General features: G+C 57.9%; 8 protein-coding genes and 1 non-coding gene across 19 annotated transcripts; 5 read left to right on the plus strand and 4 right to left on the minus strand.

Moving 5' to 3' along the window:
* Window positions 1-14,995: 14,995 nt before the first annotated feature.
* SBK3 (SH3 domain binding kinase family member 3) lies at window positions 14,996-20,881 on the plus strand. Its single transcript, XM_065926767.1, has 4 exons — window positions 14,996-15,323; window positions 15,770-15,920; window positions 16,347-16,549; window positions 18,261-20,881. Exons 1-4 carry the CDS (start codon window positions 15,279-15,281, stop codon window positions 18,945-18,947), a joined length of 1,086 nt encoding a protein of 361 aa, XP_065782839.1. The 5' UTR covers window positions 14,996-15,278; the 3' UTR covers window positions 18,948-20,881.
* Window positions 20,882-21,591: 710 nt separating this feature from the next.
* On the plus strand, window positions 21,592-26,651 carry SBK2 (SH3 domain binding kinase family member 2). Of its 2 annotated transcripts, none has more exons than XM_065920792.1 (4): window positions 21,592-21,710; window positions 22,539-22,805; window positions 24,871-25,073; window positions 25,457-26,651. In XM_065920792.1, exons 1-4 carry the CDS (start codon window positions 21,620-21,622, stop codon window positions 26,045-26,047), a joined length of 1,152 nt encoding a protein of 383 aa, XP_065776864.1. In that variant the 5' UTR covers window positions 21,592-21,619; the 3' UTR covers window positions 26,048-26,651. The 2 variants fall into 2 exon arrangements, with proteins under 2 accessions (XP_065776864.1, XP_065776865.1); XM_065920793.1 differs by having other exon boundaries at window positions 21,622-21,742.
* Window positions 26,652-35,364: 8,713 nt separating this feature from the next.
* On the minus strand, window positions 35,365-54,930 carry SSC5D (scavenger receptor cysteine rich family member with 5 domains). Of its 3 annotated transcripts, none has more exons than XM_065926770.1 (14): window positions 54,694-54,928; window positions 54,196-54,222; window positions 53,623-53,931; window positions 52,899-53,018; window positions 52,597-52,710; window positions 51,956-52,264; window positions 50,139-50,456; window positions 49,713-49,889; window positions 49,175-49,492; window positions 47,305-47,883; window positions 46,909-47,223; window positions 46,562-46,729; window positions 41,343-41,498; window positions 35,365-37,296 (listed from the first exon to the last, which is right to left on the minus strand). In XM_065926770.1, exons 1-14 carry the CDS (start codon window positions 54,716-54,718, stop codon window positions 35,432-35,434), a joined length of 4,800 nt encoding a protein of 1,599 aa, XP_065782842.1. In that variant the 5' UTR covers window positions 54,719-54,928; the 3' UTR covers window positions 35,365-35,431. The 3 variants fall into 3 exon arrangements, with proteins under 3 accessions (XP_065782842.1, XP_065782841.1, XP_065782840.1); XM_065926769.1 differs by having other exon boundaries at window positions 46,909-47,226; XM_065926768.1 differs by having other exon boundaries at window positions 46,909-47,883; window positions 54,694-54,930.
* LOC136162058 (U6 spliceosomal RNA) lies at window positions 38,681-38,787 on the minus strand. The gene has a single exon (XR_010661909.1). It is a non-coding gene; the product is annotated as a U6 spliceosomal RNA (small nuclear RNA).
* A 707-nt stretch (window positions 54,931-55,637) lies between the features above and the next one.
* On the minus strand, window positions 55,638-65,226 carry NAT14 (N-acetyltransferase 14 (putative)). Of its 7 annotated transcripts, none has more exons than XM_065926775.1 (4): window positions 58,097-58,114; window positions 57,572-57,686; window positions 56,939-57,141; window positions 55,638-56,787 (listed from the first exon to the last, which is right to left on the minus strand). In XM_065926775.1, the coding sequence occupies exons 3-4, from the start codon at window positions 57,044-57,046 to the stop codon at window positions 56,239-56,241; spliced, it is 657 nt and encodes a 218-aa protein (XP_065782847.1). In that variant the 5' UTR covers window positions 57,047-57,141; window positions 57,572-57,686; window positions 58,097-58,114; the 3' UTR covers window positions 55,638-56,238. The 7 variants fall into 7 exon arrangements, with proteins under 7 accessions (XP_065782847.1, XP_065782846.1, XP_065782849.1 ...); XM_065926774.1 differs by lacking the exon at window positions 58,097-58,114 and adding an exon at window positions 58,046-58,066; XM_065926777.1 differs by lacking the exons at window positions 56,939-57,141; window positions 58,097-58,114 and adding an exon at window positions 65,177-65,226.
* Window positions 58,833-65,319, minus strand: ZNF628 (zinc finger protein 628). Its single transcript, XM_065926771.1, has 2 exons — window positions 65,177-65,319; window positions 58,833-62,061 (listed from the first exon to the last, which is right to left on the minus strand). The coding sequence occupies exon 2, from the start codon at window positions 62,054-62,056 to the stop codon at window positions 58,967-58,969; it is 3,090 nt and encodes a 1,029-aa protein (XP_065782843.1). The 5' UTR covers window positions 62,057-62,061; window positions 65,177-65,319; the 3' UTR covers window positions 58,833-58,966.
* Window positions 65,320-78,011: 12,692 nt separating this feature from the next.
* On the plus strand, window positions 78,012-85,115 carry C2H19orf85 (chromosome 2 C19orf85 homolog). Of its 2 annotated transcripts, none has more exons than XM_065920794.1 (2): window positions 78,012-78,184; window positions 84,298-85,115. In XM_065920794.1, the coding sequence occupies exons 1-2, from the start codon at window positions 78,012-78,014 to the stop codon at window positions 84,752-84,754; spliced, it is 630 nt and encodes a 209-aa protein (XP_065776866.1). In that variant the 3' UTR covers window positions 84,755-85,115. The 2 variants fall into 2 exon arrangements, 1 of the variants encoding a protein (XP_065776866.1); XR_010661379.1 differs by lacking the exon at window positions 78,012-78,184 and adding an exon at window positions 78,903-78,988 and having other exon boundaries at window positions 84,298-84,413.
* Window positions 85,116-86,092: 977 nt separating this feature from the next.
* On the plus strand, window positions 86,093-93,992 carry ISOC2 (isochorismatase domain containing 2). Its single transcript, XM_065920796.1, has 6 exons — window positions 86,093-86,237; window positions 89,496-89,633; window positions 91,292-91,501; window positions 91,762-91,832; window positions 91,975-92,092; window positions 93,588-93,992. Exons 2-6 carry the CDS (start codon window positions 89,499-89,501, stop codon window positions 93,666-93,668), a joined length of 615 nt encoding a protein of 204 aa, XP_065776868.1. The 5' UTR covers window positions 86,093-86,237; window positions 89,496-89,498; the 3' UTR covers window positions 93,669-93,992.
* A 6,415-nt stretch (window positions 93,993-100,407) lies between these two features.
* SHISA7 (shisa family member 7) lies at window positions 100,408-110,946 on the plus strand. The gene is made up of 4 exons (XM_065920797.1): window positions 100,408-101,087; window positions 102,697-102,851; window positions 104,724-104,873; window positions 106,528-110,946. Exons 1-4 carry the CDS (start codon window positions 100,408-100,410, stop codon window positions 107,169-107,171), a joined length of 1,629 nt encoding a protein of 542 aa, XP_065776869.1. The 3' UTR covers window positions 107,172-110,946.
* Window positions 110,947-121,896: the final 10,950 nt, after the last annotated feature.

A 121,896-nucleotide genomic window follows, 5' to 3' on the forward strand; every position in this document is an offset into this window, starting at 1 on the left:
GGGCAGCAGACAGAGGCTCGAGGCTCAGGGAGGGGGTCTGCTTCCCTGATGCGATGAAACTGGCAGAGGGAGCGGGCAGGAGGGAAGCTGCGAAGATGGGGGCTGAGAGGCAGGCCGGGGAGACGATGACCACTCGGCGCTTTGCAGAATTCCCAGACGTAACGAGACACGTTGTAGCCGAGCCCTTGGAACGGCGCCCGGCACGTAAGAAGGTCTCCACTTGTGCTGCGTTCACCACACACCAGGCTGCGTGTTGGCGCCAAAGACCAGAGGACCACCTGCCCTCAGGGAGCTCACAGACTGGTGGGAGGTGATCACATGTTGGCACAAATAATGACAGTTTCCAAATAAGCCCCATTCTCCTGTGCACTAGATCCCACCTGAAGCTATAACTTAACCTTGGGTACTGGAGGGAAGGGGGCTGGGGTATGCTTTCCTTACAGGCCAGCCAGCTCCCTCTCCAGGAACCTCCAGTGGATCCCTATCACCACATCCTAATTGCAGGCCAGATACCGTTTCAGCACAATCTCACAGATGAAATTCCTTGAGGAAGGTGATTACACAGCCCTGTTTATAGAAGAGGCAAACTGAGGGTTCATGCCAAGAAGGCATCTGTCCTACTTCCATGATCACTAATGTGAACTGAGCCCTTTGGATCAACGTGTTACTGTGGGGAATTCCCTGGAGGTCCAGTGGTTAGAACTCTGGACTCTTACTGCCAAGGTCCTGGGTTCAGTCCCTGATTGGGGAACTAAGACCCCCACAAGCTGCAATGGCATGACCGAAAAAAAAAAATTACCTTGTGGAAAGAGTTGAAGACAGTGGTTGGCTCCTGGGGTCAAGTTTTTGCTGCTGTTGCTTTCTTCCTGTATAGATATGAACTCAGGGAATACTAGCTCCCCACAGGGAACGTCCTCACCATTTTCCAGAGGAGTTAACACTGCTCGGAGCAGGACTCTCTTGTCCAAAGTCCCAGAGGTAGGGAACAGCAGATACGGGATTCCAACCCAGGCTGGACTGGCTCCGCACCCTGAACCCTGCACCAGGCCCATACAACCTTCACAATCAGCTCCCAGTCATGCAACCCACCTTTCAAGCCCCCCCCCACATCCTGGTCTCCAAGCCCCAAAGCACCCCCACTACAGGTGTGCCCACTGCCCTCCCCCACCCCACATGCTTACTCATACCTCAGGACACTACATCTGAAGAGAAGCATTGCTAGAACAAAATATAGGACTTACGGCAAGAAAAGGGCCTTGGAGACGGAGCCCACGTCTCCCATTCTGCAGGTGAGAAAACAGGCCCACGTACGTGGGATAGCCCCAGGAAATGATAAAATAACCAAGCAATTGGTATTATTGTAAAGCAATACTAGGGCTGTTTGTGAATCTTAACTCTTGTTTCCATTGCTGTCTTTCCCTGGAGTGAGCATTTTACACAGACGATCTTGTCACACTTGATCATAGTAATACAGAACACATTTCTTGAGCATTTACCCTACATCTCTAAGGAGATTGACATGAATTAGCTCACAATCTTCACAACGGCATCCTTAGAGAGATACCATTATAGGCTCTGTTTTTTTCTTCTTAAGCAGGTTTGTTGAGGTGTCACTTACATTCCACAGAATTCACTCATCTTAAGTGTACAGGTCAATGATTTTTGGTAAATTCACAGGATCGTGCAAGTATCGCCACAATCCAATTTTAGAACATTTTCATCACCACCACCCCCGCCCCCCGCCTGCAAAGATCACTTGTGCTCATTCAACGCACTTCCGACTTCCATCCTTAATCCCAGGCAGACACGAATGTACTTTCTGTCACCAGAGACATGCCTTTTCTGGACATTTCACAGGCGTGGGTCACACAACACATGGCCTCTCATATCTGGTCTCTTTCCCTTGGTGTCCTCAAGGTCCATCCAGGCTGTAAATAATATCAGCATGTTGTTCCTTTCACAGCTGAATGATATTCCATTCCACCCATTCACGGGCCTCTGGGTTGGATCCATTCTTTGGCTCTTACAAATAGTGGCTGCTACACAGTGAAGAGGCAGGCACAGACAACGGACTTGTGGACGCAGTGGGGGAAGGAGAGGGTGGGAAGAACTGGGAGAACGGCACTGAGACAAATGCATCACCATGTGGAAAATGAGACAGCCAGCGGAACTTCACTGCGTGACACAGGGAGCTCAAACCCAAAGCTCTGTGACAACCCGGAGGAGCGGGAGGTGGCAGAGAGCCTCCAGACGGCAGGGACGTGTGTGCGCCTGTGGCTGGGTCAGGCTGATGCACAGCAGAGGCCAACACAATCCTGTAAAGCAATTGTCCTCCAATTAAAAATAAATAACTTTAAAAAACAGTGCTGCTGTGAACACGTGTGCACAAGTCTTCCTGTAGACGTGTGTCTCCGTTTCTCTCGGGCAGATTCCCAGGAGCGGAATTGCGAGGGTGTGTGGGAAGTTTAAGGTGAGCTTTCCAGGAAACTGCCAGACCATTCTCCACCTACAGTCCCACCAGTGAGACATGTGGGCTTCCCAAGGGAGCTCTATTTTCCTGAGAACGAAACTCAAGTCCAGAGACATGAACGGACGTGCTCAAGGTCTGGTAGGAAGAGGCAGTTCCTGATATGACCCTGAGCAGTGTGGTCCCAAAGCCTGTGCTCTTCCCCCCGCCCCCCTGCCCCATTTTCCAGCTCTTTTCTATTGAGGTAAAACAGAACATAAAATTTACCTTTTTACCCACTTAAGTGTGCAGTTCAGTGGCATTAAGGACATCCACATTGTCACGTAACCATGGCCATCCTCCATCTCCGGAACTTTTTCATCGTCCCCCACTGAAGCTCTGTGCCCATTAAGTAAAGGGTAACATTCCATTCCCCTCCACGCTCCCCCGACAATCACCGTTCCACTTCTTGTCCCTACAAATATGACTATCGTAGGTACGTAAAGAAAACTCTTCTATTTTTCTTCTCCACTCTACTCTAATACTACTCATGAAATACTTCATCTCTGATACTCCCAGTCACCAAATGTCTGTGGCATTTGGTCACACATCAAGCAATTCATCATCAAACTTTTGTTGTTTAGTCACCAAATCATGTCTCACTCTTTTGTGACCCCATAGACCGTAGCCCACCAGGCTCCTCTGTCCATGGGGTTCTCCAGGCAGCCATACTGGAGTGGGTTGCCATCTCCTCCTCCAGGGGCTCTTCCTGACTCAGGGATTGAACTCGCAACCCCTGCACTGGCAGGCACTGGCAGCTGGATTCTTCCCTGCTGAGCCACCTGGGGCGTCTAGAATTCAGTTCAGTTCTGGCACTGTTCACTCAGAGATAACGTCAGATCGCACAGGGTAAGGCTCAGCCCCACAAGAATGCATCTCCTCTCCCCACCTCCAGAACCAATCAAAGTCTCGGCTGTCACCATGCCAAAGCCTGTGATTCATGCTTATCCCGTTCATTCATTTATTCATCCTAAACTCTACGGAGCATCCTGTGTTTAGAGGAAAAGCATCAGCAGAGAAGCAAAGAAGCTCACATTCCGGTGGGAGATGCACATAAACATGCTCAGGACATCAGTTCAAAATAATACTTACTGGGCTTCCCTGGCGGTCCAGTGGTTGAGAATTCACCTGCAGTACAGGGAACATGGGTCCAATCCCTGGTCTGGGAAGATCGCACACGCTGCAGGGCGGCTAAGCCTGTGCATCTAGAGGCCGTGCTCCACAGTAAGAGAAGCTACCACAATGAGAAGCCCGCACGCTGCAGTGAAGACCCAGTGCAGCCAGAAGTAAATAACGAAGACGAAATTTAAAAAACAAAGAAACCAAACACTTGCTGAACTCCCACTCTGGGCTGGGTACCGTGCTAGCTGTTGATCACGCACTGTCTAGTGAAATTGACACGAGGCCGTCCCCATGAGGGCTGTCCTTCCTGGTGGGAGGAGATAGACATGAAAACACAGTGATCAGGGAAGGGACAAAGCATCTTCGAAGGGGATGATGCTGTGGATCGGGGAAACACAGGACAAGGCGGGGGTGCGGTGGGAGCTCCAGGCTGTCCAAACAGGACAGGAGCAGGCCTTGAAGGTAAGCAGGGATGTGTGCCAGGGGAGGGCAGAGCGGATGCAGAGGTCCTGAGGTGAGACTGTGACCCGTGCGTCCAGGGAACAGAGAGGCTGGCCTGAGTGGAGGCAGAAATGGGAGAGGAGATGAGCAAGGGGAGGGGGACCAGATCCAGCAGCAACTCAACTCACAGGAGTCTGCTCTCTGCCCCAGTGAAGTGCAGACAGCGCCCCAAGGGATTCGTGAAGAGGCCGGCAGGACTTGACTTCCCTTTCCTGTTTAACATTTTATACATCTATTTATTTAGGCTGTGCCACGTGGGTTGCAGTCTCTCAGTCCCCCAACCAGGGATTGAACACAGGCCATGGCAGTGAAGGCACAGAATCCTAACCACTAGACCACCAGGGACCTCCCCATCCATCTTTTTAAAAACGAATAGATTTTAGTATCTAAAGTCATTTTAGGTTCACAGAAAACTTGAGGGGAAATACAGACGGTCTCCAGCCACCTATCCTTTAAAAATGCATTTCAAAGCAATCTGCAAACATGAGTCCACATCACCGCTAAACACTTCAGCGTGTATATCATACCAAGATATCAAATATTTATCTAACCTCCTTGTCCTTGATAAAATTTAATTCAGTGAAAAGCATGCAGGTTATGTTGCTGCTGCTGCTGCTGCTAAGTCGCTTCAATTGCCTCCGACTCTGTGCGGCCCCATAGACGGCAGCCCACCAGGCTCTGCTGTCCCTGGGATTCTCCAGGCAAGAGCACTGGAGTGGGTTGTCATTGCCTTCTCCAGCAGGTTATGTTACCATCTGATAAACTTTGAGAGCTTACAGAAACACCTGAATAGCACAGATTCTTCTTAAATAACTTCCTTCTGGAGTCGTTTTAAATATACAGAGAAGTTGCTATGATGGTACTGAGGTTGAGTACCCCTGGCCCAGGTTTCCCGGATATCATCAAGTCCTTATCATCCAAAACCAAGACGCTAGTATCAGCAGGTTTCTATCAACCTAATGCGAGCCCTTCCCCAGATTTCGCTCCTTTTCCCTACTGTCTTTCTGTCCCAGGATCCCCCCACCCCACCCCCAGGACGCCGTGTGGCCTTGCGTCCTGCCGCTGAGCCTCCGCTGGCCTGTGGCCTCTCCTGAGGCTGCCTCGGTCTTGCACGACCCTGGCCGCTGAGCGATTCCTGGACGAGAGGCCACGCCCCCGCGCCCCGCGGCTCCTAGACGCGGTACCCCGGGACGTCACGGAGGCTTTGCACGGTGCGGAGTGTCACCCCGCCTCCAAGCTCTACTCCGCAAACAGACTCCGTAAACAGAGGGGAAGAAAGCTCCGCCTTCTGGAGGGGGCTGTATCCAGACACGTTTTGGGGGAGAATTCTTCTGTCCCTCCTGCTTATTCATGTCTTCAGTCATTTATTTGAGCCCGAATGGATTCACAGCTGTTTCTTTTATAGGTTGAGCGGCAAACACCGCGTTATCTCATACAAATAGTCTATATTACAGTCCAGTGCCCCCTTATGAACCTCACAGGAGCTCACCTGTGTCTGAGTGCCGGGTGTTGTCAGAGGCGAGGGAAAGCAGCACAGGGAACTCGGTGTATTCTAGTGACCATGCGGGAGAAGGTCTGAGCGTGTGTGTGCAAGCGCACGCACCTGTGTGTGTGTAACTGGGGCGTCCCAAGGAAAAGGGTCTGAAAGAGTGAGAGTGTGTGTCTGTGTGTGTGTGTGCAAGGGCACACACCTGTGTTGTGCAACTGGGGCGTCCCAAGGAAAAGGATCTGAAAGAGTGTGTGTGTGTGTGTGTGTGTGTGTGTGTGTGTGTGTGTAACTGGGCTTCCCCAGGAAAAGGGTCTGAAAGAGTGTGTGTTGGGTTTGATCCCTGGTTGGGGAAGATCCCCTGGAGAAGGGAATGGCAACCCCCTCCAGTATTCTTGCCTGGAGAATCCCACGGACAGAGGAGCCTGGCGGGCTGCAGTCCATGGGGTTGCAAAGAGTCGGACGTGACTGAGCACGCACACACATGCGTGTAACTGAAGCAGCTTGTTGTGTATCTGAAACTAACACAACACGAGATCAACTACACTTCAATAAAAAAAATCAAAACCAGAGGGAGAAGCAATGCTGAGCGAGAAGCGAGGGCTTCTGGACAGCGTGTGATGAGAGAGGAGACTTCAGCCCAGTGATCAAGGAGGGCTTTTGAGGAGGGGTAATTAGAGACCTGGGCTTCCCTGGAGGCTCAGTGGCTCAGTGCTAAAGGACCTGCCTGCCAATACAGGAGACCCAGGTTGGATCCCTGGGTTGGGAAGATCCCCTGGAGGAGGGCATGGCATCCCACTCCAGTATTGTTCCCTGGAGAATCCCATGGACAGAGGAGCCTGGCGAGCTACAGTTCATGGGGTCCCAGAGAGTCAGACACGACTGAGTGACTAAAGAAGGATTGGAGATTTGGCCCAGACAGGCCGAGGAGCTGAGCCAGGCAGGGGCTCCGAGGCCCACAGGGTCGGCCACCTGCCCGGAACTCACCCGCCTCTCCCGGGCACCAGCCCCGCGGCAGCTTCAGCCCTCTGCTCTCAGCACCCCGGGAGGGCAGTTTGGAATCCAGCCTCCGAGGCCAAGTCCCCAGCCTCCTGCGGCCTCTTATCTCGCCACGCCCGGCACCGTGCCTGGCACCGACCCGCGCTCCACAGATACTTGCCGCCACTCACCCGGCCGCCCGAGCCCCCGCCACCCTCCTCTGCCCTCCTCCCAAAGCGGCTCTTTCACCTCCAGGAGGGAGGGGGCACTGGTGGATCCTGACGGGAAGCCAGGGACGTGACCCGGCCGGGGTGGCCGGGAGAGAGAGCTGAGCGGCCTCCAGACTTCTGATAATGGGATAATCAGCACCGCTACTGCTTCTTATCTGGCCCGTTTGCTGGCGTCAGGCACTTCACACGCCTCTTCTGGTTTCATCTCCACAACAACTCGCTGGTTACCAGCACAGACCACGCTGCCTTGCCTCGTGGCCGGGGACAGGCCAGCCTCTTGGCCTGGAATGACCCCTCCCCCCTCCCCCCAGGAGGCCCACCCTGTACCCCAGTTCTCTAGTGAGAATTGTTAGATGGCCCCCAAGATCCCTGCTCCCCAGGTGAACACACATCTCTTCCCAATTATTCGATCAGATGTGGGTGTCAGTGCTTCTGTGAAGGGACATTGAAGCTGGAAATAAGGTTCCGAATCTCAGATAGGAATTGGCTCTTCGGTGGGCCTGGCCTCATCAGGTGACCTCCCAGTAGGAGTGTATCTTCAATGGCCTAGTCCATCAGGTGACCTACCAATTGGAAGTGTATCTTTGGTGGGCCTGGCCTCATCAGGTGACCTCCCCTGCAACCTCTGGAAAAAGAGACTCAAGACATGAGGGGTGTTCAAAAGGGAGGAGATTCTCCATTGTTGCCTTTGAAGGTGGAGGGGACCCCACAACAAGTGGGTGTGTCTCTGTGTCTCCCACTCAATTTTGTTTTAAACCTAGAACTGCTCTTATAAATAAGTTTATTTTAAAAAAGAAAAAAAAAAAAAACCCTCAAATCAAGGAGGATGCCGATGGTTCTTCCACAGTAATGACTGAACATCATTCTGTTACATACAGGCCAGGGGGTGTTAAAATGACATGGGTGTCCAATACCTCAGGCCCTGGGGCCTCTGGTTAGAATGCATGCTCCACTGGGACAGGGAATTGTTTTTATCACTTAATTGAGATACAGTTCCTAGACCCCATAATGTGTCCATTTAAAGTGTACAACTCAGGGGATTTGCTGTTGTCACAGACTTGTGTGACCATCACCACAAACAATTTCAGAACACTTCCATCACCCCAAAAAGAAACACTGTAAAAGAAGACAATATAAGACAAAAAACGGAAAGAAATGAAAAGCAATAAAAGAAACACCGTAGCCCTTAGGCCTTGCTCCTCATTGACCCATCTCCTGAGCAACCATTTCATCCCCTCTCCATCTCTGAGATTTGCCTCTGATGGTGAGAGTTGCGCACTTTGCTCGGACGTGTCCCCAAAACCTGCAGTCCTGCCGGCTACACCCAGCAGGCGGGAGCTCCATGTTAAACGTAATTTGGTAAAGCACCCACATGCCAATGCAGGAGACACAAGAGATGTGGGTGGCTTTGATCCCTGGGTCGGGAAGATGCCCTGGAGGAGGGCGTGACTACACTCTCCAGTATTCTTGCCTGGAGAATCCCATGGACAGAGGAGCCTGGCAGGCTACAGTCCCTGGGGTCACAAAGAGTTGGACACGAGTGAAGTGACTTAGCACGCACGCATGCAATCTGTTTTTGTTTTGAGTTCCAGTCACGACTGCTCTGTCTCAGAGCCCCGTCTCTCCCTCACCCACTGTCCAGCAGGACCTTTCAGAGTCAGCTCCGTTAGAGCAGGATACACCCTGCTTCACAGTTGCCTGTGTCCTTGTCCGGGGCAGCCTCTGGACTGCTCGGGGCGGGGATGGAATCTACCTGGTCCTCTTAGCTCATTAGGCCCCGGGGACGTGGGGGTTGCCTTTGAATGGAAACCAGAGCAGGCAGCATCCTCGACACACACGTGTTCCCAGTCCGCGGCCCAGCAGAGAGGCCCCGGGGGTGAGGCAAGGAGCCCACCTGTCCCTGAGTGAGTCCTGACTCCACAGCTGACCCCCAGCGGGATGCTGGGCAGGAGATTTAATCTCTGCGAGTCTCCCTTTCCTCACTATAAAACGGAGCTAATAATAGGACCTACCTCTTCCCCACGGCTGCGAGGATTAGCACAGGGGCTGGTAATACACAGAGCTCAGTAAATACTGGCTATAATTATCGCTAAGCACGCGGGATTTATGAAGCCGTGACACACGCCCTTTGCTGGTCCATCCGGCGGCCGCCTCACCCCGCACACGTTTCCTGAGGAGAGGCAGCAAGAATGCAGGGCGCCCCCAGGGACTGTGAGTCCTTCCCCGTGACTGGGGTGTTGGGTGAAGCAGGGTGGGGCGGCAGATAAGATGGGGCTGGTGCCAGCCCCGGGAGGGCTCCGAGACCAGCCTGGGGACTGTGGTCTCTTTCCCTGAGGGCCACGAGGAGCCAGCGGATGGTCCCGAGAAGCTGAGGGACAAAGGTTATCTCTGAGCGTTAGGAGGATGGCTTAGGGGGTGGGGGGAGACTGGAGGTCTGCAGGAGGCGGAGGCAGGGGGATGGCCCACATGGGGGAGGAAGCAGCCACGACCTTGGCCTGCAGCCCAGTGCGGGTGCAGACTGCCACGATTCTGAGCCCACCGCCACTAGACTTCTAGAGAGATCTGGGAGGGTCTGTACAACTGCCTTCATCTGCCAGCCGTGTGCTTCCATTTTTACAGACGCGAAAGAGAGACAAGGTGAACGTAATTGTGATATGGTTTAGTTCACCCCATACAGTGTATTTTTTCTCCTTGTTCACAGTAGTGATGGTTTATAATCTGGCATGAAGAAATGAAAGCGTTAGTCGCTCAGGTCGTGTCTGATTCTTTACAACCCCGTGGACTGTAGCTCCCCCAGGATCCTGTGTCCATGGGGGTTCCCCAGTCAAGAATCCTGGAGTGGGTTGCCATTCCCTTCTCCAGGGGATCTTCCCCACACAGGGATCGAACCCGGGTCTCTGGCATTGCAGGCAGATTCTTTACCACTGGGCCACCAGGGAAGCCCCCTATAGCGGTATAGTGAACCCTGAATAACTGATCCTGAACCAATGCAGGGTGGGAGGGAAAATACAGGGTTAGGCTCCTCATAGGCTTTGATCATGCTCTGTTGTGACTGTTAATTGTTTATACATAATCCTGTTTTATGTGTGTTTCCATTTAAAGGCACCTTGTCTAATGCACACTGTTGACTCACTGACATTGAACTCAGAGCCAGTGGTGCCGTCACACATGCCCGGAGGAAGCTTATCTATCGTTTCCTCCATAAGTCACGTCCCAGCTCTCTTAGGCTTTTAGGACACCAGAGAGCACTTGGGCTTTATGTTTGGGCCTGGGTAGGGGGCCTTTGAAGCTGTAAAATCACCAACAAAAAGCCCAAGACTGTGGGGAAAAAAAAAAAAAAAGATGGTCCTTTACCGCGAAGCAAGCTTGTTCACCCTTAGCTGGGAACACGTGTCAGAGACAGCGGTGCTGGCCGCACTGCGCATGCCTGCAGGGGGTTAGAGCGACATCTCAGTGGATAGGCAAATTGGCCAATACAAGAATCCGCCCAATGATGAGCTCGACTGTATATCCAAAACATTATCATGTCATCATGTAATTAATAGAAATGTCACCCAAGGATAGCTTACATGCTCTTTTTCGTGCTAAGTCTTTGAAAGCCGGGGTCTATTTTGTATTCACAGCACATCTCAATTTGGCCTGGCCACGTTTCAAGTCCCAAAGAGCCCCACACAGCTGGTGGCTTGCGTATCAGTGCAAGTCCCTGCAGCTTTCTTCACCCTCTCCAAGGGACCCGTGAACTCAAAAATAAAAATTGGAAAAGCAACGTCAGATATGGCCACCTTGGAGAGAGCTGTGTGGCAATACTTAAGAATTTAGCTGCACGTTCTTCTTTCCACCCAGAAAGTCCACTTTGAGGCCAGTGCCCCATGAAGTGTACCACTTTGCGCCAGACAACCCACATAAGAATGTCCTTTGCACCCCTGCCTGTAAGAGCACCATAGGGGAGAAAAAGAAAATGTTTTTGCTCGGAAGAATGCATATGTAAAGCTCAGCATGTCCACACACTAGACTCTTCAACATCTTTGCAAAGAAAGGAACCTGAAGTCCCTGTAACAACACGGAAGAAACGCACAAACAGGGTTGAGCGGGTGAGGACAAAAGCAAGCTAAGAAAGGTCAGGGACCTGATACTATTTATACAACATTAAAAACATGCAAGGCGATACTTTAGGGCAGTCACGGATTCATATATATGTAGCAAAAGTATTTTCTTTTTTAACATGAAGAATAACAAACATCTCCTTAGGGATGGTGGTTACTTCTGGGATGGAAGGGGAGGATTTGGAGAAGGGTAAGTACACAGAATGTTCCAATTATATTTGAAAAGTTGCAAGTCTTCAGCTGCACGCTTCTGGGCAGGGAGACACTAGTTGTGCTTATTTGGGATATTTTGGGCATGTGTGCCTGAGATATTCTTTTGCACAAGGAACCACAGCAAAGTTTTGTGCTGCTACGTGACCTGGTCAGACCGGCAGTGAGGGGGCATGTGTGGCTTTGAAAAATACTAGAACTAAGATCACAGGTCGATGGTGAGGGTTCTGTGAAACTCCTGGATGGGGGATAAAGCCTCCAGAACAGTATCTGGCCTGCTGTAACTGCATCGGTGTGTCTGTTGCCAGAAATCATATGGCTAAGCAATTGCTCTCTTCTAGGTCCTACGTCTAGTGTCTTCATCCATTATTTTATTTAATAGTGTTTATTCAGTGTGTGTGCTGAAACTGAAGCTCCAATATTTTGGCCACCTGATGTGGAACAGCCAACTTATTGGAAAAGACCCTGATGTTGGGAAGGAGTGAAGGCAGGAGGAGAAAGAGATGACAGAGAATGAGATGGTTGGATGGCATCACCGACTCGACGGACATGAGTTTGAGCAAGCTCAACTCATGAGATGGTGAAGGACAGGGAAGTGTGCTGCAGTCCACGGGGTCACAAAGAGTCAGGCATGACTGAGTGACTGAACAACACAAGAAAAATCCAGTGTATGTAGGAATAAGGCCACCCACCCCGTGGGTGTGCCTGAGAGAAACATGAGTGTCGTGAGCACAGGCGGGCAGGCGGGGAGCCCAGACTTCATGAGGCACCATGATAACCGCCAACAGTCACGGCTTCCCAATTAGTTTAGAATCTTACTCCTTACAAAGGAAACACACTGATTTAATGGTAGGGCTTTTTTTTTCCTTTTTATCTCTCTCTCTCTCTTTTTCTTTTTGGCCCAAGGATGGTGGGGATTTCGGGGGGGTGGGGGCTGGGCAGCTAAGCTATCAACTGCTCAACCTTTGAAGTACAATTTTTTCTTTTTTTTTGACCATGCTGTGTGGCTTGTGGGATCTTAGTTCCCCAACCAGGGATTGAACCTGGGCCCTTGGTGGTGAAAGCGCAGAGTCCTAACCACTGAACCGCCAAGGAATTCCCGTTTTCCTTTCTTTTTTGTTTTGAAGTGTAAGTTAATTCTTTATGTCTTTATGTGATCTTTATTTGGAAAAAGATATCAAATATAAATGACATAGAAATGAATGCTGGATATAACGTATATGACAGTACAAACTGCATGTGTGTGTTAAGTTGCTCGGTCATGTCTGACTCTCTGTGACCCCAGGGACTACAGCCTGCTAGGCTCCTCTGTCCATAGGGATTCTCCAGGTGAGAATACTGGGGTGGGTTGTCATTCCCTTCTCCAGACACAGTGTATATAATATCTGATCATGTATAGTGCATTTATTACTGTGTTAGATACAATCAACATACACTATAAATGCGTGCTACAAATGCTAGCTGTTTCTTTAACAGTAACACTCTGAGTAGGACCAGCAATTGCTCCTGTTTCTTAAGGAGGAAATGGAGGCAGGGAGGCAGCTGGACACTTGGCCGGGGTGTCAGAGGCAGGAGGAGGTCACCAGAGGAGCCCCTGAGCTGGAGAGCGAAGGCCACGGGAGGGTGGAGGGAGGCCCAGAGCCCAGCTTTACCCAGGGGTGCGTGCACCCCGGGGCCAGGGCCGGAGCACCCCCTCCCCCAGCACACCTGCCTCTCCAGGTCACTCCGGGTGACCCCATGGGGCAGTGTTGCTAAATGGGGAGGTGCAAAGCCCCGCGGATCATCGGTGAGCCTCTGGCGGGGAGGCAGGGGTGCTGGGGAGGGCGGAGGCCTGCAGCGGCCCCTCTGACCCTCCCCGCCGCCCAGGTCCCAGGTGGCCAACTCTGCAGCCCGACCTCTCAGCTCCCGCCCAGCAGCTGGCCTGCAGGCCTCAGCTCCCCCACGGCCGTCCCCACACACTCACAGCCGCCCCAGGCCCCCAGCGCAGGGGCTGAGCTCCAGCCTGCATGGTAGGGGGCGGGGCAGAGGACAGCCTGGAGTCCCCCAGAAACTTGGGGACCCTAGCGCTGCCTGTCGCCGCCTGCTGGTCCCTGCCGCAGTTTCCCCACCTGTAAATTGGAAGCCATCACTTTATTCAGCGAAGACTTATAGGGAGGACTCTCTGTAGTCTTGAACAAAAAGCAAAAAAAGAGCCAGGAAGGGCCTGACATCCGATCAGCATTGGATGAAAAGCCTCCACCGCATTATTTAATTTTAGTTTTTGAATCGGTAATATGCTGTGTTGCTGTTGTTCAGTCGCTCAGTTGTGTCTGACTCTTTGCGACCCCGTGGACTGCAGCTCGGCCCGCTTCCCAGTCCTTCACTGTCTCCCAGAGTTTGCGCAGATTCATGTCCATTGAGTCGGTGATGCCATGAGGGAAATTCAAATGCTAGGAAAGGCAGAGGTTGCAAAGTTTCCCCAAAGTTGTTTAGACACCGAGTACCGACCTCACTAAAGCAGCCGCAGGAGGCGAGTGTGGGGAAACGGGGGGATGTGGAATGCAGACTGGGTGTCAGCTCATCGTAAAGAATGACCGTTTGCGATTGAAAAAAAGTTTTGCCGTTGAGCTGGAAATTTTCCTTCCTTTGATGAGAGACAGAAACCTGAGGCACAGTTTGTCCTGATGTCTGAAGCCTACTGAATCGCTTTTAGCTTTTTATGAGGGCAAATTTCCAGTAGAACCAAAACTAAAAGTAAAGACACGTCCTTGTTCTCAGCAACACGTGGGCAGCTGTGTCTCGATCCCCTGCCCTCACTGGAGTCGTGATTTTCCAAGCAGGAGTATTTGAAATCAAATACCAGACGGCGCCTCATTTTGCCCCAGAAGATTTCCATGGGCTGCAATTTACTTTAAAACCCGCCATCGCCCCAACAGAAAAGAGAGAGAGCCAGTAGGGCAAACAAAAAAAAAAGGAACATGCGTGAAATCTGGTCAGTGGACCCCGGATGCAGCCTTTTCTTGCTCTGATCCGTGATCACAACTTTCCACAAGCCCCGGCAAGTCAAAGAGCAAAGGCAGCTCCGTCTGTGGCCCGCCTCAGCCCTGCGCGGGCTCCCAGGGCCAACACGCGAGCTGGCTTCCGGGGACCCTTCCAGAAGCCGTGTCTTTTATTAATAGCAGGTCGTAGTAGTAGTGGAAAGCAACCAGGCTGAGTCACACAGGGCTGGCCCGGCCGCCCCGCACCTCCTCCCATCTGACCCGCTCGCCGCTCAGAACCTCAGTTTCCTGCTCTGTAAACTGGGGCTAAGGCCCCGCCATTCTGGGGGTGCCCGGGAGGACGCAGTGTAAAAGCCTGAGCTGGGAGTGGGGCGCGGAGCCTTGCTGCGTCCAGGAGAGAAGCCTGCCCCCAACCAGGGTCTCCATCAGCAGCTGAGAGCTCCTGGGCCTGAGCGAGGAGGGGCCGGGGGCCCGCATCGGGTGCTCAGGGCGGCCGTGGGGGCTCTTCCATGAAGGGGCTCTGGGAGTGGGCTCCCGGCCCCTGGAGGCCGCGGGTTAGGCTGGATGCACAGGGCCCGGGGCCCCCTCCCAGGTACAGGGCACAGAGCACCCATCTCCCCGCTGCCCGCTGCCCTCTGGCCCTTGGGGTTCAGGCTATGTTTTGTCCCCTCTGTCCTGGGAGCAGAGCCCAGAGTCCAGGCTGGTCTAAGTTTGGACGGGGGAGGGGGGGCCGCGGGGCGGGGAGGTGTGGGGGGACGGGATGTCTCTGAGCTGTCCCGGCCGGAGAAAGGGAGGGACAAAAGCAGAAACAAAGACGGCAGGGAGACGGACGGGAGGCCGGCCAGAGCAGGGGACAGACAGGGCCTCCAGAGACAGACGGACAGGCGGCTGCAGTGGGGACAAGAGCGGGGGCCCGGGGACCAACAGACAGGCAGGGAGACCCCGAGACCTTGGGCGCTCGGACTCGGGCTGGACCGGGTCAGGGTGGTGCGGGGAGACGGGGCGGCCGCTCAGGGCAGTCTCCCGGCCCAGACGCGGGGGGACACGGAAGTGGGCCCCGCAGACCAGACCCCTGGCCTGGGCTCCGCTCAGGGCTGCAGCGGGGCTCGGTGGGCGGGTGGTTTTTCGGCGAGCCCAGACCAGGGGTGCTGGCCCGACCCTGAGATGGAACTCAGGGACCCCGTGAAGCAGGAAGATGGGGACCCAGAGGTGAGAGGCAGGAGATAATGGAGAGAGGAGGAATGGGGGAGGGTCGGGGGGCCAGACACAGAGGGACTCACAGAGACCCAGGGAGCCCGAGGAGACGCAGCGAGACTGGGGCCCCGGGAAACACGTCCCCAGATAGAGGGGCAGGAGACACAGGAAGAGAGGCGGATGGAGAGAGAGGCGGGCAGGGCGGGGGGCGTGGGCTGGGGAGGAGGCGGCCCCGAGTGAGGCTGGGGGCTTCTGGGGGGAGCCCCAGATGGCCGTGGGCAGGGCCACCAAGACAATCACCCGTGACCCAGCCAAGGCCTGAAAACAGGTGGCCCGAGGCGGGGTGAGTCACTGTGACTCACCCTCCTCGCTGGGGACAGTGACCCCGGGCCCCCAGGCCCCCCGGCTCGGCCCAACGCCCTGACTGACCCCCCACCCCCCGCCCCGTCCCTCTCCTGCAGGAGGACACAGCCACAGCCCTGCAGAGGCTCGTGGACCTGACGGCAGCCAGGGTGACCCCCGTGCGGAGCCTGCGAGCCCGGTACCGCCTCATCCGAAGGCTCGGCTCCGGCTCCTACGGCCACGTGCTGCTTGCCCGGCCTCGCCAAGGGGGTGAGTGTGCCCGTCGAAAGGCAGACCCCAGGACAGCCCCCTCTTAGGGTCCGCGGTAGCCACTGCGATGGGAAGCATCCCTTCGGGGAGCTGACCAGGACCCCTCCCGATGGGGCCCTCAGAACGTCAAGAGCTCCATGATCGCCCAAGGAACTGGAGCTCTCACCCAGAGAGGGGGTGAGGCTTGCCTGAGGTCACCAGGATCGCTAGTCCAGTGGCCACGTCCCCCAGTTCACGCAAGAGGAGACGGAGGCCCAGAGAGGGTCAGACAGTGGTGCAGGGTCACACAGCAATCTGAGACAGAGCAGAGAGCGTCCCCAGGGAAGGGGTCCTCCAACCTTCCCCTTAGCAGATGGAGAAAGGAGAGGCACACAGAGGTCAAACCCCCGGGCGCCCTGACTTGCCCTCTGCCCCCGCCCCCGGCAGGTCGGGCTGTGGCTCTGAAGCTCCTCCCGCGGGCCTCGGTCTTCAGAACCACCTTCCTGAGAGAGTTCTGTGTGGGCCGCTGTGTGTCATCACATCCAGGCCTGCTCCAGACGCTGGCGGGACCGCTGGAGACCCCGCGACACTTCGTCTTCGCCCAGGAGTACGCGCCCTGTGGGGACCTCAGCGGGATGCTGCAGGAACGGGTGAGGTGGGCAGGCGGGGTCTCCTCCTGGTCCGACGTCGGCCCTCCCCCGGACCAGCCCCCCACCCTGACCCCCAGAGGGAGCTCCGCCTTAAGCCCCTAAGGGCGTTAGTTGCTCAGTCGAAACCAACCCTCTGTGACCTCAACACCAAAGTGGGTTGCCATACCCTCCTCCAGGCCACTTCCTTCTTCCTCTTTCTCAGCGCAGTTCCATGACTAACCCCAACTCTGATCCATCCAACCACCCGAACACAAACGCCTGGACGAGAGGCTGGGATTGGGGTAGAGGACAGATCAGGTCTGATGAGAGGGTGGGGACAGAGGCAGAGATGGGATGTTAATGGCAGTGGAACTGGGAAGGGGTGAGGGTGGAGATGGATGAGCTGAGCTTAGGATTGATGACAGAGTGAGTGTGGAGAAGCCCAGGGGTGGGGCTGCAGAGATGGCTGAGGGTGTGTCTGTGTATAGAGGGAGTTAGAGAAGGACTGTAATGGAGTTCTCTCTAGAAAGAACAGGTCGGGACTGAATCCATGACCTTCTAGGGGTACTTGAATGTGACGTTAAGGTAGGGTCATCTTTGGGGATAGCTTCCCAGGTGGCTCAGATAGTAAACATCTGCCTGTAATGCAGGAGACCTGGGTTTGATCCCTGGTTGGGGAAGATCCCCTGGAGAAGGAAATGGCAACCCATTCCAGTATTGTTAACCTGGAGAATCCCATGGACAGAGGAGCCTAGTGGGCTACAGTCCATGGGGTCACAAAGAGTCGGACATGACTAACCAACTTACACTTTCACTTTCATCTTTAGGAATAAACTTTGGATTTGAGATAAGTTTGGGGATAAAGAGGAGGAAAGAAGGAAGCAAGGGAAATAAGGAGGAAAAGAGTGGGATGGATGGAAGGAAGGGTGGAGGGACAGATGGATGAGTGGCTGGGTGGATGGATGGATGGGTGGATGGGTGGATGGACGGATGGATGGGTGGGTGGATGGGTGGATGGGTGGTGGAGGGATGGATGGGTGGGTTGAAGGATGGATTGACAAATGGGCGGAGGGATGGATGAAAGAAAGGAAAGGTGGATGGATAGATGGGTGGATGCGTGGGTGTATGGATGGATGGATTGAAGGATGGAGGAATGTATGGATGGATATCAGATACTAAATAACTGGACAAATTATTGAGCTGCTAACTAGCTGATGGAATGGATACTGAGTGGAACCCTGCTGTATAGACTGTTCGATAGATGACAGGTTGGGGTTAGGATGGATGGATTTCTGTCTCACTGCCTGGCTAGCTGAATGGACAGATCTATCAATCGATTAATGAAGTAAACGCTGGGACTTTCGAACTGGGTCTGAGTTGGAGATGGGACTTCAATTAGTACAGGACTAAGATTAGTTAAGTTCATTAGTTAAGTGTGAGATTTCGGGTTTCACTGGAGATCTCCGTGGTCTGTTGAGTGAAGATAAGAAATGTAAGGAGTGTCAGGACAAAGTTTGATGGAAGTTAGAGAGCTTCTGGTGAGATGCGGCGTCCCGGTGAGGAAAATGTTTGAGGGCGGGTCTACAGGGAGAGCTGGTGGTTGGGGATGACCTGGAGAAGGTGTTGGGACTCTCCTGGTAGCCAGTGGTCCTGGGATTCGGGCTCCTGGACCCCAGGAAGCAGCAGAGAGGAGGAACCGAGGGTGACCTTTGCCCTCTGCCTTTGACCCCAGGGCCTCCCAGAGCTACTGGTGAAGCGGGTGGTGGCCCAGCTCGCTGGAGCCCTGGACTTCCTCCACGGCCGGGGGCTGGTGCACGCGGACGTGAAGCCCGACAACGTGCTGGTCTTCGACCCTGTGTGTAGCCGTGTGGCCCTGGGGGACCTGGGTCTAACCCGGCCCGAGGGCAGCCCCACCCCGGCACCCCCAGTGCCCCTGCCCTCCGCGCCCCCCGAGCTCTGCGTCCTGCTGCCCCCCGACACCCTGCCCCTGCGGCCTGCCCTGGACTCCTGGGGGCTGGGCGTGCTTCTCTTCTGCACGGCCACCGCCTGCTTCCCCTGGGACGTGGCGCTGGCCCCTGACCCCGACTTCGAGGTCTTTGCAGGCTGGATGACCACCAGGCCCCAGCCGCCTCAGCCGCCACCCCCCTGGGACCAGTTTGCGCCCCCCGCTCTGGCCCTGTTCCAGGGGCTCCTGGATCTGGATCCGGAGACCAGGAGTCCCCCGCTGGTCGTCCTGGACTTCCTAGGAGATGACTGGGGGTTAAAGGGGAACAAAGAGAGAGCCGGGGGCTTGGGGAGCATGTCCAGCGGGGGTGGGGAGGAGGAGGAGGAAGAAGGGGCAGCAAGCCTGGAAGAGTGGTCAGAGGAGGAGGACGGTGACAGCAGGGGGAGGACGGGCACAGATGGGGGAGAGCCCTGACCAGGTGACCAGGACAGGTGGCCGGAGGCCGGGCCAGAGGCCCCGCCCCCAGAGCCCACGGCCACCTGCAGGAAGACAGCTGCGCCCGGGAGAACTGCGAGCGCCCTGAGCCTCTCCCAACCAAAGGCTGCGCTCAGACGCACGACTCCCCTTCCAGCTGGTGACCCAGGGCTCTGGAGCCCCCAGCCCCTCCTCCTTCAGAGTCGGGGGTCCAGGCCCCCATCCCTTCCCCTCTTAAACCAGGAGTCCAGGCCATCAGCCCCTCACCCTTCAGACCAGGGGATCCAGACCTCCAGTCCCACCTTCCTCAGACCCGGGGGTCCAGACCCCCAGCCCCACTTCCCTCAGACCCGGGGGTCCAGACACCCCAGCCCTGCCTCCCTCAGGCCCGGGGGTCCAGACACCCCAGCCCTGCCTCCCTCAGGCCCGGGGGTCCAGACACCCCAGCCCCTCCTCCTTCAGACCCGGGGGTCCAGACCCCCAGCCCCGCCTTCCTCAGACCCGGGGGTCCAGGCCCCCGTCCCTTCCCCCCTTAGACCAGGAGTCCAGGCCATCAGCCCCTCACCCTTCAGACCCGGGGGTCCAGGCCCCCATCCCTTCCCCCCTTAGACCAGGAGTCCAGGCCATCAGCCCCTCACCCTTCAGACCCGGGGGTCCAGGCCCCCGGCCCCTCCTCCCTCAAGGACCCTCCCTCTCCCTTCTGTTCTGTTGCATCTTCCTGAGAGGAGGTGCCATGCCTCCCGCACATGCGTTTCTGCCCCGTGGGGGCATGTTCGGTGCCTGTGGACCTCTGAGCGGTCACTCCCCTTGTCTAAGACCTTAGTGGATGCCCGCTGACTACGGCTTTCCAGATTCAATACCGTGGACCCCTCACCTCCATCTCTTCCACTTTCCTGGGCTCTGGGTGACATTACAGGAGTCACCATCCTTTCCGGACCTAAATCGGTTCCGGACCTAAATCGACATACATGCACACACAGGCACACATGCACACATGTCCACAGATGCACAAATGCACACACGTGCATGCACACACAAGCACGTGCACATGTGTGGGCACGTGAGCACGTAATGCGCACACATGCATACACACATACACACGCTTTCTCCTGCCTACAGACTTTTGCGCACCCAGCATTCTCCTCCGAGAATGCCTCTTTTCCAACTCCAGGCCTCCAGGAAGCAGAGCCCCCCGGGGGCCGCTACCGCTCGGCTGGAGTCCGTGGTGCAGCGACCTGTGCCACTTCACATCTCCCCTCTCGGGCCGTCTGGGATGCACCTGGTCTTTCTCACCTGTGCGTCCTTTCGGGTTCTCCTTCTGTCCTGAGAGTCTCCTGGGCCAGCTCCCCGAGAGCACACAGTCCCGTCCACAGCGAGGGCCATGAACAGTCTGCAAGGACCTCTGCCAGATCCCTGGCTGGCCCCATGCACCCCCCACAGCCCAGGACACAGACCCGCAGACAGCGGGTGGCACTGGACCCGAGGCAGCATCCCCTGCACCCAGCACAGTCACAGCTGCAGGGAGCCTGATCTGAATGCTTCCTAGATTCAACCATGTGAGCTCCCCACGTACAACGGGCTGTCTGGGACTGGATCCCGGGACAGATAAAGGCTGCTGTGGACCTGGGACCCGTCTACCATTTGACTGATAGTTCCTATCTTCCTTTGAACAAATAGACGTGTGGTTGGTGAGGACTCACCTGGTGGGGAGCTGGGGGAAGGGACATGGGAGCTCAAAGCAGCTGTCTTGTGCATCCAGAAATGATTCTGGGATATGGGACTTCCCTGGAGGTCCAGAGGTCCGCCTCCCAACCCAGGAGGTGCAGGTTCGATCCCTGGTTGGGGAGCAAAGATCCTGCATGCCTCAGAGCTAAAAAACCAACACATAAAACAGAAGCAACATGGTGACAAATTCAATAAAGACTTAAAAACAATAAAAATGATTCTGAAATCAAAAGCTTACTTAAAAAGAAGCAAGTGAGTTGGCATCGGTCATCTGGCTCTAAACCTGGGCAGGGGTGTGCAGCCCCCCAGCCCCGTCCCTCAGCGCTGGGGGTCCCAGCCTGCGCCCCCACCTTGCAGTCTGCAGCCTTGGGCTGGGGACGCCCCTCTGCCTGGCGCTCCCCCGAGGCCCTCCGGCCCAGTTGCCGCACCACCTGCTCCCCTTCGCCCGCGTCTGAGGTCATCCCTCACTGCATCGTTCTGGAATCCTGTTGTGTCATCCTTTCCCCAGCAGACCCCAGTGCCACCTCCCCCGGACTCCCCTCACCAAACACTTGCGTCTGGCCTGTCATGGGGCACTGAGGGGCAGCCGGGGGCGGTCACGGCGGGCCAGGCTGGACGAACAATTTCATCCTTTACAGGGGCCTGGACCCCTGGGTCTGAGGGAGGAGAGACTGGGGTCTGGACCCCTGGGCCTGAGGGGGGAGGGGCTGGGGGTCTGGATCCCGGGTCTGGGGTCTGGACCCTGGCTCTGAGGAGGGTGTGGGGACTGGGCTCTTGTCTCTGGGGAGGAGGCAGAGTTCCTGGGTCTGGAAGGTCTGGCTGCAGCCAGTTCTGGGCCACAACGCACGGTGTCGCTCTCCCCCTAGTGAGTCCAGGGGTGAGGCTGGGGGCGGGGCTCCGACCCCCTAGGTGGGGGCGGGTCCTGCTGCGGGCAGGCCTCTGCTGGCATGGGCTCTGAGTGCTGGGCACCGACCACAGCGGGCAGCCGCAGGGTCAGGCAAGCCTGGGAGAAGCTGAGGTCTGCAGGTTGGAGCCCAGGTCAGGAGGAGGCAGGGGTCAAACGGCCTGAGGTGGGCAGTGCCTGAGAGAGAAGCCGGGCAGGTGGTCAGAGCGCTGGGTCCTTCGGGGATCAGCGGCTCATTACAGACCCTGGGACTGCAGAGTGCTTGAGCGTGGGGGACACAGAGTCTGGGGTGGGGGGACCCCAAGATGTGTGAGTTGCGTCAGGTCTCAGGAGAGGGGTCAGCTGGGAGCCTGGACCCCCCGGGGCTGAGGGAGGAGGGGCTGGGGGCCTGGAGCCCTGGGTCTGAGAGAGGAGGAGGGACTGGGGCTGTGAGCACTGGACCGCAGACCACCCCAGGGCTGGACACCCTGTCCCAAGAGCTCGCTCCCACTGGGGTCCCGGTGTGCCCAGGCCTGGAGTGTGCAGCCCGCCCCCTGCAGCCCCTGGGGGCCAAGCACCTGTTTGCTCTTAGGAGACGGAGGCTCGTCGTCCACCCCCAGGGCCCAAGTCTGTTTGCTTTGGAAACAGGGTGGGGGGGGTGTCTCGAGTCATCTGGTTCATCTTTCATCCTCAGGCCATCAGGTGGCGCAGGGCGCTGGGGGCAGGGCGGGCACGTTGGGGCCTCAGACTTGCCCTAACCCCACCCAGCAAAGGGTCTGCTGCCCCAGAGACGCCCCTGACAAGGAGGGAGACCGAGTCACAAGGGCCCGAGCTAGTGACCCGCCACCTCCTCTTCGGACCCGGGGGTCGTGACCCCAGCCCCTCCTCCCTCAGGCCCAGGACTCCAGGCCCCCAGGCCCTCCCCACCCCTGGCCCGGGTCTGGCAGGGCTGAGTCCGGGCACCCTCTCCTCTGCCCTTGCAGGGATGCCCAGGGCAGCATCGCACACGGAGCACATGGCGGCCGCGCATGGGGAGCACATGGAGAGCCAGGCGGAGGAGGAGGGCCTGGGGGGCCTCACGGCAGAGGAGCTGCGGCAGGGCCAGGAGGCCGCCCGGGCGCTGGAGGCCAGGATGGCGCTGAGCGCCCAGAGCCTGGTTCGGGCTGAGGTGGACGAGCTCTACGAGCACGTGCGTGCCCTGGGCCAGGGCCGCTTCGGCCGCGTCTCACTGGTCACCCACCGGCAGGAAGGTAGCGGGGGCCTGGGGGCAAGGGCACAGGGCGGGTGGTCTGCAGTCACCCCCCGTCAGGAAGGTACCGGGGCCTGGAGCCAGGGCACAGGGGCAGGGGGTCTGCAAACCCAGCCAGTCCCACCTCTGCCCTTTCCAGGCGGTGTGTTTTTGGTAACGGCCCGGCCCTCTCTGAACCTCAGCCTCCTCCTCTGAACACGGGGGTGATGATCCCTTCTCTGAGAGAACCGAGATTCCCAGAGGAGATGTCAGTGGCTCTGGTTGCCAGGGACAATGGGGAGGAAGTCACAGCCCCCGATCTCCCCCCGCCCACCGTGGCCCTCACATGGGGCCGGCTCAGCAGTCACCGTGGGGGCGATGAGAGACGCCCTGTCTGCCGGGCACTCAGCGAGGCCAGCACAGGGCGGGTGTGCAGGACACGGTCCCCCGCCCCAGCCTGCTGGTCAGCGTCCAAGGAGGTTGCAGGGCTCAGCCCTGACTGGGGATGGGACACAGCTGGGCCCCCCGAGAAAAACCTGCACCAGCCCTGCCTCCAGGGAGCCCCCTGCACGACAGGGTGTGTCCATTCCCTGCGGTTGTCAGCTGATCACAAAGGGCCACAGACTGGGGGGATCACAGTTCTAGAAGCGGGGCACAGGGACCCGGGTGCCAGCAGGCCGGGCTTCTCCCGAGGCCACCCTTCTCGGCTTGCAGACGGCCAAGCTTCTCCCCATGTCCTCACGCCTGCCTGCATGTCTGCGTCCAAGCTTCCACTTCTCGGAAGGACAGCAGTCACACTGGAACTAGGGACCAGCCCCCCACACCCCCAGTGACCTCACTGTATCTCTTTCACGACCACATCTCCAGGGCACTCCCTGGCGGTCCAGGGCTCAGGGCCCCGCGCTTTCACTGCCGAGGGTCCCAGTTCACTCCCTGGTCCGGGGGGACTAAGACCCCACAAGCCGTGCAGCCAAAACAAAAACAAAAGCGCCATCACCAGATACAGTCATGTTCTGTGAAAATGGGCATAAGGACTACTTTAATGTGTGAATTTTGGGGGAGGCGGTGAGGAGGGATGCCAGGTAGCTCATAAGAGAGAGATGCAGAGAGATACAGACCTGGGTCATCACAGAACTCCGGGGACATGAGTGATAACTGGAACCATGGGCTCCATGAGAGGGCCTCGCCCACCTGGAGGCCGGCTCGATGCCCTCCCCCAGGGCCGGGCAGAGCTGGGGCGCAAAGGTGTACCTGCCCCCAGAGGGGAGAACCAGTCCTCGACATGGGAGGCAGCGAGTGCTGACAGCTGGCAGGAATTCAGGGCACTGCTGACACATGAAGGGGCTGCACTCAGGTATCTCAGGCAAGGAGTTGACCCTCCCCCACCACACACTGCCTCTCTGCGACCCCGTGGACTGCTGCCCTCCAGGCCCCTCTGTCCGAGGATTCTCCAGGCAAGAACACTGGAGTGGGTTGCCATTTCCTCCTCCAGGGGGTCTTCCCCGCCCAGAGATCAAACCCTCCTCTCCTGCATTGCAAGCAGATTCTTTACCTCTAGTGCCACCTGGGAAGCATTAAATGCTATTATCACTGGGCTTCCCTGGTAGCTAAACTGGTAAAGAATCCACCTGTAATGCAGGAGACATGGGTTTGATCCTGGGTGGGGAAGATCCCCTGGAGGAGGAAATGGCAACCCCCTCCAGTATTCTTTTTTTTTTTTTTTTAATATTTCTTTATTTATTTGACTGCACTGGGTCTGAGCTGCAGCACATGGAACCTAGTTCCTGACCAGGGACCTAAGGCAGGCCTTCTGCAGTGGGAAAGTGGAGTTGTCGCAGCTGGACCAGAAGGGAAGTCCCACTCCAGTCTTCTTGCCTGGAGAATCTCGTGGACAGAGGAGCCTGGCGGGCTACAGTCCACGGGGTCACCAAGGGTCGGATAGGACTGAGCGGCTAAGTGCACACAGCATTTTCCGCACCCCCTGCAGGATGTCGGTGGCCAGGCTCCTTTCGGGCGGTGGGCAGGGGTGAGGCGGAGGAGCGGGGCGGGCCGGGCTCACGCCCCCCCACGCCGGCCCCGCCCCCCAGGCACGGTGCTGGCCCTGAAGCAGCTGCCGAAGGCCTCCACCACTCTGCGCGGCTTCCTCTACGAGTTCTGCGTGGGCCTCTCCCTGGGCTCGCACGCGGCCATCGTGGCGGCCTGCGGCGTCGGCCTGGAGTCAGCCGATTCCTACAGCTTCCTGACCGAGCCGGTGCTGCACGGGGACCTCATCGCCTACATCCGCCCCAAGGTGGGTTGGCCCAGAAGCTGGTGGGGGAGTGTCTGGCGCGGATGCACCACCCAGCCTGGGCCTCAGGAGTCACACTCAGGGCAGCCTGATGCGGGTCACCCTGCAGGGACCCCACCGTGCCCACAGGTCTGGTGGGATGGATGCGCCCCTCTGAGTCCACGGCTGTCACAGAGGCAACGTGGAGCCTAGCTCACAGGCTCACCCCGGGCCCACCGGGCTCATCAGGGCCAACCAGGCCTCTGTCGCCCTGGGCCTGCTCTCAGGGGCTGAGGACAAGCTCCAGGGCCAGCCCCGGTTGGTGGGCTGGGGAGGTGGGACCCCGACGCTTGTCCCCGGGGCTGAGGACAAGCCCTGGGCCTGGCCCCTGATGCCCGTTCCCGCAGGTGGGCCTCCCGCAGCCGGCTGCCCAGCGCTGCGCGGCCCAGCTGGCCTCGGCCCTGGAGCACGTCCACTCCCTCGGCCTGGTGTACCGGGACCTGAAGCCTGAGAACGTGCTGGTGTGTGACCCCGACTGCCGGCGGGTCAAGCTGGCGGACTTCGGGCACACGCGGCCCCGGGGGACCCTGCTGCGCCTGGCCGGGGCCCCCATCCCCTACACGGCCCCCGAGCTCTGCGCGCCCCCACCCCTTCCTGAGGGGCTGCCCATCCAGCCCGCCCTGGACGCCTGGGCGCTGGGCGTCCTGCTCTTCTGCCTTCTCACCGGCTACTTCCCCTGGGACCAGCCGCTGGCCGAGGCCGACCCCTTCTATGAGGATTTCGTCGTCTGGCAGGCCTCGGGCCAGCCCGACCACCGGCCTCGGCCCTGGCTCGGCCTGACGCCCACGGCCGACACCCTGCTGTGGGGGCTGCTGGAGCCCCAGCCTCGGAGGAGGAGCCCCGTGAGCTCGGTCCGGGGCTTCCTGGGGCGGCCCTGGAGGCAGCGGGAGGGGGAGGCTGAGGAGGTGTACCTCGGGGAGGACGAGGACTCGGGGTGAGGAGGGTGGGGCGGGGGTGCCCACTCCGCTTTGGGGGGCGGCTCTTGGCTGCTCTGCCGTCTGTCCGCCTCCTGTCCTTGTTTCCCACTAACCGTCTGTCTGCGGCCTCCCCCGGCGGTCTCTGAGTGGCCCCGTGTCAGTCCACACCCGTCCACCTTCCCGGGCCGCGGCACCCATGGCTCCCACCCCCAAATCAGCCAGGCCGCCCTGCCCCCTCCGCTGCCTCCTCTGTGACACTGCTTCCCGTCCAGCCACATGGCTGCCTGCATTACCCGTCCCGGTTGTTCTGTGTCTTCTGCCGGAGTGTGGGCTCCCGGAGGCCCGGGGCCTCGCCGGCATCACCTCCGGTGGAGCCCACGCACGGGGGCGAGCGTGTGTGAGCAGGCGGCCCACATATAGAGTGCACGGCCCATCCCTCCGGTTTTGCACGGCCCTCCTGCGCACGCCTGTCGTCCTGCCCGCGTCTCTCCGCTCGCTGGGCGCCCTCCACTCCCCGCCTCACTCCCTCTGCCCCTTGTCCCACCAGCTGGGTCTGCGCCCTCTTGGTAACGCATTTTTGTCTTTCTCACTCCAGCGGCTCTCTGCAAATAAAGTCCTTCCGGTACCTAGGTCCCCGTGATACTGCTGGTCTGTCAGCCTGGGACGGAGAAGGCGGACATGTGTGTCTGTCTGTGTGTGTGCATGCGTGTAAGTGTGCCCTGAAGGGCATGTTGTGGAGGAGAGGCAGAGAAGGGAGGGAAGAGAGGCAGAGACAAAGAGAAAGGGAGAGACAGACAGAAGACGACAGAGAGAGGCAGGAAGAATGGGGTGTTCCCTCCGGTGGTCCAGGACATGCTGGCTCTGGGTGCGTTTCTGAGTGTCCCCGGGGTGAGTGTGTTTGCACCTGCTCTGCACAGACATGTGTGAGAAGGAGAGAGATTAAACACCGGAGCTGGAAAGTGCCTTGCTGTTTTCGGGCAGGAACTGGAGCGTGCATCTCTCAAGTTCCTACCTGAAACTTGCATGTATTTGTGTGTCCATGAGCACCCATCTGAGCCCGTGTGTGTGTGCAGATAATGGTGTGTGTGTGAGTGACAGAGAGACATGAGTGTGTCTCACTCCACGTGGACGACATGAGTTGCGTGTTTTGTGAACCTGCGAGCCCCCGTGTGCTCAGGGAATTGTGTGACCGCGTGTGAGGGTCGAGAGTGGAATGCACCTGGCTGTGTGCAGACACTGGACCCGTGTGTGTGTGTGCGCGCGTGTGTGTGGCAGGGGAAGCAGAGTCCCAGGCGTGGCTGCCAGTCACCGCTGGGCCCCCCTCTCCTTCACACCTCCCCCCGCCCTCACCCCGGCCCCTTCTTGGCAGCCACCCTGTTTGCAAACACTCTCTCTTCCTCTCCGTGGCCTCCTTGGCTGCCCGCCCAGAGAAAGGCTACAACCCAGGCGGGATCGTGTGTCACCCTCTCCCTGGCCCCCGCACCCCCCCAGGCTCCTGCTACGGCCGCCGAGGTGTTGTCTGGTGGGGAGGCGGGGTGGTGGAAGGACCCCCAAGGACGCTTTCCATCTAAATTCAATCCAGAGACCTGGGGACATGGGCTCATGTCCCGGGCAATCGCGGTGGGCTTCCTGGAGTAGGGGGCTGTTGGAGAGAATAAGACGGTGGGTGCATTGTGTGGGGGGGCAGCAACAGCAGGACTTCCTGTCCCCTCACCTGTGAGCAACCCAAGCAACGCGGCCAAGAGTGAGTCCCCAAAAAGCTGGAGGTGGCTGAGGCGGGGTGGCACCGAGGTGGGGGGCAGTGAAGAGGAGCAAGGCGGGGCGGAGGGCGCAAATTGGTGGCGGCAGCTGGGGATTAACTGGGAGGAGGTGATAATGACCAGCGAAGGGCCCCAGGAGCAGCAGGAGGAAGGGCCCCGTGGGGGCGGTCATTAAGCATTACTTAATTACAGGACACAGGATACCAGATCGTTACACTTTACAGGAATGAAGCCGCTCACCCCTCAAGCAACTCCTGGTAGGTGGCAATTCCTGACGATGCTGGAGGGGGTCCCTCAGACCCTCCCCACCCCAGGGGCAGGCACAGAGGGCCCAGAGAGGCCGAGCCACCCGCCTGAGCTCACACGGAGGGTCAGGCGGCGGGAGGATTCTAATCCAGGCCAGCCTTTCGAGGGTCCGAGGTGCACACTTGTGTGTTGGAGGCCTGAGCACACGTGTGTGGGTGTGAGTGTGGGTGTGTGAGTGTGTGCTGGCAAGGAGGCCACCCCTCCCTTGGAGGAGATGGGAGTTGGGGCAGCTACATGGAAAGGAAAGCTGAAAAGCCTTCAGAGCCGGGCTATGACCGGAGTATGCAGACAGACAGCAACACGTGCTGGCAAGGAGAGGAAGCTGGAGCCCTCCTGTGGGGCTGGGGGAATGCGAAAAATGGGGCAGTCGTTTTGGAAGACCGCCCGGCAGTTCCTCAGAATATTAATTAACTTTGGAGTTACTATGCGTGCGTGCTCAGTTGCTCAGTCATGTCCGACTCTTTTATGACCTCGTGGACTATAGCCCGCCAGGCTCCTCTCAGGAGTATTTCCCAGGCAAGAATATTGGAACAGGTTGCCACTTCCTCTTCCAGGGGATTTTCCCGACCCCAGCGTTGAACCCGTGTCTCCTGCATTGGCAGGTGCTTTCTTTACCACTGAGCCACCAGGCAAGCCCGTGGAGTCACTGTCAGTTCAGTTCAGTTCAGTTGCTCAGTCATGTCCAACTCTCTGCGACCCCACAAATCGCAGCACGCCAGGCCTCTCTGTCCATCACCAACTCCCGGAGTTTATTCAAACCCGTGTCCATCGAGTCGGTGATGCCATCCAGCCAGTGATGCCATCCAGCCATCTCATCCTCTGTCATGCCCTTCTTCTCCTGCCCCCAATCCCTCCCAGCATCAGGGTCTTTTCCAATGAGTCAACTCTTTGCATGAGGTGGCCAAAGTATTGTAGTTTCAGCTTCAGCCTCAGTCCTTCCAGTGAACACCCAGGACTGATCTCCTTAGGATGGACTGGTTGGACCTCCTTGCAGTCCAAGGGATTCTCAAGAGTCTTCTCCAAAACCACAGTCCAAAAGCATCAATTCTTCAGCGCTCAGCCTTCTTCACAGTCCAACTCTCACATCCATACGTGACCAATGGAAAAACCATAGCCTTGACCAGACGGACCTTTGTTGGCAAAGTAATGTCTCTGCTTTTTAATATGCTATCTAGGTTGGTCATAACTTTCCTTCCAAGGAGTAAGCGTCTTTTAATTTCATGGCTGCAGTCACCATCTGCAGTGATTTTGGAGCCCCCCCAAAATAAAGTCTGACACTGTTCCCACTGTCTCCCCATCTATTTGCCATGAAGTGATGGGATCAGATGCCATGATCTTAGTTTTCTGAATGTTGAGCTTTAAGTCAACTTTTTCACTCTCCTCTTTCACTTTCATCAAGAGGCTCTTTAGTTCTTCACTTTCTGCCATAAGGGTGGTGTCTGCATATCTGAGGTTATTGATATTTCTCCCAGCAATCTTGATTCCAGCTTGTGCTTCCTCCAGCCCAGTGTTTCTCATGATGTACTCTGCATATAAGTTAAATAAGCAGGGTGACAATATACAGCCTTGATGTACTCCTTTTCCTATTTGGAACCAGTCTGTTGTTCCATGTCCAGTTCTAACTGTTGCTGCCTGACCTGCATACAGGTTTCTCAAGAGGCAGGTCAGGTGGCCTGGTATTCCCATCTCTTTCAGAATTTTCCACTATACAGCCCCACAATTTTGGTACTAGGTAGATGCCCACAAGAAATAAAAACATGTGTCCACACAAGTATTCATGGCAACATTGCTCACAATAGCCGAAGAGTGGACATAACCCAGATGTCAGGTCACTGGCAAAGTGATAAAATAAATGTGGTCTAGGGACTTCTTTGGCAGTCCAGTGGTTAGGATTCCACACTTCCACTGCAGAGGATGGGGTTCAACCCCTGGTCGGGGAACTGAGATCCTGCAACTTGTGCTACATAGCCAAAAAAAAAGAAAAGCAAGCAAGAAAGAAATGCAGTCCATCCATGCAATGGAATATCACATGCGTGCATGTTCAGTCCTATCCGACTCTTTGTGACCCCCTGGACTGTAGCCCGCCAGGCTCCTCTGGCCATGGCAAGAACACCTCCAGGCAAGAACACCGGAGCAGGTTGCCATTTCCTTCTCCAGGGGATCTTCCTGACCCAGGGATCGAACCCGTGTCTTCTGTGTCTCCTGCGTTGGCAGGCAGATAAAGGAAGGAAGCACAGACACACACACCATGATGAACCTCAAAAACCTGGAGACCATCTGTGGTAGGATTCTCTGTATGCACAGAGGAAGAAAGCTTAGCGATTACCAGGGGAGATGGGGGTGACTGCTCATGGTACAGGTTTTCTTTTGGGGGGTGGTGATGGTTGTGGGAAAAGCTCTAAAATTAGATTGTATGAATGGTCCTTAATTCTCTGACTGTATTTTAAAAAGTCATCAAATTGTACATAGAAAAGAGTGAATTCTGGATGGGCCTAGAGATTATTATACTAAGTGAAGTAAGACAGAGAAAGACAAATACCATGTGATATCATTTATAGGTAGACTCTAAAAAAAATGATAGCAATGAACTAATTTATAAAACAGAAATAGACTTGCAGACTTAGAAAACAAACTAATGGTTACCAAAGGGGAAAGGGGGAATAAGGGGTTTGGGATTAAAATATACACACTATACAGTCCAGTATGTGGTCCAGTAGCTAAGACTCCGTGTTTTCAATACAGGGGCTGGGTTTGATCCCTGGTCAGGGAACTAGATCCCACATGCCACGACTAAGACTCAGCACAGCCAAATAAATAAGCAAAGACCTTCTGTACAGCCCAGGGAACTGTATGCAGCATCTTGTGACAACCTACAATGGAAAAGAATCTTAAAGAGAATGTATACATGCTTAAGTGAATCATTTTGCTGGACACTTGAAACTAACACAACATTGTAAATCAACTATATTTCAATAAAAAATTTTAAAGGGTTAATTTGGCACATCAATTTCATCTCAATGAGACTGCTCCACAAAACAAAAACACAGGCATTTCCAAGTTCTTACGTTGTGACCTTGATCGTGTTCTCTGAGCCTCTGAGTTCCCGTTAAAAACAAAAGAGAAAACCCTGCCCTTTTTCTAAAATCGTCAAATTCAGAACCTGTTCGTCACACAGGACCTGCTCACATCTCGCTCCACTTTACAGACAAGACTGTCGAGGCCATAATTTCCAAAGATCCTAAAGTCAAAAGGTGGCAGAGTCTGATTCCAAAGTCTTTGGTCTTACTCCCCAGTCACCCGCCCAGAGTGTCTACAGGCCTCTGATCACCAAGGAAGTTCTGGCTACACCCCAGCAGGGTAACCCCAAGCTTACAAGCAGGACCAGTTACAAAAATTTGTGGGTGTCCAGTATAAAATGAAAATGTGGGATTTCTTGTTTTTAAAAAAAGTTTTTTTCTGGGATTTCCTTTGTGGTTTAGGGTTTCCCTGGTGGCTCAAATGGTAAAGAATTTACCTGCAATGCTGGACACCTGGGTTTGATCCCTGGGTAGAGAAGATCCCCTGGAGGAGGGCATGGCAACCCACTCCAGTATTCTTGCCTGGAGAACCCCATGGACAGAGGAATGTGGTGGGCTACAGTCCATGGGGTCACAAAGAGTCAGACACGACTGAGCAACTAACACATTCCCTGGTGGTCCAGTGGTTAAGAATCTGCACTTCCACTACAGGGGCCATGGGTTTGATCCCTGGTCAGGGAACTAAGAGTCGGCATGCTGCCTGGTGCGGCCAAAAAATAGACAAATAAAAAAAAATTTGTTTTAAGAAAAGCTTTCCCCCTCCCTCCCCATCCCCCATTTGCTACTGAATGTCGTGCTCCCTGGGCACCAGGATAATCACAGGCAGACCCTCAAGAGGGTAGGGGGTCGTGGAGTCTGCCTGAGGGCAGACAGCCAGGAATCGGTCATCAGAACCCATCAGGGAAGTGGGACATTGCATGAGCACGCAGAGCCTGCTTCCTTGTCCCGTCAGCTTCAAAACACAGAATCACCAGTCACAAAACACAGAATCAAAATTCACGACCCGCGTCAGGCTGACTAGTGGCTGCAGAGCATTAAACCAGTGGGGTTCACACCCAACCCACTCCCTTCTCTGCCTGGGCCGGCTGCGCAAGGCTTCAGACACACTGTCCTTGGCCCGCAGTTCATGTTTAGTTCAGACACGCAAATGGCTGGGCTGCACCCAAACGTCACCCCCAACCCCACCCTGCCCCTGCCCGCACCCCGATCCCTGACCTGGTTAAAACACAGATGCTTGTCCAGGGGGGGTCTGGATGGAGCCTGGAATTCTGCTTTTCTAACCAGCTCCTGAAGGCAAGGCCGATGCTTCTGATCTGGGTCACACACACTTGGAGGTGCAGGGAATGGTGAGAACACGATTTTAGAGTACTGACCCCTCATCCCAACTGAACTGTCATTAACGCTAAACATTTGCCCGCTCGATTCCGTGCGGTTTTCGACGTGGCCGGTCACATCGTCTGTGGGGAAATGACAGACCTGTGGCTCCCTTTCCACCCTTTATCTGATTAAGGGAGCTCCCCTTGCTCCTACTCTGCAGTGTGTGCGTGTGCGTGCGCGCGTTTGTAAACCATGAATGGGTGTTAATTTTGTCAAATGTTTTCTCTGCGTCAAGCTTGCTAGGCCTCTGCGGCTACTGTTTTGGGCTTGTTGCAAGCTGGCAGGCAGAGGAGCGGGCTCAGATGTCCTGGGGGAGGTGTCTGGGGTCAGGGCCAGCAGTAGGTGGGGGCTGGCCGCCCATCCTGGCCGTGGGCCCCGGGGCCAGATGTTTGGGCTTAGCTGCCTGGCCAAGCGGGGATAAAGTGACCGGATAATTAAGCACCCGCTTCTTCGGGGCTGGCAGAAGGTGGCAGAGGGTGGAAGGACCTTGGGCCCGGGTGCCCGGGAGACCCCGCCACCCTAGCTTGCAGACAGTGGAGTTGGGATTCTGAACCCCCAGGGGGGACCCTCTGGGGAGGGGGGCTGGAGTGAGGGTGCACCTGCTCCCATCTGGGGATGAAAGAGGGCGCCTCTGGCTTCTGAGTCGGGGTGCCACCCTTGGAACCCCGACGAGCCGGGACAGCAAGGGGAATGCAGGCAGACACCTTCCCCAGGGCACCAGTCAGCAGTTATTTAAGTCTTAGGGCTTAATGGGACCCGGGGGGAACAGAGGATTCTCAGCGTGCTCCTTGGTCTGTTGGCAGGGGCAGACAGCTCATCTACCAAGACCCCCAGACAATATCCCTCCCCACCCCCAGCAAGTAACTGGACCCTGCTGGCCTTTGCCGGACCGCGGGGGCGCCAGCTCCGTGACCTTCCAGGACCTCGGAGCCAGGCTCCGATCTGGGGAGAGGGGGGAGGAGGGGAGCTGAGGGATTGACACCGTGTTATTCTGAGGCCCTGCAGCTCCGCTGTGTGACCCTGGGCAAGGAGCCTGGCCTCTCTGAGTCTCCAAGCCCTTTCCGAAACAGGGGTCAAGTTGCTCCCTCTGAGGGCTGTAGGGAGGGTGGGAGGTAGTGTATTAAGAGTCCATAATGGGGCTTCCCTGGTGGCTCAGTGGTAAAGAATCCACCTGCCAACTCAGGAGATGCCAGTTCGATCCCTGGTCCGGCAAGATCCCACATGACCTGGAGCAACTAAACCTGGGCGCCCCAACCACTGAGCCTGTGCTCTAGAGCCCAGGAGCTGCAACCACTGAGCCCACGTGCCTCAGCTTTGGAGCCCACACACCCTCGAGCCCGAGCTCTGCAACGAGAGAAGCCACCACAATGGGAAGCCCTGCACCACAGCCAGAGAGGAGACCCCACCCTCTGGGACTAGAGAAGGCCCACGCAGCAATGGCGACCCAGCACAGCCAAACACATATTTAAAAAAAAAGAGAGCCGCCAGTGTGGGACACAGAGAAGCACAGTGAGAAGTGGTCGCGACCCCTTGTGAACTCATGCTGAGCTCTGCTGTCACCTGCAGTAACACTTCTAATTCTCACGACCACCCCAGGAGGCAGGAGGCCTCTATTCCCCCCTTGGACAGATGGGAAAACTGAGACTCAAGAACAGAAATTAACTTTCGGAGGCCCCACAGCCAGCACATGGCCTTAGCCAGGGTGAGCTGACTGGGGGCACTTAACACCTTGTGAGCAAGGGCCCTGGGTCAGACGGGCCTGGGTTCCAGTCATGAGCCTACTGCATACTCCCTGAGTGACCAGGGCACAGGACCAAACGTGTCTGTGCCTCAGTGCCCTGACCTATAAAGTGGGGACAATTAGGTAATAACGATCACATGGAGAGCAGGTGTCAAGAGGCAGGCCCTGTGCAAAGCACTCTCGCATAGGCACTAATCTATCAGTTAATCATCACAGCAGCCCCACGGGCTGTGTATTGTTACTATCCCCCTTTAAGAGATGGGGAAACTCAGACCAAGCAGTAACTGACTCAGGGTCGGTCCCGAAAGGGCTCAAACTCAGGCATTTAGGCTCCAGAGCTCACCCACTCCCTGCCAAGCTGTGGAAACAGTACCCTCCTCAGAGGCTGTTCATGAAGATACAATGACATCATGCGTGCAAAGCCCTCCGCACAGAGCCTTACCCGTAGGAAGTGCCTGGAGAACATTAGTCATTATTACTATGACGATGAGTTCAGTCATTCAGAAGGTATTAAGGCAGGGGGCATGTTGTGTCAGGCTCCATTCTAAGAGCTGGACATACGTCTGTGAACAAAGATTTCTGCCCACGTGGGGCTTCATCATCGCCATCGTCACTGCCGTCGTGATTATCACCACCACCTCCACTATCCTCATCACGACCGTTGTCACTTTCATCATTCGTCACCATGATAGTCATCACTGTGACCTTCAAGACCGTCACCGCCACCGTGCTCACCTTCAGTACCCTCATTATCACCATAATAATCATCACCACCGTCACCACCACGATCATCTTCACCCTCACCAGCACCATCCCCATGACCACTTCCATCATCGTCATCACATCACCGTCACAACAGCTATCACCATGATCTTCATGACCATCATTGCCACCATAAATATCACCATGACGATCATTGCCTTCAGGATAGCTGTCACCACTGCCTTCAGGACCATCATCACCATTACGGTCACCTTCATCACCTCGTGTGGTGCCTGAGGCATTCACAAACAGATCGTCTTATGATTCCACCTCCCCCAGTGCCCCAGAAACATCATTCACACTTTGTGTTTAAGTAGATACTTTGGTTTTCCTTTGTTGTTGTTGTTGTTGTCTGGGAGTGGCCTAAGTCCCTCCGATATGGTCACACATCTCCCCGCAGAGGCCTCTCTTCCCACTCAGGGGTGGTAGTGGTTGGGGCAGGTGTGGTGGGGGGCCAGGCCACCTCTGCCAGTCTCTTCACAACCTCACCCAGCTGCCCCAGACCCTGGGCGGCCCCCACCAGCTGGGTCAAGCCCAGTCCCAGGGCTCGGCGCTCCTGTTGATCTCGCTCCAGGGCCTGGTTCAGCCTCTGCAGCTGGCTGCCCACGTCCCTCACAGCGGCCACCAGCTCTACCAGGGCAGGCGGCTCGCAAGCCATGACCCTCACAGGTGGCACTGGGACCTCACACGGGCCCAGAGGGCCTGAGCTCGGACTGGGAGCTGGCCCGAGGGAGAGGTGGTCAGGGGGCGGCTGATCCAAGGGGTGGGCCATAGGAGTCAGATGGTCCCCAGATGACCCCACAGGGGTCACAGTGGAGTCAGGGGCTGAGTGTGGAGTCTGGGTAGGTGGAGAGGTTACTTGGGGGCTCTGGCTTGTGGCTGGCTTGAAGTTCTCCGTGGACAGTATATCCATGCTTGGGGCAGGAGACAGGCTAGACTCCGAGGTTGGAGATGTGGAGGGGCGATGGGGCCCCGTGAAGGTCAACTGGGGGTGCAGGCTGGGCTTCACTGGAGAGGGAGAGGGAGGTTCTGTTTCCAAGGAAGTTAGAACGGACTTGGCAGTGACCACAGGGGCTGAGGTGAGGTCAGGTGTCATGGCGCGGTAAATAGTGGTAGTGAGGTGAGGGGTTGTGGCAGGGTAAGGGGTGGTGATGGGCTGAGGGGTCGTGGTGGGGTGAGGAGTTGTGGTGGGGTGAGGGGTGGTGGCGGGGTGAGGGGTGGTGGCGGGGTGAGGGGTCATGATGGGGTGAAAGGTCGTGGCGGAGTGAGGGGTTGTGGTGGACTGAGCAGTAGTGATGGGAGCGGGGGTCGTGGCGGGATGAGGGGTTGAGGTAGACTGGGGAGTGGTGGTGGGATAAGGGGTCGTGGTGGCGTGAGGGGTTGTGGGGTAAAGGGCAGTAGTGGGGTGAGAGGTCACTGTAGGGTGAGGGGTCGTGGTGGGGTGAAGGGTGGTGGTGGCGCGAGGGGTCGTGGTGGCGCGAGGGGTCGCGGTGGGGTAAAGAGTAGTAGTGGGGAGAGAGGTCGCTGCGGGGTGAGAGGTCATGGTGGAGTACTGGACGGTGGTGGGGTGAGAGGTTGCTGCAGGGTGAGAGGTCATGGTGGAGTACTGGACGGTGGTGGGGTGAGGGGTCACTGCAGGGTGAGAGATCATGGAGGAGTACGGGGCCGTGGTGGGGTGAGAGGTCATGGTGGAGTACGGGGCCGTGGTGGGGTGAGAGGTCATGGTGGAGTACGAGGCCGTGGTGGGGTGGGGCCCTGTGGATCGGTCTGGGGAACTGGAAGGTTCTGGAACTGCACTGGGCTGTGGAGACGTGCCCCGGCCTGGGGCTCTGTCCAGCTCCGGGGTCAGCCCTGAGGTAGGGGTGAGGCGGGTAGTCGCCGCCGGCGCAGAGGGGTCTGAGGTGAGCTCCTTGGGCGCGGTGGGCGGTGGGGTGGGCGAAAGCCCAGAGGTCGGCGCGGGAGCCGCGGTGGCGTCAGGGGAGGGCCCGGTAAGGCTGGAGCTCGTCGAGGTGCGGTGGGTGCTCCCCCGAGAGGCCGCGGCCGGGCTGGGCGGCACCGCGGAGGGCGCGTCAGGGGTAGCCTCTGGCGTTGAGGCCACCGTGCGCGTGAGCGGCGGTGCGGAGGCGGACGTCAGCGGAGGACTGGCGGACCCCGGCGCAGCGGAGGGGGCTGGTGAAGGGGCGGCGGGCGCGGTCCTGGCCGTCGTGGGCCGTATCCGGCGCTCTGGCCACGGTCTCCTCGGGGAGCCTGGCGGAGGAAAAACAGACGGCCGAGGTCAGGCCGCCCCGCCCACCCCGCGGCGCGCCCCGCCCTCCAAACGGTGCGGCCAATGGGGAGGCGCGGGGCCTTGCGACGTCACGGGTCGCCGGCAGACTTCACCCGGCCCTAGTGCCCCACCTCCCCCGTGCTCGGATGTCTCCAAGCGCCACCTGGCGTCCTCTCCTCTGGAGGATGCGGGGATGGGCGCGCGGGGGAGAGGGGGACGCGGAGGGGTACCCCGGGATGTAGGATGGTCGGGGGCAGGTGTGCGCAGGGGGTGTGGGAGGATGCGGGAGGGAGGCAGGGGAATGCAGGCCGGGGGTGTGGGATGCAAGAAGGGGCGGAAGGGCAGAGATGGAGTGAAGGGAGATAAAGAGGCGAAGGGCATGGGAGGTGCTCGGAGGGAATGTAGGAGAGGTCGGAATCAAGTAATCAAGACCAGTATCTTTTTGTCCTATTTTTAAACAATCAAAACTAATGCGAAAGATCCACAATGAACAAAAAGTCAAAATTTTAATTCAAGGCAGGATCCGGACTACCTCACTGGAATCCCCCCTGTAATTGGCTGTCAGATCCTGGTGAGGTAGGTCGGATCCGACTTAAGTTAAAATTTTATTTACTTCATCGTGGATTGTTTTTGCATTCATTTCTATTTTTTTAACCTATGGTATTAAGATTTTATCTTCATTACAAAATGCTTGGAATGCCCCCAAATTTTAGGCCTGAATAGGAGAAACCTTCCACTCTTCCAGGCCCTGCTTCCAGGTAAATGTGATTTTTAGCCTCTTTTGACAGATGAGGGAAATCAGGCCAAGAGGGCAAGTAATTTGCCTGAGGTCACACACTGACACAGTTTGAAGGTTATAAGACAAGGTCTGAGCCCAAGTCCTTTGCATCCAGAGTCTGGGCCAGTAAGTGTCACTTTCTCAGCGGTGGGAATGTTCTGTGCTGGCCAGTATGGTAGCCGCTGGTCACCTGTGGCTTCTGAGGACTTGAAATGTGGTTCAGCTAAGGAACCAAATGTTTCCTTTTTCAATTTTTAACATTTTTATTTTGGCTGCACTGGGTCTTCATTGCTTTGTGCAGGCTTCTCTTGTTGGGAAGCACAGGCTCCACGGCACCTGGGCTTCAGTACGTGTGGCTCTCGGGATCTAGAGTGCTGACTTCCATAGTTGTTGCACACAGGCTTAGTTGCTCTGCGATGTGTGGAATCTTTCTGGACTAGGGATCAAACCCATGTCCACTGCATTGGCAGGTGAATTCTCATCCACTACATCACCAGGGAAGTTCTCAACTTTTTTTTTTTTACTTTGAATGGATTTGTTTTTGTAAATTTTGTAAATGCTTTTTGTAAATTTTTTTAAACAACAAAAAAAGTATGGAATACTTCACAAATTTGCATGTCATCCTTGCACAGGAGCCATGCTAATCTTCTCTGTATGGTTCCAACTTTAGTATATGTGCTGTGGAAGCAAGCACTGTGAGTTTTTTTAATTAAAGTATAGTTGACTTACAATGTTGCATTAGTTTCAGGTGTACAGCAAAGTGATTCAGCCATTGATAAATATATATTCTTTTTCAGATTATTTTCTCATATAGTGTTTGTCGCTTAGTCATGTCCGACTCTTTGCGACCTCATGGACGTACCCTGCAAGCCTCCTCTGTCCATGGAATTCTCCAGGCAAGAATACTGGAGTGGTTAACCATTCACTTCTCCAGGGGATCTTCCCAACGCAGGGATCAAACCTGGGTCTCCTGCATTGCAGGCAGATTCTTTATAGTCTGAGCCACCAGGGAAGCCCTAATTTTCTCGTGTAGGTTATTACAAAATAGTGAGTATAGTTTCATATGCTAAACAGTAGGTCCTTCCTTTTTCAAGTTTTTTATTAACTTAAACAGCTGCCTGTGTTGGTAGCTACCATATTGAATAGCACAGCTTGACTGAATTCCACTTTTCTCCAGGGTCCCTGAGGTGCATCATATCCCCCTGCAGGGTCAGAGGACCAGTTAAGTAAAGGGCTTGGCCTCCAACCAGGCCACCCGGATTTAGACACCAGATCCGCTGCTTCCTAGCTGGGTAACTGTGGACAAATGACTTAACTGCCTTGAATCTCAGTTTCTTCCCCTTCTGTAAACCACAGACGATCCATGTATCTCCCCTATAATCATGAGGGTTCAGAGAGCCTGTGCATGCACAGAGCACTTACGCAATGCCAAGCAGATAATAAGCATTCTCATCATTACTTATATTGCCATAGGCATTGATATCTGTGCCTCAGTTTCTCTCATCTGTGAAATGGGCACAATTATAGCACCTATATCACTCATTAGGCCTCGTGTGGCTGCTACAAGGATTAACATATATAAATGTTAAAGACTAATACACATAAAGTGAAAAGAATAGTGCCTGACATATGGTATATTGCTCCATAAATGTTAACGGTTCCTAGTTATCATTTCAAGAATCTCAGCTTGGTTTGTGTTCACAGGGGCTCAGATACCTAGACAGGTATTGACTTAATTTTTTAGACCCAAGGAACAGTTAAGCTAATCATACTGCCTTGTACATTGTCATCAATAGTTCCTGCAATGTCTCCTCTTGTTTTATTTTTTCTCCTCATCTTCTCCCGTAGGAACCTCCAGTCTAATGTGTTTCATGTGTGGTCTTAAACAATATAGAATGCATAGATGTTTTCATGTTAATATAAAAGTGTATGTATATTTTAGAGCTTGTGCTTTTAATTTCTGCAAATAACATTCTGCTGGAAATCTCATTGTTTCTGAACTTCTCAGCATTATGTTGTTAGTAACTATGCATGCTGCTGTGTATACAGCTTGCCATTGCTTTAGCCACTGCATAGAACTCCATCAGGTATAACCATTTCTCTTCTTCCTTACCCTTCTCTTGGACACTTAACTTGCCTCCCATTCCCTAATACATCCTCACACATATTCCTTTGTAAGCCTGTGAAAGAATTTCTCTGGATGCGAAGAGCCGACCCATTGGAAAAGACCCTGATGCTAGGAAAGACTGAAGGCAAGAGAAGGGGGTGACAGAGGATGAGATGGTTGGATGGCATCACTGACTCAATGAACATCAGTTTGAGCAAACTCTGGGAGATAGTGAAGGACCGGGAGAACTGGCATGCTGCAGTCCATGGGGTCACCAAGAGTCAGACACGACTTAGTGTCTGAATGACAACAAACAGATCTAGGAGCAGGGTTGCTGGATGGCAATGTATAATCATATTTAATTTCACTGAACAGCTCTAGGTTGCTTTTATTGATTGCTCTATCCAGTGGGGATGCCTGGCTCCCCACACCCACACCCACAACTGGTATTATCGACCTTTCCATTTTTTCCCCACACTTGTCAGTTTTCATTTGGATTTTCTGACTCATTATGAGCGTGAACATTTCCAGACATACACGTTGGGCATTTGGGCTTCCTAGTCTGCAAATCACCTGTTTGTGCCTTCTCCCCCATTCTCTTACAGGATTTCCTGTCATTCTTTGGTTGATTTGTCAGAGTGACGAATATGGTAAAGGTGAGGGTTTCTCCACTTCGACCCTGTCGTCATGTGGGGCTGGCTGGTTCTCTGTGGTGGGGGGGTCCTTGGGCACTGGAGGGTGTGTACAGCAGCCTGGCCTCCACCCACCAGGGACCACTAGCCTCCCCACATCCAGCCGTGACAACCTGAAATGCCTTCACGTGTTGCTAGTTATCCCAGCTGAAGACCAGTGGTGTCGATAGAAATATATTCAGGATATATTTCTGCCTGGTCTTTCTGGGGTGAGAGCTGGGTCACCACTGGGAAATCTGCAATCCACCTCTCCATTCTGTTGTTGCTGTTTAGCTGCTGAGTCATGTTCGAATCTTTATGACCTCGTGGACTGTAGCCCTCGGGGCCCCTCTGTCCATGGGATTTCCCAGGCAAGAATACTGGAGTGGGTTGCTGTTCCCTTCTCCACCACCTCTCCAGGCCACCCAACAAACACCCTGGCCCCGCCCCACCCCCCGCCACATGCCTCACCTGTGTCCCCACGGAGCCTGGGAGCTAGAGAGGGGTGGCCTGAGCTCCTGGTGGTGCTAGGGGGGCCAGGCATGGCTGCAGTGGGGGTCTCCTTGGCCGGGACTCCTCCTGAAGGTGTGTCCCCCGTCTGGGAAGGCTCACGACAATCCTTGTCACCTTGAGAGATAATAGAGAGAACCGAGTAATCCCTGTCTCTGTGTTCTGAGGCTTTCTTCCCAGGATGCCAGGTTTTAGGAGGACTCCGTCAAGAACACAAATAGGAACTGCTTTTCCTGTTAAAATGTCAAGCCACCAAGGGCAGGCATGCTCCCTGGGTCTGTGTGTTCTCGGAATGTGTTCTAAGAAATGGCTGCATGCTCGTTCATGGTTCGTTAGTGTGCGATCGATTTGACATTTTCCATTGAAACATACACTGAAGACAGGGGCCCCGCAGGGCTTCCGTGGCAGGAGTCTGCCCCGCAGCACAGGGGACGCCGTGGCGCAGCGGGCACTGGCAGGCAGGTTCTTCACCCCTGAGCCACCAGAGCAGCATCCATCTCTCCAGACATTGTCCAGCTGCCCTCACAAGTGGGTGCAGATCCTCAGGCCCGCCTTTATCCCACATCCTTGCCGCTGAAATACATGTTAATTTTTGGCAAGCTCGCGGGGAGCTGGTGGGCAAAGAAGCTGCAGGTTCCCTACAGATGACCAACCTGAAGCCCAGAGAAGGCAAGGAATTTTCCTAAGGTCACACAGCTAAGGAGCAACACTGGGCTTCAGATCCAGCAGGCCTACCTGGTTCTGAATGGAGACCTCTTTCCCTGTGGGGACAGAAATAAAGCCCGAGGCTGGCCTCACCCCTGGTCACCCCCCCTGCCTGGCTCACTCCGCTCCAGCCAGGCTGGGATCCTTGCTCTTCTCTCAAGACCCCACCACAGGGTCTTTGCACATGCTGACCCCTCTGCCCAGAAAGCACCTTTAGCTCCCTCTCCAGGCTCCCCATCACAGCTCACATCTTTACAATGGACCACAGACCTCACCCCCTGCTGCCACCCCCACCAAGCACTCCACTTCTGCCCCACCGAACTCACTGCTGTGTCTCCAACCAGCTGAGCACACTCCCACCTCATGGCCTCTACACGTGCATGCTGACTGCACTTTACGGAACACTCTCCAACCAAGTATTTGCATGGCTTTCCCCTTCTTTTTTTCCTTTTTCCTTTCATTTTATTTATTTTTGACTGCACTGCATGGCAGGTGGGATTTAAGTTTCCTAACCAGGGACTGAACCCTTGCCCCCTGCATTGGCAGCGCCAAGTCTAAACCACTGGACCAGCAGGGGAGTGCCCCCGACCTCTTGAGCCTGTTACTTAACTGGTATTTCCCTAGTAAGTCATCTCTTGACCATTCCATTTTAAATGACAATTCTTCACACACACCCCTTTCCCCTCTCTTTCTCTGTCCATCCATGTTCCAAGGGGTTGGGACTCATGCCTGCCACACAGCAGTCATCTGAGGCATGAACTAATGCCTGTGTCTTCAAACTCCATCTTCCAGGAAGCCTCAAGAAATGTTGCTTCAAATGAAATGGAAAGAGAATTCAACCTTCATAAGCTTCCATCTTCACCTCCTGTGCACTCTCTCTACACCTACACCCCGAACTCGCAATTGTTTGTTCATTCATTCACTCAACACAGATCCCATGGAAGACAGACTAATGCTCCCCAAAGATGGCCAAGCTCTAACCCTCAGAACCTGTGAATATGTTACCTTTCATGGCAAAGACTTTGCAAACTGACTAAGGGTCTAGTTCTTGAAATGAAGGGTTTATCCTATATTAACCCAAGGGGACCCATTCTATCACACAAATCCTTATTCTTAGAGAATCTATCCCAGTCGTGGGTTTCCCTGATGGCTCAGTGGTAAAGAATCTGCCTTCCAGTGCAGGAGACATGGGTTCAATCCCTAGGTCGGGGGGATCCCCTGGAGAAGGGAATGGCAACCCACTCCAGTATTCTTGCCTGGAAAACTCTAGGCAAGAGGAGCCTCGTGGGCTATGGGGTCCCCCTAGTCTATGGGGTCACAAAGAGTTGGACACAACTGAGTGACTAACACACACACAAATCCTCACTGTGGTGACAAATATATAAAGATAAAAAAGGACCACAGAGATGCAACATTGCTGACTTTGAAGATGGAGGAGGGGCACCAAAGAATACGGGAGCCTCTAGAAGCTAGAAAAGGCACAGGGAACAATCTTTCCCTTCAGCCTCAGAAGGCATACAGCCCTGCCATCTTTGATTTCAACTAGTGAGAGACCCCAGCAGGGCTTCTAACCTCTAGAACTGCCAAATAGTAAGCTTGTGTTGTCTTAAACCCCAAATGTGTGGTGGTGTTATAGCAACAATAGAAACTGACATAGCTAAACCTGAGACAGCTAAAAGTCTAGCGGAGATGACGTGTCCTCAACGGGCAATGCAATGTTCTCAGCTCCCGTCTTCGCTGCTCAGAGAAGCCCCTTCCTCATGCGGTCTCCTGGTGGAAAGGATGCCATCTCCTCTGCGAGCTTTTCCCCACTGCTCTACTAGAAACAATCGCTGTGTTCCTGGGACTCTACAGCTGTTGTTCATTTACGGTAAAAAACTCTAACAAGCAGTGCATTGCGGTTTTAAGTGATTTCACACACATTTTGCTCGTTGAATTGGGACCTGAGGTCACCCAACCCCTTGTTCTAATTCCAGTGTAGTCACAGCTGGAATCCTGGCAGCCAGACTCCAGACTCCACACTTGTAATGACTTCAGTAATTCCCCAGTACAACAAGCAAACTGTGTGCGAAATCGTTTAAAATGGATCTCAGCCGTGGCTCCTGAGTTCAACTTCCCTGAGCCTCATTCCCCTCCCTCCCACCTGAAACACAAGGGCAACACCAGGACCTATGAAAGTGTGAAAGTGTTAGTCGCTCAGTTGCGACTCTTTGTGACCCCATGGACTGTAGCCCATCAGGCTTCTCTACCCATGGGATTCAGGACCTAAGTCACCCAGTTAATGGCATGTGTTCCTGGCACTGTCCTTGGCTCTTTCCAGCGACCCTGGAGCTGCGGCTTTGTTTTTTTCGAAGTAAGGAACTGCGGCTCAATGAAGCGGAGTCATTTTTCTCAAGGCCCCCTTGCTAATAAGGACAGAATTTCTGTCTGTTGTTTCCACCTCTCCCCACCCAACCCTGCCCCTCTTCCCAGGACTAAGGTCGCACATGTGACCCCCGGGATTTCCATCGCGCAGTGCCTAGTTTCGTACTTATCTGTGCTCACACACCCGCTCTCCCCCACCACGAACAGGTGCGCTCTCAGAGGCCGGACACGGCCGCCCTCAAAGCTGCGGGTGCACAGCCTCCGACAGTCTCCGCCGCGAGGGGGCGCGACGAGACAGGGAGGCGGCGCCCGGCTGCAGAGACCGAAGGCCCTGGAATCCTGGCCACAGGGCACGGAAGAGCATCACCGCTGGAACCTGAGCCCTAAGTCACGAGTCCAGTGCACCCCAGCCCAAATCTCGGCGGCTCGAAGGCCGGCTAAGCGCCCCCGCCCCGTCCCTCCGGCGGAAGCACGACACCTAAGCAGAAGACCGACCCGGGCGGCAGGGGGCACTATAGCACGCTTCACGCTTTTATAGCTGCGGGCGTGGGCCAGCTGGCCAATCAGGAGGCGTACCAGCGCCTGTGACGTCACATGGCGCTGGGCCATTGACGTTCCCCCTCCCCCGCCCCTGCAGCCGAGGCCTGCGGAGTGCGCATGCTTGCTGAACGCGCGAAAAAGGCGGGATCCCGCGCGGAGCGAGCAAAGCACGCGACACCTAGGGGAGGGGAGGGGCCGGGAGAGCCGGGCGAGGCAGCCGGCCCGTGGGAAGCGGAGGGACGGAGGGTCGGCGAGAAGGACGAGGACACGGAGGAGGGACGAGGGGAGAAGCGGCCGCGGGCCGCGGGGTCTGATGGGAAACAGCGAGAAGGCTGGGCGTGGAGTGATAGAGAAAGGAAGGCGGGGGAGAGAGAGAGAAACTGGGAGAGACAGGAGTGATGAAGCGTGGCCTTGACAAGGAGAGAAAAAGTGAGAAAAATGGTGAGAGGCCGATGAGCGATAGAGACGAGGAGGGGGAGACAGAGGAGAGGAGGAAGACAGACGCGGAGCTGAGAAGATAAAACTGACCGCAGAAAGCAGGGTGAGGAACAGAGAAGCTGAGCGTGAGACGCTGAAAATGACAGGAGGAGGGGGAGGACACAGGAGATGTGAGGAGAGACTGGCCGAGAAAGAGGGAGAGACAGAGCCGAGAGGGCGGGCAGTGAGAAGTGGAAGGACCGAGCCAGACGCCGGGCGGGGGTAAAGAGAAGCTGACCGGGTGGGGGAGGGCGGAGAGAAACAGAAATGGTGGGAACTGAACTTGATGAGGAAAGAAAATGAGAAAGGTGACGAGAAAGAGACATGGTCGGTGAAAAAGAAAAAAGAGTGATCGCGATGCGGAGGGTGAGAAGTTGAAAAAAAAGTGAGAAAGAGGAGCAGAGAGGGATCAAGAGAGACTGAGCAGAATGGAACAGAGATACACACACACACACACACACACACACACACAAATAGGCACCATCTGAACAGAGATACACACACACACACACACACACACACACACACACACACCCATCTGAGCCGGTCAAGGCCCCGAGTATGACCACACAGATGGAAGAAGGAAAACAGGCCACAGGGAGACAGAGGCCATGGGGCAGCGGGGGCTGGAGCTGTGGGGGCCCCCCAGCCCGCCTCCGAGCCTCAGCCCCGCCCAGCCCAGAGCATGCGCTGGGAGAAGAGGCTTGGGCTGGGGTGGGACGGCGGCGTGGTGACGGCGTGTGCCTCCGTGTGGGGACTGGGGAACTTCTGCGGAGGCTCTGGCTCCAGGGACACGGGCTTTGACATCAAGGCTGATTCCCGGAGGCCCCAGAAGGTCTGCAGGAGGACTGGGGGCCGGGCTCTGCTGAGCCTGGCTTGATTCTGAGACTCAGGGCGGGGCAGAGGAAGGGATCTCGCCTTCTAGGTTCTTGTAGGACAGTTACACACGAGCCCAGGGAGGGAAAGTTCTTAGCATCTCTGGAGCCGAGGAAAACCTGCCTGCGGTCTCGGAGACCCGGGCCAACTCATTTAGGAGGGTCTTTCAGGAAGCCCGGCAGGGAGACGCCCCTCCCCACCCCATGCCTGCCCCTCACCTGTGCTCGGAAGGCGCCTCGTTGCTGGGGCGGAGGCCCCTGGGCTCCCCGTTGTTTCCCGGGAGAGGGTGTGTCCGGGCACCCCTGCAGCAGTGGCCCCCTTGGCCAGGTCCTCCCCCGAGGTGGGGTCCCAGGTCCAAGGGGGATAGTCCTCCTCGTCTGCATAGCCTGGGGAGGAAGAGGGGAGGGGAGAGCCCGAGCCGACTCAGGGGTCCTTGCCGCTGCTGCTCCCGAGGTCCTTGCCGGGATCTCCTGGCGCCACTCAGGGGCCCTGCGCCCTGCTCCACGCCCTGCCCCCCGTACCGGTGCAGGTGACGTCCCCCACCCCGCACCCCGCCCCCCCGTACCGGTGCAGGTGAGCCCCACGTCCTCCTCGTGGTCGCAGTTGTGCTGTCCCCACGCCCGGGCGGGGCAGTCGCTCAGCGAGGATTCGCTGCCCTTGCAGCCCACGTCATCCAGCCAGATGGGCCCGGTGCCGGGGCCGTAGTGGGTTTTGCCCACTCGAGGCCGGATCCTCCCGCAACCCAGCTCCCAGCAGGCCACCATGCCGTCCCGCAGGTCCCAGCCGTCATCACAGACCGTCCCCCAGCGTCCGGCATGCCACACCTCCAGCCGCCCGGCACACCGGTTGGGCCCGTCCGCCAGACGAACCCGGAACGGGCCTGCTGGTGGGAGGCCCGGATCAGGAGGGGTCAGCGGGGGTCCCCAGGGGCCAGCCTCACCCTTCTCATTCCTCTGCTCACCTGCTGCGCTGGTGGGGGAGGGCGCCGGGTCTGTGGATGACTCTGGAGAAGCTTGTCCTGGGAGCTCAGCGGATGGCTCCACGGTGGCCTCGGAGGTCGCTAATCGGGGGCCCTGGGTGGTGGGTGTCCCCACAGTCTTAGAGGTCCGTTCCCGGGGGGCTCGAGAAGTCCGAGTCACGGTGGTGTGCGAGGTCAGCCTGTGGGGGGCCTCCGTGGTCAGTCTGGTGGTAAACTCAGAACTGGGTCTTCGGGAGGCCCCTGTGGCCGGGGTGCTGGAGGTGGTGGTCTGTGAAGTCAGTTCTGGGGGACTCTGGGTGCCCGGGACCCTGGAGTGCTTAGTGGTTGGCATCGCCAGGGGCTGAGTGGTCGGTCTCTTTGCGTTCTTGGTCACCCACTTCTTGGTGCTTTTGGGCATCTTCCCTGGGGCCTTGGTGGTGGTTTTCTCGGGGACGCTGGGGGTCCGCCTCGCAGAGGGCTTGGTGGCCAGCTCCCCTGGGAGCCAGGCATCCGGGTCTCTGCCCAGGCTGGGGATCCAGCTCCAACTGAAGGGGTCTGAGATGGAGTCCACGCCGGGGGTTCCTGGAGATGCGGAGGGGAGGCGGCAGGGGAGACAGCAGACACCGTGAGGTCCCTGGCCAGGCCCCGCCTTCTCCTGTCTCCGCCTGCAGGCCACCCAGTTCCTGAGCACTCAGCCTCACCACAGGTGGCATCCGAGTGTTTCCTATGAGCCAGGCCCTGTGCCGGGCCCGGGGCACTCCGTGGCCACAGCGGCCCCATCCTGCCTCTGAGCACTTGCGTCCTGAGCTGCCTGCCCACCCTCGCCCCCTCACTCTGACCCATCCTATCTACCCCGCCGCTGCCCTTCTCCTGTACCCGCTGACTGGTCACCACCCCTCCAGCGTGGCACCAGGTCACTCCCCAGCTCAAAACCCTTCTGTGGCTCCCGGGGCCTTGGAGAGGAGAGGGAAAGAGGGAAAGCGCCCCAGCTTCGGGCTCCCAGCCTCCACGGCTCACCCAACATCTTTCTGGGTAGCACAGGGAAAGTGGCAGACGCCGCAGGTGATGCTGAGGGTGAGTGGTGCAGGACGAGGGTCAGTCTGGCCCACAGAGGGGTCTGGCCCTTCACCCCTGGCTGCTGGAGGCAGGGGGGCCCTCCCAGTCCTGGCAGCGTCCTGCCTGGTTGGAGTGTGTTGCTCGCCTGGGGGCCCGGGACCACCCAGGTCATCTCTGCTAACAGTGTGGCTCGCGAGCGCCCGTGGGCCACCAGCCACATGGGGGGATCCAGCTCTGCCTCCGGCTGGGAGAGCATCCCTGGCTGGCAACACGTCACGTGCTTGATCACGTGTCTTTGCCGGGGAGGGAGGCGGATTAAGTGCTGTCTCCACCAGTCCATGGGGTTGCAAAGAGTTGGAGACAACCAAGCAACTGACACTAACATCTTCATCAGTGAAACTGGTGTGTGTGCACATGCGCGCATGCACGCACTCAGTTGCTGTGTCTGAATGTTTGCAACCCCATGGACTGCAGCCCACCAGGCTCCTCTGTCCATGGGATTTCCCTGGCAAGAATACTGGAGTGGGCTGCCATTTCCTTCTCCAGAGGATCTTCCCAACCCAGGGATGGAACAGCATCTCCTGCATTAGCAGGCGGATTCTTTACCACTGCACCTCCTGGGAAGTCCCTCACATGGGCATAACGTCCATCAGTTTGGACTTATCCTGAGGTGTGAATGGGGTCACTTGTGTGAAAACAGCCCTCCCCAGGCAGGGGTTAGGAGGCAGGCACTCGGTCAACGTTAGTGCCAACGTCAGTTCCCATTCCATCCTCCAAGAAGCCCTCCAGGGGCCAGCAGACGGCAAGGCCTCCTCACCCGCGCAGGTGACTCCAACGTCCTCGTTGTGGGCACAGTTGTGCTTCCCCCAGGGAGCGGCGGGGCAGTCTGCGAGGGCAGCCTCGGTCCCTGCGCACCTCACATCATCCAGCCAGATGGGGCCGGCACCCCAGCCGAAGCGGCCAGCGGTGGGGTCTGGTTGCCGCGGCCCCCCACAGCCCAGCTCCCGGCAGACCACGGCCGCGTCGCGCAGGTCCCAGCCATCGTCACACACGGTCCCCCAGCGTCCGGCATGCCACACCTCCAGCCGGCCCGAGCACCTGCTGGGCCCCGCCACCAGGCGCAACTGGGGGGACCCTGGCGTGGGGGGGGACACAGAGAATTCGAGGCAGGCCATCCTCCGTCTTCCCTCCATGCATTCACCCAGGAGGAGACCCCAGCTGGCCCAGACGCTCTGTGCTCTCCTCCCCTCTGTCCTCTGAGCAGGGAGGGTCGCCCTGGGGGCTGCGGGAGGGGGAGGGCAGGAAACCTACGCTCAGCCTCACACTTGAGGTTCAGGGGAGGACCAGGGGCTCACCGGCGTCTGGCCCAGGCTCCTGAAGGGCAGTCGGGAGGGCGGGCGGAGCTGAGACGCCAGGCGTCCTCGGGGCCTGGCTCGCCGTGGGGGGCGGGGGCCTGGATGCGGCCCCCCTGGGCCCCGAACTGTTGCTGCCTGCTGCTGGGGCCGTGGGAGGGACATACCCGAGAGGCATACCTGGGGCGCGGGAGGGGAGAGGTGACCACCAGCCCCTGCTTGTGGCAGGCGGCTCCCCGACCACCAGCCCAGGACCACCATGGGGGGGATTCACAGGTGAGCATGAATGGGGCAGGCGGGCCACCTGGACAGAAGGAGTGCAGACACCTGGGAGAACCTTCCAAAGACACACAGTGCCCCCAGCTCTCGCCCCTCTGGGCGAGGCCCCCCAGGCCCCCCTCCCTGGCCTCTCCCCGGGGCTGCCCTCACCGTCACACACGGCCCCGGCGTCCTCCCGGTGGTGACAGTCATGCTGGCCCCAGGGCCGCGCTGGACAGAACCGCAAAGCCGTCTCGTTCCCCCGACAGCGCAGGTCATCGAGCAAGATGGGCCCCGAGCCCTCCCCGAAGAAGGCGCCCCCGGGGGCGGCCAGCGCGCCCCCGCAGCCCAGCTCCCGGCAGGCCACAGCGGCGTCCCGCAGGTCCCAGCCGTCGTCGCACACGCTGCCCCAGCGCCCGCCGTGCCACACCTCCAGGCGGCCGGCGCACCCGTGGGGCCCGTCGGCCAGACGCAGCCGGGGGGCCGGGCCTGGACGTGGCGGGGGGAGGAGAGCAGAGAGGAGGGAGACTGCAGTGGACAGGCAGGGACTGCGGCGGCGAGGATGGGGGAGCGGGCCTAGGCCGCGTGTGGGTCCTGCTCCACACCCACGGGGTGCAGAGCAGACCCTCCACCCTCACAAGATAGGAAGAGGCTTTGAGACGGGCCATCTGGATGGACGGAGTGCGGGCAGTTGGGGGACCTCAGGAAGATACAGAGGACCCCCCAGTTCTCACTGCTCTGCTCCGTCCACCGCCCCCGGCACGTCCCTGCCTCCCCAGAGGAGAGCCCAGGGCCCGCCTTCCCAAGCAGGTCCCCATGCCCCAGTTGCCTTCCCCAGGCCTGCAGGGCAGGGCTTCTCAGCCTCAGCTCCCCCGACACGGGCCCTGTCCGGAGCACGTAGCATGTCCGGCGGCCTCTCCCAGCTCCCCCCCAGACGCCGGCAGCCCCTGCCCCCGAAAGACCTGCAGACCCCGCCCCTGTCACCCTAGCAGTGGGGCTGAGAGCTAGGCTAGAGGTTTGGGGGCATTTCTGTTAGGTGTTTGTGGCCTGAGAGCAGGGCCAGCTCTGGGCAGTGTAGAGTCCATCTCCAACCCCCAGTCGGTATCTAAAGGGGACAGACCAGAGAGGGTGCCACACCCCTGGCCTGCATCACCCGGCTGCATGTGCAGAGCTCCCGCAAGGCCCACCCCAAAGAGCAGAGATGGAGGTAAGACACCAAGCTCCCGGCCCCTCGATGGGGTTTGCAACTTCCCGCCGGAGCTTAACCGCCCTGGGGAGCCTGGGCTGACCTTCCAGGCTTCAGAGGCCACAGCTCAGCCCCCACGGTACAGCCCTCAGAAGGGTCAACCTCACGGCTCCGGGTCCCCCGACGTGTGTCGCCCTGGTCTCCACCCCCACCACACCCCCCCCCACGCCAGACCCCCACATCATTCCTCTGTGCGGCCGGCCGGATGTCATGCTCTGGTGGAGCCTCTGCTCCATCTGGGAAGGGTGGGGCAGTGTGGGTGGGGGTGCGGCTCAGAGTGGCTCTCAGCTCCCTCTCCCATTTCCCACCCACTCCCTGAAGCATTTCCTGGCCCCTGCGACTTAGCAGCAGCAGCAGCAGCAGCCCCCTGCCTGGGTGGGTGGGCGGATGTCTGCCTCCAGTGGGTCCTTCAACTTGCCCACCCCACACCTGTGCGCCGGCGCGCCCTTTGCCAGCTGCGTACTCGTCCCGCAGCGTGAGGACTCCCAAGTCGGGAGAGCGAGGTCTGGGTCAGTGCCCGCGTGCATGGGGCTGAATGAGTGTGGGTGTCGGGAGGAGGGAGGAGGGAGGGAAGAAGAAAGAGAGGAAGGAGGGAAGGGGGCTGGACACCTTTAGGTGAGTGGTATGGGGGCGTGGCCCGCGGGAGGGCGTGGCCCGCGGGAGGGCGTGGCCCGCGGGAGGGCGTGGCCCGCGGGAGGGCGTGGCCCGCGGGAGGGCGTGGCCCGCGGGAGGGCGCACGTACCGGTGCAGACTAGTCCTGCGTCCTCGCTGTGGTCGCAGTTGCTCCGGCCCCACGGGCTTCGGGGACAGTCTCTTAGGGTCTGCTCTCCGCCTCCGCACCCCACGTCGTCCATCCACACGGGCCCCGCGCCCGGGCCGAACCGGGCCCCCCCGGGGGCGGCCAGCGCGCCCCCGCAGCCCAGCTCCCGGCAGGCCACGGCAGCGTCCCGCAGGTCCCAGCCGTCATCGCACACGGTGCCCCAGCGCCCGCCGTGCCACACCTCTAGGCGGCCGGCGCACCCGTGGGGGCCGGAGACCAGGCGCAGCCGCTCTGCGGGGCGGGCGGGAAGGGGCACTGTGAGGGGCCTCATGGAGGCAGCTGGTACACCCTCGTTTTCAGTCTTGGAAGCGGAGGCCCCGAGGTGTCAGGGGCCTGAGATCGGCCTGCCAGCCGGCCAGTGGCAAACAGTCAGGGTCTGGACAGGGCAGGGGGCCTGGGGGCCTGCGGGGAGTGGACACCCGGCTCTACTGACCAGGCGGGGAGCCTGGGCCTGACTGAGTCACTGGGGACGCGGTGCCCCCCCTACCCTGCACCTGGGGGTCCCCACTTTGGCCTGACCCCTTCTGGAGTTGTTGCAGACGGAAGGCCTGCCTCGGACTTACCCTGGCGGGGGGCTCCAGCAGTCAGCACTGGGGCCCTGGTGGACTTGGCCAGCTTGGGTGGCCGGGGGCTCTTCTTCCGGGAGCTGCTCTGGGGGGTCCCAGCTGGGCGGGGGGCTGGGTGGGGAGGGGGACAGTGGTGGGGGGGCGGTTGGGAGCTGAATCTGGGGCTGCAGGTCAGTCCGGAGAGCCCCCAAGGGTCTGAAGGGGGTGTCGCGGGGGCCCCGGGGAGGGTGGAGGAGTCGGGCCTCTGTCCCTTCTCCCTCACGGCCAAAGCAGGAGACAGAGCACGGGCGGGGGCTCACCAGGCGTCACCGGGGGCTCCTCAGAGCTGGGGCTCAGCTCCCCTGCCAGCCCCGGCCAGGGGTCCCCATCCAGGACGGAAGGTGGGTCGTCGCGGTCCCTGGAGTCCGTCCCACGCTGGCCTTGGGGACAGCAGCGTGTGGCTGGAGGGCACGCTCCCTCCTGTGGGCCCGTCTCAGGCCTGGGCTGCCCCACCCCACCCAGCGTGGCTGAGTTTCACCCAAGCCAAGTAGGTTCCCTATCTGTTTTTACCCTTGCCTTCTCTGTGAAAACAGATGGTGTTTGCTGACACAGTTGATAAGTGGCCCATGAAGAATAATAGTCAGGAGAGCCCTTGAGGGGAGGGACAATCCCCAGTTCCAGTCTGTGCAGACCAGCTCTGGCCCCTGTAAGTCTTCCTGCACCTCTTTAGGTGGTGGGAAGCACACGAGCAAATAAATAACTCTGGCTCGCCATCTGCCCGATCCATTTTGTCTGTATGAGCTCCCCGTGTGAGTTCATGATAAACTTCATAGTTGTCCTTTACAGAGCTGCCGGCTTTATCAGTCTCAAAGTTCCTTCCAAATAGTTTGGAGGATGTTCTTCGATATCCCTGCCGTCCAACACCCCAGTGCTATGGACAGGGCAGGCCCTGAGTGAGGCTGGGGTAGGGTGTCTGGACTTCTGGATGCTCAGACTTACTGGGCTGAGGGTCCCTGGGCGTTGAGGAGGTTGAGGACCCCTTACCTGCACAGACGACCCCCGCGTCCTCCTCGTGTGAGCAGATGTGGGCCTTCCAGCCCCGGTGGGGGCAGAGGCCCAGCTGCCGCTCCCCGCCCCGGCAGGCCAGTTCACTCAGCCACACGGGCCCTGCGCCCTCCCCGAAGAAGGCGCCCCCAGGGGCAGCCAGCGCGCCCCCGCAGCCCAGCTCCCGGCAGGCCACGGCGGCGTCCCGCAGGTCCCAGCCGTCGTCACACACGGTGCCCCAGCGCCCGCCGTGCCACACCTCCAGGCGGCCGGCGCACCCGTGGGGCCCATCGGCCAGACGCAGCCGCTCTGCGGGGACAGAGGAGAGGCTGTGACACCCTGGAGACCCCGGGGCCGGCCGGGAGGACAGGGGCTGGGGGCTGTCCTGCAGGGGCGTGACCAGGAGCCCCTTAGGAAGAAGGAGGCTGGGTGACCACGTGGTCCTGCGCAAGTGCTGTGGGGGTCCGTGGGCACATGCGGGTGGCCAGGGTCTAAGGGAGGGTGAGCCCGGCCGGGCGTGGGGAGGGCCTGGAGCTGAGCGAGCCGACAGGAGAAGTGTTTGGAGCCACTTACCAACAGCCTGGGTCCCCATCAGAGCCACTGGAAGGGAGGTTGGAGGAGTGAGGCAGTGAGGTCCTCCCCGCTCCTCTGAACCAGAAACCCCGCCGCCGGGAAGGAGGACTCGGGCCCAGCGCCTGGCCAAGGCTCAGGTCCTTGGGATGGGCGGAGCCCGGAGGCCTCAGGTCTGGGCAGGGGGCCAGGCCCTTGGCGCTCCCCCGTGGGGGCCTGGCTAAAGGTGAATGATGGGTGAACCCCCCCTGCAGGGTCAGGGCTCATGGAGGGGAGAGGAAGTCCTGGGGTCTCCTGAGAGGGTGGGACCCAGGGTGCCTGAGGCCGGGTCCCTGGAGAATCAGAGGCAGCCAGATGTCCTGTGCCCGCCCCCCACCCCCGCCCCGCACCAAGCAACAGGGATGGGGCCCTGGAACTCAGAGGCTTTGCAGTGGGTCAGCTCAGGGGTCAGAGGGCCGGGCCTGGGCCCCTGAGTCCCGGAGGAGGGGAAGGGTCACTCACCGAGGAGGCAGGCCAGGACCCTCATGTTTGCAGAGTCAGGGTGGGGACAGGGTGGAAGCGGATGGGAGCAGGAGCAGGGAGGAGGGGACGGCCGATGCGGGAGGGAGGGGAGCGCCTGCCGGAGGCGCCCTGGACCCGGGGAGGAGCAGGCGGGGGCTGGACGCTCTGCAGGAGGAAGAAAGGCTGCCGAGGAGGCAGCAGGGGACAGGAGCGGGGCGGGGAGGGGGCTGGCCAGCGGCTGAGGCCTGGGGAGGAGGGCGGTGGCGGACGGGAGGGAGGGTGTCCAACTGCAGACACCCACACAGGAGACAGCCGGCTGGCCAGGAGTGCTGCGCTCAGAGAGGCTTGGGGGGCGGCAGGCTGCAGGGGAGGATCCCGACTGGGGCGCCCACCCATCTGCCTCTTCTTCTATCCCACCAGGGTGGCGTGCCGGAAGCAGAGGGCTTTGAGGGTGGGCTCACATCAGCTGCCGGGGTTGGGGACCTGGTGCAGCAAGAGGGCTTGCGGGCAGACACCAGGAAGGACTTCCTGGACTGGAAAAGGAGACAGAGAGACTCCATTCCCCCTGGTGGATTTGCGGGCAGAAGTCATCAGCCCCCTGGGTGTCTCCCGAGAAAACGGGTCAAGGGTCGAGAGGGCCAAGTATCAAGACTTGGGTGGGGGAAGGAGACTGCACACATACACGCACACACACAGGAACGCACTCTTTCTCTCTCTCTGCACTAAGCAGCTGTGAGGCGGAAAAAATTCGGTAATGGGGAGCGTGAGTCAGAGGGCTGGCAGGGAGCTGGGCTGCCTGAGCTCATTGCCTCCCCTGCCCCCAGTCCAGCACACTCCCCCCCCCCAACAATTACTGTCAAGCTCGTGAAGGAGGGGCCAGACAGAAGTGGGGGGTGCGGAGGCAGACTGGAAAAGGCATCAGAGAGAAACGGGCGCGCAGCGGTTACAGGCTTTATTAACAAACGGGTGTAAAAAACCAGATGGGTCTGGCCGCCCCTCTGGGCTCCCACCTTCCCGGGGAGGGGGGCTGGCCGGGCCGCCCTGTGCCCACCACCCCCTCCCTGGGGCTCTCTCCAGGCAGACAGCCCTCCCCTGCAGAGGCTTCACTCAGCTCCTCTCTGCCTCTGCAGCCTCACCCCCTCCAAGCAAGGGCATCGCCCCCCACCCCACTCCCCTGGGGGGGGGGTGGGGGGCCTGGGGGGGGGCCCTTGTGCCTGCCCGAGTCCTAACCCGGGTGTGGGGCATACTTGCTCGGCTTCCTCTCCTGCCACATGTCATAGCACAAGCGACACAGGCTTGGCAGGCAGACAAGATAAAGAGATTTCTCAGTGCAGACAGAATCTGAGGCAGGGGTTGGACGGGTTGACCTCTCTAAGAAGTTCAAACACTAGGGATGGGCGTCAGGCTGTGGCAGGGTCTCTTGCCCTCTGCAGGCCTCAGCTGCTGGGCCCTGGGTGCGTGGGGGTTCAGGGAGGGATGGCATGGAAGTGCCTGCACACAGTAGGTGCCCGCTGAGTGCTGCTTGTCCTCCCTCCGGGGGTGGAGTCACAGTTCCTTGCTGAACTCCCGCACCAGCGTGTAGCCCATGCAGCCCCAGCTCCCCTCGGCCTGGTAGCCACAGCCCTCCAGCAGCCCAGCCACACCCCACGCCGCCACAGCCACCGGGACCACGAGGCGCGCCCGGGGCTCCCCCATGCCGCCGGCCCAGGCTCGCGCCCGGGCCTCGGCAAAGGCCAGCAGGCGCCTGCCGACACCTCGGCGGCGGTGCCAGCGGGACACCGAGAGGCGGGTGACCCGGGCCCCGTCCCCGGCACTGGAGCCTGGGGCCAGGGCCAGGACCCCGCAAACGTCCCCCGAGCCTCGCACTGCCACCCAGGGCCCCCCAAGGCCGCCCGGCGGGGGCAGCGAGCCCCAGCGGGCCCGCAGGCCCAGCTTCATGGCCGCCACAGCCAGGAACACGGGCAGGAGGAGGGCCAGGGCGAAGGAAGCCAGGACGAAGCGAAGGCCGCTGCTGGCCGCAGCCAGGAGGAGCAGAGCCGGTGGCCGGGTTAGCGCATGAAGGGCCACGCGGTTCTCCGTGTCCTTCACGCCAGCCTGCGGGCAGGAGGAGCAGTCAGCGTGGGGGCTCCCGTGAGCAGCAGGCAGTGGGGGCGGAGGCAGGCCCTGCCCAGGGTGGGAGTGATCGCAGCGGAGGGGACAGCAGTGAGCCAGGGCTTGTGGCAGGCGTGCCATGGCGTGAACACACCTGCTGGCTGGCACACTGGGCTCTGAATGAGGGAGCAGGTGAATTAGGAACGGTGGGCGCTCCGGATTCAGTGGAGTTGCAGGCGTGAGGCACCAGGGGAGGCTGCATGGACAGAGGAGCAGCCCCACCAAGAGAGGAAGCTGGAAGGGGCCTCGAGGTCCTCAAGGGCCAGGCTCGGAGGAGTAGGAGGCCGGGTCATAGGGCTGAGGGGAAGTGGGAAGATGGAAGGGCTTGTACTGCGGGGGGCACGGCTTGGATCCATGGTGGGGGAACACTAACATCCCACGTGCCATGTGGCGTGGCCACACATACACACAAAACCGTTCTCGATCCCCAGGTTAGGGAGAAGGCACTAGAGAGAGGAGGGTCCAAGACTGGAAGTGTCTTAGGAGCAAAAGATTGCTCTCCAGGGTTACCGCTGGCTCAGGAGGGTGGCTGAACCCACTCGGAATGCCACCCCGCCCCCTCCCGGGCTCCCTGGTGCCCCTCATTCTGTCCCCGCCCCTCCCAAGCTCATTGGTGCCCCCATTCTGTCCCCGCCCCCTCCCGGCTCTCTAGGGTCCCGCCCCCCACCCCGAGTGGTACCCTCCGTCCCACGCCCCCGGGCTCGGTGGCGCTGCTAACGGCTCTCACCTTCAGCATCTCCAGCACTAAGGGTTTCTCATCTTCCCTCATCTCCCGCACCGACAGGTGGCTGGGGGCCATGGCAGCCCCCAGGTCGCGCGCCCCCAAAGGAGCAGGCGTGCACCTGGCGAAAACAAGCAGGTCAGTGTCAGGAGGGCACCTCTTGCCCCCCAAAGCGCCCCAGAGCTGCGGGCCACCAGCGGCAGCGTGTCCAGGTCAGGACACGGGATGCTGGAGGCCTCTAGGCGAGGGCCGAGACACGACAGGTTTCCCGGTCAACCCAGCGACCTTCCGAAAGCCTCTCGGGTGAAGCCCGCCCCGGAGGTATTCGGCGACCCACGCCTAAAAGCCTGGTGCCCGCCAACACCTGCCAACACCGCGCTGCCTCCAGGCCCCGCGGCTGCCCTGGGGGTGAGTGAACCCCCCAGCCAGGGAAAAGACCGCGCTCCCGGCCCCCAGCGCCCAGAGCGCCTCTGCCCCCACCCCGGCCACCCCCGAGCAGCGCCTGTCGCAGGAACGAGGACTTGCAGACACCTCTGTGGGTCGCTCAGCTTTTGACAAGGTGCGGGGGGCGGGGGGGCAGGGTCGGAGAGGGGTCGCCGGCGGAAGTGACGTCAGACTCGCGCACTGGGGGCGGGGTGGTGCCTGCTCTCGGCCTTAGCAACCGTTGCCAAGCGTCTGGCCGGACGGGTTAAAGCCGGGAGGAGCGGCGGCTAGAGCGGGGCGTGCGGGACGCTGGCAGGGGAGGGGGCCGGACGGAAGGGCCTGGAACTCTGGACCGGGTCGGGGCGGGCAGCGGGGCTTACCCAGCGCGCGCCCCAGCCGGCTTCCCAACGGCCCCTGGTTGCTAAGCGACCTGAGCGCGGGGGTGGGGCCGCGAAGACTGCTTGATTCCCACTGGCTCCCGGGCTTCCGCGGGCGCGGCCGCGACAGCATCTCGGACCCACAGGTTCCCCAACTGCCCACCCGGGTTCTCAGTGACAGTCGGGATACACATTCCCGCCATCCACCTATTTTTCTGTGCGAGGAGGGGAGCGGTGACTTACCGAGAACAAGAGGCAGAACCAGGATTCCAGATTCCAGCGCCTCCCCCATAGAGTGACCGTTGCGTCCCTTTTCTTAAAAAACGGATAAACAGGGCCCCCACATAGGAGCAGCGGCTGGCCCCAAAACGCAAAGTCACCTGCGAACCAGGAAGCAGGAGACTCCCCAGATCCCAAGTGGTGGCTATGGTCGTTGACCTCCCACCCCACCAAGAAGAAGAAAAAACACGAGAGGGGATTCTGGTCTTTATTAGCAAGCCCAGACTGCAGCTCCCCTCCCCCCAGCCCAGCTCAGCCCAGCCCAGGCGGAGATGGGGTCGGGGCCTCTCTGTGGGGCGGGAAGAGGTACCGGTGGTCCGACTCAAAACGTGTGCACCAGCTGGACCGCGGGCAGAGTCTGCACAATCTGAATGGAGGGCAGGCCCTGTGGGGCCACGCCCCCGGGTGCTGCTCCTGCGGGGACCACTTGTACCATCTGGGGGCCCGGGGCCGCAGGGACGCCCGCGGGAGCAGAGGCTGGGCCAGGCGGTGGGGGCGCCAGCAGCTGCAGCGCAGCGGTGCCTCCCCCAGCGCTGCCGCTCTCCAGCAGTTCTGCGGCCGGGGCGCTGCGGATAATCAGCAGCTTCTGTCCGGGCGGGCCGGAGGCGGGCGGCTCGGCCAGCCCCGACGGTAAGGTTTCTACCTCCTGCACACACAGCTGGGTCTGCTCCCCGTCGGCCCCGCTCAACACCAGCACGCTCTGCAGCCCCTCCTCCGTCTGCAGCGTCTCAAAGAGCACATCCGGGACCACCCCCGGGCCGGCCTCGCCCTCCCCAGGCTCCCCTGGGCCGGGGTCCGCCAGCAACTCCTCCGGCGCCCCGCTCTGAACCACCAGCAGATTAGGCGCCTCGGTGGTCACGGCTCCCCCGCTGGAGCTGGACAGCGGACCCGTCACAGGCTGGAGCTGGACCGTGGTCACCTCCTGGGCCGGCTGGAGCTGGACGGTGGTCAGTTCAGGGGCTGGACGAAGGGGCTGGAGCTGAACCCCACTCACTTCCTGCGGGCCTGTCTCCCCACCCGCCACGTTCTGCAGAACTATGAGGCTCTGCCCTCCCACGTTTGCCCCAGCGTTGCTTCCTCTCTGCACGCCAAAACCCCCAGGGCCTGGCAGCCAGACTACTCCAGCCCCCGACCCAGCTTTCCCCGCGGCACGCGGGCCCTGCCGGGCGCAGCTGCCCCCCCCAGCGGGGCTGGAGGAGGGCAGCAAGATGAGCTTGGGGGGCGCGGGCGGGGGCGGGGGCGTGGGCGGCTGGACGCTGCTGGGGATCAGCTGCAGGCCCTGAGCTGTCTGCACCAGGAGAAACGTTTGCGAGTTGGGAGCGGCGGGGCCGGGGGCCGCGGCCGGGGCCGTCCCCCCGGCCACCTCTAGGGAGAGCGTGGCCTGGAGGTGGGGGAGGACGTGCACATCCTGGGTGGCCGACGGGGCAGGGGCGGCGGCCAGCGGGGCCTGGGGCTGGGGGCCGGCCGCGGGGGCCGCAGGGGCATGCGTCCTCAGGTGCCGCTGCAGGTAGGCGGCCATGACAAAGCTGCGGCCGCAGACCGGGCAGGCGAAGGGCCGCTCCGCCGAGTGCGTGCGCTGGTGCAGCAACAGGTTGGAGGAGTGCGTGAAGGTCTTGGGGCAGAGCGGGCAGCGGAAGGGCCGCTCGCCCGTGTGCACGCGCTGGTGCTGCCGCAGGTTGGAGGTCTGTGCGAAGCTCTTGCCGCACACGCCGCAGGCGTGGGGCCGCTCGCCCGTGTGCACGTGCCGGTGGCGCCGCAGGCACGACGTGTTGCGGAAGGCCTTGCCGCACTCGCCGCAGGCGTAGGGCCGCTCGCCCGAGTGCAGCCGCAGGTGGTACTGGTAATGTGAGGACCACTTGAAGGTGAGGCCGCACTGGCCGCAGGTGAAGGCGCGCAGGCCCGTGTGCACGCGCTGGTGGATGGCGAGCAGCGACGAGCGCTTGAAGGCCTTGCCGCACTCGCCGCACTGATAGGGCCGCTCGCCCGTGTGGTCCCGCAGGTGGTAGCGCAGCCCAGATGAGCCCTTGAAGGCCTTGCCGCACTCGGCGCACTTGTAGGGCCGCTCCGCCGAGGCCGGGGCGGGCGCCGGGGCTGGCGGGCCGGGCGTGGGCCCCAGCGGCTCCTGGGGGCAGGTGACCTCGGCGGCCTCAGCCTGGGGGGGTGGGCGCCCGGCCGCGGCCTCCTCCACGTGGCTCTGCTGGTGCGCCAGCAGGCTGGCTAGCTGCGGGAAGGCACCGTCGCAGCTGCCGCAGCGGAACGCCTGCCCACCCACCGCCCCGTGGCTGTGCTGGTGGCGGGAGAGGCCGGCCACCGTCCGGAAGGACTTCCCGCAGGGGAGGCAGGCGAAGCCGGGGGCGGCGGCGGCGGCGGGAGCGGCCTGGGGCAGCGGGGACTGCGGCGGTGGCGGCGGTGGCGGGTCGGCCTTGGGCACCTCGGAGGGCGCGGCGGCCGGTGGGGGCGGAGCCTCCGGCCCCGGGCAAGGCTGGTGCTCCAGGAGCAGCTCCTCGCTGCCGAAGCCCAGCTCGCAGCCATCGCAGCGGTACACCAGCTCCACCGTGGTCTCGGCCGCCGCCAGGAAGAGCTCGGGCACCACGGGCGGGGGCGCGGGCGGCGGCGGCGCGGGCGGGCTGGGCGGCGGCAGGGGCCGCTGCAGGTAGGCGTCGGAGACCAGGACCTTGCTGCCTGCGGCGGGCTCGCGCTGCGGAGGGCCGGGGCCGGCGCCTGGGGCGGGGGCAGCGGCAGCGCCATGAGTGCGCTGGTGCAGCATCAGGTTGGAGGAGTGCGTGAAGGTCTTGGGGCAGAGGGGGCAGCGGAAGGGCCGCTCGCCCGTGTGCACGCGCTGGTGCTGCCGCAGGTTGGTGCTCTGCGTGAAGCTCTTGCCGCACACGCCGCAGGTATAGGGCCGCTCGCCCGTGTGCACGTGCCGGTGGCGCCGCAGGCTGGACGAGTTCTTGAAGGCCTTGGGACAGTCGGGGCAGGGGTAGGGCCGCTCGCCCGTGTGCTGCCGCAGGTGGTATTGGTAGTGCGAGGACCACTTGAAGGCCAGGCCGCACTGGCCACACGTGAAGGCGCGCAGGCCCGTGTGCACGCTGCGGTGGATCTGCAGCAGCGACGAGCGCTTGAAGGCCTTGGGGCAGTCGGGGCACTGGTAGGGCCTCTCGCCCGTGTGGCCCCGCTGGTGGTAGAGCAGCGCCGACGAGCCCTTGAAGGCCTTGGGGCAGTCGGGACACTTGTAGGGCCGCTCGCCCGTGTGCGTGCGCTGGTGGTGCAGCAGGCGGGACGACCAGCGGAAGGACTTGCCGCACTCCCCACACTCATACTGCGCCTGCGGGGCGGGGGCCGCGGGCCCGGGCTTCTCGCCGGCCCCCTCGGCGGTGGAGGCCGGCGCCATGTCCGCGTGGGAGCCGACCATCACACCTGGGGAGGGACGCGGGGTCAGGGCAGGCCGGGGGCTGCCCGCACCTCCACTCACACGCCGGACCATCGCAGCCACACACCCACAGGCTGGCCTTTTCAAAGGCAGGGAGCACCTCCCTTCGGACAAGGAGGCTGCCCGCGATGGAGGCCTTGGGTGCTCATGGGGAAACTTCTGGCACACTGGGAGGAGTGGTCACTCCCTGATACGGGCCATCCCCTCCTGGAGGCGGGAGCGTTCTCTGCCCCGTCCCCCTAAAGACAGGCGTGTCCTTAAAGAACACCAGATCTCTAGCGTCCTGGCTCAGGATCCTTTGGCCGGCTCACTCTAAAGACCTGCTCCTCCATCCTGCCTTAGTACCTGCTCCCACTTCCGAAGCCCCTTATCTCTAGATGGAGCCTCTCCGACACCCACTCTCCACCACCACGCATCCTGCTCCAGCGCCCCCTCCTGGCGCCCGAACCCCGAACCGACCACTGACCCTGCAACCCGCACCCTAGCCCCCATCCAGACCCTTGCCACCCCCTCACCCAGCATAGGTGCTGCTGGTGACCTGAATCCGCCTGGCCTCCGTCTCCCTGCACATCCAAGCTCAAAGATCTCAAAGCTCCCGCCCCATCGCCCTGCACTGCCCACCAGGTGACACCTGGCGCATCTTCTCTCCTCTCTCCTGTCCTCTCTTGCTCTTAGCCCAAGGAGCCTGCCACTGACCCTGTGACTGAGAAAAGCAACCAGAACAGAACGTTCCCACGATGCAGCAATCACACCGGTGGTTCTCAAAGGCGCGATGCCATCTGCACACCCCCCACTACGCCCCCACCCCAGGGGACATCTGGCATGCTTGCAGAGTGGGTTGGCTGCTGTCGACTGGAGGGGCAGAAGCCAAAGACGCTGCTCCACATCCTAAATGAATGGGACAGAACCACTCACCCCCCAAACAGCAAAGAGCCATCAATTCAAAATGCCAGGGGTGCTGAGGCTGAGAAACCCTGAACTGCCCCCCACCCCTGCCATCTGCCTCCTGCCTCTGGGCCAAAGATTGATTTTCCTCATGTCCTGGACCGTCCGCATCAGTGTACCCACGGGCTAAGTCTCCCATCTTTTTAAAGAGAACAGAGACCCTTCACCCCACTTCCTCCTCCAGCTGTGGCCTCCTCTCTGTCTCCGTGCAAAGTCACCCCAACATGCCATCAGGATACCCTTCCCCATCTCAAACCATGCCAACCAGACCCTCCCCCACGCTCATGGCCTCCATGCCAGCGGTCTCTGCTCAGTGGTCAGCAGACATCTTGGTTCTCTCTCCTTGAACCACTGCCCTGGTTTCTGGGCTCCCTGCTCCTCTCACCTGCCAGCCCTTCTCTGTTTCGGGTGGCGGTCCTACTTGTGAATACAGGAGAGGCCAGGGCTCTGCCAGCCCTCCTCTTCTGCACCCACCCTCTCCCTTGGGGCCCCCACCGCTCCTGGGACTCCACAATCTACAAACGGGACCATTCCGAAACTCCTCTCCACTTGACACCTGTCCTTGGACACCTACACCCCTGCTGGGCGCCTAAGAGACACCTCACACTTAACAGGCCCCACACCTAGCTCCAGCTCCATTTCTGTTCCTGCTGTCTCCCCTCTGTGCCCCGCCCTGATGCAAGTATCTCTTTCACCCCCAGTCTTCTCCATCTCTGAAGACACCTTTGTTTTTCCTCAGGCCAAGAATCCCCGGGCACCCTCAACTCCACTCTCTCCCCCTCTCTCTGACCAGTCCATTAGCTGACTCCCCTATCCTGGCAGGAGCATCGCTGGAATCTGACAGTTCTCCTAGTTCCCATCCTTACTCTTCCCACTCCCAGCCTGTTCCCAACACAGAGGCTGAATGGAAATTGCAGACACAGACCACCTCAGTGCTCTGTGCTAAAGGTTTCCACAGCTCCCATATGACGGACAAAGGCAGATCCCTCCCCTGAACCTACAGCCTTCCCATGGCCTGTGGCCTCCTCCCCTCCCTGACTCTCCACCTGCTGGCCTCGCAAACCCTCACAGCCAACCCTCAAAGCTTCCTGCTCACGGGGCTGCGCAGGCATGCCTGCACCCACCTGGGGCCCTCACACAGGCCCCTGCCTAGAAGCCCCTTCCCTCCATCACCTCCAAGGGTTTGTGGAAACGTCATCTCCGGGAGGTATTCCCTGATCACCCTGCTAAACTCTGCAGTCCCTGTCAACACGCTGCAATCTCTTTCTCTGCCTTATTATCCCCCCCGCCATAGGGCTTATCACTTTCTAACCTACTTTATAATCAGAGTTTCCTAGCATCAGCGCTGTTGAGATCTGGGGCTAGACAGAGGTCCAGGGGGTTGTTCCCTGCACTGCAAGTTGGTCAGCCCCTGGCCTCTGCCCACTGGATGCGAATGGCATCTTGTTCACTGTTGCTTCCCGGAGCCTAGAGTCTGGAATGCGTCTGCCACAGAGTGAGTGCTCGGTGAACAAATCTTGAGTGAAACAAAGCGGGGCATCCTCTCTGCACAGGCCATAAAGATCCCCTTTGAGAAAAAATGAGCGACCCCTTTGAAATGGAAACACCTCCTTTTAAGAGACTACCCCAGGAAGCTGCACGTGTCTTTCAGAAGGCAGCATGCCTTAAGGAGAAGACAGCCGTGCTCTGGAAGGGACCGGACCCTGCTAATCCGGTAAACAGCAACCCGTCAAGAGGCCAGGCCACACCCTTCCATCAGGCCCGACCTCCCCTTTAAGAGGGTTCTGGCCCGCGTACCCACCTATCTTGCTGAGCTAAACTAAGGACTTGCTTTGAAGCCACTAGGATGCAGAAGCTTTTCCTTCAGCGTGTGGGACACTGTCAGCGGCCTTTAGGAGGCGAATTCTTTTTGGGGGTGCGGGGTTGGACAGAGGGGCGATGGGAGAGGGGAGAGCTTGCGAACTGCACTACCTGCCCCGAACCTTTAAAGAGTGGTCCCTTGCCCTTTAAGAGGGCGGGGGCCAGCCCGGCGGACAAAAGTCGGAGGTGAAGCAGCGCCCTTCCCTTTAAGGCACCCCTTCCGGTTTCACGTTCGCCGTTTCCCCAACGTCTCCGCCCTCGGGTCCCTCCCCCACCCCCGCCCCTCCGGTCTCTCACCTGCGGCCCCGACCGGGGAACGAGCGGAGGCGGCCCAGAGCCCTCCCGCGGGGGTCGACGGGAAGGCAGGGCCCCGGCGGCGGTGGGGCGGGAGCGGGGGCCGGGGAGGGGGCGGGGGCGCGCTCCCTCCCTGCGGCCCCCGGCGCGAGGCACCCAACCTTTATCGGCGGCCTCTCGCGCACACAAACCCCGACGTCGCCGCCGGTGCGTCAGGACGCCACGTGCGCCGAGGCCCCACCCCCCCACCCCATTGGCCGCCGGCGGCCGCGGCGCTCTCGGGCGCTTACGGCGCGAAGCATCCTGGGAGTTGTAGTTCTCCCGGTAAGCCCGACCGCCGATCGGGTCCCCGAGGCGGTCGCTGGGGTGGGACCAAGGCCGGGCAAAGGCGGGTCGGGGCGCGGGGTCGGACGTACCGCTTTATTAGCATCGACTCCCTTTTGTCTGTGATAGAATCTCAAGCAGGCGTCGCCCTGTCACTCCTGACCCACGCCCAGGCCCTCGGGGCTTCCGTTACCCCGGTGAGGGAAACCGAGGCCCGCAGCGCTGGCGGTTGCGGGCGTCTGTCGCCTGCTCGCGAGTGCGCCTGTCAGGCAACCTGGGCCTGGCTTTGCAGGGGGCTCGCACAGGGCACTAGGGACTCCTGGGGGCTTAGGGGCCGCCGGGACCGTTGTGAACCCCCTGCCTGCCCTTTCCATGTTCACCAGCCTCCAAGCCACACCGACTTTTCTGTGGGCCCTCCAACCCAGTTCTCAGCCGGGGCACTAGTGACATCTGGGCTCACCTCTCCTTGCTGGGGGGGCTGTCTTGTACCTTGCAAGCTGGTTCAGCCTGGTCCCCACCCACCAGAGGCCAATAGGGCTCCCTCCACCACACCTTAATACGGCCCCTCCAGACCTGGCCACAGTCCCCTGGTTGAGAACCACTGTTCCAAGGCAACGCCCCTCGGCCTGAGGCCATGACTCATGCCACCCCGTACCCCCGTCTCAATTCCTACTGAAAAGTCGCTGTGTTAGGGATAGAATCGTATAGTCATATAGGTAGCTGCAGATAGGGAAACCTAGGAAACTTTGGGAGGCCACTGTAAGTTGATGATCACTCAAGAAAGTTACTGGACCGTGTTCCCTCCCCCATGTTCTTTTAACTGTAAGATTGTAGCCCACTTAATCCTTGGTGGCAGGGAGGGGCGTCCCTGATGGCTCAGATGGTAAAGAACCCACCTTCAATGCAGGAGACCCAGGTTTAATCCCTGGGTTTGGGAAGATCCTCTGAGAAGGAAATGGCAACCCGCTCCGGTATTCTTACCTGGGGAATGCCATGGACACAGGAGGCTGGTGGGTCTTCACTCCATGGGGTTGCAAAGAGTCCCTCACAACTGAGCAACTTTTTTTTTTAATTCTTGGGTGCAGAGCTCCCTCGCCTGCCCATTTGCACCTCTTACAAGCGTCCTATGTTAATAACTCTACTTCTTTCTATCACCTATCACTTAGTCTGTCACTGAATTCCTTTTGTGATGAGACCTCAAGAATCTGAGCTTCATTGAGTTGTGAGACCAGCTGTGTGGTCTTAGTGGGAAGACTGTGGGTTTGGGCCGGGTTCCAGTCCCAAGCTGAGATGAATGGTTTCATTTTTGCTAGGTGGGGGTCCCATTACATGCTCAGTGCTCATCTCTGCTCCATGTCAGAGGGTTGGGGTCTGCCTTTGCCACCCAGGTGTGCCACCCAGGTGTCCCCAACAACCAACAAGGGGCCCTGTCAGGACCAGGTGGCCCTCTTGAATGAGTGAAGTTCTACAGCCTCCCAGGTGTTTGAACCATAAAGAAGGCTGAGCTCCTAAGAATTGATGCTTTGGAAGTGTGGTGTTGGAAAAGACCCTTGAGAGTCCCTTGGACTGCTAGGAGATCCAACCAGTCCATCCTAAGGGAAATCAGTCCTGAATATTCATTGGAAGGACTGATGCTGAAGATGAAGCTCCAGTACTTCGCTTACCTGATTCAAAGAGCCTTTTCCCACAGTTCCTGGAAAAGACTGAGGGGCGGAAAAGACTCCTTCTCCTGGAGGAGAAGGGGGCGACTGAGGATTAGATGATTGGATAGCATCACTGACTCAATGGACATGAGTTTGAGCAAACTCCAGGAAATGGTGAAGGACAGGGAAGCCTGGTGTGCTGCATGCAGTTCACAGGGTCCCAAAGAGTCAGACTCGACTTAGCGACTGAACAACAAAAGACAGTTCCCCAAGCCCCCTGGCAGGCTGGGACTCAGGGGTTATCTGAGCAGTCAGACCTACCCTGCCCTGCAGGGTCTTTATGAAATCCCCAGTGAATTCACAAATATAAAGCTCTTGGCTTACAGCTCAGCCCAAACATTCCTCTCCCTTTAGCTTTTATCTACCTCCCCTATCAGAAAGGGGGAGCGCACAGTTGCACTCATCTCACATGCCGGTAAAGTAATGCTTAAAATTCTCCAAGCCAGGCTTCAGCAATACGTGAACTGTGAATTTCCAGATGTTCAAGCTGGTTTTAGAAAAGGCAGAGGAAGCAGAAATCAAATCGCCAACATCCAATGGATCATCAAAAAAGCAAGAGAGTACCAGAAATACATCTATTTCTGCTTTACTGACTATGCCAAAGCCTTTGACTGTGTGGATCACAATAAACTGGAAAATTCTGAAAGAGATGGGAATACCAGACCACCTGACCTGCCTCTTGAGAAACCTGTATGCAGGTCAGGAAACAACAGTTAGAACTGTACATGGAACCGCAGACTGGTTCCAAATAGGAAAAGGAGTACATCAAAGCTGTATATTGTCACCCTGCTTATTTAACTTATATGCAGAGTACATCATGAGAAATGCTGGGCTGGAAGAAGCACAGGCTGGAATCAAGATTGCTGGGAGGAATATCAATAACCTCAGATATGCAGATTGCACCACCCTTATGGCAGAAAGTGAAGAAGAACTAAACAGCCTCTTGATGAAGGTTAAAGAGGAAAATGAAAAAGTTGACTTAAAGCTCAACATTCAGAAAACTAAGATCATGGCATCTGATCCCATCACTTCATGGCAAATAGATGGGGAAACAGTGGCTGACTTTATTTTTCTGGGCTCCAAAATCACTGCAGATGGTGATTGCAGCCATGAAATTAAAAGACGCTTACTCCTTGGAAGGAAAGTTACGACCAACCCAGACAGTATGTTGAAAAGCAGAGACATTACTTTGTCAACAAAGGTCCATCTAGTCAAAGCTATGGTTTTTCCAGTGGTCATGTATGGATGTGAGAGTTGGACTATAAAAAAAGCTGAGCGCTGAAGAATTTATGCTTTCGAACTGTAGTGTTGGAGAAGACTCTTGAGAGTCCCTTGGACTGCAAGGAGATCCAACCAGTCCATCCTAAGGGAAATCAGTCCTGAATATTCATTGGAAGGACTGATGCTGAAGCTGAAACCTCAATACTTTGGCCACCTGATGCAAAGAGCTGACTCATTTGAAAAGACCCTGATGCTGGGAAAGATTGAAGGCGGGAGGAGAAGGGGACTACAGAGGATGAGATGGTTGGATGGCATCACTGACTTAATGGACATGGGTTTGGGGTGAACTCCGGGAGTTAGTGATGGACAGGGAGGCCTGGTGTGCTGCGGTTTATGGGGTCGCAAAGAGTCGGATAGGACTGAGCGACTGGACTGAATTGAACCTGCCAGAAAGGAGGCCCTGGAGGGACACCTGAGCAGAGCACTGAACGGTTCAGGAGGACGAAGGGAAAGCTGGGGAGAAGCGAGAGCAGGCCGCGACCCGGGGTCTGTATCCCGGCTCTTCCACACGCCAGGCCCCGCCCCCTAACCCGGGCTTAGGCAAGGAGGGAGGAGTCCCCGGGAGCAATGGGATCCCATGCTCTGGGGCCTGGGGCCTCTTTGGGGAAGAGCGGAAAAATTCTGCAGATCTGAGAGGCTCATTTTCAAAGCATCAGTAACAGCCCTGTGGGGCGCCTGACGGAATGCCGGCTTGGTGTCTGGCTCCCCAGGGACACGCCCGGGAGGAGCCGTGCCCCCCCACCAGCCATGCCTGCGCTGGAGCCCTCACGGAGCCATTTCCTTCTCCAGGGGATCTTCCCGACCCAGGGATCGAACCCCAGTCTCCTGCATTGAAACTAGATTCTTCACCATCTGAGCCTCTACGGGGGTGAGGGGTGGCAATAAACAGAACATAATAAATAATGCATGTCCTATGGCTGTGTGCTGCTAAGCGTCTCAGAGGAGAAAACAGCAGGAGAGACAGGCAGGGGGACGTGTCCAGGGCTAGGGGCATGAAGGCTCCACAGGGGACCAAGCCAACATCTGGATGTCTGCCTCTCCAGTCCTCAGGCAGGATCTTGGTTCCCAACCAGGAGCTGAACGCCAGGGACGGAACTTGCGTCCCCTGCAGTGAAAGCATGGAGTCTTAACCACTGGGCCGGCAGGGAAGTCCCCTAAGGCATTCTTCTTTCTGGCAGACGACACCCCGCCCCAGTGCTTTACAGGGGGAGGGACCCCCTCCAAGGAGATCAGGGGTTCCGTCCAGCCCCAGTCCCTCGAGCCCCTACCTGGCCAGTCAGCTGGACGGTTCTTCCCAGGGGGACAGAGCTGCATGAGACCCGCAGTCTTTGAAGGTGGCCAGGACCTGGGGCCACGGGGCTCACACCTGCCCCAAAGGCCCTGTGTGCAGCGGGGGGGCCCCTCACTCCTGTGACTGGTTCTCAGCAGGTGCAGTCAGGGGTCCTCATCAGCCGACTTTGAGTTAATCAACAGGAAACGTGAGTTAATTTCACGAGTTACCTTGATTGGACCACAGGCTGCCCAGCAGTGAAACGTGATTTCTGGGTGTGTCTGTGAGGGTGTTCCTGGGAGAGTTTGCGTTTGGATCCGTAGACTGAGGGGAGCTGGAGGCCCTCCCCTGCGTGGGTGGATGCCATCCGACCCACCAAGGGCCTGAACAGAACAAAACGGTGGAAGGAGGTGGACGTCACTGTCTGCCTGACTGTCTGAGCTGGAACACTGCTCTCTGCCTGCCCTCGCCACTCCTGGTTCTTTTGTCTTCAGACCCAGACTGGAGCCTGCAACATCAGCTCTTTCCCTCTCAGGCCTTTGGACAACACCACGGCTTTCCTGATATGGCAATGACACCACCCTAATGGCAGAAAGTGAAGAGCAGCTAAAGAGCCTCTCGGTGAAGGTGAAAGAGGAGAGTGAAAAAGCTGGCTTAAAATTCAACATTCAAAAAACTAAGACCATGGCATTCAGTCCCATCACTTCATGGCAGTAGTTGGGGAAACAATGGAAACAGTGACAGACTTTATTTTCTTGGGCTCCAAAATCACTGCAGATGGTGACTGCAGCAATTAAATGAAAAGATGCCCTTTGGAAGAAAAGACCAACCTAGACAGCATATGAAAAAGCAGAGACATTACTTTGCTGACAAACATCTGTATAGTCAAAGCTATGGTTTTTCCAGTAGTCATGTATGGATATGAGAGTTGGACCATAAAGAAGGCTGAGTGCCAAAGAATTGATGCTTTCAAACTGTGGTGTTGAAGAAGACTCTTGAGAGTCCCTTGAACTGAAAGGAGACCAAACCAGTCCATCCTAAAGGAAATCAACCTTGAATATTCATTGGAAGGACTGATGCTGAAGCTGAAGCTCCTATACTTTGGCCACCTGATGTGAAGAGCTGGCTCATCTGAAAAGACCCTCATGCTGGGAAAGATTGAGGGCAGGAGGAGAAGGGGATGACAGAGGGTGAGATGGTTGGATGGCACCAGCAACTCGATGGACATGAGTTTGAGCAAGCTCTGGGAGATAATAAAGGACAGGGAATCCTGGTGTGCTGCAGTCCATGAGGTTGCCAAGAGTCAGACACGACTGAGCAGCTGAACAACCACGATAGGGACACTACTCATAGTGGACTACGGCCCACTCTGCGGACCTCCTCTCATTTAATTACCACTGTAAAGACCTCATCTGGGAACATAGTCACGGTCAGAGGTAGGGTGGCTGGGACTTCAACACACGAGTTCAGGAAGGCACAATTCAACCCATCCCTCTTCTCAGAAGAAAAGATACGAAACAAATATGACAGGGCTGGCATCTCTGCGTTATGGGTTGAGGACACCAGGAACTTGTCATCTGTAAATTTTTACAATAAATGTTATGGGGAACAGGGACTTCCCTGGTGGTCCAGAGGCTAAGACTCCATGCTCCCAATGCTGGGGCCGGGGTTCAACCCCTAGTCAGGGAACTAGATCCCACACGCTATAGGAGCTTGCATGCCGCAGCTGAAGATCCCCCGTGCCACAACTAAGACCTGACACAGATAAATAAATAAATATTTTAAAAAGAAAATATTATGGGGGACAGAGTCCCTCTTGGACTTGGTTGAGGGAGGCAGCATATGGCGGGGTGGAGGCAGGGAGGGAGAAGCCTTATCTGGACTCCCAGCGGGGTCCTGACACCCCCTCCCCACACCAGAGAGGGATGTAGGGGCAGGGTCAGCAAGGCCGGCAAAGGAGGTTTGGGGCAGGGCCCTGAGCCCTGGGAACTGCCTCTGTCCCAAGCCCTCCATGGCTCCCATCACTCTTGCACTTATAACCCAACTCCTGCCTAGCCTACAAACCCCCACGTTTCTGGCCCCTGACCACTTCTCTGATTTCACCTCCTCACATCACTCCCTCTCTCTTACTCCCTCCCTTCAAGCTTACTCCTGCCTCAGGGCCTTTGCACCTGCTGTGCCCTCTGCCTGGGAAGCTCCTGATTGCCACTGTTTCCATTAGGGTTGCCAGTCAATTATCACCTTCTCAGAGAGGGTTTGTCCATCTGAAGCATCACGCCTGCCTCCAACTTCCTATCCAGCTTCTGCATCCTCATGGCACCTCTGGAACTGTAATTTCTAGTTTACAGACGGCTCCCTCCCAGACTCTGCTTTTCTTGTTCACCACTGCATCCTGAGCCCCTGCACACAGCAGGTGCTGCATAAATGCTTGCTGAGTGACTCCATGCACCCTCTACCTCCAGTTCCGAGAGCTGGGATAGGAGAAAGGAGTCTGTGAGTACTTTCTCATACCTGTAAGGACAGGTCCTCAGATGAAGCCAGCCCCCAGCTGCGGGAGACTTTCATCAAGGAAGGAGACAGCGGGGCTTCCCTGGTGGTTCAGTAGTAAAGGATCCACCTGACAATGCAGGAGATTCGGGTTTGATCCCTCACCCTGGAAGATTCCCACATCCCGCGGGGCAACCAAGCTCATGCACCGCCACTATTGAGCCTGTGCTCTAGAGTTGGGGGGCCACAACTATTGAAGCCCTCACGCTGCAAAGCCTGTCCTGTGCAACAAGAGAAGCCAGAGCACTGCATCTAGAGAAGGCCCATGCAGCAACGAAGACCCAGCACGGCCAAAAATAAATGCATATTTAAAATTATTTTTAGGAAGGGAAGGATGCAGGGGACTTCCCTTGGTGGTCCAGTGGCTAAGACTGCGCTCCCAATGCAGTGGACCTGGGTTCAGGTCAGGGAACTAGACCCCACACGTCGCAACTGAAAGGTCCCGCATGCGCCACTAAGACCTGGTGCAGCCAAATTAATATTTTTAAAGACTTTTTTTGCTTTAAAAAAAAAAGGACGGAGACAGGAGGAGAAGGAAAGAGGCTTAAAAGTGGGAGCCACGCACACCCTGGAGCGTCCCTCCCTTGGGGCGTCCCAAGGCCGGCTTCAGACGTTGACACCCCCTGGTGTACCATCCAGGCGACACCCGACACCCTGCCGGCCGGCCGCCCTGGTGCAGGGACAGAGTGGTCAGCACTTGTTGCCCGTGACCCTTGATAGCTTGGATGTGAGTCTGCTCCTGGAACTGGGCTGGCAGAGGTCATGCTAGCTGTGCAGGGGCAGCCCCTTGCCTGTCCTGGGGCCTGAGCTCTGACCTCCAATCCTGCAGAGACCCGGGGGTCCACGCCCCCAAGGCCCCCTTGCCAAGGCATCCTGGACTTTCTCCTCTGGGCCTGAGAGCAACAGGTCAGGAAACCTTCCAGGCCTACCTAGCTAGGACACCACATACCTATCTAGGACACGTGTGCAAAGACAGACAGACAGACACACAATCCGCCCAGATCAAGACGGAGATGCATGCAAAGTCTGAGAGATGCTCTGGAGATGGCGACAGGTGGTGACAGAGACAGCGAGACAAGCCAGAAGCACAGAGTGGGGGGCGTCATCAGAGACACCGCGAAGAAGAGAGAGGTGCAGACCCGGGGCGGGGCAGGAGAGCTGGGCGCAGAGGAGGAGAGAGCAGGGGTGACACAGAGACAGCCCTGGAGTCAGGGAGACTCACAGACAGACAGTGAGAGGGCCGAGGCGGAGCGCAGGAGGCCCATGATGCCCCCAGGCGGACACCCGATGCCCAGGCCCCCACGCTGCAGCCACGCTGACCTGTCCCTGACTGAGGCATGGCACACAGGTGACACCGGGGGTGGGAGGGACAGCCCTCAACACCCTGGAGCTGCGACTGGCGTGGGTGATACGGGGCGTCTGGGTGACCCTCTGCCACTGGCCTCACTGGTTGCAGCTCACAACACGCTGCCAAGGGGAGTGGACCTCTGGCAACGTTGCTGGCTGCCTGCTGCTGGCACGGGTCGCCTGCCCCATGCAGGCCGCCATGCCAGGGTCCAGCCTCAGCAGGATCCAGGGGTACCCTCAGGATGAACGGCGTCAACGAGAGGGAGAGAGAGAGAGAGACACCAGACTGGGGTGTGCAGCAGGGTCTGGTGGTGGTTTATTTTTCACCGTAGCTTTTATACCCTAAGTTAGTACATTTCTAAGGGGAAGATAAGCACACAGAGGTAGTTTAACATTACATCAGCTTGTCCTTCAGGAAACCAGGGTGTTTTCTGCATACTTCTTCGTTTATGAGAGTCTTGTACATTATCTTCTGACCTTGGGGCCTATTGACATATTATGACCTAGGTGAATGCAAAGCTGTTTTCCGTAATCTATTCTTTATTGTTCCATTTTGCCTTGAGAAAACAGACAAGAAAACAGAAAAGTTGCAGTCTCATGTTTCAGCAGGTTGCAACACAGTAGAAATACAATCCTGTTAACACAAAGGTCAGTCCTTTTTCAGAAGTTATCAGTTAAATTTTTCTAAAAAGTTTACCACACAAAGACTCTGCAGCCTGTTTAGCATTCCTGGTTAAAATTAACAGTTCTAAACTCTTATTTTTCTAAATCTCTAACTATATTAACAATAGTCTCCACTGCACAACCTCAGCACACTAAGAGCAAAAACACAGTAAGCAAATGTTGATCCAATAACCACTTTTAGAATAATATTTTTTGTGTTCTCCTATAGGGCTTCCTCACCCCCGAAAGGCTCTGTGCCTATTAGGACCTTTTGTGTGATCAGGTTCTTTATGCTGTTTATGATTAAGGTGTTGTGAGCAGTCATGTGCATTGGTACGCATTTGCCAAGCAGGCTAGAATGCCAGCAAAGGGGTCTAAATTGAAACACTCCTTTCATCCTGGATAATCTTATAGGATACTGCCGTCCGGGGGACATATTAATTAAAGTTCTAAGTTGATTCTGTTTGGAGAGAGATCAGGGAAGGCCTTCTGCCTGTGTCACAGAAATTAGGGAGTAGTCTAATATAGGAAGTGTCAGAAAGACAGAGATCACCTTTAAGGAGAGCGCCGGGGCAGCTTTTCGAAATCCCTGAGGTACTGATCTGCCTTGCTTGTCAGGTCTTCTCCTCACGACCTTGTCATTGGTGGGATCTCGTGTGCTGGCTCCTGGCACCGCCACATTCAGTGCCTGCTGCTACCGTGCTGCGGCTGGCCTGATGCCCCCTCTGAACCCTGTGCCCAGCCGGGCTTCGGCCACTGCCCACTGGGTTGTCACCAGGGGCATGGCTGGATGGTGAATGGCCCCGGGAAGCAAAGGCCTGGGTTCCAGCATTGTTGTTGCTTAGTCGCTAAGTCGTGTCCAACTCTTTGTGACTGCGTGGACTGTAGCCCGCCAGGCCCCTCGGTCTGGTCCACAGGGTTTCTGAATTCAAGTTCAAGCCCCAGCTTTTCCACTCAGCCGCTGTGGGAGTTTGGGGGATTTCTCCCTGGGCCACCTTCTCATCCCCATTTTACCAGTGAGGTAACAGAATGAGACAGTTGGACCATAAAGAAGCCTGAGTGCCAAAGAATTGATGCTTTCCAACTGTGGTGCTGGAGAAGACTCTTGAGAGTCCCCTGGACTGCAAGGAGATCAAACCAGACAGAGGAGCCTGGCGGGCTACAGTCCACGCAGTCACAAAGAGTTGGACACGACTTAGCGACTAAACAACAACAACAATGCCCGAATCCAGGCCTTTGCTTCCCGGGCCTGTTCACCATCCAGCCATGCCCCAGTCAACCCTAAAGGAAATCAACCCTGAATATTCCTTGGAAGGACTGTTGCTGAAGCTGAAGCTCCAGTACTTTATGCTATATCCCATCCGGTAGCTTTCATTTCCAAAGGACTGCTATGCTAAGAATTCCCCAGCGGCTCCATCCTCTCACTGCCAGTATCTGGGTTCAGTCTCTGCTCTAGGAACTCAGATCCCTCAAGTCTCTCTGCAAAAAAAAAAAAAAAAAAAAGACTTCTATAATATATACTCTCTTCTTGAGCCGTTTTACAGTGGTTTATAGTTTGTTGCTGATAATATTATCTGGGAATCGATCAGGGGGAAATTTATAATGGATGGACTTAGAAATAACGTACTTTAGTATTTAACGACTATGAGAGCTTTGTTTTAAAGATTTGTTTGTTTATGTCTGGCTGCACCGGGTGGCTGCTTCCTCGGCGGCGGCGAGCAGGGGCGCGGCGCGGCTGGCTTCTCACTGCAGGGCTTCTCAGGGCAGCGCCCGGCGCTGGGTGTGCGGCCGCCATACTCGCTGCACCTGGGCTCAGCCATTGCGGCTCCCTGGATCCAGAGCGCAGGCTCAGTAGTTGCGATGCGCTGGCCCAGTTGCCCCGCGGCATGTGGGATCTTCCCGGACCCGGGATCGAACCTGCGTTCCCTGCGTTGGCAGGCAGACTCCTCACCGCTGAGTCATAAGGGAAGCCCTGTGAGTGCTTTCAGAAAGGGCTTAGTTTCCCTCCTGAGAGCTTTCTCCCCGACATGCGTTAGATCCCAGCTCAGTTGCGTGACTCTGGGTGCACGTGTGTCCTGACCTGCTTCTCCTTCAGGAAACAGGGACAGGCCTGCCTTCCTGTGCGTGCCTGGGGGAGGGGGCCTCGCCAAGGGGCAGCGTGTCAGGCACTGGGGACCCCAGGGGCTCCTCCTCGCTGTTCTGTGTCTGTCTGTCTCCCTGCCTGGGCGCCGGAGCACGCCCTGCATCCCGCCTCCGCCATGGGGCTCGGCCTCGGCGGCTGCAACCACTGACCCAGTTGCTATGGCCTCTGGGGGAGCTCGGGAGGAGCCATCACTGGGGTCATCTCTCCCTCTGCGGCCTAAAGCTGCCAACGTCCTATCCTGGGGCACCTGCAACCGGGTGCCTTCCGCAGTGAGCGGGACTTGGCGGGCATGGCGGAGTTAACGATGCGAAGAGCGGGAGGTTATCAGGGTAACCCCGTGAGTCCCTATGACGGGGGACAGGAGGGGCGGGGTCAGAAGGAGCTGGGGCAGCGGAGGCAGAGGTCGGAGGAGGACTCACTTAGGTCACGGAGGAAGGAGCCACAAGCCAAGGACTCCCGGCAATCTCAAGAAGCCGGGAAAGGCAGGAGCAGACCCTCCAGAAGCAATGCCCTGACCTCAGCTCAGGGGAGCCGGGGTGATCCTGACCCACGTGGTGTCAAGCCGCGAGCTTTGTGCCCACGTGTTGGGGCATCCACGGGCTCCTGTACCTCCCAACACAAACCCCCCCATCAGGTCTTCTGAAATGCGGAGACCACCCCCAGACACACACCAGCCAAGGCACCAGGAGGCAGCCGTTCTTCCCTACCTGGTCCAGGGCCAGCCCCCCAGTCCCTCAGTGGCCTGGGTCTCCGCTTCCCCTCCCGGCCCAGTCTGCCTGGCATCCACGTCACCCACCTGAGCAGCCAGGCCCAGCCCGCAGGCGGCCCCTGCCCCTCTCCCCTGCTCACTGGGAAGCTGAGGTGGGAAAGGCTGGGTTTGGGAGTCAGCCTGCCCCCCGCAGCTGTTAGGCAGGCCCTGGGCACAGCAGGCGCTCTGAGCCCTGGAGCAGAGGGGGCGGGAAGGCAGGAGAGGCGGCCTGGCGGGGGCTGGGCAGACGCGGGGTGTCCGCCCCGCAGCTGGAGGCGCTCAGCCCGCCTCCCGGGGGCACTGCCCGTTCCCTCAGGGCGCCGGGCACCCAAGCCTCCCCGCGCCCCCTCTCCTGGGCTGCAATTATGGGTCCTCCAGGCTAATCGCTGGGGTTGACTCACTCCTGGCCCCGCTTCCCTAATGAGGCCTTTGTCCCCTTAATTGGCCATCTCCAGGCGCTTTTCTCTGCCCCCCCCACCTACGCTGCCTGTCCCAGATCCCAGGCCCAACTATGTGCTAATTGGGCCTTTGGGGGGGCACACAAAATGACCCCTCCCCTCCCTGTCCCCTGGCCTGCCTATATCAGACCCCCACCTATGGGCGCCTCACACCTCAGGGCCGGGGTGAGGGCACAGCACGGTTCCGATTCCCCGGGCCCTGCTCCACCAACCAGGGTCGTGCCCCCGCCCCCTGGCGTCCCCCACCCCCGTCTCTCTTCCCGTGCCCCTCCCTGGCCCTGGGCCCCCTCACAGATTTGTGGGGGGGGCTGCTTTCTGATCAGCATTGTGGGGAGCCACTCCATCACCCCGGCCATGCACCCTGGGGCTCCCGCAGGCCCTGGAATCTCCGAGTCAGGCCCCCGGGAGCTGTGCGCCTTTGTGAGCGGGGCGGCTGCCCACGTGCTGCGAGCCCTACACCCACGGCGGGCCAGGCCCCCCAAAAGGAGGACCAATCACAGGCGGTTCCTACACAACCAGATCTGCAGGTGAGCGGGGGGGCGGGGGGGCAGCGTGGGAGGGGGCTGGGAGGGGCCGGGGTGGGACCCAGGCCCAGACAGCGCAGAGTGAAGGGGACCCCCGGGGCCGGCTGCACCCAACGTGCATCCACGGAGTGCCGACTGTGTGCCGGCCCCAGAGGCCCATCCGTTGGACGCAAAGTTCCCTGCTTTGGGAGTCCCTGGAGGTCCAATGGTTAAGCCTCTGTGCTTCCACTCAGGAGGCATGGGTTCAATCCCTGGTCCGGGAACTAAGACCCTGCATGCCGCGGGCATGGCCAGAAAAACTCTCTGCTTCATAGAGTCTGTGTTCTAGTGGGGAGGCAGCTGATAAGGGACTGTCAAAATAGAGAAGCGGGGCCTTCCCCGGCAGTCCAGGGGTTAAGCCTTCGCCTTCCAATGCAAGGGGTGCAGGTTCGGTCCCTGGGCAGGGAGTTAAGATCCCACACAGCGTGAAAGTGAAAGTGTTAGTTGCCCAGTCTCGTCCCACTCTATGTTGCCCCACGCACTGCAGCCCGCCAGGCTCCTCTGTCCATGGGATTCTCCAGGCAAGGACACTGGGGTGGGTAGCCTTTTCCTTCTCCAGGGGATCTTCCCGACCCAGGGACCAAACCCAGGTCTCCCGCATTACAGGCGGATTCTTTACCAGCTGAGCGGGAGGCCCAAGATCCCACATACCTTGTGACCAAAAAAACCCAAAACATAAAACAGAAGCAATATTTAACCAACTCAATAAAGACTTTAAAAAAATAAAGAAGTGAATGACATCATATGAGGCTCCAGCACGACAGGATGGTGAGTGAAAGGAACCAGACACGAAAGTTCCCCTACTGTGTGAGTTCATTGCTGTGCAGTATCCAGAACAGGCACAGCCACAGGTTGGCGGGTTGGCGGGTGCCAAGGGCTGGGGACTGGGCTGGGGAGACATGCCTAACAGGTGCCAGGTCTCCTGGGATGTAATGGAAAGTTCTGGAACTAATTAGAGCGGGTATGCATGACATCGTGAGTGTACTGAAGGCCACTGAATTGCACGCTTTAAAATGGTTCTTTTTAAGTACTGTGAATTTTACCTCAATTTTTATAAAGGATACGGCGTGTTCGAAGCTGGTGAGTGCTGCAGAGGGCATGCTGGGGGCGGGCTGGCATTTTAGGAAAGGTGTCTGGGAGGGCCTTCCTGGAGAGGGGAGGCAGGAGCCCTGCGGAGATGAGGGGGGCAGCCCGGGAAGGGAGTGTACTGCAAAGGCCCAGAGGTGCCAGGGAGCATGCCTGGGGAGGCTGAAGCAGAGTGCAAGGGGAGGGGACTCAGGTTCAAGACAGACAGGGGACTGGTCGGGGGCCCTTGTGGGCCTCAGAGGGACTTGGGCTCTGGGCAGGGAGGTGAGGGGGTCTGAAAGGACCCCTCGGACTGTCGATCAGGGGTGCGGGAGGCTAGGGATGGTGGTGGCTCAGACGACGGAGGCGGGGTCCACCTCCGGGGCTGTTTGAAGGCAGCGCCTTTCTAACCCACACACCAGGCACGCTTGGCCTTTCTTCTGCTCGAGCGCCCCTCCCGTGGCTCCCGTGGCCCTCAGTACAGAGATGCTGCCCGCCAGCCCCTGTTCCCCTGCCAGCCTCAGCTCCCACCGAGCTCTGCACCATTCAGCCTCCTGCGGGGGCCACGCCTTGCCCTGTCTCTGGGCATGTGGATGGAGACCTCTGCTCCTCCGGCTCTCTGCCCAGCCTGTGCACGCCCGCACACCCGCCCAGCCCTGTGCTCGCCCCTCACCCTGTGACAGGGACCATTTTTTGAGGTTGCTGTGTGCCAGGTACACTGTCTTAAGGCCCTGACATACGCTAGGTCACTTAACACTCCCACAAACCTGCACTGTAGGTTCTGTCTTTTCCCTATATTACTGACAAGAGAGCTCAGAGAGGTGCAATGACTTGTCCAAGGCTACACAGCTAGAGAGGTGAGACAACTATAGGCAGTCTGAGTCCATGCTGTGGACCACTCGGTAGTCCTGCCTGGATATAGCATCTCCGGGACTGGGTGGTGAGGGTGAGGGTGATGGTGGTGATGGTGATGAGGGTGAAGATGATGGTGATAATGATGAAGGTGACGGTGAGGATGATGGAGGTGACTGTGATGATGGTGATGGTGCTGAGGATGATGGTGACGGTGGTGATGGTAGTGAGGGTGAAGGTGGTGATGGTGATGGTGGTGAGGATGATGAAGGTGATGATAATGGTCATGATGATTGAGGGTGATGATGGTGATGAGGATGATGGTGATGGTGGTGATGGTGATGGTAGTGGTGGTGGTGAGAGTGAGGGTGGTGATGGTGGTGGTGATGGTGAGGGTGATGGTGAGGGTGGTGATGGTGAGGGTGATGGTGAGGGTGATGGTGAGGGTGATGGTGGTGGTGGTGAGGGTGATGGTCAGGGTGATGGTGGTGGTGGTGATGGTGAGGGTGATGGTGAGGGTGGTGATGGTGAGGGTGAGGGTGAGGGTGATGGTGGTGGTGGTGAGGGTGATGGTGAGGGTGATGGTGAGGGTGATGGTGATGATGAGGGTGATGGTGGTGAGGGTGGTGGTGGTAGTGAGGGTGATGGTGAGGGTGATGGTGGTGGCGGTGATGGTGAGGGTGATGGTGTTGATGATGAGGGTGGTGGTGAGGGTGAGGGTGAGGGTGGTGAGGGTGAGGGTGATGGTGAGGGTGATGGTGGTGGTGGTGAGGGTGATGGTGAGGGTGAGGGTGGTGGTGGTGATGGTGAGGGTGATGGTGAGGGTGGTGAGGGTGATGGTGAGGGTGAGGGTGAGGGTGGTGAGGGTGAGGGTGATGGTGAGGGTGATGGTGGTGGTGGTGAGGGTGATGGTGAGGGTGATGGTGGTGGCGGTGATGGTGAGGGTGATGGTGTTGATGATGAGGGTGGTGGTGATGGTGAGGTTGATGGTGGTGGTCATGGTGAGGTGGTGATGAGAGTGATGGTGCTGAGGCTGAGGGGATGGTAAGGATGATGGCGGTGGCAATGGAGCTAAAACCTATCAGACACTTCCCACGTGCCGGGCACTGTTCTGAGTGCTTTAGTTGTAGCCCCCGATGCCCCTTACAGTGAACATGAGCTCAGGAACCGCTGACAGCAGCCCCAGGAGGCAGGTGCTGTCACAGTCCTCCTTTACAGATGAGGAAACTGAGGCACAGAGCAGTGAAGTGACTTGCCCAAGCTCCTGTTTTTCTGGAGGGGGGGTGGCTCCGGGGACTTGCCCCAGGAGGGCCTGGACCACACGTGAGTGACTGGGGGCTGCCCCGCCTGACCACTGCGCCCCTGCCGCAAGCGGCCTTCCTCCAGGAAGCCCAGGATGAAAGACACACCTGCCCCCAAACATGGACCTGCCCCATGTTCCAGAGCCGGCCTCCTTACCAACTGCTCAAGGACCCCTCCCCACCTTCAGCCCGGCGCCCAGCCTGGACCCCATGCCATGCAGATGCCTCCGGGTTCCGAGGCTCCCTGCTTGTCCTCCCTGCCCCCTAGGGCCAGCCTCCAGTGGCACAGACCTCCCCACTCCCACGGCGGTTCTGCCCCAGGCTCCCCGAGGCCCTGGCCGCCCACAGTGAGCACATTCCCCCTGGGCATGCAGGCGCAACCTACAAGATCCAGGACGCAGGCGAGCTCCCCTCGCACCTCCCCACCCACACCCTCCTCCTCTCTCCGGGTCCCTTCAGGCCCTGCTCCCCCAGGAACCCCCTCCCACCCACGCTAGAGATTGTTTAACTCCGTGTGAAAAATTTTCAAACCTGCAGAAAAATCAAAAGACAGCTGTCTGATGCAGCAGTTCTTTTATTGAAACTTTATTTGGCAGCTCTGGGTCTCAGTTGCAGCTGCAGCAAGGCCCTGCAGGGATCTAGCTCCCCAACCAGGGATGGAACCCGCGGCCCCTGCTTTGGAAGCACAGTGTGTCTTAGCCACTGGACCACTGGGGAAGTCCCAGCAGATACATTTTCTAAAATTAATTAATTAACTTTTGTTTATCTTCGCAGCTGTGTGGGTTTCTCTCTAGTTGTGGCGAGCAGGGGCTCCTCTCTAGGTGTGCGCCTGGGCTTCTCGTTGCAGTGGCTTCTCTCCTTGGGGAGCACGGGCTTCCGGCACAGGCTCAAGGTGTGGTGCTCGGGCTGAGTCTCTCCAGGGCATGTGGGGTCTTCCCTGATCAGTAATCGAGCCTGCCGTCTTAGTCACTGGACCCACCAGGGAAGTTCCAACAGATACATTTTTTATATAAACCTTTCCCTGGAGGTTTAACACAGTAGAAAAAAAAATGCACACATCATCTATGTGGCGCTTAATGAATTTTTCCTAAAGGGCACCCACTGATAAAATCAACATTCAGATCCAGGAACAGGGCATTTCTTGTCCCCAGAGATCCTGGTAGGATCTCCTTCCCGTGAGTCACCTTCCTGACGTCTCTCCCTGTTGATCGAGTTAGCCTGGTTTTGAACTTTTATTTCTATGGTGTCACGGACCCACTAAGTCTCACTGCTTTTGTTCAAAATCATGTTTTTGCATTCATCTGCTGGAACGTCCATGATCAAACATGACAGACTGGGCGGGGCACTGAGGACAACCTTCTCCTGATTCTGGAGCCTGAGGCCCCAGACCGAGGTGCTCGCGGGGAGAGGCCTCCTCCTTGCTTCTCCTGTGATCATCCCTCTGTGCATCCTAATCTCCTCCTCCTGGGTTAGGAGCCACTCTGATGATGTCATTTTGACTTAATCACCTCTCTAAAGACTCAGTCTCCAAGTGCAGTCACGTGTTGAGGCCCTGGGTCTTCCCTGATGGCTCAGGGGTAAAGAATCTCCCTGTGATGCAGGCGACCTGGGTTCAATCCCTGGGTCGGGAAGATTTCCCCTGGAGAAGGAAATAACAACCCACTGTGGTATCTTGCCTGGAGAATCCCATGGACAGAGGAGCCTGGCAGGCTACAGTCCCTGGGGTCGCAAAGAGTCAGACACAACTGAGCGACTTTTCACTTTCTTAGGTGCTGGGGGTTAAAACTTCAACATATCAATTTTAGGGGGACACAGTGCAGTGCAAGACCCACCTGCATTGCTACTGAGGGGGCAGGAATACTGGGGGGAGACCCATGCAGTGACTACTGCAGTCATCCAGGTGGGGAGGCTGGGGACTCCAGCCAGGGGTTGGTGGAGATTCTGAGAGGGTTGGTGGAGATGCAGATTCATAGCCCTTTTAGGAAGCAGAATCCACATGGCTTCAATGTTAGAGTCGCGCTGCCAGTCCACAGAGTGCCTTTGTGCAAAAAAAAAAAAAAAATTTGTAAAGGCACCCCTTAAGGCATTTTCTACTTCTACATGTTGGAATATGGTCAGAATAAATCTAAATGCCAAACATATTGGGATTTCCTGGTGGCTCAGGGGTAAAGAGTCCTCCAGCAAATGCAGAAGACATGGGTTCCATCCCTGGTCTAGAAAGATCACACAGGCCTCGGGGCAACTAAGCCCACGCACCACACTATTGACTCTGTGCTCCAAAGCCCAGGAGCCAGGACAACTGAGCCTCACGCTGCAGCTACTGAAGCCCTTGCACCCTGGAACCTGTGCTCTGCAACCAGAGAAGCCACCGCAATGAGAAGCCCATGATCCTCAACTAGAGAGGAGCCCTCGTTTGCCTCAAGGAAGGAAGGCCCCACAGCTCTTCATAGCTTCCCTATGGATGGGGTTGGAAGTGAAACAAAGGGTTAGTTAATCAGTCCTGTCCAACTCTGCGACCCTATGGACTGTAGCCCGCCAGGCTCCTCTGTCCATGGGGATTCTTCAGGCGAGAATACTGGAGTGGGTTGCCATTTTCTTCTTCAGGGAAACCTCCTCCACCCAGGGATTGAACCTGTGTCTCCTACATTGCAGGCAGATTCTTTACCATCTGAGCCACCAGGGAAGCCCATGAATGGGGTTAGAGACACTGAACTGTGGGACTCAAGAAAACGGCCCCGGGGCAGAGACAGTAGCATAAAGACAAATGGGGAGAGAGAGAAGAGACATGTCACTACTGGGATGGCAGACGGTAGGGGATTTCTCCGTGGTCACCCCTGTAACGCCCGGCTCTTTCTGCAGGCAGTTTGCCAAGATCGAAGCTGCCACCCAGCGCCTGGCCATGTCCATCCTGTCCCAGGAGGCGCCTCCCCAGAGACCGCCGCCCCAGAGGCCGCCCCCACCACCTGCGTCCCCCTTCCTGGGCGTGGCCTGTGCCATGGCGCCCACCGAGGCACCCCATGCTGGCCCCAGCCTGAGTCTCGCTGCCCTGGATGCCTCCACCCTCGACCTCTTTGAGGACATCGCGCTCCCCCCGCCGTGTCCTTCAGCGCCATCTGACCTGTCCCTCTGTGTGCTGGGCCAGCCGGCCCTGAGGCAGGACACACGGCTCTACGACCCCCTGCTCCCTCCCCCGCGTTCCCTGGGGGCAGGGGAGCAGCTCTTGGCTTCTGAGGGTCGCTGGGGGGGCAGGTGGGAGGTGTCTTGTGCCTGCCCTTCTCAGGGGACCCCCGAAGGCTGGGGGACCTGCTTCCCGTGACACCCAATCACAACCCAGGTTCCCAGACAGACCAGAGCCTCTGCCATGACAGCTCCTCAGCTGCCTGCCGGGCAGTCCCCTGTCCCATCCACGCCCCTCCTGGCAACCTCTGGCCACAGGAATCCCCCCAGACTCCCGCCTCGGCCTCAAGGGTCTTCTCCCAAGTCCACGGTCCCCAGTTCAGCCTCTGGGGTGGGGCAGGGGGTGCTCTCTCCCTCCTCACCTTCTTCCTTCTTTCTGCCCAGCCCCACCTCCTTGGTGACCGTCCCTCCGGCTCCCTCTCACCCTGGTTCAGCTCTTTCTAACGTCTGGTCTCCTCTTGTTTATTCCCAAAGATTTGTGGAGCGCCTACTGCATTCCAGGCCCACATCTGGGTGTGGAGGACTCAGCAGTGAATAAAACAGACATCTCTACCCTTATGGAGTTCACATGGCAGGGTGGGGGGTAAAGTTGGGGTCGCTGAAAATAAATGAGTACATCCATATTTTTTTTTTTAAGGCAAGATAAATTTCCAATTTCAGATTAGTATTAGTGCTGGGAAGAAAATATCTATAGGATAGCGACCCGATCGGGTGACTCCTTGATACAGGGTGGTCGGGGAAGGCCTTCAATGACAAGGAGCTGGGACTGTGAAAAAGTCTGGGGTTTCAGGCTGAGGGACCAGCCGGTGCAAAGGCCTGGAGGTGGGACGTTGGGGCCCAGCCTGGCTGGAGCAGAGTGAGCCGGAGGAGAGTGGTAAGACTAGAGGGCGGTCAAGGCGCCGAAAAGGCAGACCGTGATTTGGGAGTAGTTTGGCTTTTTTCCCAAAAGTAATGGGAAATTCTCTCTCCACCGCTTTCTCGCAAGCCCACTTCCAAGCACCGTCTAAACATTAGGACACCACCCGATCACGCAGGTGCTGTGAGAGGGAAAACTGAGGCTCCAAGAGAACAGACTCAAGAGCGCGGAGAGGGAGGGACTTCTTGGCTCGTCGCGCCTTCAGCCCTTTCCTGGAAAGTGCGTGGGTCTCTCTGTAAGCTTCAGTCTCTAGCTAGAAGGGCCAGGTTCGGACCCAAGTCCTGCCCCTGCGCCGCGCACCCCCCGCCCTTCGCCGCTGTCGTTCGAACTGGCAGCCGGACTGCTCGCGACCCACCAACCTCTGGGGCTGCAGTCTCAAGTTCTCCGTACCCTTTAGACCCGCCAGCACGCCTTTCGCGACTCCCCATTGGCCCGACGCTCTGCCTTTCTCTGGACGGGCCAATCACGCTCTCAAGACGGACAGCCTGGCCCACCGCCCCCTTCCCCGGGGAGGGGGAGGAAGCGGCGCTCGTGGATTGGCTGCCAGCGGAGGAGCAGAGCTAGGCGAGTGCCTATTGGGCGGATCGGCTCGGGAGGCGGGACGCGGAGGGCGCGGGTGGGGCTCCGAGTCCAGAAGGTGAGAAACGTTGACCCGGCCTGCGGACCCCGCCGATCGAGTCGAGCTGCGCGAGTCCGACGGCAGCGGGTGAGTGACTGCAGGCCTCACTTGCGGAGGGCAGGCCCGGCGCCCTCCGGGTAAGGCCCCGCCGGCGCTGCGGTGAGACCGACCTCCCCGCCTGCCTCTGGGGGGACCGAGGCTCCGCGGGGCCATCCGTGGCCGAAGGGACGCGGCCGGGGCAGGACTCCTGCCCGCGCCCGACACAGTGGCCAGGGCCGATTGCACCCTCCGTGCCGAGTGCCTGCATCACTCCTGCTCGGCGGGTGTTTCCCCAAGAAGGAAACAGGCGTGAAGCTTGAGGGTCACACAGCCAGCGAGGCTGGGCTGCGGACGCACGCCGCCCGGGCCACCTGGGGAGGGGTCTCAACAGACCGATTCGCTCCGCAGGTGGCCGCCCATCGTGGGCCGCTCCTCCGCCGGGCCTCGGGCTTCCTATGCCTCGAGCTGCGTTCTGGATCCTCACCACTCCCCTAGAGCACCCCCAAACTCTGTCTCCAGCCCCGGCCCCGCCCCAACGTGTTTCATCTCCTCTGCCTCAATCAGGTGGGCTCGCCAAGGAATTAGCCCACCCTCTGCCGACTGGAAACCAGGCCCGCCTGCCCCCTCCTCTCCGTCCCCGCTACCTGGACTGGACCTTGCCCTCCCGGCCTCCACCTCCAGTCCAGCCCCACAGGCGGCCAGCGAGGCCTCCCTGTTTTCTATTTTCAAAACTTTCTTGTGGAAGTTTATTACATGTGTAGGGAAAAGTACAAATCACAGATACACAGCTCACATAACTTCACAAAGAGTGTGTGAACAGCATACAAACGCGGAAACCAAACACCCCGCATGCAAGGTCCCAGCCCCTCCTTCATTACTGCTGCCCGAGGACAACCATTATCATGACTTTAATGCCACAGATGGGTTTGGCTAGGTTCTTGTCTTATGTGAACGTTTTACTATATTGTATTCACTGTATTGTAGTTTACTGTATTGTGTTTACCTGACTGGACAACCTGTTTACACACTGTCAAAATTTAAGAGCAACAGAGTCATACACACGGTCAAACATCCTGTCACTGCAGAAAAAGCCTGTTCTTACCTGCTCACCAGAGAGCAAATACAGATTGCAGCAGTAGGCAAGCTTTTTTTTTTTTTTTCCTTCTTGCATTTTGGCACAAATGGGAGCATTGTTTACACACACTGTTTGTTCTGTCTGTCCCCACCCCCCACCCGGTTCACATCTCTCAGACGCTTCTCCACGTTGTTACTTAAAGATCTTGCTTGTGATTACCAGTGCCCTAACCGTGGATGTTTGGGTTTATTTCTGTTCTTTTGCTCAGGGAGGGGTCTCATAGTGAATAGCCCTGTCCCATAATGAATAACTTGTGCTACTGCACAGGCATGTCTGCAGGATAAGCACTCAGGCTAAACACATGAGTTCTCTGGGTCACAGGGTTTGTGAATCTGTAATTTTGAGAACTGGGGGCACATGATTCTCCCTAGGGGGTGCTTGCTGCCCGGTTACACTCCTACCAGCCCAAAGGGGAGCTCCTGCAGAGTCCCTCCATCTGTTGGGGGAGTTACCACCAGGAACCAGAGTGAGGAGAGCTCTCCAGGTGGAGCAGCTGCCTGAGCCAAGGCCCTAAAAGGGGATGTGGCAATCTGGCACCTTGTGGGAGGAGGGTAACCCTTAGTCTTGAGGACAGAGAAAAGCCAGGAGGCCTGGGGAGAGCCGAGGTGGGGTGACGGGGTCAGCTCTGTGTTTTCAGAAAGATTGCTCGCTCTCCACTTTCTCCGGGAGAACTCTGCCAAGACAGAGTAGCTTCTCCAGAAATCCTCACCCTGGCCACAGCTGTGATTACACAATGAAGTAACACAGTGTGGTTTCATTTTTGAGGGAGTTTCCCTTCCATTTGTATTTCGAGACAAAATTCCCACAGCATAAAATCCACCATGTTAGCCATCCACTAGGTTTTAAACTTTAGATATGACACATGTAGGAAACATTTTCAGTGGTAGATGTGCTCAATTTAAAGAATAACCAAAACCAGCTGTGGACTCCCCACCTGACACTGAGACTTGCCCTGAGCTAGGGTCGGCCGGCTTGCCCTCCACTGGGTGCCCAGGCACCAGGGCCTTCGTTTCCTAAATAAACTAACAAATAAATGAGTGACAGGCAGAGATGGGAGAAGCTGCAGACACAAGCCAGGACTCCCCATTTGTGCAGCAGTTCGGGGAACCAGAGACACAAGTCTCTGGGAACATGGGCTGGGACCGTGAGATTCGGGGTGTCCAGGGCCCTGATGAGGAGAGGGGGCAGTCACCCCTCTAGTCCCCGCAGCACCTCCGCCTTCATGGACCCCTCCCCCGGACCTCAGTGTCCTCCCCTTTAAAAGGGCTGCTGGCCAGGTGGCTCTACCAGTGCTCCCCTTAATTTTTACATTACTTGCTTTTTTTTCCCCATTTATTTTTATTAGTTGAAGGGCTTTCTTTCTTTTTAATGGTGGGAGGGACTTCCCTGGAGGCCCAGGGGGTTAAGACTGTGCCTCCAATGCTGGGGGCACGGGTGCCATTCTTGGTTGGGGAACACATGCCACACAGTCAGAAATTAAACAAAATAAAAATAATTCAAAAAATTAAATTGTGCCAAAATACACATGACCTAAAATTTACCATCCTGACCATTTTAAAGTGTACAATTAAGAGGCATTTTGTATCTTCCTAATATTGTGCACCCAGCACCGCTATCTGGTTCCAAAACATTTCCATCTTCCCAGATGGAAACCCCATGCCCCACTTCACTCTCTCCTCTGCCGCCCCACCCCCCCCCCCGCCCCGCCCAGCCTGCTCCGTCTCGGTGGACGGTCCAGCTTGGTGCTGTGACTCGACAGCATCACGGTGCGGAAATCCGCGCCATGGCGTGTCCGTGCTCCTTTCCTTTTCATGGCTGAATAATACTCCACGCCGCGGGTACCCCAGCCTTTCTGTCTAAGACCCCAAGGCGGCGGGGTTCAGCTAGTGAGCCTCACGCGTGAGCAAACTGCATTCAGAGAGGCAGTCAGACCTGAGGGATCGCAGGCCGTCGGGGAGGGGGGGGGGGCGGTGCAGCTTTGCCTCAGGACCGCATCCCGACCCCTCAGGAGCTGGCCGTGCCCTCCAGCTGGACACTTCAGAGCCTCAGTCTCCCCCAGGCTGCAGGAGGGTCACAGTGGGAGTCTAGGGTGTGAGTGCGTGGGCCCCGGACATGCAGAGAAGCCCCCTCTGAGCCTAACTGCACTCCCTGGGCCCCTCTACCCACCCCAGGACATGGCAGCTGCGAGACCCGCGCTGGGCCGCGTTCTCCCCGAATCTTCTATACTCTTCCTGTGCGACATGCAGGAGAAGTTCCGCCACGTTGTGTACTTCCGCCAGATCGTCTCTGTGGCTGCGCGCATGCTCAAGGTACAGCGCTCCTCCCTCAGACCCGGGGGTCCAGGCCCCACACCTCCTCCCTCAGACCCGGGGGTCCAGGCCCCACACCTCCTCCCTCAGACCCGGGGGTCCAGGCCCCACACCTCCTCCCTCAGACCCGGGGTCCAGGCCCCACACCTCCTCCCTCAGACCCGGGGGTCCAGGCCCCCACACCTCCCCCCTCAGACCCCGGGGTCCAGGCCCCACACCTCCCTCAGACCCGGGATCCAGGCCCCACACCTCCTCCCTCAGACCCGGGGTCCAGGCCCCACACCTCCTCCCTCAGACCTGGGGGTCCAGGCCCCCACACCTCCCCCCTCAGACCCCGGGGTCCAGGCCCCACACCTCCTCCCTCAGACCAGGAATCCAGGACCCACACCTCCCCCCTCAGACCCCGGGGTCCAGCCCCCACACCTTCTCCCTCAGACCCGGTGGTCCAGCCCCAATACCTCCTCCCTCAGACCCGGGGGTCCAGGCCCCACACCTCCCTCAGACCCGGGGCTCCAGACCCCCAGACCCTCCTCCCTCAGACCCCGGAGTCCAGGCCCCACACCTCCCCCGTCAGACCCCGGGGTCCAGGCCCCACACCTCCTCCCTCAGACCAGGAATCCAGGACCCACACCTCCCCCCTCAGACCCCGGGGTCCAGCCCCCACACCTCCTCCCTCAGACCCCGGGGTCCAGCCCCCACACCTTCTCCCTCAGACCCGGTGGTCCAGCCCCCACACCTCCTCCCTCAGACCCCGGCGTCCAGGCCCCACACCTCCTCCCTCAGACCCGGGGGTCCAGACCCCCAGACTCTCCTCCCTCAGACCAGGAGTCCAGGCCCCCGGCCCCTCCTCCCTCAGACCCCAGGGTCCAGCCCTCACACCTCCTCCCTCAGATCCGGTGGTCCAGCCCCCACACCTCCTCCCTCAGACCCAGTGGTCCAGCCCCAATACCTCCTCCCTCAGACCTGGGGTCCAGGCCCCACACCTCCCTCAGACCCAGGGCTCCAGACCCCCAGACCCTCCTCCCTCAGACCCCGGAGTCAAGGCCCCACACCTCCTCCCTCAGACCCGGGGGTCCAGGCCCCACACCTCCTCCCTCAGACCCGGGGGTCCAGGCCCCACACCTCCTCCCTCAGACCCGGGGGTCCAGGCCCCCACACCTCCTCCCTCAGACCCTGTGGTCCAGCCCCCACACCTCCCCCCTCAGACCCGGTGGTCCAGACCCCCAAACCCTCCTCCCTCAGACCCAGGGGTCCAGGCCCCACACCTCCTCCCTCAGAGCCAGTGGTCCAGCCCCCACACCTCCCCCCTCAGACCCGGTGGTCCAGCCCCCACACCTCCTCCCTCAGACCCAGGGGTCCAGGCCCCACACCTCCTCCCTCAGACCCTGTGGTCCAGCCCCCACACCTCCCCCCTCAGACCCGGTGGTCCAGACCCCCAGACCCTCCTCCCTCAGACCCGGTGGTCCAGCCCCCACACCTCCCCCCTCAAACCCGGGGGTCAAGACCCCCAGACCCTCCTCCCTCAGACCCGGGGGTCCAGCCCCCATACCTCCTCCCTCATACCCGGGGCTCCAGGCCCCACAGCTCCTCCCTCAGATCCGGGCTCCAGGCCCCAGCCCCTCTGGGCTCAGACCTTCGCTCCTCCGCCCCCCACCCAGGTGGCCCGGCTGCTAAATGTGCCCGCTGTGCTGACTGAGCAGTACCCGCAGGGCCTGGGCCCCACGGTGCCTGAGCTGGGCGCTCAGGACCTGCAGCCGCACACCAAGACCTGCCTCAGCATGGTGCCTGCGGTGCAGCAGGAGCTGGACGCTCGGCCCCAGCTGCGCTCCGTGCTCCTCTGTGGCTTAGAGACACAAGCCTGTATCTTGGTGAGACCCCCACTGACGCTTGGGACCTCCTTTCCACCTGGGACCTCCCCACCCTGAAAACCCAGAACCCTGGCCACTCCCCTTCCTGACCCGTGGCTCCCCTCCTGACCTGGGACCTTCACCTACACTCAGGACCCCCTGGGCTTTCATCCTGCCGAGGATCCCGCTATAATCCCCACCCCTCCTGCCCTGATCCGCCCTCATCCCACCCTGGCCCCCGTCTCCTGGCTGGGGTGGCCCTGACCTCTCTCTGCCCCTAGCAAACGGCCCTGGACCTCCTGGATCGCGGGCTGCAGGTCCACGTGGTGGTGGACGCCTGTTCCTCCCGGAGGTGAGCGTCTTCTCAGGGGTGGGGTGCGTGTGGGTTGGGTTTGGGCCACCCAGGGAGATCCCGGGGGCGGATCCTTGCTGAGTTCATCTGGTGTCTGGGCGTGCATACCGAGATGCCGACACCCTCTCCCTCACCCCCTCAGCCAGGTGGACCGGCTGGTGGCGCTGTCCCGGATGCGCCAGAGCGGCGCCTTCCTCTCCACCAGCGAGGGGCTCATTTTTCAGCTCGTGGGCGACGCCGCCCACCCTCAGTTCAAGGAGGTACTGGGCCCCCCCACACCCGACCTCCCCCTTCTCCCACGCAAACAGCAAATGCCTTTCCAGCTCCCACGGTACAGCGGCAGAATGCATCCCAGAACATAGCGGCTGCCGCCCCCAGGGGAGACTGCAGGTCAACACCATACATCCAGGAACAGAGAAGCCGGCTGACCCTAAGCGCTGTAGAGAGAAAGCAGGGGAGGGGCCGGGTGTGCCAGGACGGGTTGCTGAGGGTGGTCCAGAGGCCTCCCAGAAGAAGGGGACTTTAGAGCGAGGTGGAGATGGAAGGGAGCCACAGGGACCCTGTCCACAGCGCCCCCTGGCCCTTCCCCAGCATCCCTCCTCCCCCTCCATTCTGTGACACTCAGGTCCAGCCTTCACAGCCACCATTCAGGTGGACTTCCCAGTACCCAGGTCTGACTGGGTAGCCCACGGCTTCGCACCTTGGCCCTTAGAGTAATGGAATATGCCAGTATCCCAGTCCTCTGAGGTCTGCCCCTTCTCCTCTTAGATCAGGTCTGTTGAGCATTTACTGAGCACCTACTGTGTGCCAGCCAATGTGGCAGGTCCAGGGGCAATCGCAGAAAAAGACAATCTGTATTCAGTTTCACGTGGCGGCCAGGAGCTGGGGAGGGAATCTGTGGGGTGTGTGAGCGATGAGATGGGGGGCTGCCACACAGAGGCCCCTCCTGGGGGTGGCCTTAAAGCGGAGACCTGAACTGGGGGCGGTCAGCAACCGGTCATCCGAAAAGCAGTCTTGGCAGAGTGGACAGCTAGGGCAGAAGCCTGGACGTGGGACTAAACTTGACTTATTCAAGGAACCACAGCAGGGCACGGTGAGCTCAGAGTGGAGGAGGGGCGGGAGGCGGGGAGGAGCCAGAGCAGAGCCTTCCTAAAGGTTTTGTCGGGGTTGCACCTGGGAGCTGGACACTGTCAGATCTGTGTGCCGTGCTGGGCGGCTCATGGACATGGGGTAGGAAGGAGGGAAACGAGGGTGGAGGCAGCAGGATTACAGGCCTGGCTCACTTTTATTTTGTAACTTCTGTAGGTTAGCATGAGAGGACTTGGTGGTGGGCGCAGTGCATGAAAAGGTAGTCCAGAGAGGCTCCAGGTTGAGCACGGCTGCTGAGGCTGTGCGCTGATGGGGGAGGGGGTGGAAGGTCAAATGACCACCAGCATCTAAGAAGCAGTTGCATAAGTGCCTCCAGAGTTGAGGCGCAAGGCGTGGGCTGGACCTGAGAGTTGAGAGGTTAGATTACTTAAGAAGCAGGAAGCCCCAGGACAGTCAGTCACCCTCAGTGGTCGAAGCTGCCAAGGTGGGCCCAGGCGACAGATGATCAGGCACTAACCTTGGTAGCTGTGGTGAAAGGGAGATCACCAGAAAGCCTTGAGGGGTGGGGGCGGTTAGTTTGGCCAGTTACTGCCGGGGGCCGGGGGCGGCCAGGGAAATGAAAATGGATCTGTCGTGGAGAAGGGAACCCCTGACTACCCCCTACAGGTCCAGAAGCTCATCAAGGAGCCCAGCCCCGATAGCGGACTGCTGGGCCTTTTCCAAGACCAGAACCCCCTCTTCCGCTGACCTCGCCACCCTGCGCTGAGCGGAGACACCCTCTTCTCCTGTCCTCGGGACTCTGGCAGGCGCTCTTTCTCCCCCCGTCGCCGGGTCCCGAGAGTGGTGCAGTCCACCGGGAGAGCCGCCCCCTTGGGAGGGCGGTGGGTGCCGCCTTCCCATTGGGCCGCAGCTCCCGGAAATGCAAATGAGGCTCCCGGAGCCAGGCGAGGGTTGGTCGAGCCGGGCTGGAGGCGGGGCTCGGCCCCGGGCCACTCCAAGGGGCGGCGGAGGGGAGGGCGTCACAGGCTGTGTGGGACCCGCTCGCGGAAAATAAACACTGATGTGACTGTGGGCCGAACCATTCTTGTTCTGGGGGGTGTCCCGGGGGCGACCGGGGCCCGCGGGCGGCGGGGGAAGAGGGGTTCCCGGCAGGTGGGGAGGGGGTGGTGCCTCCGCTCAACTCCGAGCCGGCGGCGCGAGGCAAAGGCGAGGGCGGCCACTCACATCTGCACCGCAGCCGGCGTGCATCTGCCCCCAAAGGGACTGCCGGCCCGGGTCCCCGACACGCTGCCGGCCGCCCCCCAGGCAGCGCGCGCGCACACTCCCAGCCGGGTTGGCTCGCAGACACGCGCTCGCTCTGCCTCCCCCGGCCGGCCCCCCACGTCGCCGCCACCCCCCGACTCCCCCAGGGTCCCGCATCCGGAAAGTGAGGTGAGCGCGGCCGCACCCCGGTGCGGAGGGGGAAACTGAGGCAGGAGGGAGTTGGGGACGCGGAGGAAGGAAGAGACAGGCATGCGGATGAATGGATGGACGGATGGATGGGAAGGACAGATAGCTTCATCTGAGTGGTCCCTGCTCCCCTAAGACGCAAGAGCCCGGGGATCCGCATGGGGGCTCCCAGAATTCTACAGCCCCCTTGGAAATCTGGGAGTCGGGACTCAACGAGCCCCCCAGCCAGGGCCCCTCAGCCCTTTTAGATTCTCAGGCTCCCCCACCCCCACCCCGCAACCTTTGGGGGCCCAAGAAGGCAATCAGTCCCCCAGGGACCCAAGCGTCAGAGCTCTCAGCCAGACCGCCCCCACTGGGGAATCAGAGCATCTCCCCCCACCCCGGCCCCCCCGCCCCTGGATCCCAGACCTCGCTCAGAAGGCCGGGTCACCGGACCCCGCGTCAGAGCGCCCAGGGCCCTCTCTCCACAGGGACCTAGGAGTCCCTGCTTCCCCCTCCTCCAGGAACCCCTGGGACTGGGCGCCAGCGCCCCCGGCCCCCGCCTTCCCGATCCAGGTGTCCCCCCTCCTCACCCCCCAGCCTGAAGGCTCGCGTCTCGGAGGCCGCGCTCGCGTCGCCATGGCAACAGGAGTCTATTTTGCGCTGGGAACACACAGCTCCCGTCGCAGCGCGCCCCCACCCCGCCCCTCTAACCCGAGCCTGAGTGAGAGTGAGGGCCCGGGGAGGGAGATGGGTGGTCCGGGTCGGGGGCGCACAGAGACACTCACAGGGTCAGAGATCTGTAGACAGCAAACCTGGGAAAGAGACACCCAGAGATGGAGACGCGCAGTCGGAGGTAGCGAGAGACGGGGATGTGAAGAGAAGAGACTGGCGGGCCAGAGGGGAGGAGGGAATGCTGGCACGCGGAGGAGACGTGGGGCAGAGACGGCAGGATGCAGAGATGCGCTGAGACACGTGGAGAGAGCCGGGCTAAGAGAGCCCGTGACCCCGGGCACCGCCCCGCAGAAATGAGACTGGCCGGCGGGCCGAGGGAGGGGCAGTGGGGCGAGATCCCGGGAGGAGGTCAGGACCGGGAGACGCAGAGACTCCCAGAGACAGAGAGCGGACGGGAAGGCCTAGGCACCCGGGCAGGCCGCGGGGGTGCGTGGGGACCGGCCACGTCTTTCCCTCAAACCCCGGCCCCCGGGCGGCGAGCTGGAGGCGGGGCCGAGTCCCTCCACCCCGCCGCCCCCGCCGGGAGCTGGGATCCCCGCCTCCCGCCCAGACCCCTGCGGCCGGTCCGCCTCCTCTTGAACCCGGATCCCCCTCCTGCTGCCTGCTCTTCACATCCCTACCCCAAACCCACCCTCAACTCCAGACATTCCCGGGAGGCCCGCCAGCCTTTCGCCTTCAGACCCCCGCACCCTCAGCGCCCACCTGCCCACCCCTCTCCACCGCCCCGCAGCCCGAGATCAGGTTTCTGACTTTCTCTGGGTCTCCTCCCTCTGCGGGTCCTTCTCTGGCTCTCTCTTTCCTTCTCTCTCGCTCTCCTTCGATCACCAGTTCTCCGGGTCTTTTCTCCCCGTCACTGCTCGCCCTCCGGGCCTGTGCCCTCCCTGGTCTCTGTCCTCTTTTCTTTGAATATTCTTTGAATATCTTCAGTTTCTTTGAAGGAAGAAGAATATCCCTCTTCTTCATCTCTGTTCTTCTCTCCCTGGGTCTCCGTCCCTCTCCCTGGGTCTCTGTCCCTCTCCCTGGGTCTCCGTCCCTCTCCCTGGGTCTCTGTCCCTCTCCCTGGGTCTCCGTCCCTCTCCCTGGGTCTCTGTCCCTCTCCCCGAGGCTCCGTTTCTCTCCCTGAGTCTCTGTGTGTGTCTCTCTCTCTGGGTCTCTGTCTCCCTCTCTCTAACCCTCTGCCCTCACCTTCATCCTGTTCTCATTCTCTGCTCCCAGGCATCTCAGGAGGCAGTCCTTGCCCCCCCAGCCCAGCTGACAGGGTCAGGAGAGGGGTGGGGAGGTGAGGTGTGGGACGCAGTGCTGGCAGGGCAGCAGGGGGAGGACGGGGTTCTCCAGGAGCGCAGGGACCCCATCTCACACTGGCTCCCCAAGCTCTGTGCCCACATCTGTTATCTCTCAGCTCCTAGACTAGGATCCTGGGTTCTGGCCCTGAGCTGCTGGCTGTGCCCGGGGCAGGGAGGGAAAAGATGGCTTGCGGGTAGGAGGAGGATCGTGCCTTCCTGTGTGTGTGTGTGTGTCCGGGACGGGGTGCTGTCTGGGCGTGTCTGACGGAGGGTCACATGCCTGCTTCTAGACGCTCTGCCGTGGGGTTTGCACTGGCATGCGTACCCACGAGGCTGCCTGTCTGGCTGGAATACAAGCGTCCATGGTCTACGGGCGGTGGGCAGCGTGTCCAGGTGCAGCTGGCTGGGGCGGGTCTCTGGCCATGTCCTGGAGCTGTGTGTAGTCCCAGGGTGTCGTGGTGTCTGAGACTGTGTCTGACTGTTGGGTGCTGTGGGCAGGAATGCCCATAGACGCAGGGCTGTGTGTCCACAGGGAGCTGTACTGCGTGTGTGTTGGGAGGAGGCTCGGGTGTGCTACCAGGATGATACTGGGTGTCCTTGCATGTTGTGTCCGGGACACCACGTGGGTGCCCTGTGTTCTGTGTCACTGTGACACAAGCTCTGTTGTGTGTCCATGCATAGTTCTGTGAGGCAGAGGAAGAGCCAGTCCCCTGTATCTGTGCATCTGGCCCAGTGTCGGCAGGGGTAGCTGCTGCAGGGCAAGAGGTGGGACGCAGGAGCGAGAGGCTCTGGGGCCCCGCTGACAGAGGTGCCGTGTGTGTGTGTGTGTGTGGCTGGGTCTGAGGGGGTGTATGCCCTGCTCCTCCTGCCCCACTCCCTGGAGCTGTCAATGACCAGGAATTGGAATTTCCCTGGAAATGCGCCTGTGTGTGAAGTTGGAGGGGACCACGGCACTCTCAGCAGAGGGAGAAATTCTGTGATGGAGCCCCACCAGAAGCTTGGCACAGTGCAGGCACCGAGCCTGCAAACTACTGGCCCATGTGGGGCAGCCCTTGGCCCTGTGCAGCTCCCCAGCATCTGTGATTTAGCAGGCAGATGGCACCCTGGTGTGTGTTTGGAAGGAGTGCCCCTTCCCACAGATGGATGCCTCCCCACCAGCGTGCCTTGGGAAGGAGTCAGTCTCTCTGCAGTGCACAACCTGCCCAACCATACATGGCAGCCCTTGTGTGAATGAAGGAATCCACTTCGCCACGTGCATCTGTCACTCTGAACGGCTGTGTCTGCGAGCATGAAAGCCCGCATTTCTCTGTGTGGAATAGAGGCATCCACGATCTATGGGCAGCGGTGCCCTGAGTTCAAAATCTAGCTGTCACACCATCTGATGTATATCAGGTTTTTTTTTTGTTGTTGTTTCTTAACTGTAGTAAAATATATGTAACACAAAATTTACCATTTTAAGTGTACAGGTCAATAGTATTTAATGATGTTGTGTGACTACCATCACTGTCTAGTTCCAGAACATTTTCGTTACCCTCAAGGGAGGCCCTGCCCCCACTGAGCAGTCAGCTCCTCTTCCCAGCTGCCCTCAGCCCCAGGCAACCACTTATCAGCTTCCGTCTGCATGGATGTGACTGTTGTGGACATTTCGTATCAATGTAATCATCGATATGTGACTTTTTGTGTCTGGCTTTTCTCTCTTAAAGTCCTGAGGTTCTTCAGGATGTAGAATGTATCGGTGCTCCATCCCTTTCGTGGCTGAGTATTATTCCACTGAATGGCTAGACCACATTTTGTTTACCGTTTGTCAACTGATGGGCACTTGGCTGGTCTTCCTTCTGGGGCTGTCGTAAACCATGCTGCTAAGGACATTCATGTTTTCAACTCTTTGGGGCAGACTCCTAGGAGTAGAACTCCTGGGTCATGTGGTAACTCTAATTGTGTGTGTGTGTGTGTGTGTGTTGGGCCACGTCCTGCTGCGTGCAGGATCTTAGTTCCCAGGCAGGGACAGAGCCTATGACTCCGGCATTGGGAGCACAGACTGTCAACCAGAGGCCCACCAGGGAAGTCCCTACATGTTTAACTCTGGAGGAGCTGCCGAAGTGCTCTCCAGAGTGTGGGCCACGGCACTTCTCAGATCACAGTGACGCAGCGGGCGGGGGTGTCCAGAAGGGAGTGAGCAGGGGGTGCAGGACAGGGGCCAGAGCAGAGCTCAAAGGGAAGGCTGAGGCCCCACGGGGACGCGGGCGGCGCCTCAGTCTCCCACAGCCCTCTCCGCATCCCAGCCCCCAGCAGCCTTTGATAATGCTGTGGACCCGAGATACACGTGCACTCAATGGGGAGGAACAAAGGGTAAAAATAACAGCGAACAGACATCTATTAAACTAGTCCCACTCACCCACCCTCACTCCCACCTCCTCACGCTGCTTTTATTTCTTCATGGCCTCCTTCATAATTTCTTAGTGTTTCTTCATAACAGTTTTCAACGTGTATCCCATTGATACGTGTCTGTGTACTGGCTTTGTCTCCGTGCCAGAATGCAAGCCCCATAAAGACAGAGGCGGAACCCTGCAGTTCACCCACCACTGTACCCCCAGCCTCAGTGCACACTGCTGCAGGAACCCGCCTGCTGGCCTGCAGACACAGTGGGGCCGTCCCGTCCGTCGGCCCCTCTCATCCTGCGTCCCCTCCAGGGGGCACAGCACCTGCACTAGGCCAGGCGCTGCCCGAAGCCCTCTGACTGCGTGCTCAGTCGCTCAGTGGTGTCCAACTCTTTGCAACCCCACGGACTGCAGCCCGCCAGGCTCTTCTGTCCATGGAATTTTCCAGGCAAGAATACTGGGTGGGTTGCCATGGGTTCGTCCTTCCAACCACCCAATGATAGCCACCCTCACCTCCAGTTTACAGATGGGAAAACTGAGGCACGTGAGGACTTAGGTGTGTCCAGTGTCAGGCACCTGGCAAGTCTGGGAGAGGAACCACTGCTGCTTGGACTTGCCAGCTATGCAAGGAGACACTTCAGAGTTGAAATTGTAAGATTCTGTGTGTGTGTGTGTGTGTGTGTGTGTGTGTGTGTGAGACAGGGGTAAGGGTGGGGTGTGTGTGTGTGTGAGGGTAAGGGTGTGTGTGTGTGAGAGAGAGAGAGGGGTAAGGGTGGGGGTGGGGTAGAGAGAGAAGGGAGACAGAGGCTCAAGACCTAAGACTATCAGACCTAAGTAAAGGAGAAAAGTAAGCCTTGGGGGAGCTGAGGACCATGGGGTCTAAGCCAGCAGTTCTAACTGGGGGACAAATGTGCCCCCAGGGGAACACTTGGCAATGCCTGGAGGCATCCTATGTTGTCACGATGCGGGGGGAGGGGGTGTGTGTGAACGCTGCTGCACCCAGCAGCTGCTGCTAAACACCCCACAGTGCAGGGAGGGGCCCTCAACAAAGTGCACTCCGCCCGCTGTCAGCGGTGCCCGGGCTTCCCTCCCCGCCCGCCTCCTGGTCTATAAACTCAGATTCTCAACTCCGATCTCTCTCTCCTCCCCGTCTCCCCACGCCCCCTGCGCCCCCCTCATTGCCGCCCTTGGCCCCTGTCTCCTCTTGGCCTCTCCCTCTGCCCTCTCGCTCGTCTGCCTCCTTGATTTCTTCTCCCTCCATCCCATCTCTCCTCTGGTTTTTGTCCGTCCCTCTCATTTTTTCACACCCCTGTCCACTTTGCCTTTCTTTCCTCCCCATTCATCACTCTCTGACCCTCTCTGCCCGTGATCGTTGCTGTTCCCCTTCCGTGGCATCGGGGCATTCTTCTGTGGCTCCCCCATCACCGACCATTGCCCCCTGGGCCTGGCCAACCCCGGGCCCACGCACGTCCCCCCCTTTTCCGCCTCCTGGCTCCTGCCCGCCGCTCTCCCCGTCCTTCTATCTTCCCTTGGGCTGCCTTCCTCATCCTTTCCCGCCACCACCTCCACATTTCTGCACCTCTGGCGCCTTTCTTCCGTCCACCGTTCCAGCCTCGGTTCTCCCCCCAGCCTGGCTGCCCCGGCCGAGCTCCTGCGCTCCCCATGCCGGCCCTCCTGCTCCTCGGGACCCTCCTGTTCCTGGCCTCGACTACCGGCCAGGCTGGGGCGCGTCCGTCCAACGCCACGAGCGCCGAGCCCCCGGGTCCGCTGCCCGCCCTGCTGGCGCACCTGCGGCGCCTGACCGGGGCGCTGACGGGCGGCGGGGGCGCAGCGGGCCCGGGGGCCAACGGCACAAGAGCCAGCACCCCGAGCTCGGCGGGCGCTGCCGCGCGGGCGCCCCCTCCGGCTGAGCTGTGCCACGGCTACTACGACGTCATGGGCCAGTACGACGCCACCTTCAACTGCAGCACCGGCTCCTACCGCTTCTGCTGCGGCACCTGCCACTACCGCTTCTGCTGCGAGCACCGCCACATGCGCCTGGCGCAGGCCTCCTGCTCCAACTACGACACGCCGCGCTGGGCCACCACGCCGCCGCCGCTGGCCGGGGGCGCCGGGGGCGCCGGGGGCGCGGGCGGGGGGCCTGGGCCCGGCCAGGCCGGGTGGCTGGAAGGGGGCCGGGCGGGGGGCGCTGGGGGGCGTGGGGGCGAGGGCCCAGGGGGCAGCACAGCCTACGTGGTGTGCGGGGTCATCAGCTTCGCCCTGGCCGTGGGCGTCGGCGCCAAAGTGGCCTTCAGCAAGGCGTCCCGTGCGCCCAGGGCGCACCGGGAGATCAACGTGCCCAGGTGTGTGGACTCTGGGGCCGGGGCGGGGGGCGGGGGGGGCCCTGGGGGCGGGGCTTGGGCAACGGGGGCGGGGCCAGCATGGAGTTTGGGGGGTGGGCCCGCAAGGCCAGAGGCTGAGGCAGCCTCCCGGAGCGCAGAAGCCTTGAGGAGATGGGCGAGGCCTGAGAATACAGGTGACTTAAGTGACAGGCTAGGGAGTGACGAGGTAGGCTCAGGTCTTCATTCAGCAAGTATTTCTTGAGCGCTTTCTGTGAGTCAGGAGCTGGGGGGCACAGCGGTGAACAAGACAAAATCCCTGCACTGACGAGTAAACCTAGTTCTAATCCCAGGTCAGCCGCCTGCGGGCTGTGTGACCCGGGGAAAGTTGCTTAACCTCTCTGTGCCTGTTTCCTGTGTCTGCACAATGGGGCTAATTATCGTTCCCCACCCATTCGGACAGCAACGAAGATTAGCTGGGTTGATTCATGTCCAGTCCTGGCACATGGTAGGCCCTCAATAAATGCTGGCTACCGTCATCATTAAGAGAGTAAGCAAGCAGTGTTAGTTACTCAGACGTGTCCAACTCTTTGGGACCCCATGGACCATAGCCCACCAGGCTCCTCCGTCCATGGGATTCTCCAGGCAAGAACACTGGAGTGGGTTGCCATTTCCTTCTCCAGGGGATCTTCCCCACCCAGGGATCGAGCCTGATCTCCTGCATCGCAGTCAGATTCTTTTTTATCCGAGCCGCCAGGGAAGCCACGCACAGGGGCAATGTACTTTCAGATGCTGATAACTGCTGTGACGAAAAGCAGTGTGACGAGCTGTGGGTGGGAGGGGAGGTGCTGTTCTACATGAAGCGGTCAGGAAAGGCCTCTCTGAGCAGAGACCTGGAGGACAAGAGAGAACCAAGCAGGTATCTATGGGAAGGGCACTCCAGGCAGAGGAAGCCGTAAGTGCAAAGGCCCTGGGGTGGCATGTTGGGAGGACTGTGAGGAGGCCCACGACACTGGGCGCAGTGCGTGAGGAGGAGGTGGACAGAAGCGGGCAGAGGGGGGCTCAGCCTCAGTGTGACGGGGGAGCCCCTGGAGTGTCCTGAGCTCCGTGTGAGTCACCTGACCCCTGGGCTGTGCGTGTGAACTTAGACTGCAAGGGACAAGGGCAGAAATGGGCAGGTCAGGTGGATCCACGGCGAGAGACAGGCTGCTAGCCGCAGAGGTGGTGACAAATGGTTGGGATATATTTTGGAGAGCGAATCCAGGGGTTTACTAACGGTCCTTGAGGAAAGACAAAGAGTCAAGGATGATTCTAAGGTTTTATCGCTATGGAGAAGGCAGCGAAAGAAACAGGAGTAAGGTCCCAGGTTCGGGGTGGGGACAGGGCCACAGAGAGGACGCTGTGGGAAGGACCACACAAGGGGTAGGGTCCAGATGAATTGGAGAAGTGAGTCGGAGGGACCTTGAGGCAGGCGGCGCTCAGACTGACGCTAGCAAGGGGCGTGGTCAAAGGAGAGAAGCCGAGCTGAACTAAGATACCCGCAAAGGTGAGACGGGGAGGAGGCCTGCGCCCTCCCTCTCTCCATCCCTACCCGCAGCCCCCAGGCCACTGACCATCCCTCTGCCCCTTCCAGGGCTCTGGTGGACATTCTGAGACATCAGGCGGGGCCCGGGGCCCGTCCAGACCGGGCACGAAGCAGCTCCCTAACCCCAGGGGTCGGAGGCCCCGACAGCATGCCGCCGAGGACGCCCAAGAACCTCTACAACCCCGTGAAGCCCTCCAATCTCGGTGAGCGAGAGGCGGGGCTGCGGCCGCCCTCGGCCCCGCCTCACCCCCTGTGGCCCCGCCCCCACGGTGGCCCCGCCCCCACGGTGGCCCCGCCCCGGCCTCTGCCTCCCCCAACCTTCCCGGCCGAGCCCTGTTCCGGACGCTGCAGTGAGCCCGCCCCACTCCCTGCCCTTCCGTGGGCACCCTAGGTGGGCACCGCGGGCGCGTCGACGGTTTCTCAAGCCACTGCACCTGAGAAACTCATGTCAGACCACCCAGCAGCCGGTGACACAAAAGGACGCAGGCAGCGACTGAGTTAGAGTGTCTGGAGCCAGACGCCTGGTTAGAATCCTAATTCTACCGCTGTGACCTGGGGCGACCGGCTTCAGTCTCTGGGCCTCATTTTCCTCACCCATAAAATGAGCATCAGAGGAGGGCTCGCCTCACGTCACCGCCGTTCTTACCGGGCGTGGCCAGAGTATCAGCAGAGAGGTCCAGGAGGCTGGGAGAGGCCAGAGGTTCTTGTCTGAAGAAGCGGAGGAGGCGCCCTCAGAAAGAGATCTCGGGGCAGTGGCCAGGGGACGGATGGGAGTTTCTTGTGCAGGGGGAGCTCAGCTTGTGAGGCGCCCAGAGCTGAGGTTGGGGAGAGGGTGGGCAGGCACCTCAGGAAGGGCCCCGAGTGCCAGGCCGAGCTGAGTAGCTCTGTGTCCCGAGGGCAGTGGGGAGCCAGGGAGGAGTTTAGAGCCGGAGAGGAGCAGGGTCTCGAGTGGGCAGGACTATGGAACCCGTGTGCAGGGAAGGAAATGAGAGGAGGCTGGGACACGGGTTGATCTGAGGTCAGGAACGCAGAAAAGGAGACGGCTTGGAATACTAGTGATGAAGAAGAGACATTTGACCTGGATCTGGAGGGATGAGCAGGGAGGAGGTCTTCAGGCAAAGAAGGGGAGGAAGGGGTTCAACATGCGGAGAACAGCGGAACAGCCCGTGCAGAGGCCCTGTGGCAGAACTGAGCTCGACCACTGGGCATCAGAGGGAAGCAGGGCTTGAGGGGAGGGGTGAAAGATGAGACTGGGGGCAGGTCGGAAGGCCTCAGAGGCCGCCCCCAGCTTAGACTGTGTCCCATCGGTGATGGTGAGACCGGCGGAGGGTTTCGAGCAGCAGAGGGTGTGTGTGTGTGTGTGTGTGTGTGTGTGTGTGTATGTGTAGCTCCGCGGAGAGGCTGGTCTTGGAGCTGGGCTCAAGGCTGGTTTCACGATCCAGGAGGGAGAAGGAAGTCAGGGCAAAGATTGCAGAACTGGGGGCCAGGAAGACGCGAGCAGGGAGCCCTCCACATGGCCCAGGACGGGGGCCAGCTGGGCGCCGGCAGCGGCAGTGACGCCCTCCCCTCTTGGTCCCCACAGATAACCTGCACCACAACTACCTGCATCTCAACGTCAACAGCCCCAAACACCACGCTGCCACTCTGGGTACGCACCCGGGGCGGGCAGGGCTCCTTCCCTCCCCCACCTGGCACTGAGTCGGAGCCAGGCACCCTGATAGGGCAGGGGTGAGGCCGTGAGAGCCTGTCCTCACGGACCAGCCGGGTAACCCTGGAGCGGTCCGCGGGAAGCGGCCTGGAGCGCGCCCCTCCTGCTTGGGGCGGGGCACACAGGACGTGCCGGCTGCGCCTCCTGCTCCTTCCCCAGCCAGGAGCTCCCGAGGGGGCTTGGGGGGAGTGAGCAGAGGGAGCTTGGACTGCTGCAGCTTTGAGAGGCTGGAACCCCAAGCTGCTAAAACTCCAAGGGGGCGGGGAACGGAACCGCGGGGTCCGAGGGAGCAGGCCCGGACTGACCCCGGCCGTGCCTTCTGCCCCAGACTGGCCCGGACTGACCCCAGCCGTGCCCTCTGCCCCAGACTGGCGGGCCGTCCCGCCGCCTAGCCCCTCCTTGCGCTACTCCACGCTATCCTGCTCGCGGTCCTTCCACAACCTCTCGCATCTGCCCCCGTCCTACGAGGCCGCCGTGAAATCGGAGCTCAACCGCTACTCCTCTCTCAAGAGGCTCGGTGAGTCCCGGGCGGGGGGGGGTGGGGGGGGTGGGGGGGGGGTTGCTGCTTGGGCGGCGGGGCGGGGGCAGGGCCTGGGTTCAGGACCCTGGACAGTGGCCCGAGCACCTTCTCAAGCTCTCGATTCCCCGCTTAGGGGTTTTTTTCCCTCCAAGTGGGCTTCCAGAAAGACCCAAGGTCATTCTGCATCGCAATGAACTACTTGGGGTGCTTTTCATAAATGCAAATCCATGGTCCTCCCCGCAAGATCTATTGCATTCATCAGGACTTGTGTTTGCAATTAATAGGAACACAATTAAAAAAAAAAAAAAAAAGGCAACTACATTGGCTTGATAAGGCAAATTCTGTGTGCAGCAAGTTCAGGTGTGGCTGAACCCAGGTGCTCAAGAGCTAGCACCAGGATTCCACGTCTCTCAGCTCCACTGAACAGTGGGCTGGCTTCATTTTCAGAAAGAATCTCCCCCTGTGATGGCAAAGACTGCCCTGAGAATCTTCAGGGCAGTTCTTACCAGAAGAGTCTCTCCCAGTGATTGCAGCAAAAATCCCAAGCCTGAACCCCACTGACCAAGAAAAGGTCATGAGCTTGCCCCAGAACCAATCACCATGACTCTGATTGGACATTCCTGGTAGTGGAGGAGGCGTCACACATTTTAAACTGAGATTCACAGTCAGAAAGGGTTTTTATACTGTGTCTCATAAAACCTACGTACACCGGCAATTTTTTAATTACAGCGAAGTTTTGAAACTTGCTATTGTAGACATTTTTAAACATGCTCAAGAGCAGACAAACTGTAAAATGAACCCCTAGGTTCCTATCACCCAGCTTTAACATTTTCTTATTCCCTCCTTCCCCCACCCCATCTTTTGGTGGATTATTTCAAAACAAATCCCAGATATTATATCACTTCAACCACTGATATTTCAATAACACACACAGCTGAAACAAAAATCGTATGAATGGTACTCACCCTTATTCTCTTGATGGGCTTCCCTGGTGGCTCAGACGGTAAAGCGTCTGCCTGCAGTGTGGGAGACCCGGGTTCGATCCCTGGGTTGGGAAGATCCCCTGGAGAAGGAAGTGGCAACCCACTCCAGTACTCTTGCCTGGAAAATTCCATGGATTGAGGAGCCTGGTGGGCTACAGTCCATGGGATCGCAAAGAGCCGGACATGACTGACCAACTTCACTTTTTTCTTATTCTCTTATTGTGGGAAACTTTCTAATAATTTTCTATCCTATTTCATTTTGCAAAATACTGTCTCTACCCACAACACTGACGATACAATCCACGAATGGGTTGAATCGAAAAATACTTTCTATAGGATGAAAGAGAAGTTTCCTCAAAAAGCAAGAGCTGGGTTCTCCACACAAAAGAAAGGATATTCTTAAGCGATTTAAAAAACAAGCCCCCTCATCATCTACGGCCCCATGACCACAAGCTGGGCCTGGGAACATGCATTCTTCTAGCCTGACTGTTCCCACTGGTTAAAACCGTGCCCCTGCCCAGGCTAATTCCCAGGAAGTTCCCGGTGATGTCTGGAATTCTCCGGGGCGGGAGCCCCGTGCGGGGAGAGGCAGAGGGTTGGCCCTGGGAGGTGGGCAGCTTCTGGGCCGGCTGGGGCCCCAGCTCTATGGTTTACCCCTTCTCCCGCAGCCGAGAAGGACCTGGACGAGGCCTACCTGAAGCGCCGGCACCTGGCAGAGGTGCCCCGCGGGACGCTGCCCCTGCACGCGCTGCGGCGACCTGGCACGGGGGGTGGCTACCGCATGGATGCCTGGGGCGGCCCTGAGGAGCTGGGCCTGGCCCCTGCGCCCCACCCGCGGCGCGTCATGTCCCAGGAGCACCTGCTGGGCGACGGGGGCCGGTCGCGCTACGAGTTCACGCTGCCGCGCGCACGCCTCGTGTCCCAGGAACACCTGCTCCTGTCGTCGCCCGAGGCCCTGCGGCAGAGCCGCGAGCACCTCCTGTCACCCCCGCGCAGCCCCGCGCTGCCCCCTGAGCCCGCCGCGCGTGCCAGCTTGGCCGCCTCGCACTCCAACCTGCTGCTGGGACCCGGGGGCCCCCCCACGCCGCTGCACGGCCTGCCACCGCCGCCCGGCCTGCACGCGCACCACCACCACGCCCTGCACGGCTCGCCACAGCCCGCCTGGATGTCAGACACCGGCGGCGGTGGGGGCACGCTGGCCCGCAGGCCGCCCTTCCAGCGCCAGGGCACGCTGGAGCAGCTGCAGTTCATCCCCGGCCATCACCTGCCCCAACACCTCCGCACGGCCAGCAAGAACGAGGTGACTGTCTGAGCGTCCGAGGCCGGGCCGGGGGCTGGGGCGCTGTGGCCTGGGGCCCCCATCCCAGCCTGCACCCCCCGCCACACCCGGCTGGGGGGCCTGGAATCCAGACCTGCGGGGGCCAGGAGGGTTACCTCCAACGACACGGTTTTGGACGAAATCCTCACGAGAGAAAAAGTTTCCTTCTGCAATGTCACAGCAGATAAGATCCTCCTCCTACGTCACAATCTGAGGCAGGGCCTCCTTCCCATGACGTCATCACAGAGGAAGAGGCCTGTGTGTGAGGTCATCAGTAGCAAAAACGTCTGTGTTCATCACAGGGACAAACCCTGCTTCCCATGAGGTCATCGCAGAGGAACAGGCCCACTACAGTCAGCACTGGAGGCCGTGTCTGTGCTCCACGGTGTCATCACGAAGACCTCCCTCCGGTGATGTTGTAAGAGGAACAATGCCTTGTCCCATGACATCATCCCAAGAGACCAGGAGCCCTCCTGTGACATCACTGCGCAGATAAGTCTCACCCTCTGATGTCGTCTCTGGCACCAAAAGGCGTCTGTGGACATCATCGTCACCAGGAAAATATTTCCTTCCAAAGAAGATGCCTCTGTCTATGAAGCCGTGCCTGCAGACAAAGCCATCTTCCCAGGACGAGCCACAGGGGAAAGCGCCTTGCCAGCCACGTCGTCACAAGACACAAGGCCTCCTTTCTAGGACGTCACCACGGGGGCTCACTTCCTTCCTGTGACACCGTCGCCAGAGGAGCTGGCTTGCCCTGTGATGTCATCCCCGGAGACGGGCAGCCCGCTCTGGGGCCCTCTGCGGGGTGAGGTCCTTCTGCACTGCAGCACTGGCTCTGCCTGCGCAGAGACTGCATCCCCATGAGACACATCCACTGCGATTGCCCAGCACCCACAAGGCGGGCCGCCCAGAGCCCGTGGCTAACCTGCGGGCCACCAACGAAGGGCCCGGTCCTGAGATGCTCCCCGGGCGTCATCGCTGGGCGGCTGCCCTGTGGGGAAGCTGCAGCCAGAGGTGACAACCTGCCCCTGGCGCGCCGGAGCTGTGGCGTCACCACCGGAGACACTGCCTGCTCTGGAAGGCCGTTCCTTGTGACAGTGTCACCAGAGTTTCTGCCTTGTCCCACCATGACTTAGCTTGGTTGCTCTCTCCCCTGACCCCGGGGACAAGCCGTGAGGGATTTCCACCAGACCCTCCCCTCAAGTGAGGCTGGGCCGTGGGTCCTCTCCCCGTGCAGGGATGTCACCTCCCGGTGACTCCCGGAGTAGAGCACGCACTCCCAGACTGGCTTCTGCTCCCAAGGAGGCCGCTCCACTGCTCCTGGAGTCCTGGGGACTCTCAGGCAGCCCCATGTCTCTGCCACAGCTACAGACATCATCACCTCCACAAACGAAGTCCTGGCCTCCTGCTGGGGTGGGGGTGGGGTGTGCACCACAAGACTTCCACCACTCATGGCGGCACTGCACCTGGGGTCCCGTGGTAACCATGCCTGATGATGATGTCACTTCCCAGGGTTCCCTATGATCTACGGCATATTCATCTCCCAGGATGCACCACACCTGATGATGTCATCATCCCCCAGAACCCACCATGACCCGTGATGTCATCACCTTCCAGAACCCAGTATGGTGATGGTGACATCATCTACCAGGATCCACTAGGACTGATGATGCCCCAGTTCCCCACATTTGTGCTGTCATCATCTCCCAGGATCCACTCCAACCGTGATGTCTTCATGCCCCAGGATCCACCTTAGCCATGGTGTCATCACCTCCCAGGATCCAATTCAGCCATGATGTCACCAGCCCCCAGCATCCATGAGAGTCGATGGTGTCCCGGGACCCATGACATCCAACATCATCATCTCCCGGGATCCACTTCAACCTTGGTACCGTCATCCACTGGGATCCACCATAACTGTGACATCATCCTCTCCCAGGATCCAGGACACCCAATTATGTCATTTACCAGGATCCACGTCAACCATGGACCATCACCTTCCAAGATCCATCCCCTTGGGAGCCAAGTACTCGGACAGCTATATTTCAGTTGTCTTGTGGGGTCACCTACAGTCGTTCCCTTTAGAGGAACCAGCACAATACATATTCTTTTCCCATTCCCTCAAAGAGAGCGTGGGGTGGGGCTCCCTCTGATGACATCATCCTACTCCAGCCCTTCTTGGTGATGTCACTGCCTTGCTCCTGACTCAGGCTGATGCCTGCCTCAACCCGACCACAGACTTGGCCTTGGTCAGTCCCCCCTCACCCCTGGGTGAGGGCACCAGTCCCTCCAGATAACTGCCCTTCACCCAACCATCTGATCGGTGACAGGGTCAACACAGAGACCTCTTACCATCCCCAGAGGGAGGCCTTCCAGTCCTTGGGTGATGTCACTGCCCCAGTCCCATCCCTGGCACCGCAGGCCATGGGCCTAGGCCAAACTCTCCCTGGAGATGCCCGGGGCCAGGCCAACAGCTGCTGACCTCCCCAGGACCTTCAGTGGTGTCCGCCGCTGCCTTGGCCCCTCGTCCCGGGAGGGCACGGCTGGAGCGCGGCGGGGTAGGCTGCGCTCTGCACCTCCCCAAGAGGGCAGATGAGCACCCTGCTCTCCCCTTGCCCCCTCACCCTCTGGGGAGTCCCCAACACCAAACGCACAATTTGCCCCAAATTCTCTTTGTACATAGCCATGTTTGGGGGGCGGCCATTCCCCCACTCTTAAAGGGCTACACGCCCCCTCTCCCAGCCCCGAGGGCCAGGTTGGGGGGCCTCTTCTCCCTCCTCTGGGCCGCCCCCCCTTCCTCTTCTCTCTCTCCACAAATAGCAGCACCTCAGCTCATCCCTTCTCATCGGGAGCCTGGGGCGGATAATTGGCCCTCAACTCCCACCGTGGTCCCCTGGAGGAGGAAATGGCAACCCCCTCCAGAGCTCTTGCCTGGGAAACCCCATGGATGAGGAGCCTGGAGGGTGATACTCCATGGGGTCTCAAAGAGTCGGACACGCCTGAGCAACTGAGCACACACCACACGGCTCCCACCACACAGGACACTGAGGGGCTACGCCCAGTCTAGCAGGGCCCCAGTGGCAGTTTCTCAGCCCCCTGCTTGCAGCTGCTCCCTGCAAGGGCCTCCACATGCCCAGGGTCCCTACGGCAGACTGTGACTTCCCCCAGAAGGAGCCGGCTTGAGCTCCCCCAGAGCCCCGCCCCTCCACTCACCACCCCCAAGGAGCACTCAGCCTTCTCCAGCCCCCACAGCTGCAGGGTTTGGGGCCTCTCATCTTCTCTTCACCCCCCCCCTTCCCCTCGCTCTTTCCTGGCCTGGATTCCAGGCATCTCGCCCCCCGCCGCCCGCCACGCATCACTCACTCGCAACAGGCTGCCTGACCCTGGGGCCTTGACCTCTTATCTCAAATAAGCCATAGTGGGGAGAGGTCTCGAGGTGGGTGAGGAAGTGGGCCTGTCCTGCCAGACCCCCTTTATGCTTCCAGAGCTGAGACCTCACCATCTGAGTCTCCCCGCTGCCCTGCCGCCTTGTACATCATACAGGCTTGTGCGCACACGTGTGCGTACACACACACACACACACACACACACACACACACACACACACACACACACATTCCAGTGAGGGGACAGTGGAGGGCAGTATGGAGAGAAGATAACCCATTCTGGACCAAAAGACCTTCCGCAGCTCTGCCTGCTTCCTTACCCCTCCCCACCCTACTCCTCCCCCCAGCACCGGACTCTTGCCTCAGCTCCCTGGTGAGGACAGCCAGCCAAGCTCCACTTGGTATTTTCTCTTTTTTTAAATAAACAGATGTTTTCCTGACCCCCAGCCTCAGGTTTACTGTGGGGAAAGGACGGGCTTCCACCTCCGCATGTGCAGGTCACTGGGGAGTCCTGTGGCCGAGGCAGCGTGAGCGTCCAAGTGTCTTTGCGGCTGGGTGGTCAGGAGTCGGGCATGGGGCTGCCCTGCCAGGTGCTTTTAAATCCTTGATTTCTTCCTGCGTGTCTTGACTCTGAGCATGTAAGCATTTGTTTGCAGATTCTATTTGTTTGCACCTCCTCACATCGAAGTTTTTGACTGAATATCATTAAAGTGTGTGTGTGTGTGGGGGGGGGTGTCTGCTGTGTCAGTTTCCCTAGGCCGTGGGAACACAGTACCACACTCGGGGCAGCTTAAACAGAAGCGCATTCTCTCCCCGAGCTGCTGGAGGCCGCAGGTCTGAGAGGGAGGTGTGCGTAGGACCCGCTCGCTCCTCCTGAGACTGGGTGGGAGGATCTGCCCGTGCAGCCCCACCCCAGCTTCTGGGGGCTTGCGGGCAGTGCTGGCACTCAACACATCGTCTTCCCTCTGTACGCTCATCTCCTTGGTGAAACGGCACACTTCATAAGGACACACACTAGTCATGGCGGGTTAGGGCTCACCCCAATGATTCTCCGTGCAAAGACCCTAGTTCCAAACAAGGCCATATTCACAGGCCCTGGAGGTTAGGACTTAAAACATTTTTTTTTTTTTTTTTTGCAGGAGGAGGGGACAAAATTCAAGCCATAACAGGACGTATGACAGAATACAGTCTGTCAGTTTTTATCATAACCAGGAAGCATTTTCCACACCTCTCTCTTCCCACCCAGTGCATTAACATATATGCATAGTGAAGACAAAACTGTCCCCTTCTTCTGTCTCAGGAGGTGCCCCGAAGGCAGGGTTTTATGAACTTTAGGACAGCCTACCCCAGGAGCATCTAAATGCTTGTTTATCAACTGCTGACTCTCATTACATCAAATGATGTAGTTTCCTTGTCTCTCTTTCCTTGTCCAAGTGTTTCCTTGTCTCTCTGGGTTGTGTGTGCAGGGCATTCCAGTATCAGTTTTATCACTAAGAAAACTCCTTCCTCTCTAGTGCATTTAAGTGTTTTCCTCTCAAATATTAGATTTTATTCTGTATCAGTCAGGGTACTGCAGAGAAACAGAACCAGTGTGTGTGTGTGTGTGTGTGTGTGTGTGTGTGTGTTTCTGTTGAGGAACTGGCCTGTCTGCGTGAACCAGTGTGTGTGTGTGTGTGTGTGTGTGTGTGTGTTTCTGTTGAGGAACTGGCCTGTCTGCGTGAACCAGTGTGTGTGTGTGTGTGTGTGTGTGTGTGTGTTTCTGTTGAGGAACTGGCCTGTGTGTGTGAACCAGTGTGTGTGTGTGTGTGTGTGTGTGTGTGTGTGTTTGTTGAGGAACTGTGTGACTATGCGTGCTCAGTCGCTTTAGCTGTGTCTGACTCTTTATGACCCCATGGACTATAGCCCATCAGGCTCCTCTCTGTCCATGGGATTCTCCAGGCAAGAATACTGGAGTGAGTTGCCATGCCCTCTTCCAGGGGATCTTCCCTGACCCGGGGATCGAAACTGTTTCTCCTGCATTTCCTGTGGGGGCAGGCAAATTCAGTCTGTAAGGTACTTCAGAAACTCAGGCAGCTTTCTAGGGTGCAGTCTTGAGGCAGGATTCATTCTTTTCCAGGAAACCTCAGTTTCTTGCCCTAAGGCCTTTGACTGATTGGATGTGGCCCACCATATGATCTAGGATAACCTCCTTTAGTCAAAGTCAGCTGACTGTGGGTGTCCACAGAATACCTTCACAGCAATACCAGGGCTGTGTGTGCACCACCAACCAGGCCCTGTCAGCTAGCCAAGCTGACACATGAAACCTTACCGTCCTCGCAGGGAAGGGCTAGCTGGGAGAGGGGTGTGACCTGCAGTTGAGAAAGACTCCTCCCCTTCCGTGACGTGTTCACCACCGGCTCGATTTCACCTGCTTGGGTCCATTTGTTTGACTCTAGATTAATGGGAGGGGAAGGGGGTAATGCCTTCAAATACCGGTGTTGGCTCACTGGTAAAATGCCCCCATCTGACGCATGTCAGGGTTGTGCGTCCATCCGTTCTTTGTGTTGGAGGCTTTGTCTACAGGAAATTGGAGGGTGGGGTGAGAGGAGAGGGAGGGTGGTGATACACTGCATCTAAGTATGGGATTACTGAGCACTCAGAGCGTCTCCTCCTGGGCACAGACTAGGACAGTACTTCCCTGCCTCCCAGACGTTGTTAGACACGCCGGATACAAACAAACCATGTTGCTTTAGCATCTGGGGCTCTGGGGCTGCTAACCGCTACTGCGGGACACCGCAGCTATTCTGGCTGATGCACCTTGCCCGTGGAGAAGGGAAGTGGATGGCTGCGGGCCATTTGCTGAACTCTCTTGCACTTGTATCTTACCTGCCTCCTGAGAAACCTGTATGCAGGTCAAGAAGCAACAGTTAGAACTCGACATGGAACAACTGACTGGTTTCAAATTGGGAAAGGAGTATGTCAAGGTTGTATAATGCCACCCTGCTTATTTAACTTATATGCAGAGCACATCATGCAAAATGCCAGGCTGGATGAAGCACAAGCCAGAATCAAGATTGTCAGGAGAAACATCAATATCCTCAGATATGCACATGACACCACCGTTATGGCTGAAAGTGAAGAGGAACTGAAGAGCCTCTTGATGAAAGCTAAAGAGGAGAGTGAAAAAGCTGGCTTAAAACTCAACATTCAGAAAACTAAGATCATGGCATCCGGTCCCATCACTTCATGGCAAATAGATGGGGAAACAATGGAAACAGTGACAGATTTTTTCCACTTGGGCTCCAAAATCACTGCAGATGATGACTGCAGCCATGAAATTAAAAGACGCTTGCTCCTTGGAAGAAAAGCTATGAGCAACCTAGACAGCATATTAAAAAGCAGAGACATTACTTTGCCAACAAAGATCCATCTAGTCAAAGCTATGCTTTTTACAGTAGTCGTTTCTGGATGTGAGAGTTGGACCATAAAGAAAGCTGAGCACTGAAGAATTGATGCTTTTGACCTGTGGTGTTGGAGAAGACTCTTGAGAGTTCCTTGGACTGCAAGGAGATCCAATCAGTCCATCCTAAAGGAAATCAGTCCTGGGTGTTTATTGGAAGGACTGATGCTGAGCTGAAACTCCAATACTTTGGCCACCTGATGCGAAGAACTGACTCACTAGAAAAGACCCTGATGCTGGGAAAGATTGAAGGCGGGACGAGAAGGGGATGACAGAGGATGAGATGACTGGATGGCATCACCGACTCAATGGACATGAGTTTGAGCAAGCTCCGGGAGTTGGTGATGGACAGGCAGGCCTGGCCTGCTGCAGTCCATGGGGTTGCAGAGAGTTGGACATGCCTGAGCGGCTGAACTGACTGGTTTACTTGCACTTGTGACTTTTCAGTAGTTGTGTAACCTAACTTTGGGCTTCACTGGTGGCTCAGATGGTAAAGAACCACCTGTAATGCAGTAGACCAGGGTTCAGTCCTTGGGTTGGGAAGATCTCCTGGAAAGGAAGGGAATGGCTACCCATTCCAGGATTCTTGCCTGGAGAATATCATAGACAGAGGAGCCTGGCAGGCTACAGTCCATGGGGTCACAAAGAGTTGCTCACAACTGAGCAACTAACACTTTCATTTTTACTTTTTTCAACCTAGTTTTTAAAAATAAAGTTTAAATTTATTTTTTAAATTAAATTTTTTTTTATATTTTCAAATTTAGAAAGAGTTTAAATCTGAATGTCAACAGTGCCAACTTTGGCTGCCATTGCCCTAAGTAGATAGATGCCCAGGAGTGAGGGTGATATGGGAAATAGGAGTCTCATTCCCTTCCCGTGCAGTTGTAATGCCAGGGCTTAAATGTTACCTATTTTTCATTCAACATGACCTCTATGTGCCTGTCAACTACTTCATTTCTGTTCAACCAAGAAAGTAATCTGATCCACATGTCCCGTGCTTTGGTTGGGCAAGTCAAGGACAAGATCTGGCACAAGAGCTTTGTCTTTGTAACCTAACACTTGCTCAATTTGCAACTTCACTGTGTTGATTAAAAAAAGTTCAGCCTCTGAGCAGGTATTCTTAACCTGTGTTTGACGGGGTAGGCTTGTGAACTTCTGATAGCTATACCAGATGCTGTGTGCACGTGCCTCTTTTTATTTTTGTGTCTTTTTAACTGTATATTTTCAAAGTTTCATGCATGAATTACAAGAATAAGCCCAAGAACTCCTGCACAGCTTTTGTCAATTCACCAATCGTTAGCATTTCATTACATTGCTTTCCAGTTTTCTTCCCATATAAATATTTTTTAAGACAGTTGAGAGTCAGCAACCCCTGAGGAACCTTTCTGAAAAACACAGACATTCTCTTACAGAGTCACAGTATAGTTATCAACAATCAAGGACTTAACATTGATGAAGTCCATGTTCAAGTTTCACCAACTGTCCTGCTATTGTCCTTTGGAGCAATCCTCTTGTCAGCCCCAGGTACTCTGGGATTAGGTGTTGTATGTAGTTATTGTGTCTCTCAAGACTTGAACAGCTTCTCAGTATCTTTCATGAGTTTTGGAGTCCAAGGAGCAGCATAATTTTTATTTCAGTCCCTACCAGTAGACATCTGGGGTTTTCCCATTTTCCACTATGAAAAACAATACTTTGAGGAATATGCTTTTGCACACCACATGGAGAATTTACTTAGTTTTCCCTGGGATGAGCTCCTAGGAGGGTGAACTTCTAGTTTGGAGGGAGGTGTGTTTTTAAGACTTTTGCTACATGATGCCAAGATGCAGTTTCAAGAGCCTTGCCAAGTCCATGTATGTGAGAATGTTCATTTGCTCCCACAGTCACGAGCATCAGGCATTGTTCTATTTAATCTTGCAGTGCATCAGAGAAGTCAGTTTTACAGCCATTTAAGGAAGCCTCTGGCGGCTAAACTACGTTTTTATCCAAGGCGAACTCAGCCCTGCAGTCTGGGGTTTTGGAGCAAAATGAGGCAATGCGGTTCACTGCCGCTGTCACTAGAGGGAGCACATGATCCACTGCAGGCAGTGTTGTCCAGTCCCTAAGCAGGGTCTGACTCTTTGGGGCTCCATGGTCTGCAGCACTCCAGGCTTCCCTGTCCTTCACTATCTCCCCGAGTTTGCTCAGGCTCATGTCCACTCAGTCGGTGATGCCATCCAACCATCTCACCCTCTGTTGTCACCCCCTTCTCCTCCTGCCCAGCATCAGGGTCTTTTCCAATGGTCAGCTCTTCACATCCAGTGGCCAAAGGAATCAGAGCTTCAGCTTCACCATCAGTCTTTACAACGAATATTCAGGGTTGATTTCCTTTAGGATTGACTGGTTTGATCTGTTTGCTGTCCAAAAGACTTTCAAGAGTCTTCTCCAGCACCACAATTCCAAAGCAGCAATTATGTGGCACTCAGCCTTCTTTATGGTCCAACTCTCACATATGTACATGACTACTGGAAAAACCATAGCTTTGAGTATAGGGACCTTTAACAGCAAAGTGATGTCTCTGCTTTTTAATATACTGTCTAGGTTTGTCATAGCTTTTCTTCCAAGGAGCAAGCATCTTTTAATTTCATGGCTGCAGTCACCATCCCGTGATTTTGGAGCCCACAAAAATAAAATCTGTCACTGTTTCCATTGTTTCCCCACCTATTTGCCATGACGTGATGGGACCAGATGCCATGATCTTAGTTTTCTGAATGTTGAGTTTTTTAAGTCAGCTTTTTCACTCTCCTCTTTGGCCCTCATCAAGAGGCTCTTTAGTTCCTCTTTGCTTTCTGCCATTAGAGTGGTATCATCTGTATCTCTGAGGTTGTTGATACTTCTCCAGGCTGATGCTTGTGATTCCTCCAGCCTGGCATTTCACATGATGTACTCTATATATAAGTTAAATAAGCAAGATGACAATATACAGTCTTGACATACTCTTTTCCCAATGTTTTCCCAATTTTGAACCAGTCCATTGTTCTGTGTTCAGTTCTAATTGTTGCTTCTTGACCTGCATACAGGTTTCTCAGGAGACAGGTAAGGTGGTCTGGTATTCCCAACTCTTTAAGAATTTACCAATATGGTAAATTGGTAAATACAGTAAATATGACTGCAGTCACATTTACCAATTAAGCACCTCTGACCACCAAAGAGAGTTCTAAGTTCTGCTCAGGGACACAGAGGAAAGTGGTTCTTGTTAATCACCTACCACAGCCCCTACAGACGATATGCTTAAAAATATTAAGGTCACTAAGGGGCAAAGAATTTGTCAGCAACCACAGACCATGGACTCAGCAATAAATATGGAGGATTTACCCACGAAAAGATGCTCAGCCTCACTGGGAAGAAAGGGACACAGGAGAAAGACAAGGCACCTCTATCTTTCCATGACTGACACACGTTTCAGAGACTGCTGATGCTTGGGCTCATTTCTGCATCAGGACATTGACATCGGCCTCCTCTGCCTGGTCTTTATCCTCCGGATATTCACAAAACTTGCTCCCTCATTTCCTTTAAATCCTTATGGAAATGTTTCCTTCTCAATAAAGGTCTACCCTGACTCCCCTAAACTAAAAATTCTCCCCATCACCCTTCCTCTCACCCTAGTGTTTCTGAACCTTCTTACCTTAGCTGCTCTAATTTTTATAGTAATTATCTTTTTGTACCACCAGGTTTTCTTACCAACTAGCCTGGGACCTTCCCAGTGTTAGCACTAAAGTTCGGCATTGAGGGCAACCCGGACAGTTGGCCACCCTGGGTTTAGTGCTTACTGTTTATCATCTGTCTCCCACAGAATGGATGCCCCAGGAAGGTGGGGCCTTGCTTCCTGTCTTGGTGACTGATGTATCCCAAGCACACAGAACAGGGCCGGCAGACAGCTGGCTATAAATAAATACTTGAATGAAGGGATCCCAGTGGTGGGGATCCAAATAAGGAGAGCCCTGCCAAGGGCTACTTGGCAGAACTTCAGACACTCGTGCTCTTTGAGCCTGCAATTCCACTTCTAGGAACTTCCCCTTCAGGAAAGCTCACAGCTTTGCCCGAGGAATGCTCACTGCAGCTCCTAACCACACACTAGACCAGCATAAACACCCATTAGCTAGAGAATGCTAGAAACTCCCAGGTTCTTATGGAGGACCTCAGTGCACACTGCTGAGGAAGGATGTGTGGGAATGTAAACGTGCAAGTAGTGTGGGGAGGAAGACACCAGATATTCACAGGAGATATGTGAGGGGTCGTGAATGGGAATGTGAGAGGGGAAGGAGAGCTAGAGCTGTGCTTCCTCCTTTCACTGCAGTCACTGTGAATTTCCCTCCAAACATGTATTTCTTCCATGACTTAATACATATGAACAGAAGAAATGAAGGTTCATTTCTAAAGCTAGAAATTTGGGTTTCACTAAGCCAAAGTTAAGTTTCTGGGCCTCCAGCACTTGGCAAAGGAAGGACACCCCCCTCCCAGCCCATCTCCTGCCCATCCACCTCCCAAACTAACTCAGAAGGCTCCATCACTAGGCCACCTCCCGAGTCCTTCTCAGATCTGCCCACTTTTCTCCCACCATGGCTATGGCCACCACCCCAGCCCAAGCCACAGTCAACTTCCTGTTGAAGTTTCTGCTTCCACTCTGGGCCCTCCAATCAAGTCTCTTAACCAGCAGCCTTGAGCTAGAATTACCACAAACCCATTCACGTCTCCGGGTCAGAATTCCTCATTGGCTCCCTAGGGCCCTACCAACCATGCCCACCTCTCCCAACTCAGAACATTCTCCAGTCAGATCTTTCTTTCCCCACTCCTCTGCCCTTCTCTCAGTTCCTCCCATCTCAGGGTTTTCAAAAAATTCTTTTTAGAAAATAACAGCTTTATTGAGATATAACTCACACACCATACACAAAACTTACCAATTTAAAGTGTTTTGGTATACTCACAGAGTCACACATCTATGCCATCACCACAGTCAAGTTTAGAGTATTTTCATTGCCCCAAAATCTACCCATTAGACATTACTTTACCACCCCCCAGCCCTAGACAATCACTTATCTACTTTTTGTATGCATGGATTCAACTGTTCTGGACATTACATATAAACGGAATCATACAAATGCAGTCCTTTGTAACCAGCTTCTTTCCCTTAGCACAGCGTTTTGAAGGTTTGTCCATTCTGTAGTAGGTAACAGTATTTCATTCCTTTCTATGGCTGTATTGATCTGACATTGTAAGTATACACCACATTTAGTTTATCCATTCACCAGGTGTTGAATATGTTGGTTATTTCCATCTTTTGGGTATTACAAACAATGTGATATGCATTATCTGCACAGCTATGAACATCTGTGTATGACTTTCTCTGTAGACATGTTTCTATTTCTCTGGGATATGTACCTAGCTGTGGAATTGCTGGGTCATATGGTAACTCGAGGTTTAACCCTTTGATGAATAGCCATACTGTTTGCCAAAGCAGCTACACCATTTTTCATTCCCACCAGCTGTGTGAGAGTTCCAATTTTTCCACATCCTTCCCAACACCTATTATCTCACTTTTTGATTACAGCCACCCTGGTGGTGCAAGATGGTATCTCATTGTGGTTTTAATTCTCATTTCCTTGATGGCTGATGACACTGAGCATCTTGTCATGTGTTTATTGGCTATTTATATATCTTTGACCACCAGCACCATCTCTTTTCAGGATTATTCCAACAGCCTCCTCTCTGGCCTCCCTGCTTCTGCCCGCATCCACCTTCATCCTCTTCTCCACCCAGCAGTCATAGTGAGACCACAGCAGTCCTCTGCTCAAAATCTGGCAGTGGCTCCCCATTCCCTCAGAGACAAGACCACAGTCCTAATCACGGCCTTCAAGGTCCTGCATGATACCCCCCAACTCCATCCACACATACATTTCTCTGACCTCATCTCCCCATACTCTCTCCTTGCCCACTCTGTTCCAACCACACTGTCCTCCGTGCAGTTCTTCAAATGTGCTAGGCCTCTGCTCCAGCTGTTTCCACTGCCCAAATACACCTTCCTGATAAGCACATAGCTCATTTCCTCTCTTCCTTCAAACTTGTGTTCACATGACACCTGAGTGGTGAGGTTTCCCTGGCCATCTGGCTAGAAATTCATTCCAGCTGGCATCCCACAATCTGGCACCCCCACCCAAACCCCTGCCCCCTTGCTCTACTTTTCTCTTTTTCCACAGCACTCACTCCCTTCTAACCTAAATAAATATTTTATTTATTACATTTTGCTTCTGTGTCTATTTTCCCTTACCACAGGAAACCCCAAAAAAGGCAAAGATCATGTAAAGTTCTTAGCAGAGATGGGGCGTGTTGGAATTTCAGGAGTCAATAAAGGCAGCCTCCCTGAGGACCGACCCCAGCCACTACCTGTTTCTATCAACAAAGGCTGGCTGGGACACAGCCGCCCCCTTCATCTGCACATCCACTTGGCAGCTCAGGCTAGAGCAGCAGAACGGAGTCGGCTGGGACAGAGATGTGCGGCCTGCAGAATCAAAAACCTTTACTGAGAAGGTTCGCTGAGCCCAATTTTAAGGCTGTGGGCGATTCCTTCCTTCTCCCTCAGGGCCTGTCCACGTCAGGGATCCCCAGCACGTCTCCCACCTGCCCTGCCCCCAACGTGCTAGTCTGCCTGTCTGCTCCCGCCCACGGCCCATCAAAGCCTCCAACTGCTCCCCAGGACCTGACCGCTTCAACACACCGCCCACTCAGCCTCACCGGCTTCCCGGTGGCGCCCCAAACACAACACGCATGACCCCCTCGCCTCGCCTTTGTAGGAGTTGTTCCCTTTTCTGAAGTGCTTTTCCCATATGGAGCCCAGGCAATTCTTCCTCCGACAGGTCAGTGAGAAGACCCAGCCCTCTCTCCCTGCACCTGGGGCCCTGACTGATCCGATCTGTCTTTATCACTCGCTGACGTGATAGGATATACTGACTTGTTTACTGTCTGGCTTCCCCACGACATTGTCAGCGCCCTGAACACAGGGATTTTGTCTCTTACTCTCAGCTGTATCCCCAAAGCATCCTGCCTGCCACAGGGCTGTTGCTGTTTAGTCACTAAGTCTTGTCCAACTCTCTGCAACCCCATGGACCGGAGGCCGCCAGGCTCCTCTGCCCATAGGATTCTCCAGACAAGAATACTGGAGTGAACAGCCATTTCCTTCTCCAAGTGATCTTCCTAACCCAGGGATCGAAGGGGAGTCTCTTGCATTGACAGGCAGGTTCTTTACCACTGAGTCACCAGGAAAGGTGCTCAAAAAACCAAAGCACACTGAATAACTGCCAGTGTCCAGAGAGAAACCTCATAACATCCACCTGACCGGGTTGTTTCGAGGTTTCAATGAAATCAGACATGCAAATAAACTACAACAGTGCCCCGGCCAGCAAGCACGAATCAGTAACCATCACTCTCAGGAGCACCATCAGTCGGTCGGGTGGACTCCGCAGCTACAGATCAGTCTGACCACCAACTCCGCCTCATCCCAAGTGGGGGGCCCTAGGCAAGTCACTAGAACCCCTCTTCCGTCAGAGTCCTTTCGTGTTAATTGGGCCGGACTTAAGGTGAAGCGTGGGGGGCGCCCGAGTACGGTCAACCCGCCACATATTAGTTCTGGCTAGGGCGGTGGGTGTGTCTGCACGTTTCTGCCCCAGTTCCAGAAGCTAGGGTCCCATCTGGGGTCTTGTCGGGACCCTCTCTAGAGGATCTGAGAGGCCTTGGCGGGGGCACTGTGGCCACACAGTAGCTGAGGAGGCGGGTCAATTCCCGGGGGTCTTGCTCTCAAAGCGATGACACATGGCCGCCCGGGGCGTGCCGGGCCGGGTCTCCAGATAGGGAAAGGGAGTCCTGA

This window comes from Muntiacus reevesi, chromosome 2 (genome assembly GCF_963930625.1).
Source record: "Muntiacus reevesi chromosome 2, mMunRee1.1, whole genome shotgun sequence".
NCBI classification, from domain to species: Eukaryota; Metazoa; Chordata; class Mammalia; order Artiodactyla; family Cervidae; genus Muntiacus; species Muntiacus reevesi.

Bases quoted from the DNA above. Each gene is read 5' to 3' on its own strand.
- SBK3 (XM_065926767.1), top strand. From the start codon at position 15,279: ATGGAACTCAGGGACCCCGTGAAGCAGGAAGATGGGGACCCAGAG. The intron at 15,324-15,769 runs GTGAGAGGCAGG...CCTCTCCTGCAG, and splicing joins AGGAAGATGGGGACCCAGAG to GAGGACACAGCCACAGCCCT. The intron at 15,921-16,346 runs GTGAGTGTGCCC...CGCCCCCGGCAG, and splicing joins TGCCCGGCCTCGCCAAGGGG to GTCGGGCTGTGGCTCTGAAG.
- SHISA7 (XM_065920797.1), top strand. From the start codon at position 100,408: ATGCCGGCCCTCCTGCTCCTCGGGACCCTCCTGTTCCTGGCCTCGACT. The intron at 101,088-102,696 runs GTGTGTGGACTC...TGCCCCTTCCAG, and splicing joins CGGGAGATCAACGTGCCCAG to GGCTCTGGTGGACATTCTGA. The intron at 104,874-106,527 runs GTGAGTCCCGGG...CTTCTCCCGCAG, and splicing joins CTCCTCTCTCAAGAGGCTCG to CCGAGAAGGACCTGGACGAG.
- SBK2 (XM_065920792.1), top strand. From the start codon at position 21,620: ATGGGCTCTGAGTGCTGGGCACCGACCACAGCGGGCAGCCGCAGGGTC. The intron at 21,711-22,538 runs GTCAGGAGGAGG...CTGCCCTTGCAG, and splicing joins GTCTGCAGGTTGGAGCCCAG to GGATGCCCAGGGCAGCATCG. The intron at 22,806-24,870 runs GTAGCGGGGGCC...CCCGCCCCCCAG, and splicing joins GGTCACCCACCGGCAGGAAG to GCACGGTGCTGGCCCTGAAG.
- C2H19orf85 (XM_065920794.1), top strand. From the start codon at position 78,012: ATGCACCCTGGGGCTCCCGCAGGCCCTGGAATCTCCGAGTCAGGCCCC. The intron at 78,185-84,297 runs GTGAGCGGGGGG...CTCTTTCTGCAG, and splicing joins CTACACAACCAGATCTGCAG to GCAGTTTGCCAAGATCGAAG.
- NAT14 (XM_065926775.1), bottom strand. From the start codon at position 57,046: ATGCAGCCTCCCCTGGTGCCTCACGCCTGCAACTCCACTGAATCCGGA. The intron at 56,788-56,938 runs GTGTGTTCACGC...TCCTGCCCGCAG, and splicing joins CCCAGTGTGCCAGCCAGCAG to GCTGGCGTGAAGGACACGGA.
- SSC5D (XM_065926768.1), bottom strand. From the start codon at position 54,718: ATGAGGGTCCTGGCCTGCCTCCTCG. The intron at 53,932-54,195 runs GTAAGTGGCTCC...CTGTCCCCGCAG, and splicing joins GATGGGGACCCAGGCTGTTG to AGCGGCTGCGTCTGGCCGAT. The intron at 49,890-50,138 runs GTGAGGGCAGCC...CCCGCGCCCCAG, and splicing joins CGCCGGGGCCGTGTGTGACG to GTATGCCTCTCGGGTATGTC.
- ISOC2 (XM_065920796.1), top strand. From the start codon at position 89,499: ATGGCAGCTGCGAGACCCGCGCTGGGCCGCGTTCTCCCCGAATCTTCT. The intron at 91,502-91,761 runs GTGAGACCCCCA...CTCTGCCCCTAG, and splicing joins AGACACAAGCCTGTATCTTG to CAAACGGCCCTGGACCTCCT. The intron at 91,833-91,974 runs GTGAGCGTCTTC...TCACCCCCTCAG, and splicing joins GACGCCTGTTCCTCCCGGAG to CCAGGTGGACCGGCTGGTGG.
- ZNF628 (XM_065926771.1), bottom strand. From the start codon at position 62,056: ATGGTCGGCTCCCACGCGGACATGGCGCCGGCCTCCACCGCCGAGGGG.